Source organism: Orcinus orca, chromosome X, assembly GCF_937001465.1.
Source record: "Orcinus orca chromosome X, mOrcOrc1.1, whole genome shotgun sequence".
Taxonomy (NCBI): Eukaryota; Metazoa; Chordata; class Mammalia; order Artiodactyla; family Delphinidae; genus Orcinus; species Orcinus orca.
Genome location: NC_064580.1, coordinates 49,622,244 through 49,766,422, shown reverse-complemented (window position 1 = coordinate 49,766,422; position 144,179 = coordinate 49,622,244). Strand labels below are relative to the sequence as shown.

Here is a 144,179-nt window from a genome sequence, read left to right as displayed (position 1 = left end):
ATTAACAAATTAAAAAATATAAACCATATGATCATCTCAATAGATTCAGAAAGAGCTTTCAACAATGTTCAACAACATTTATGATAAAAACATAGAGGGAAAGTAGGCATAGAGGGAACTTACATAAACATAATAAAGGCCATATATGACAAACTCACAGGCAACATCCTCCTTAATGGTGAAAAACTGAAACCATTTCCAATAAGATCAGGAACAAGACAAGGTTACCCATGCTCACCACTATTATTCAACTTAGATTTGCAAGGTTAGCCACAGCAATCATAGAAGAAAAAGAAATAAAAGGAAATCCAATCAGAAAACAAGAATTAAAGCTGTCACTGTTTGCAGATGACATGATTCTATACATAGAAAATCCTAAAGATGTTACCAGAAAACTACTAGAGCTAATCAATGAATTTGGTAAAGTAGCAGGATACAAAATTAATGCACAGAAATCTCTTCTGTTCCTATACACTAATGATGAAAAATCTGAACATAAAATTAAGAAAACACTCCCATTTACCACTGCAACAAAAGAATAAAATACCTAGGAATAAACCTACCTAAGGGGACAAAAGTCCTGTATGCAGAAAACTGTAACACACTGATGAAAGAAACTAAAGATGATACAAATGTTCTTGCATTGGAAGAATCAACATCGTGAAAATAATTGTACTACCCGAAGCAATCTACAGATTCAATGCAATCCCTACCAAGCTCCCAGTGGCATTTTTCACAGAACTGGAACAAAAATTTCACCATTTGTATGGAAACACAAAAGACTTCGAATAGTGAAAGCAATGTTGAGAAGGAAAAACGGAGCTGGAGGAATCAGGCTCCCTGACTTCTGACTTTACTACAAAGCTACAGTAATCAAGGCAGTATGGTACTGGCACAAAAACAGAAATATAGATCAATGGAACAGGATAGAAAGCCAGAAATAAACCCTATCACATATGGTCCTTTGATAAAGGAGGCAAGAATATACAATGGAGAAAAGACAGCCTCTTCAAAAAGTGGTGCTGGGAAAACTGGACAGCTATAAGTAAAAGAATGAAATTAGAACACTCCCTAACACCATACAGAAAAATAAACTTAAAATGGATTAAAGACCTAAATGTAAGGCCAGACACTATCAACCTCTTAGAGGAAAACATAGGCAGAACACTCTATGACATAAATCACAGCAAGATCTTTTTGACCCACCTCCTAGAAAAATGGAAATAAAAACAAAAATAAAAAAAATGGGACCTCATGAAACTTAAAAGATTTTGCAAAGCAAAGGAAACCATATACAAGACAAAGAGACAACCCTCAGGATCGGAGAAAATATTTGCAAATGAAGAAACTGCCAAAGGATTAATCTCCAAAATATACAAGCAGTTCATGCAGCTGAATATCAAAAAATCAAACAACCCAATCCAAAAATGGGCAGAAGACCTAAATAGACATTTTCCCAAAGAAGATATACAGACTGCCAACAAACACATGAAAGAATGCTCAACATCATTAATCATTAGGGAAATGCAAATCAAAACTACAATGAGATATCACCTCACACCGGTCACAATGGCCATCATCAAAAAATCTACAAACAATAAATGCTGGAGTGGTTGTGGAGATAAGGGGACCTTCTTGCACTGTTGTTGGGAATGTAAATTGATACAGCCACTATGGAGAACAGCATGGTGATTCCTTACGAAACTAAAAAACAACTACCATACGACCCAGCAAACTCACTACTGGGTTTATACCCTGAGATAACCATAATTTAAAAAGGGTCATGTACCAGAATGTTCATTGCAGCTCTATTTATAATAGCCAGGACATGGAAACAACGTAAGTGTTCATTGACAGATGAATGGGTAAAAGAGATTTGGCACATATATACAATGGAATATTACTCAGCCATAGAAAGAAATGAAATTGAGTTATTTGTGGTGAGGTGGATGCACATAGAGTCTGTCATACAGAGTGAAGTAAGTCAGAAATTGAAAAATAAATACTGTATGCTAACACATATAGGTGGAGTCTGGGGGAAAAAAAGGTCATGAAGAGCCTACAGGCACGTTGGGAATAAAGATGCAGACCTAGTAGAGAATGGACTTGAAGATACAGGGAGGAGGAAGGGTAAGCTGTGAGAAAGTGAGAGAGTGGCATGGACATATATGCACTACCAAATGTAAAATCGATAGCTAGTGGGAAGCTGCTGCATTGCACAGGAAGATCAGCTCAGTGCTTTGTGACCTGCTAGAAGGGTGGCATATGGAGGGTGGGAGGGCAGGAGATGCAAGAGCAAAGAGATATGGGAATATATATATGTATAACTGATTCACTTTGTTATAAAGCAGAAACTAAGACATCATTGTAAATCAACTTTACTCCAATAAGGATGTTAAAAAAAATAGAGACTAGTACAAGCAACTCATAAATAAAATGGACAAATTCTTAGAAAGGTATAAAATTCAAAGACTGAACAAGAAAAAAATAGCAAAAATGAACAGACCAATCACAAGTAATGAAATTGAAACTGTGATTAAAAATCTTGCAAAACACTAAGTCCAGGACCAGATGCCTTCAAAGTGAATTCTATCAAACATTTATAGAAGAGTTATCAACCATCCTTCTCAAACTCTTCCAAATATTTGCATAGGAAGGAACATTCCAAAACTAATTCTACAAGGCTACAATCAACCTAATACCAAAATCAGAAAAATATACCATAAAAAAAGAAAATTACAGACAAATATCACTGATGAACATAGATGCAAAAATTCTCAACAAAATACTAGCAAACAGAATCCAAAATCACATTAAAAGGATCATACACCATGATCAGGTGGGATTTATCCCAGGGATGCAAAGATTCTTCAATATACACAAATCAATCTATGTCATGCACCATATTAACAAACTGAAGAATAAACTACATATGATCATCTCAATAGACGGAGAAAAACTTTTAACAATATTCAACAACCATTTATGATAAAAACCCTACAGAAAGTAGGCATAGAGGGAGCCTGGCTAAACATTATAAAGGCCCTATAGAACAAACCCACAGTAAAGATCATACTCAGTGGTGAAAACTGAAAGCATTTCCTCTAAGATCAGGAACAAGACAAGGATGTCCACTCTTGCCACTATTATTTTACATAGTTTTGGAAGTCTTAGCCACGGCAATCAGAGAATGAAAACAAATAAACGGAATACAAATTGGAAAAGAAGAAGTAAAATTGTCACTCTTTGCAGATGAAATGATACTATACATAGATAATCCTAAAGATACCACCAGAAAACTACTAGAGCTAATCAATGAATTTGGTAAAGTAGCAGGATACAAAATTAATGCACAGAAATCTCTTGCATTCGTATACCCTAATGATGAAAAATCTGAAAGAGAAATTAAGGAAACACTCCCATTTACCATTGCAACAGAAAGAATAAAATACCTAGGAATAAACCTACCTAGGGAGACAAAAGACCTGTATGCAGAAAACCATAAGACAATGATGAAAGAAATCAAAGATGACACAAACAGATGGAGAGATACACCATGTCCTTGGATTGGAAGAATCAACATTTTGAAAATAAATATACTACACAAAGTAATCTACAGATTAAATGCAATCCCTGTCAAATTACTGATGACATTTTTTAAAGAACTAGAACCAAAAATCTTCAAATTTGTATGGAGAGGTAAAAGATCCTGAATAGCCAAAGCAATCTGGAGTGAAAAAACAGAGCTGGAGGAATCACATTCCCTGACTTCTGATTGTACTACAAAGCTACAGTGATGACAACATTATGGTATTGGCACTAAAACAAAAATATAGATCAATGGAACTCTATAGAAAGCCTAGAGATAAATCTATGCACCTATATTCAACTAATCTATGACAAAGGAGGCAAGGATATATAATGGAGAAGTGTCAGTCTCTTCAATAAATGGTGCTGGGAAAACTGGACACCTACATGTAAAATAATGAAATTAGAACACTCCCTAACACCATACACAAAAATAAACTCAAAATGGATTAAACATCTAAATGTAAGACAAGACACTATAATACTCTTAGAAGAAAACAAAGAAAAAACTCTCTTTGACATAAATCCCAGCAAGATCTTTTTTGACTCACCTCCTAGAGTAGTTGAAATAAAACCAAAAATAAACAAATGGGACCTAATGAAACTTAAAAGTTTTTGCACAGCAAAGGAAACCATAAACAAGACGAAAAGACAACCCTCTGAAGGGAAGAAAATATTTGCAAATGAATCAACAGACAAAGGATTAATCTCCAAAATATACAAGCAGCTCATGTAGTTCAGTATTTAGAAAGCAAAAAACCCAATCCAAAAATGGGCAGAAGATCTAAATAGACATTTCTCCTAACAAGATATACAGATTGCCAACAAACACATGAAAGGATGCTCAATATCACTAATCACTAGAGAAATGTAAATCAAAACTACAATGAGGTATCACCTCACACCAGTTAGAATAGGCATCATCAGAAAATCTACAAACAACAAATGCTGGAGAGGATGCAGAGAAAAGGGAACCATATTGCACAGTTGGTGAGAATGTAAATTGATACAGCCACTATGGAGAACAACATGGGGGTTCCTTAAAAAACTAAAAATAGAACTACCATATGACCCAGCAATAGCACTACTGAGCATATACCCAGAGAATAACATAATTCAAAAAGACACATGCACCCCAATGTTCATTGTAACACTATTTACAATATCCAGGTCATGGTAACAATGTAAATGCCCATCGACAGATAAATAGATAAAGGAGTTGTGGTACATATATGTAATGGAATATTACTCAGCCATAAAAAGGAATGAAATTGGGTCATTTGTAGAGATGTGGATGGACCTAGATACTGTCATACAGAGTGAAGTATGTCAGAAAGAGAAAAACAAATATCGTATATTAACGCATATACGTGGAATGTAGAAACATGATACAGATGAAGTAGTTTGCAAGGCAGAAATAGAGACACAGATGTAGAGAACAATCTTATGGACATCAAGGGGGGAAAGCGAAGGGTGGTGGTGGTGGGATGAATTGCGATATTGGAGTTGACCTATATACACTAATATGTATAAAATAGATAAGTAAATGGAACCTGTTGTATAACAGAAAGAAAGGAAGGAAGGAAGGAAGGAAGGTAGGAAGGAAGGAAGGGATGGAGGGAGGGAGAGAGGGAGGGAGGGAGGGAGAGAGAGAGGAAAAGAAAAAGAAAGAAAGAAAAAAGAAAGAAAGAAAGAAAGAGAGAGAAAGGAAGGAAGGAAGGAAGGAAGGAAGGAAGGAAGGAAGAAAAATCTGTTGTGTTTGTATACACTATTAATTAAATATCAGAAAAAGTTTTTAAAATCCCATTTAAAATCACACCAAATATAGTAAAATACCTAGCAGTAAACTTCACCAAAGAGGTATAAGATCTATAGTTTGAAATGTCTTTTAAATTATGTAGAAAGTAAAAAGTGGAATTAAGAACCAAATTATAGTAATAATGGCTTTCATATTTGCACATGTATTTACCTCTACTACATATTTTTTATCTTCATAATACTTCAAGTTAGTGTCGAGCAACCTTTTGTTTCAACCTGAATAATCCCCTTTTGCATTTCTTTCAAGGCAAGTCTTGTGGTAATTCCCTTAGCTTCTGTTTATCTGAGAATGTCTTAATTTCTCCCTTATTTGTTTATTTAAAGAAGATGTTTGGGGTAGGAGTTAATTAATTAATTTATTTATTTTTGCTGTGTTGGGTCTTCGTTTCTGTGTGAGGGCTATCTCTAGTTGTGGCAAGCGGGAGCCACTCTTCATCACGGTACACGGGCCTCTCACTATCACGTCCTCTCTTGTTGTGGAGCACAGGCTCCAGACGCACAGGCTCAGTAGTTGTGGCTCATGGGCCTAGTTGCTTCACGGCATGTGAGATCCTCCCAGACCAGGGCTCGAATACATATCCCCTGCATTAGCAGGCAGATTCTCAACCACTGCGCCTCCAGGGAAGCCCCTCTCCCTTATTTTATTTTTTTTAACATCTTTATTGGGGTATAATTGCTTTACAATGGTGTGTTAGTTTCTGCTTTATAACAAAGTGAATCAGTTATACATATACATATGTTCCCATATCTCTACCCTCTTGCGTCTCCCTCCCTCTCACCCTCTCTATCCCATCCCGCCAGGCAGTCACAAAGCACTGAGCTGATCTTCCTGTGCTATGCGGCTGCTTCCACTAGCTATCTACCCTACGTTTGGTAGTGTATATATGTCCATGCCTCTCTCTCGCTTTGTCACAGCTCACCCTTCCCCCCCATATCCTCAAGTCCATTCTCTAGTAGGTCTGTGTCTTTATTCCTGTCTTACCCCTAGGTTTTTCATGACATTTTTTCCTTAAATTCCATATATATGTGTTAGCATACAGTATTTGTCTTTCTCTTTCTGACTTACTTCACTCTGTATGACAGACTCTAGGTCTATCTGCCTCATTACAAATAGCTCAATTTCGTTTCTTTTTATGGCTGAGTAATATTCCATTGTATATATGTGCCACATCTTCTTTATCCATTCATCCAATGATGGGCACTTAGGTTGTTTCCGTCTCCGGGCTATTGTAAATAGAGCTGCAATGAACATTTTGGTACATGACTCTTTCTGAATTACAGTTTTCTCAGGGTATATGCCCAGTAGTGGGATTGCTGGGTCATATGGTAGTTCTATTTTTAGTTTTTTAAGGCTCTCCCTTATTTTTGAAAGGCTGTTTGACTGTTCATAGAATTCCCAGTTAACAGTTTTATTTAAGCACTTTAAATGTACTATTTCCAGAGGAGATCAAGATGGCAAAGAAGGAGGACATAGAACTTACATCTCTCCACAAACACATCAAAAATACATCTACATCTGGAGCAATTCTCACTGAAAACAAACTGGAGACTGACAGAAAAACTCCTGTACAGCCAAGGCTGTAAAGGAAGATCCACATTGACTCAGGCAGTAAGGGAGGAATAGCAATCAGGTCAGGACACACAACCCTAGGGGATGACACAGAATAAGTGGGGAATATCATGGGCCCAGAGGTCCTCCTAGGGGTCTGACATGGGAAAGATGAGTCCACTTAGCTGGTTTGAAAATGAGTGGAACTAACACGGGGGCTCTAAGAATCAGACTCCATTCATGAAGAGTGACCACCAGCTTGCTTATTCTCAGGAACAAGGTGGAGGAAGCAGATTGAAGCTGTACCTCCCAGTTTCTTGCAACCTCCCAGTGTGCACCCAGTACACGCCAAGCACCAGCTCCAGCCCCTCTAACTATCAGCTTCTTACTAGGGAGATAGCTTCTGTTGCCAAGGAAAGTGCCCAATTGTGAGGCAGAGAGCTGGCTCAGACACTGCACAGCATCTGAACTTGGTGAAAGCAGCCATTACTGGCATTCATGGAGGACGCAGATCAAGAGCAGTCTGGAGCTCTGACTGGTGTGCAGGAACTGCCCCAGCATGTGCCCCAGCAGACGCTGATTGCCCATTATGGCCATTTTTGCTCCAGTTCAGCTCCTCAGAAGCCCAAAAGTTGCCATTGATGAGGAGGGTCCATGGTTGAGGGGGATGGAACTGCATCTGAATGGGACGAGGGCAGCCATTAATGGTGCTCATGGATGCAGCAGATTGGTTGCTATTTTGAGCTCTGTGTGGTGTAACACAAGAGTCCCAGCCTGCATCCTTCCCTACATTGTGAGCCAGATCTGTCCACTCTTGCTCCAGCACTGTTACCCTCTGGGGCAAAGATGCCATTGGTGGGAGAAGGGAGAGCACAAATTTAAAGGGAATGGAATCAGTAGGACTGATCCTCAGAGCTGCTCCAACACATTAGGACACAATCCCTTCCCCCTGATAGGGTGGTAACAGCCACTGAGAATAGGAGAATCCCTGGATCACATCTGGCTCTGACTCTACCTCTAGGCCCTCCATCTCCAGCCCTACCTTCCAAGCAAAGATAGCTGCCAGTACATACTAGAGTCAGACATGACCCATACTCACTTGATATCCATCTCTCTCACCAAAGCTACTGAGCACACATAGACTGCATAGGGACATACCCACACAGGGGTGGAATAGGTAACTGTTTCACCTAACTTCATAGAGACAGAGAAAGTTAAGAAATATGAGAAGACAGAGAAAGTTGTTTCAAATGAAAGAAAAGAAAAAAATGTAAAAAACAACTAAGGAGATCTTCCCTGGTGGTGCAGTGGTTGAGAGTCCGCCTGCCGATACAGGGGACAGAGGTTCATGCCCCTGGCCGGGAAGATCTCACATGCCATGGAATGGCTGGGCCCGTGAGCCATGGCTGCTGAGCCTGAGTATCTGGAGCTTGTGCTCCACAACAGAGAGGCCACAAGAGTGAGAGGCCCATGTACCGCAAAACAACAACAACAAAACAAACAAACAAACAAACAAAAACCTAATGAGACAGAGATAATTTACCAGAGATAGAGTTCAAAGCATTAGCAATCAGAATGCTAACTGAACTAGGTAAAATGTAGATGAACACAGTGAGAATTTTAACTAGAAAATATTAATTAATGAACTAGAAAATATTAAAAAGGATCAGTCGGAACAGAATAATACCATAAGTGAAATGAAAAACACACTAGAAAGAATTAATAGCAGACTAGGTTATACAGAACATATAAGTGACCTAGAAGATAAAGTAGTGAAAGTCATCCAAACAAAAGAGTAAAAGTAAAAGCAAATTCACAAAAATGAGCACAGTTTAGGGTAACTTTAAGACAACATCAAGCATAGGAACATTTGCATTATATGGGTCCTGGAAGGAGAAGAAAGAAATAAAAATTGTCAAAAATGTGTTTGAGGGAGGAGCTTCAAGACGGTTGAAGAGTAAGACGTGGAGATCACCTTCCTCCCCACAAATACATAAGAAATACATCTAAATGTGGAACAACTCCTACTGAATGCTGGCAGAAGACCTAAGACACCCCAAAAGGCAAGAAATTACCCCATGTACCGGGGTAAGGCAAAAGAAGAAAAGAAAAAACAGAGACAAAAGAATAGGGATGGGACCTGCAACTAGGGGAGGGAGCTGTGAGGGAGGAAAGGTTTCCACACACTAGGAAGCCACTTTGTGGGTGGCGACTGTGAGTGGTGGTGGGGGGGAAGGTTCAGAACCACGGAGGAAAGTGCAGCAACAGGAGTGCAGAGGGCAAGTGGAGAGATTCGTGCACAGAGGATTGGTGCAGACCAGCACTCTCCAACACGAGAGGCTTTTCTACTCACCCACCAGGACGGTTGGAGACTGGGAGCTGAGGCTACGGATTCGGTCAGATCCCAGGGAGAGGACTGGTGTTGGCTGAGTGAACACAGCCTGAAGGGGGCTAGTGTGATACAGCTAGCTGGGAGGGAGTCTGGGAAAATGTCTTGAACTGCCAAAGAGACAAGAGACTTTTTCTTGCCTCTTTGTTTCCTGGTTCACGAGGAGAGGGGATTAAGAGCGCTACTTAAAGGAGATCCAGAGATGGGCACAATCCACGGCTATCAGTGTAGACCACAGAGAAGGGCATGAGACTCTAAGGCTGCTGCTGTAGTTACCAAGAAGCCTGTGTGCAAGCACAGGTCACTATCCACACCTCTCCTCTTGGGAGCCTGTGCAGCCCGCCACTGCCAGGGTCCCCTGATGCAGGGACAGCTTCCACAGGAGAACACATGGCACACCTAAGGCTGGTGCAACGTCACACCAGCCTCTGCCACCGCAGGCTCACCTCGTATTCCATACCCCTTCCTTCCCCTGGCCTGAGTGAGCCAGAGCTTCTGAAGAAGCTGCTCTTTTAACCCTGTACTGTGTAAGTGAAGAAGAGATGCCCTTAGCTGTGCAAAGAAGGAAGAGAAAGGGAAATCTCTCCAAGCAGCCTCAGGAGCAGTGGATTAAATCTCCACAATCAACTTAATGTACACTGCATCTGTGGAATAACTGAATAGACAATGAATTATGCCAAATTGAGGAGGTGGACTTTGGGAGCAATGGTATATATATATATATATATATATATATAAAATATATATATATATATATATATATTCCCTTTTTCTCTATTTGTGAGTATGTGTATGCTTCTGTGTCTGATTTTGTCTGTATAGCTTTGCTTTTACCATTTGTCTTAGGGTTCTTTCTGTTCGTGTTTTTCTTTTCTTTTCTTTATTTTTAGTATAGTTTTCAGTGCTTGTTATCATTGGTGGATTTGTTTTTTGGTTCAGTTGTTCCTTCACTCTTTCTTTTTTTATAATTACTTTAAATTTTTTTAATAATGATTTTTAAATTTTAATATTTTTTATTGTATTCTATTTTATTTTATATTTTTTCTTTCTTTCTATCATTTTTTCTCCCTTTTTTTCTGAGCCATGTGGATGACAGGCTCTTGGTTTTCCAGCCAGGAGTGAGGGCTGTGCCTCTGAGGTGGGAGAGCCAAGTTCAGGATATTGGTCCACCAGAGACCTACCAGTTCCACGTAATATCAAACAGCGAAAATCACCCAGAGATCTCCATCTCAATGCAAAGACGCAGCTCCACTCAACGATAAGCAAGCTACAGTGCTGGAAACCTTATGCCAAGCAACTGGCAAGAGAGGAACACAACAACACCCATTAGCAGAGAGACTGCCTAAAATCATACTAAGGTCACAGACACCCAAAAACACACCACAAGACGTGGACCTACCCACCAGACAGAAAAGATCCAGCCTCACCCACCAGAACACAGGTACTAATCCCCTCCACCAGGAAGACTACACAACACACTGAACCAACTTTAGCCACTGAGGGAAGACACCAAAAACAATGGAAACTACGAACCTGCAGCCTGCAAAAAGGAGACCCCAAACACAGTAAGTTAAGCAAATTGAGAAAATAGAGAAACACGCAGCAGATGAAGGAGCAAGGCAAAACCCACCAGACCTAACAAATGAAGAGGAAATAGGCAGTCTACATGAAAACTATTTCAGAATAATGCTAGTAAAGATGATCAAAAATCTTAGAAATAGAATGTAGAAAATACGAGAAATATATACAAGGACCTAGAAGAACTAAAGAGCAAGCAGTGACGAACAACACAAACAATGAAATTAAAAATTCTCTAAAAGGAATCAATAGCAGAATAACTGAGGCAGAAGAACGTATAAGTGACCTGGAAGATAAAATAGTGGAAATAAGTACTACAGAGCAGAATAAAGAAAAAATAATGAAAAGAATTGAGGACAGTCTCAGAGACCTCTGGGACAATATTAAGTACACCAACATTCAAATTATAGGGGTCCCAGAAGAAGAAGAGAAAAAGAAAGGTACTGAGAAAATATTTGAAGAGATTATAGTTGAAAACTTCCCTAATGTGGGAAAGGAAATAGTTACACAAGTCCAGGAAGCACAGAGAGCACCATTCAGGATAAATCCAAGGAGAAACACGCCAAGACACATATTAATCAAACTATCAAATATTAAATACAAAGAGAAAATATTAAAAGCAGCAAGGGAAATACAACAAATAACATACAAGGGAATCCCCATAAGTTTAACAACTGAAGTTTCAGGAGAATCTCTGCAAGCCAGAAGGGAGTGGTAGGACATATTTAAGGTGATGAAGGGGAAAAAACTGCAACCAAGATTACTCTACCCAGCAAGGATTTCATTCAGATTTGATGGAAAAATTAAGAGCTTTACAGACAAGAAAAAGCTAAGAGAATTCAGCACCACCAAACCAGCTTTACAACAAATGCTAAAGGAAATTCTCTAGGCAGGAAACACAAGAGAAGGAAAACACCTACAATAACAAACTCAAAACAATTAAGAAAATGGTAAGTGGAAAATATATATCAATAATTGCCTTAAATGTAAACAGATTAAATGCTACAACCAAAAGACATAGACTGGCTGAATGGATACAAAAACAAGAACCGTATATGCTCTCTACAAGAGACCCACTTCAGACCTAGGGACACATACAGACTGAAGGTGAGGGGATGGAAAACAATATTCCATGCAAATGGGAATCAAAAGAAAGCTGGAGTAGCAATTATCATATCCAGGAAAATAGATTTTAAAACAAAGACTATTACTAGAGAGAAGGAAGGACACAACATAATGATCACGGATTAATCCAAGAAGAAGATATAACAATTTAAAATAGTTATGCACCCAACATAGGAGCCCCTCAATGCATAAGGCAATACTAACAGCAATAAAAGGGAAATCGACAGTAACAAAACCATAGTAGGGGATTTTAACACCCCATTTTCACCAAAGGACAGATCATCCAAAATGAAAATAAATAAGGAAACACAAACATTAAATAATACATTAAACAACATGGACTTAATAGATATTTGTAGGACATTCCATTCAAAAACAACAGAATACACTTTATTCTCAAGTGCGTATAGAAAATTCTCCAGGATAGATCATCTCTTGGGTCACAAGTCAAGCCTTCGTACCTTTAAGAAAATTGAAATTGCATCAAGTATCTTTCCTGCAACACAACAGTGTGAGACTAGATATCAATTACAGGAAGAAATCTGTAAAAGATAAAAAAAAACATTTAGGCTAAACAATACAATACTTAATAAACAAGAGGTCACTAAAGAAATCAAAGAGGAAATAAAAAAAATACCTAGAAACAAATGACAATGTAAACATGATGACCCAAAACCTATGGGATGCAGCCAAAGTGGTTCTAAGAGGGAAGTTTATAGCAAAACAATCGTAACTTAAGAAACATCTCAAATAAACCACCTAACCTTACACCTAAAGCAATTAGAGAAAGAAGAACAAAAAACCCCAAAGTTAGCAAAAGGTAAGAAATCATAAAGATCAGATAAGAAATAAATGGAAAAGAAAGGAAGGAAACGATAGCAAAGATCAATAAAACTAAAAGCTGGTTCTTTGAGAAGAGAAACAAAATTGATAAAACATTAGCCAGACTCACCAAGAAAAAAGGGGAGAAGACTCAACTCAACAGAATTTGAAATGAAAAAGGGGAAGTAACAACTGACACTGCAGAAATACAAAGGATCATGAGAGATTACTACAAGCAAGTATATGCCAATAAAATGGACAACCTGGAAGAAATGGACATATTCTTAGAAATGCACAACATCCGAGATTGAACCAGGAAGAAATACAAAATATGAACAGACCAATCAAAGCACTGAAATTGAAACTTTAATTAAAAGTCTTCCAACAAACAAAAGCCCAGGACCAGATGGCTTCACAGGCGAATTCTTTTCAAACATTTAGAGAAGAGCTAACACCTATCCTTCTCAAACTCTTCCAAAATATAGCAAAGGGCGGAACACTCCCAATCTCATACTACGAGGCCACCATCACCCTGATACCAAAACCAGACAAAGATGTCACAAAAAAAGAAAACTACAAACCAATATCACTGTTGAATATAGATGCAAAAATCCTCAACAAAATACTAGCAAACAGAATCCAAAAGCACATTAAAAGAATGAAACACCATGATCTAGTGGGGTTTATCCCAAGAATGCAAGGATTCTTCAATATATACAATGCAATCAATGTGACACACCATATTAACGAACTGAAGGAGAAAAACGTTATGATCATCTCAACAGATGCTGAGAAAGCTTTTGGCAAAATTCAACACCCATTTATGATAAAAACCCTCCAGAAACTAGAAATAGAGGGAACTTACCTCAATATAATAAAGGTCATAGATGACAAACCAATAGCCAACAGGGTCCTCAGTGGTGAAAAACTGAATCAATTTCCACGAAGATAAGGAACAAGACAAGGTTGCCCACTCTCACCACTCTTATTCAACATAGTTTTGGAAGTTTTAGCCACAGCAATCAGAGAAGAAAAAGAAAGAAATGGAATCCAAATCAGAAAAGAAGTAAAGCTGTCACTGTTTGCAGATGACATGATACTATATATAGAGAATCCTAAAGATGTTACCAGAAAACTGCTAGAGCTAATCAATGCATTTGGTTAAGTATCAGGATACAAAATTAATGCACAGAAATCTCTGGCATTCCAATACACTAATGACGAAAAATCTGAAAGTGAAAATAAGAAAACACTCCCATTTTCCACTGCACCAAAAAGAATAAAATACCTAGGAATAAACCTACATAAGTATCCAAAAGACCTGTATGCAGAAAATTATAAGACACTGATTAAGGAAATTAAAGATGATACAAATAGAAGGAGAGATATACCATGTTCTTCGATTGGAAGAATCAACCTTGTGAAAATGACTCTACTATCCAATGCAATTTACAGATTCAATGCAATCCCTGTACAAACCAGCACTGGCATTTTTCACAGAACTAGAACACAAAATTTCACAATTTGTATGGAAACACAAAAGACCTCGAATAGCCAAAACAATCTTGAGAAAGAGAAACGGAGCTGGAGGAATCAGGCTCCCGGACTTCAGACTATACTACAAAGCTACAGTAATCAAGACAGTGTGGTACTTGCAGAAAAACAGAAATATAGGTCAATGGAACAGGATAGAAAGCCCAGAGATGAATCCACACACCTATGGTCACCTTATTTATCTTTGATAAAGGAGGCAAGAATATACAGTGGAGAAAAGACAGCCTCTTCAATAAGTGGTGCTGGGAAAATCGGACAGCTACATGTAAAAGAATGAAATTAGAATACTCCCTAACACCATACACAAAAATAAACTCAAAATGGTTTAAAGACCTAAATGTAAGGCCAGAAACCATCAAACTGCTAGAGGAAAGCATAGGCAGAATACTCTATGACATAAATCACAGCAAGATCCTTTTTGACCCACCTCCTAGTGAAATGGAAATAAAAACACAAATAAAGAGGTGGGATCTAATGAAACTTAAAAGCTTTTGCACAGCAAAGGAGAACATAGACAAGACAAAAAGGCAACTCTCAGAATGGGAGAAAATATTTGCAAATGAAGCAACTGACAAAGGATTAATCTCCAAATTTACAAGTAGCTCATGCAGCTCAATATCAAAAAAACAAACAGCCCAATCCAAAAATGGGCAGAAAACCTAAAACACATTTCTTCAAAGAAGAGATATATATTTCCAACAAACACATGAAAGAATGTTCAACATCATTAATCATTAGAGAAATGCAAATGAAAAGTTCAATGCAATATCATCTCACATAGGTCAGAATGGCCATCATGAAAACATGTACTAACAATAAATGCTGGAATGGGTGTGGAGAAAAGGGAACCATTTGCACTGCTTGTGGGAATGTAAATTGATACATCCATTATGGAGAACAGTATGGAGGTTCCTTAAAAAAGTACAAATAGAACTACCATACGACCCTGCAATCCCACTTCTGGGCATATACCCTGAGAAAACCATAATTCAAAACGTGTCACGTACCAGAATATTCATTGCAGCTCTATTTACAATACCCAGGACACGGAAACAATCTAACTGTCCATTGACAGATGAATGAATAAAGAAGATGTGCCACATATATACAATGGAATATTCCTCAGTCATAAAAGGAAACCAAATTGAGTTATTTGCAGTGAGGTGGATGGACCTAGAGTCTGTCATACAGAATGAAGTAAGTCAGAAAGAGAAAGACAAATACCATATGCTAACACATATATATGGAATCTAAAAATAAAAAAAAATAAGGTTATGAAGAACCAGGGGCAAAAGGGAATAAAGATGCAGACCTACTAGAAAATGGACTTGAGGACACAGGTAGGGGGAATGGTAAGATGGGAGAAAGTGTGAGAGTGGTATTGTATATATGGACATATATATACTACCAAATGTAAAATAGATAGCTATTGGGAAGCTGTTCCATAGCACAGGGAGATCACCTTGGTGCTTTGTGAACAGTAGAAGTGTGTGATAAGGAGTTTGGGAGGGAGGGAGATGCAACAGGGAAGAGATATGGGGATATATGTATGTATAACTGATTCACTTTGTTATAAATCAGAAACTGACACACCATTGTAAAGCAATTATACTCCAATAAAAACGTTTAAAAATTGTGTTTGATGAAATTATGGGTGAAAATTTTCCAAACCTGAAGCAGAAAATGGATATCTAGCTTCAAGAAAGCAGAGTGTCCCAAACTAGATCAAGTAAAAGATACTCACACCAAGATATAGCATAATTTAACATGGCAAAAGTTAAAGATAAAGAGAAAATTCTAAAGGTAGCATGAGAAAATAATGGTCCCATACAAGGGAATTCCCATAGAGCTCTCAGCCAATTTTTGCCGAAATTCTGCAGACTACAAGGGAGTGGTATAATACATTTAAAATGCTGAAAGGGAAAAGTCTACAATCTAGGATTGTAACTGGCAAGGTTATCTCAGGCAACAAAAATTAACAGAGTTCTTCAATACTAAATTGACTCTAAAATAAGTGTTAAAGGGTTTTCTCTAAGTGGAAAAGAAAAGGGTACAACAAGAAGTAAGAATTTATAGGAAAGGATAAATCCCAAGTAAAGGCAAATATATAGTAAAGGCTGTGGATCAACCAATTAAATAATCTAGTATTAAGATTAAAGGCAAAATTGTAAAATTACCTGTCACTACAATAAACATTAAGATGTAACATATGACATCAAAAGCACAACGTGGGAGGACTTCCCTTGTGGTGCAGTGGTTAAGAATCTGCCTGCCAATGCAGGGGACACAGGTTTGATCCCTGGTCCGAGAAGATCCCACATGATGCAGATCAACTAATCCCATGTGCCACAACTCCTGAGCCTTCACTGTAGGGCTGGTGAGCCACAACTACTGAGGCCCATTCGCCTAGAGCCGTGGTCCACAGCAAGAGAAGCCACTGCAATGAGAAGCATGTGCACCACAACAAAGAGTAGCCCCTGCTCGCTGCAACTAGAGAAAGCCCATGAGCAGCAACAAAGACCCAACACAGCCAAAATAATAAATAATTAAAAATAAATAAATCTACAAAAATGAAAATTATTAAAAAACACAATCTGGGAAAGGGAAGTAAAATATGTATATCTTTTAGGACGCAATTGAACTTAAATGACTATCAGTTTAAAACAAGTAAATATAGATATAGCTCAACATATATAAACCTCCTTGTAACCACAAATAAAAAAGCTAAAACAGGTACATAAAAAATAGAGAGGAAGGAACACAAGCATACCACTAAAGAAAATCATCAAACCATAACAGAAGAAACTAGAAGAAAAGAACAGATAACTACAAAACAACCAGAAAACAAAACAACAAAGTGGTAATAAACACATACCTATAAATAATCATTTTAAATGTAAACAGCTTAAGTGTTCCAACAAAAAACAGAGTGGCTGATTAGATACAAAAACAAGACCCACCTATATGCCTCTTATAAGAACCTCACTTCAGTGCTTAAGACACACACACACACTGAAAGTGAGGGAATGGAATAAAATATTTCATGCCCAAGTGTTTTTGGTGGTAGGGCCATTTTACCAATATTAACTTTTCCAATCCAAGAGCATGGGATAACTTTCCATTTCTTTTTATCATCTTCCATTGCCTTCATCAGTGTTTTATAATTATCAGAGTATAGGTGTTTCACCTCCTTGGTTAAGTTTATCCCAAGGTATTTTATTCTTTTTGATGTGACTGTAAATGGGATTGTGGTTTTCTTTTGACTTTATCTTACTTATATTTTACTTTTTTGTATATAGAAATGCAACAGATTTCTGTATATTAATCTTGTATCCTGCAATCTTGCTAAATTCATTTATTATTTCTAATAGGTTTTCTATGGAGACTTTAGGGTTCTCTATATAAAGTATATCATCTATCAATAGTGACATTTTTACCTCTTTCCTTCCAAGTTGGATATTTTTCATTTCTTTTTCTTGCCTTATTGCTGTGGTTAGTACTTTCAATACTATGTTAAATAGAGGTGGCAAGGGTAGGCATCCTTGTATCATTCCTGAATTTAGAGTAAAGACTTTCAGCTTTTCACCATTGAATATTATGTTGGCTGTAGGCTTGCCATAATTGGCCTTCATTATATTGAGATATGTTCCCGCCATACCCAGTTTGATGAGTTTATTTTTATGAATGTATATTGATTTGTCAATTTCTTTTTTTGAATCTATTGAGTTTATCATGCGATTTTATCCTTCCTTTTGTTAATGTGGTGTATCACATTAATTTATTTGCAAATGCTGAAACACTCTTGCACCCCTGGAATAAATCCAATTTTATCATAGTGTATGATCTTTTACATGTATTGTTGGATCCAGTTTGCTAATATTTTGTTGAGGACTTTTTCATCTAAATTCATCAAAGATATTGGCCTATAATTTTCTTTTGGTTCTTTTTCATTGAGACTTGTTTTGTGGCTTTATGTGTGATCTTTCCTGGAGAAAATTCCATGTGCCCTTGAAAAGAATGTGTATTCTCCTGTTTTTGTATGTAATGTCCTGTAGATACATATTAAGACCAACTGGTCTACTGTGTCATTTAAAACCACTGTTGATGTATTAATTTTTCTTCCTGGGTCATCAGTTCATTGATGTAATTAGGGTGTTAAAGTCTCCTATTATTATTGTATTATTTTCAATTTCTCCCTTCATGTCTCTTAGTGTTTGATATATATGTTTATGTATATATCATTATATAATGCTTTTCTTTGTCTTTTGTTATAGCCCTTGTTTTAAAGTGTATTTTATCTCTATTGGCCTGCTTATGCTGAGCCCGTTATAGGCAATACCTCACTCAATACAACTGTACTATGAAGTAGATACTATTATTTCTGTTTTAATGTCGTTTAACATCTCTATTGGAGTATAATTGCTTTACAATGGTGTGTTAGTTTCTGCTTTATAACAAAATGAATCAGTTATACATATACATATATCCCCATATCTCTTCCATCTTGCATCTCCCTCCCTCCCACCCTCCCTATCCCACCCTTCTCAGTGGTCACAAAACACCGAGCTGATCTCCCTGTGTTATGCGGCTGCTTCCCACTAGCTATCTATTTTATATTTGGTAGTGTATATATGTCCATTATACTCTCTCACTTTGTCCCAGCTTACCATTCCCCATCCCCATATGATCAAGTACATTCTCTAGTAGGTTTGCGTCTTTATTCCTGTCTTGCCCCTAGGTTTTCATGATCTTTTTTTTTTTAGATTCCACATATATGTGTTAGCATAAAGTATTTGTTTTTCCCTTTCTGACTTACTACACTCTGTATGAAAGACCCTATGTCCATCCACCTCACAAAAAATGACGCAATTTCGGTTCTTTTTATGGCTGAGTAACATTCCATTGTATATATGCAACATCTTCTTTATCCATTAATCTGTTGATGGATACTTAGTTTGCTTCCATGTCCTGCCTATTGTAAATAGAGTTGCAATGAACATTGTAGTACATGACTCCATTTGAATTATGGTTTTCTTAGGGCTTACGCCCAGTAGTGGGATTGCTGGATCATATGGTAGTTCTATTTTTATTTTTTATGGAACCTCCATACTCTTCTCTGTAGTGGCTGTATCAAATTACATTCCCACCAATAGTGCAAGAAGGTTCTCTTTTCTCCACACCCTCTTCAGCATTTATTGTTTGTAGTTTTTATTATGATGGCCATTCTGACAGGTGTGAGATGATATCTCATTGTAGTTTTGATTTGCATTTCTCTAATGATTAATGATGTTGAGAATTCTTTCATGTGTTTGTTGGCAATCTGTATATCTTCTTTGGAGAAGTGTCTATTTAGGTTTTCAGCCCATTTTTGGATTGTATTGTTTGTTTTATTGATATTGAGCTGCATGAGCTGCTTGTAAATTTTGGAGATTAATCTTTTGTCAGTTGCTTCATTTGCAAATATGTTCTCCCATTCTGAGGGTTGTCTTTTTGTCTTGTTTATGGTTTCCTTTGCTGTGCAAAAGGTTTACGTTTCATTAGGTCGCATTTATCTATTTCTGTTTTTATTTCCATTTCTCTAGGAGGTGGGTCAAAAAGGATCTTGCTGTGATTTATGTCATAGAGTGTTTTGCTTATGTTTTCCTCTAAGAGTTTTATAGTGTCTGGCCATACATTTAGAACTTTAATCCATTTTGAGTTTACTTTTGTGTATGGTGTTAGGGAGTGTTCTAATTCATTGTTTTACATGTAGCTGTCCAGTTTTCCCAGCACCAATTATTGAAGAGGCAGTCTTTTCTCCACTGTATATTCCTGTCTCCTTTATAAAAGATAAAGTGACCATATGTGTGTGGGTTTATCTCTGGTCTTTCTATGCTGTTCCATTTATCTATATTTCCGTTTTTGTGCCAGTACATAATCTATTGATTACTGAAGCTTTTTAGTATAGTCTGAAGTCCGGGAGCCTGATAGCTTCAGCTCCGTTTTTCATTCTCAAGATTGCTTTGGCTATTCCGTGTCTTTTGTGTTTCCATACAAATTGTGAAATTTTTTGTTCTCATTCTGTGAAAAATGTCAGTGCTAGTTTGATAGGGATTACGTTGAATATGTAGACTGCTTTGGGTAGTGGAGTCATTTTACAATGTTGATTCTTCCAATCCAAGAACATGGTATATCTCTCCATCTATTTGTATCACCTTTTATTTCTTTCATCAGTGTCTTATAATTTTCTGCATACAGGTCTTTTGTCTCCTTAGGTAGGTTTATTCCTAGATGTTTTATTCTTCTTGCTGCAATGGTAAATGGGTGTGTTTCCTTAATTTCACTTTCAGATTTTTCATCTTTAGTGTATACGAATGCAAGAGATTTATGTGCCTTAATTTTGTATCCTGCTACCTTACCAACTTCATTGATTAGCTCTAGCAGTTTTCTGGTAACATCTTTAGGATTCTCTATGAATAGTATCATGTCATCTGCAAACAATGACAGCTTACTTTTTTTCCGATTTGGATTCCTTTTATTTCTTTTTCTTCTCTGATTGCTGTGGCTAAAACTTCCAAAACTATGTTGAATAATAGTGGTGAGAGTGGGTACCATTGTGTTGTTCCTGATCTTTGTGGAAATGGTTTCATTTTTTCACCATTGAGTATGATGTTGACTGTGGTTTGTCATATATGGTCTTTCTTATGTTGAGGAAAGTTCCCTCTATGCCTACTTTCTGGAGGGTTTTTATCATAACTGGGTTTTGAATTTTGCCTAAAGATTTCTCTGCATCTATTGAGATGATCATATGGTTTTTTTCCTTCAATTTTTTAATATGGTGTATCACATTGATTGATTTGCATATATTGAAGAATCCTTCCATAACTGCAATAAACCCCACTTGATCATTGTGTATGAGCCTTTTAACGTGCTGTTGGATTCTGTTTGCTAGTATTTTGTTGAGGATTTTTGCATCTATGTTCATCAGTGATATTGGCCTGCAGTTTTCTTTCTTTGTGACATCTTTGTCTGGGTTTGGTACCAGGGTGATGGTGGCCTCGTTGAGTGCATATTGGGGTGTTCCTCCCTCTGCTATATTTTGGAAGAGTTTGAGAAGGATAGGTGTTAGCTCTTATATAAATGCTTGATAGAATTAATCTGTGAAGCTATCCGGTCCTGGGCATTTTTTTGTTGGAAGATTTTTAATCACAGTTTCAATTTCAGTGCTTGTGATTGGCCTGTTTACATTTTCTATTTCAGTCTCTGAATGTTGTGCATTTCTAAGAATTTGTCCATTTCTTCCATGATTTCCATTTATTTGGCATTTAGTTTCTTATAGTAATCTCTCATGATCCCTTGTATTTCTGCCATGTCAGGTGTTACTTCTCCTTTTTCATTTCTAATCCTATTGATTTGAGTCTTCTCCCTTTTTTTCTTGATGAGTCTGGCTAATGGTTTATCAATTTTGTTGGTCTTCTCAAAGACCCAGATTTTCTATTTATTGATCTTGCTTTTGTTTCCTTAAGTTCTTTTCCATTTATTTCTTTTCTGATCTTTATGATTTCTTCTCTTCTGCTAATTTTGGGGTTTTTTTCTTCTTCTTTCTCTGCATTAGGTGTAATGTTTAGTTGTTCATTTGAGATGTTTCTTGTTTCTTAAAGTAGGATTTTATTGCTATAAACTTCCCTCTTAGAACCGCTTTTGCTGCATCCCATAGGTTTTGGGTCATCCTGTTTCCATTGTCTATTGTTTATAGGTATTTTTTGATTTCCTGTTTGATTTCTTCAGAGATATCTTGTTTATTAACTAGTGTATTGTTTAGCCTCTGTGTGTTTGTATTTTTCCAGATTTGTTCCTGTAATTGATATCTAGTCTCATAGCATTGTGTTCGGAAAAGATACTTGATACGATTTCAATCTTCTTAAATTTACCAAGCCTTGATTTGTGACCCAAGATATGATCTATCCTGGAGAATATTCCATGAGCACTTGAGAAAAACTCTATTCTGTTGTTTTTGGATGGAATGTCCTATAAATATCAATTAAGCTCATCTTGTTTAATGTTTCATTTAAAGCTTGTGTTTCCTTATATATTTTCATTTTGGATGATCTGTCCATTGGTGAAAGTGGGGTGTTAACTTCCCCTACTCTGATTGTTTTTCTGTCGATCTCCCCTTTTATGGCTGTTAGTATTTGCCTTATGTATTGAGGTGCTCCTATGTTGGGTGCATAAATATTTACAATTGTTATATCTTCTTCTTGGATCGATCCCTTGATCATTATGTAGTGTCCTTCTTTGTCTCTTGTAATAGTCTTTATTTTAAAGTCTATTTTCCCTGATATGAGAATTGGTATTCCAGCTTTCTTTTGATTACCATTTGTGTGGAATATCTTTTTCCATCCCTTCACTTTCAGTCTGTATGTGTCTGTACATCTGAAGTGGATCCCTTTTAGACAGCATATATATGGGTCTTGTTTTTGTATCCATTCAGCCAGTGTATGTCTTTTGGTGGGAGCATTTAATTCATTTACATTTAAGGTAATTATCGATACATATGTTCTTATTACAATTTTCCTAATTGTTTTGATTTGTTAATTTAGGTCTTTTCTTCATCTTGCATTTCCTGCCTAGAGAAGTTCCTTTAGAATTTGTTGTAAAGCTGGTTTGGTGGTGCTGAATTCTCTTAGCTTTTCCTTGTCTGTAAAGGTTTTAGTTTCTTTGTGAAATCCGAATGCGATCGTTCCTGGATAGTGTAATCTTTGTAGTAGGTGTTTCCCTTTCATCACTTTAAATATGTCTTGCCATTCTCTTCAAGCATGCAGAATTTCTGCTGAAAGATCAGCTATTAATCTTATGGGGATTCCCTTGTATGTTATTTGTTGTTTTTCCCTTGCTGCTTTTAGTAATTTTTCTTTGTATTTAATTTTTGATAGTTTAATTAATATGGGTCTTGGCATGTTTCTCCTTGGATTTATCCTGTATGGACTCTCTGTGCTTCCTGGACTTGATTAACTATTTCCTTTCCCATATTATGGAAGTTTTCAACTATAATCTTTTCAAATATTTTCTCAGCTGCTTTCAATTTCTTTTCTTCTTTTGAGACCCCTATAATTCGAATGTTGGTGCATTTAATGTTGTCCCAGAGGTCTCTGAGAGTGTCCTCAGTTCTTTTCATTCTTTTTTCTTTATTCTACTCTGCAGTAGTTATTTCCACTATCTTATCTTTCAGGGCACTTATCCGTTCTTCTGCCTCAGTTATTCTGCTCTTCATTCATTCCACAGAATTTTTAATTTCATTTAAAGTGTTGTTCATCACTGTTTGTTTGCTGTTTAGTTCTTCTAGCTCCTTGTTAAAAGTTTCTTGTATTTTCTACATTTTATTTCCAAGATTTTGGATCATCTTTACTATTTTTATTCTGAATTGTTTTTTAGGTAGACTGCCTATTTCCTCTTCATTTGTTAGGTCTGGTGGGGTTTTTTCTTACTCCTTCATCTACTGTGTGTTTCCTTTTCTTCTTATTTTGCTTAGCTTAATGTCTTTGGGGTCTCTTATTCACATGCTGCAGGTTTGTAAATCCCTTTGTTTTTTGTGTCTGCCCCCAGTGGCTAAGGTTGGTTCAGTGGGTTTTGTAGGCTTCCTGTTGGAGGGGACTAGTGCCTGTGTTTTGGAGTATGAGGCTGTATCTTTTCTTTCTGTTGGGCAGGTTCACGACTTGTGGTGTGTTTTGGGGTGTTTTTTGCCTCATTATGATTTTAGGCAGCCTCTCTGCTAGTGGGTGGGGTTGTGTTCCTGTCTTGCTATTTGTTTGGCATAGGGTGTCCAACACTGTAGCTTGCTGATCATTGAGTGGAGCTGGGTCTTGCCATTGAGATGGAGATCTCTGTGAGATTTTCTCCATTTGAAATTACGTGTAGCTGGGAGAACTCTTGTGGACCAATGTCCTGAGGTTGGCTCTGTTACTTCAGAGGCATAGCTCTGATGCCTGGCTGGAGCATCAAGAGCCTGTCATCCACACAGCTCAGAAAAAAATGGAGAAAAAATGAAAGAAAGAAAGAAGATAAATAAAAAAATAATAAAATTATTAAAATGAAAAATGATTATTAAAATAGAAAGAAAGAAAGATAGTCACGAAACCAAAAAACAAATCCACCAATGATAAGAAGCACTAAAAATTATACTAAAAACAAACAAACAAACAGAAATGGAGAGCCAGAACCGTCGGACAAGTGGTAAAAGCAAAGCTGTACAGACAAAATCACACACAGAAGCATACACATACACATTCAGAAAAAGAGAAAAAGGGAAAATTGTATATATATTGTTTCTCCCTAATTCCACCTCCTCAATTTGGGATGATTCGTTGTGTATTCAGTTATTTCACAGATGCAGTGCACATCAAGATGATTGTGGAGATATACTCCACTCCCCCTAGGCTGCTGGGTGAGATTTCCCTTTCACTTCTTTGTTTGCACAGCTCCTGGTGTTCACCTTGGATTTGCCCCTGCCTCTGAGTGTTGGTCACCTGAGGGTGTCTGTTCCCCTCCCAGAATGGATGGGGTTAAAGTAGCAGGTGATTCAGGGGCTCTGGCTCACTCAGCCTCGTTGGAGTGAGGGGCATGGAATGTGTGGCAAGCCCACGGCGGCAGAGGCTGGCTTGACGTTGCACCAGCCTGAGGCATGCCGTGTGTTCTCCCGTGTAATTTGTCCCTGGATCATGGGACCCTGGTAGTAGCGGTCTGCACAGACTGCCGGGATGGGAGGTGTGGATAGTGACCTGTGCTCGCACACAGGTTTCTTGGTGGCTGTAGCAGCAGCCTTAGCATCTAATGCCCGACTTTGTGGTCTGCACTTATAACCGTAGCTCACGCCCGTCTCTGGAGCTCCTTTAAGCGGTGCTCTTAATCCCCTCTCCTCACGCACCAGGAAACAAAGCAGCAAGAAAAAGTCTCTTGTCTCTTCAGCAGCTCCAGTCTTCTACCCGGACCCCCTCCCAGCTAGCTGTGGTGCACTAGCCCCTTCAGGCTGTGTTCATGCAGCCAACCCTAGTCCTCTCCCTGCGATCTGACCTCAGAGGCCCGAGCCTCAGCTCCAAGCCCCCACCCGTCCTGACGGGTGAGCAGACAAGCCTCTCGGGCTGGTGAGTCCTGGTTGGCACCGATCCTCTCTGCGGGAATCTCTCTGCTCTGCCCTCTGCACCCCTGTTGCTGTGCTCTCCTCTGCAGCTCCGAAGCTTTCCCCCTCTGCCGCCCACAGTCTCTGCCCACGAAGGGGCTTCCTAGTGTGTTGGAACATTTCCTCCTTCACAGTTCCCTCCCCTAGTTGCAGGTCACATCCCTATTGTTTTGTCTCTGTTTTTTTCTTTTTACTTTTGCCCTACCTAGGTACGTGGGGAGTTTCTTGCCTTTTGGGAGCTCTGAGATCTTATGCCAACATTCAGTAGGTGTTCTGTAGGAGTTGTTCCACATGTAGATATATTTCTGATGTATTTGTGGGGAGGAAGGTGATCTCCGCATCTTACTCTTCCACCATCTTGAAGCTCGTCTCTATTTCTGTTTTTAACGTGAGGAATTTGAATGTTAAATGTGTTCCATCCCTTGAATAAAATCACACAGATCATTAAAAAAATAGTTTATCTAATAAGAGTATTGCTCCCCCCACTTTCTTGTCATTTCCATTTGCATGAAATATTTTCTATCCCTTCACTTTCATACTGTGTGTCTTTAGCCCCAAAATGAATCTCATGTAGGCAGCATGTTGAAAGGTATTGTTTTTTGTTTTTTATCCAATGAGCAACCCTATGTCTTTTGATTGGAACATTTACTCCATTGATATTTAAAGTAATTATTGATAGGTGTGTACTTATTCCTTTTTCACTACTTGTGTTTCAGTTGTTTTCGTAGTTCTCTCTTCATTTCTTCCTGTTCTTGGTTCTACCACTGTGGTTTGATGATTTTCTTTAGTAGTATGCTTGAATCTCTCTCTCTCTCTCTCTCTCTCTCTCTCTCTCTGTCTCGTATCTATTGTAGGTTTTTGATTAGTGGGTACCATGGGGTTCATATATGTTCACCCATCATTATATCTACTTGATTTAAACTGATAGTCACTTAAGTTCAAACACAATATCTTCAACTTTTTTACTCCTCTCCCACCCATTTTGTGTTTTTGATGTCATATTTTACACCTTTGTGCTTATCCATTTACCATTCATTGTAGTTATAATTGATTTTACAATTTTTTATCTATTAATCTATGTGCTTGTGTTTAAGTGAGCTTAAATTCTTACTATACATTTTCCTTTCCTAGTGGGCTTTTCTTATTCCTATAGATCCTTACTTATTTTCCATTTAGAGAATACTGTTAAACATTGTTTTGAGTGTAGGTTTAGTATTGCTGAATTATTTAGTTTTTGCTCATTTGAGAAGTTCTTTATTTCTATTCTAAATGATAATGTTGCTGTGTATCATGGTTTGCAGGTTTTTCATTTCAGCACTTTGAATATATTATGCCACTCCCTTCTGGTGTATTTTTTTTAATCTCAGATATTGAATTATCTATTTTTGATTGAGCACTTTTTTATTTTCTTTTTTCTTGTTAAAAATATATGTGTTTAGATGAATTCACTTCCCTAATTCAGTTAACATTTAAAAAGTTTTAAATTTGTATTTATTTTTTATTGAAGTATAATTGATTTACAATATTGTGGTTGTTTCAGGTGTACAGCAAAGTGATTCAGATACACACACACACACACACACACATACACACACACACATATATATATAATTTCTGATTATTTTCCTTAGTAGTTGTTACACGATACTGAATAGTGTTCCTTGTGTTATATAGTAAATTCTTATTGCTTATCTATATTATATGTAGTAGTGTGTATCTGTTAATCCCATACTCCTAATTTATCCCTCCCCTCTCCCTTTCCCCTTTGGTAACCATAAATTTGTTTTCTATGCCTGTGAGTCTGTTTCTGTTTTGTAAATAGATTCATTTGTATTATTTTTGAGGTTCCACATATAAGTGATATAATATTTGTCTTTCTCTGTCTGACTTACTTCAGTAAGTATAATATTCTCTAGGTCCATCCATGTTACTGCAAATGACAGCAAATATAGTTATACTGGTCCATAGCTATGTATAGTTGTAGCTATAGCTATATATATCTTAAGCAATTCATCTGTTTATGGACACTTATGTTGCTTCCATGTCTTAGCTATTGTAAATAGGCTCTTCTGAATATGAGGGTGCATGCATCTTTTCAAATTAGAGTTTTTGTCTTTTCCAGATACATGCCCAGGAGTAGGATTATTGGATGATATAGCAGCTATATTTTTGTTTTTAAAGGAACCTCCATACTCTTTCTCATGGTGGTTACACCAATTTACATTCCCACAAGACAGTGTAGGAGGGTTCCCTTTTCTCCACAACTTCTCCAGCATTGATTATTTGTAGATATTTTGATAATATCCATCCTGACTGGTGTGAGGTGGTACCTCATTTTGGTTTTGATTTGCATTCCTTTAATAATTAGCGATGTTGAGCATTTTTTCATGTGCCTGTTGGCCATCTGTGTGTCTTCTTTGGGGAAGTGTCTATTTAGGTCTCCTTCTTATTTTTTGATTGTGTTCTTTTATTTTGTTTGTTTATTTGTTTGTTTTCTGATATTGAGTCATCCGAGCTGCTTTTATATTTTGGAAATTAACCCCTTATTAGTAAACCTAGCATTTTTTATTACAAATGTTTTGAATTCTTTATCTGGTATATTGTCAATTTCTGTTTATTAATTTTTTCAGGGTTTTTCTCTTGCTCTTTCAATTGAGAGTAGTTCCTCTGTCTTTTCATGTTACTTAACTTTCTCTGTCTATATGAATTTACATTAAACAGTTACCTGTTGTGCTCTTGAAGTGGTGTTCTTATGTGGGACTACCCCAGGTAGGGTGTGTGTGTCCAAAACCTTTGGTCAGAAGGCTGGATTTGACCTGAATGACAGTCACATCTTTCCTCAGGGTGTGCTAGCAGCTATCACCTTGGCATGGGGTGTGGTTGATAATGGAGGAGCTAGAGCCTGCTTAGGAGGTGGGGAAGGTCTTCCTCTCTGCTCATTGGCCATCAATGCCCTGTCAGGGATTGTGTCTGCTCCCAAGTTGCTGGAGCAGAAGCCCTGGAGTCAGGCTCGAGCTGACTCTTTTATGTTTAATTGAGTGTTTTTCCTTCTCCTTGCACTGGAAACTTTGCCCCAAAGGAGGGGAGTGCTGAAGCAAGTGTGGTTCAGGTACCTACTGAGGTCCAATGCTTTGACTCTGTAGGGGTCTGCAGCTCCACTCAGTTGCAGCCCATGGTTACATATTTTCCCTTTCATGGCTGCCCCAGATGTAATGCTAGCAGTGGTGTGGAGTGAGTACGGTTGGAGCATTTGATTGGCTAGTGCTCAGGCATGTAGTGAGATGGTCAGGAAAATTCTGGTATCCTCACTGCCATAAGAAGTCTGGACTGCTTCTGGGGTGTTGCTTGAGTAGGTGCCAACAGGAGCCATCGCCTCTCCACCTGGGCTATGCCCCAGGCCCCTGGGCCATTTCTACATCCCTAGGTCAAGAATATTCCCAAGTTCTGGCTGCCCTAGGTCCAGTGCCAAGCTGTGGCATGTAGTGAGTGGAGCTGGGGCATGGGGAGCAAAGCAATGTGGAATTCCCTAGGGAAGACCTCTCACTGCTCTGCCTGGAGACAAGCCAGAACCCAAACAACCCTCATGAGTGGAGTCTAGGCTTCTCCAGCCGTTTTCTTTTTCCCAGTGATTCTCCAAGTAGACAAGGGGTCTTGTGTCCTACATTTAGGACCCCAGGACTGGGACCCCCCAGTCTGTGGCTTGACCCACTCACTCCCCAGAATGAGTGTCCACTTGTGTGGTCTCCTTTCTCCTCTGAGTCCCTTCCCAGGGGCACAGGTCCCAACTCAATGCTTTTCTTCCCATCCTACCTGATTATGTTTGTATCTTTCTTACAGCCTTGGTTGTACAGGAGTACTTTTGACAGTTTCCAGTTAGTTTTCAGTGAGAAATGTTCCACATGTAGATGTATTTTTGATATGTTTGTAGTGGAAAGTGAGCTCCACGTCTTCTACTCTACCATCTTGATCTCTCCTCAGTAAAGTTATTTTAACAATATTATTTTTCTAATCTGTGAGCATGGTATATCTTTCCATTCATTTGTGTCTTATATTTTTTTATTGATCAATGTCTTACAGTTTTCCGAGTGCAGGTCTTTTACCTCATTAGATTTGTTCCTCAACATTTTTTTTATTTTTGATGTGAATATAAATGAGATTGTTTTCTCAATTTCTTCTTCTGTTAGGTCATTGTTAGTGTAGAAACACAAGAGATTTCTGTATATTAATTTTGTATCCTGCAACTTTCCTGAATTCAATGATGATTTCTAATAGGTTTTTGGTGGTGTCTTTAAGATTTTCTATATATAGTATCATGTCATTGGAAAACAGTGACTGTTTTACTTCTTTTTTCCACTTTGGATTTGTTTTTCTTGTCTGATTTCTGTAGCTAGAGCTTCCAATACTAAGTTGAATAAAACTGGTGAGATTGGGCATCCTTATCTTTTTCCTGATCTTCAACAACATGCTTTCAGCTTTTCACCATTGAGTATGATGTTGGCTGTATGTTTGTCATATATGTTTTTGTTTTTTTTTTAACATCTTTATTGGAGTATAATTGCTTTACAATGGTATGTTAGTTTCAGCTTCACAACAAAATGAATCAGTTATATATACACATACATTCCCATATCTCTTCCCGCTTGCGTCTCCCTCCCTCCCACCCTCCCTATCCCACCCCTCCAGGCGGTCACAAAGCACCGAGCTGATCTCCCTGTGCTATGCGGCTGCTTCCCACTAGCTAACTACCTTACTTTTGGTAGTGTATATATGTCCATGCCTCTTTATCGCTTTGTCACCGTTTACCCTTCCCCCCCCCCATAGCCTCAAGTCCATTCTCTAGTAAGTCTGTGTCTTTATTCCTGTTTCACCCCTAGGTTTTTCATGACATTTTTTTTTAAATTCCATATATATGTGTTAGCATACGGTATTTGTCTCTCTCTTTCTGACTTACTTCACTCTGTATGACAGACTCTAGGTCTATCCACCTCATTACAAATAGCTCAATTTCGTCTCTTTTTATGGCTGAGTAATATTCCATTGTATATATGTGCCACATCTTCTTTATCCATTCATCCGATGTTGGACACTTAGGTTGTTTCCATCTCTGGGCTATTGTAAATAGAGCTGCAATGAACATTTTGGTACATGACTCTTTTTGAATTATGGTTTTCTCAGGGTATATGCCCAGTAGTGGGATTGCTGGGTCATATGGTAGTTCTATTTGTAGCTTTTTAAGGAACCTCCATACTGTTCTCTACAGTGGCTGTATCAATTTACATTCCCACCAACAGTGTAAGAGGGTTCCCTTTTCTCCACACCCTCTCCAGCATTTATTGTTTCTAGATTTTTTGATGATGGCCATTCTGACTGGTGTGAGATGATATCTCATTGTAGTTTTGATTTGCATTTCTCTAATGATTAGTGATGTTGAGCATTCTTTCATGTGTTTGTTGGCACTCTGTATATCTTCTTTGGAGAAATGTCTATTTAGGTCTTCTGCCCATTTTTGGATTGGGTTGTTTGTTTTTTTGTTATTAAGCTGCATGAGCTGCTTATAAATTTTGGAGATTAATCCTTTGTCCGTTGCTTCATTTGCAAATATTTTCTCCCATTCTGAGGGTTGTCTTTTGGTCTTCTTTATGGTTTCCTTTGCTGCGCAAAAGCTTTTAAGTTTCATTAGGTCCCATTTGTTTACTTTTGTTTTTATTTCCATTTCTCTAGGAGGTGGGTCCAAAAGGACCTTGCTGTGATTTATGTCATAGAGTGTTCTGCCTATGTTTTCCTCTAAGAGTTTGATAGTTTCTGGCCTTACATTTAGGTCTTTAATCCATTTTGAGCTTATTTTTGTGTATGGTGTTAGGGAGTGATCTAATCTCATACTTTTACATGTAGCTGTCCAGTTTTCCCAGCACCACTTATTGAATAGGCTGTCCTTTCTCCACTGTACATTTCTGCCTCCTTTGTCAAAGATAAGGTGACCATATGTGCGTGGGTTTATCTCTGGGCTTTCTATCCTATTCCATTGATCTATCTTTCTGTTTTTGTGCCAGTACCATACCGTCTTGATAACTGTAGCTTTGTAGTATAGTCTGAAGTCTGGGAGCGTGATTCCTCCAGTTCCTTCTTTCGTTCTCAAGATTGCTTTGGCTATTCGGGGTCTTTTGTGTTTCCATACAAATTGCAAAATTTTTTGTTCTAGTTCTGTGAAAAATGCCAGTGGTAGTTTGATAGGGATTGCATTGAATCTATAGATTGCTTTGGGTAGTAGAGTCATTTTCACAATGTTGATTCTTCCAATCCAAGAACATGGTATATCTCTCCATCTATTTGTATCATCTTTAATTTCTTTCATCAGTGTCTTATAATTTTCTGCATACAGATCTTTTGTCTCCTTAGGTAGGTTTATTCCTAGATATTTTATTCTTTTTGTTGCAATGGTAAATGGGAGTGTTTTCTTGATTTCACTTTCAGATTTTTCATCATTAGTATATAGGAATGCCAGAGATTTCTGTGCATTAATTTTGTATCCTGCCACTTTACCAAATTCATTGATTAGCTCTAGTAGTTTTCTGGTAGCATCTTTAGGGTTCTCTATGTATAGGATCATGTCATCTGCAAACAGTGACAGCTTTACTTCTTCTTTTCCGATTTGGATTCCTTTTATTTCCTTTTCTTCTCTGATTGCTGTGGCTAAAACTTCCAAAACTATGTTGAATAAGAGTGGCGAGAGTGGGCAACCTTGTCTTGTTCCTGATCTTAGTGGAAATGCTTTCAGTTTTTCACCATTGAGGAGGATGTTTGCTGTGGGCTTGTCATATATGGCCTTTATTATGTTGAGGAAAGTTCCCTCTATGCCTACTTTCTGCAGGGTTTTTATCATAAATGGGTGTTGAATTTTGTCGAAAGCTTTCTCTGCATCTATTGAGATGATCATATGGTTTTTCTCCTTAAGTTTGTTAATATGGTTTATCACATTGATAGATTTGCATATATTGAAGAATCCTTGCATTCCTGGAAAAAACCCCACTTGATCATGGTGTATGATCCTTTTAATGTGCTGTTGGATTCTGTTTGCTAGTATTTTGTTGAGGATTTTTGCATCTATGTTCATCAGTGATATTGGCCTGTAGTTTTCTTTCTTTGTGACATCCTTGTCTGGTTTTGGTATCAAGGTGATGGTGGCCTCGTAGAAGGAGTTTGGGAGTGTTCCTCCCTCTGCTATATTTTGGAAGAGTTTGAGAAGGATAGGTGTTAGCTCTTCTCTAAATGTTTGATAGAATTTGCCTGTGAAGCCATCTGGTCCTGGGCTTTTGTTTGTTGGAAGATTTTTAATCACAGTTTCAATTTCAGTGCTTGTGATTGGTCTGTTCATATTTTCTACTTCTTCCTGATTCAGTCTTGGCAGGTTGTGCATTTCTAAGAATTTGTCCATTTCTTCCAGATTGTCCATTTTATTGGCATAGAGTTGCTTGTAGTAATCTCTCATGATCTCTTTTATTTCTGCAGTGTCAGTTGTTACCTCTCCTTTTTCATTTCTAATTCTATTGATTTGAGTCTTCTCCCTTTTTTTCTTGATGAGTCTGGCTCGTGGTTTATCTATTTTGTTTATCTTCTCAAAGAACCAGCTTTTAGTTTTATTGATCTTTGCTATTGTTTCCTTCATTTCTTTTTCATTTATTTCTGATCTGATTTTTATGATTTCTTTCCTTCTGCTAGCTTTGGGGTTTTTTTGTTCTTCTTTCTCTAATTGCTTGAGGTGCAAGGTTAGGTTGTTTATTCGAGATGTTTCCTGCTTCTTAAGGTGGGCTTGTATTGCTATAAACTTCCCCCTTAGAACTGCTTTTGCTGCATCCCACAGGTTTTGGGTCGTTGTGTCTCCATTGTCATTTGTTTCTAGGTATTTTTTGATTTCCTCTTTGATTTCTTCAGTGATCACTTCATTATTAAGTAGTGTATTGTTTAGCCTGCATGTGTTTGTATTTTTTACAGATCTTTTCCTGTAATTGATATCTAGTCTCATGGCGTTGTGGTTAGAAAAGATACTTGATACAATTTCAATTTTCTTAAATTTACCAAGGCTTGATTTGTGACCCAAGATATGATCTATCCTGGAGAATGTTCCATGAGCACTTGAGAAAAATGTGTATTCTGTTGTTTTTGGATGGAATGTCCTATAAATATCAATTAACTCCATCTCGTTTAATGTATCATTTAAAGCTTGTGTTTCCTTATTTATTTTCATTTTGGATGATCTGTCCATTGGTGAAAGTGGGGTGTTAAAGTCCCCTACTATGAATGTGTTACTGTCGATTTCCCCTTTTATGGTTGTCAGTATTTGCCTTATGTATTGAGGTGCACCTATGTTGGGTGCATAAATATTTACAATTGTTATATCTTCCTCTTGGATCGATCCCTTGATCATTATGTAGTGTCCTTCTTTGTCTCTTCTAATAGTCTTTGTTTTAAAGTCTATTTTGTCTGATATGAGAATTGCTACTCCAGCTTTCTTTTGGTTTCCATTTGCATGAAATACCTTTTTCCATCCCCTTACTTTCAGTCTGTATGTGTCTCTAGGTCTGAAGTGGGTCTCTTGTAGACAGCAAATACATGGGTCTTGTTTTTGTATCCATTCAGCCAATCTGTGTCTTTTGGTGGGAGCATTTAGTCCATTTACATTTAAGGTAATTATCGATATGTGTGTTCCTTTTCCCATTTTCTTAATTGTTTTGGGTTCGTTATTGTAGGTCCTTTCCTTCTTTTGTGTTTCTTGCCTAGAGAAGTTCCTTTAGCAGTTGTTGTAGAGCTGGTTTGGTGGTGCTGAACTCTCTCAGCTTTTGCTTGTCTGTAAAGGTTTTAATTTCTCCATCAAATCTGAATGAGATCCTTGCTGGGTAGAGTAATCTTGGTTGCAGGTTTTTCTCCTTCAACACTTTCAATATGTCCTGCCACTCCCTTCTGGCTTGCAGAGTTTCTGCTGAAAGATCAGCTGTTAACCTTATGGGGATTCCCTTGTGTGTTATTTGTTGTTTTTCCCTTGCTGCTTTTAATATGTTTTCTTTGTATTTACTTTTTGACAGTTTGATTAATATGTGTCTTGGCGTATTTCTCCTTGGATTTATCCTGTATGGGACTCTCTGTGCTTCCTGGACTTGATTAACTATTTCCTTTCCCATATTAGGGAAGTTTTCAACTATAATCTCTTCAAATATTTTCTCAGTCCCTTTCTTTTTCTCTTCTTCTTCTGGAACCCCTATAATTCGAATGTTGGTGCGTTTAATGTTGTCCCAGAGGTCTCTGAGACTGTCCTCAGTTCTTTTCATTCTTTTTTCTTTATTCTGCTCTCCAGTAGTTATTTCCACTATTTTATCTTCCAGGTCACTTATCCGTTCTTCTGCCTCAGTTATTCTGCTATTGATTCCTTCTAGAGTACTTTTAATTTCATTTATTGTGTTGTTCATCGTTGCTTGTTTCATCTTTAGTTCTTTTAGGTCCTTGTTAACTGATTCTTGCAATTTGTCCATTCTATTGCCCATTCTATCTCCAAGATTTCAGATCAACCTTACTATCATTATTCTGAATTCTTTTTCAGGTAGACTGCCTATTTCCTCTTCATTTGTTAGGTCTGGTGGGTTTTTATCTTGCTCCTTCATCTGCTGTGTGTTTTTCTGTCTTTTCATTTTGCTTATCTTACTGTGTTTGGGGTCTCCTTTTTTGCAGGCTGAAGGTTCGTAGTTCCTGTTGTTTTTTGTGTCTGTCCCCAGTGGCTAAGGTTGGTTCAGTGGGTTGTGTCGGCTTCCTGGTGGAGGGTACTAGTGCCTGTTTTCTGGTGGATGAGGCTGGATCTTGTCTTTCTGGTGGGCAGGTCCACGTCTGGTGGTGTGTTTTGGGGTGTCTGTAGACTTATTATGATTTTGGGCAGCCTCTCTGCTAATGGGTGGGGTTGTGTTCCTGTCTTGCTAGTTGTTTGGCATAGGATGTCCAGCACTGTAGCTTGCTGGTCGTTGAGTGAAGCTGGGTGCTGGCGTTGAGATGGAGATCTCTCGGAGTTTTTTGCTGTTTGATATTATGTGCAGCTGGGAGGCCTCTTGTGGACCAGTGTCCTGAAGTTGGCTCTCCCACCTCAGAGGCACAGCACTGGCTCCTGGCTGCAGCACCAAGAGCCTTTCATCCACAGGGCTCCTTAATTTGGGATGATTCGTTGTCTATTCAGGTATTCCACAGATGCAGGGTATATCAAGTTGATTGTGGAGCTTTAATCCGCTGCTTCTGAGGCTGCTGGGAGAGATTTCCCTTTCTCTTCTTTGTTCTCACAGTTCCCAGGGGCTCAGCTTTGGATTTGGCCCCGGCTGTGCGTGTAGGTCGCCGGAGGGCGTCTGTTCTTTGCTCAGACAGGACGGGGTTAAAGGAGCCGCTGATTCGGAGGCTCTGGCTCACCCAGGCCGGGGGGTAGGGAGGGTCACGGAGTGCGGGGTGGGCCTGCAGCGGCAGAGGCCGGCGTGACGCTGCAGCCTGAGGCGCGCCGAGCGCTCTCCCGGGGGAGCCGTCCCTGGATCCCGGGACCCTGGCAGTGGCGGGCTGCACAGGCTCCCTGGAAGGGCGTGTGGCTAGTGACCTGTGTTCGCACACAGGCCTCCTGGCTGCGGCAGCAGCGGCCTTAGCATCCCATGTCCGTCTCTGGGCTCCGCACTTTTAGCCGCGGCTCGCGCCCGTCCCTGGAGCTCTCTCAAGCAGCGTTCTTAATCCCCTCTCCTCGTGCACCAGGAAACAAAGAGGGACGTAAAAGTCTCTTGCCTCTTCAGCAGGTCCAGACCCCTCCCCGGACTCTCTCCCGGCCAGCCGCGGCGCACCAACGCCCTGCAGGCTGTGTTCACGCCGCCAACCTCAGTCCTCTCCCAGCGCTCCGACAAAAGCTGGAGCCTCAGCTCCCAGTCCCGCCCGCCCCGGCAGGCGAGCAGACAAGCCTCTCGGCTGGTGAGTGCCAGTCGGCCGGATCCTCTGCGCTGGAATCTGTCCGCTTTGTCCTCCGCACCCCTGTTGCTGTGCTCTCCTCCGCGGCTCCCAAGCTCCCCCACTCCGCCTCCCGAAGTCTCCACCCGCGAAGGGGCTTCCTAGTGTGTGGACACTTTTCCTCCTTCACAGCTCTCTCCCGCTGGTGCAGGACCCGTCCCTATCCTTTTGTCTCTGTTTAGTTTTTTCTTTTGCCCTAACCAGGTACGTGTGGGGTTCCTTGCCTTTTGGGAGGTCTGAGGTCTTCTGCCAGTGTTCAGTAGGTGCTCCGTAGGAGTTGTTCCACGCGTAGATGTATTTCTGGTGTATCTGTGGAGAGGAAGGTGATCTCCGCCTCTTACTCTTCTGCCATCTTCCCGGAAGTCCATATATGTTCTTTATTATGTTGATGTATGTTTCCTCTATACCCATTTGTTGAGAGATTTTTATCATTAATGGGTATTGAATTTTATAAATTCAGCAATGATAATTACTGAGCTTATCATTTGACTTTTATTTTTCAATTTGTTAATGTGGTGTATCATTATTGACTGATTTTGGATATGCAATCATTCTCACATCCCTAGGATAAATCTCTCTTGATTACAGTTTAAAATCCTTTAAGTGTACTGTTGAATTCTGTTTGCCAATATTTTGTTGAGGAGTGTTGCATCTATGTTCATCAGTGATGTAATCCTGTGATTTATTTTGTGAGTGTGGTATCTTTCTCTCATTTTGATATCAGGTCATGCTGACCTCACAGAATGAGTTCTGAAGGGCTATTTCTTCAAATTTTTGGTATAGTTTGAGAAGGATAGGTGTTAATTCTTCCTTCAATGTTTAGTAGATTTAACCTGTTACATTGTCTGTTCCTAGACTTTTGCTTGTTTGGGAGTCTTTTTTTAAATTATTGATTCAATTTCTTTACTTGTAATTCTTTTGTTCATACTTTCCATTTCTTCTTGATTCATTCTTGGGAGAGTGTACATTTCCAGGAATTTATCCATTTTTCTTAGGTTGACCATATTATTGGCATATACTTGTTCTTAGTAATTGCTTATGATCATTTGTATTTCTATTGGGTTGGTTGTACCTTATCCTTTTTCATTTGTGATTTTATTTATATGTAACCTCTTTTATTTTCTTGATGAATCTGACTAAAGTTTATCAATTTGTTTATCTTTTCAGATAACCAGCTCTTAGTTTTGCAGATATTTTCTATTTTTTTTAGTCCCTATTTTATTTATTTCTGCTTTGGTATTTATTATCTCTTCTACAAATTTTGGGTTTTGTTTGTTCTTTTTCTAGTTTCTTTAAGCATAATGTTATGTTGCTCTTTTGAGTACATTCTTGTTTGCTGAGGTAGACTTGTATCACTATAAACATCTTAGAATTGCCTTAGTTATGCCCCATAGATTTTTAATCATTGTAGTTCCATTTTTATGTGTCTCCATATAATTTTTTATTTTCTCTTCCATTTCTTCAGTGACCTGTTGGCTGTTTAGTAGCATATTGTTCAGCTTTTTTGTATTTCTGCAGTTTTTTTCTTATAGTTGATTTCTAGTCTCCTATCATTGTGGTTGGAAAAGGTACTTGATATGATTTCAATCTTCTTAGCTTTGAGACTTATTTTGTGTCCTAACATGTGATCCTGGAGAGTGTTCCATGTGCACTTGAAAAGAATATGGGGATTCCCTGGTTGCGCAGTGGTTGAGAGTCCACCTGCAATGCAGGGGACACGGGTTCGTGCCCCAGTCCAGGAAGATCCCACATGCCATGGAGCGGCTGGGCCTGTGAGCCATGGCCACTGAGCCTGCACGTCCAGAGCCTGTGCTTCACAATGGGAGAGGCCACAACAGTGAGAGGCCCACGTACCACAAAAAGTAAAAAAATAAAAAAAGAATATGGATTTTTCTGCTTTTGGATACACTGTTCTCTCTCTATATATAAAGTCCATCTGGTCTAATGTGTCATTTTAAGGCCAGTTTTTCCTTATTGATTTTCTGTCTGGATGATCTGTCCAGATATAATTGGGGTGTGAAAATTCTCCACTATTATTGTGTTACTGTCAATTTCTCTATATTTTTATAATTTGATTTATGTATTTAGGTGCTTCATTTTGGGTGCATATATATTTACAATTGTTATATCTTCTTGTTGAATCAAACCATTGACCATTATTTAATATCCTTCTTTGTCACTTGTTACAGTCTTTGTTGAAGGGTCTATTTTTTCTGATATCAGTATTACTATTCCAGCTTTCTTTTTATTTCCATTTGCATGAAATACTTTTCCCATCCCCTCATTTTTAGTCTGTACTTGTCTTCAGATCTGAAGTGAGTCTTTTTAAGACAGCATATATGTAGGTCTTGTTTTGAATCCTTTCTGTCACTCTGTGTTTTTGATCAGAGCATTTAGTCCACTTACATTTAAAGTAATCATTATCTGGTATGTATTTGTTGTCATTTTAATTGTTTGTGTGTTGTTTAGTAGTTCTTTTTGTTCCTTTCTTTTCTTTTTCTCTCTTCCCTTGTGATTTGATGAATACCACTAGTGTTATGTTTGGATTCCTTTCTCTTTTTTATTTGTGTATAAATTATAATTTTTTTTTGTTTGTTGTTACCCTGCAGTTTATATATAGTAAATAATATATATATGATTATTTTAAATTGATGATGTATGAAGTCAAATCCATTCTAACAGCCCTGACTTTTTATTCCCACTTTTATGTCTTTGATATTTCATTTTAATTCTTTTTGTTTTGTGTATCCCTTAAATATCCATTAACTACTTATTGTGGTTATAGATGCTTTTGAGAATCATGTTTCTGTTTCTGTTTGTTTGTTTGTTTTTGGCTGTGTCATGTGGCTTGGGTGATCTCAGTTCCCCAATGAGGGATTGAACCTGGGCCCTGGCAATGAAAGCCTGGAATCCTAAACACTAGGCCACCAGGGAACTCCCTGCTTTTACTACTTTTGTATTTTAACATTCCTCCTAGCTTTATATATTTACTATATATTTGCCTGTATCAGTGAGGTTTTTCCTTTTGTAATTTTTATATTTCTACCTGTGATCTTTTCTTCTCCACTTAGAGAAGTCCCTTTAACATTTTTTTTTATAAAGCCAGTTTAGTGGTGCTGATCTCTTTTAGCTTTTGCTTGTCTGTAACACTCTTTATCTCACTTTCAAATTTGAATGATAGCCTTGCCATGTAGTGTATTCTTGTTTGTAGGTTTTTTCCTTTCATCCTGTCTAATGTATTGTGCCACTCTAATCTGTCTTGTAAATTTTCTGCTGAAAAGTCAGCTGACAGTCTAAATGTTTCCTTCTTGTAACTAGTTGCTTTACCCTTGATGCTTTTAGTATTTTCTCTTTATCTTTAATTTTGCTATTTTAATTACAATGTGTTTTTCTGTGGCCTTCTTTGTGTTGATCATTTTTGAGACTCTCTGTGCTTCTTGGACTTGGATATCTGTTTCTTTTCCCAGCTTAGGGAAATTTTTAGCTATTATTTCTTCAACTAGGTTTTCTTCCTCTTTCTGTCTTTCTTCTCCTCCTGGGATCCCTATAAAGCAGATGTTTGTTAGTATGTTTGACGTTGTCCCATAGGTCTCTTAAACTTTTCTCATTTTTTAATCCTTTTTTTTTAGCTGTAAAGTTTGGGTTATTTCCACCACTCAGTCTTCCCGTTTGCTGGTCCATTGCTCTGTAACTTCTAATCTACTGTTGATTTCTTCTAGTGAATTTTAAATTTCAGTTATTGTATTCTTCAGCTGTTTTGTTCTTCTTCATATATTCTAACTCTTTGTTAAACTTCCCACTGTGCTCATCCATTTTTCTCCCAAGTTCACTGACCATCTTAATGATCATTATCTTGAACTCTTTATCAGGTAGATTCCTTATCTCCTGTTTTCTTAGTTCTTCTTCTGGTGTTTTATCTTACTAACTCACTTGGAACACATTCCTTTGTCATCTCATCTTGCTTAATTTTCTGTGTTTATTTGTATGTATTTGTAGGTCAGTTACATTTCCCAATCTTAGAGAAGTGGCATTATGTAAGAGAGGTCCTATGGGGCCCAGAAGCACATTCTCCACATGTGACCAGAGCTATATGATCTTGGCATGTCCCCTATGTTGGCTGAGTTGGCCCTTCTGTTGTGGAGGGGCTGACTACTGTGGGAATGCTTGTAGGTGGAGCTGTTCCTTGGCCTGTTGGCTGCCAGGCCCTGTCTCTTGTGGAGGCTGCTAGTTGCTGGTGGGCAAGGCTGCATCCTGGCAAGGTTGAATCTGCACCCTTAGTATTCCTGAGTCTGGCTCTGGGCCACTCATGGGTTGGACCATGTCCTGGCATGGTTCAGTGTGACACATGGGGGTTCCTGGGGCTGGTGCCTGTCCACTAGTGAGTGGGGCCAGGACCTTAAGAGTTCCAGGACTGGTCCTAACCTACCTGTTGGCAGAGCTGGGTCCTGGGGCTGCTAGGTGTGGTGTATTTTGGGACTTAGGGCTGGTCTGGCCCACTTGTGGGGATGGCTGGCTCCCAGGGAAGCTGGCTGTGAAGCACAAGTGTTCAGGGGCTGGTGTCTACCCATTGGTGAGTGGGGCTATATCCTGGCATGGCTGAGTACAGGACCAGGGTGCTTCAGTGCTGGTGCTACTCACTAGTGACCTGGGTCATTGGGCACTTGAGTTGATTTCATGTCTTTGTTATTTTAAATAGTGTTGTTATAAACATTGGCATGCATGTATCTTTTCAAATTAGTGTTTTTGTTTTTTTGGATATATACCCAGAAGTAGAATTGCTGGGTCCTATGGTAGTTCTATTTTTAGTTTTTTGAGAAACCTCCATACTGTTTTCCACAATGGTTGCACCAATTTACATTCCTACCAAGAGTGCATGAGGGTTCAGTTTTCTCCACATCCTCTCCAATATTTGTTATTTGTAGACTTTTTGATGATAGTCATTCTGACAGATGTGAGGTGATATCTCTTTTTTTGATTCGCATTTCTCTAGTAATTAGCATTGTTGAGCATCTTTTCAATTATAAGAGAATGCTATTATAAAGGAAATTCTTCTCTGTTGTACACTTGATACTAATATAATATTGTAAATCAACTTTACTTAAATAAAAGAAGGAAATTCTGCTATTTGCAATAACATAGATGGAACTTGAGGGTACCATGTTAAGTGAAATAAGTCAGACACAGAAAGACAAATACTCTATTATCTCACTTATATATGGAACCTTTTTTTTAACACTATTTATTTTATTTTTGGCCGCTTGGCACAGCTTGTGGGATTTTAGTTTCCCGACCAGGTATTGAACCCATGCCCTTGTCAGTGAAAGCACGGAGTCCTAAACACAGTACAACCAGGGAATTCCCCTGGAATGAGAAATCAAGCTCACAGAAAAAGAGATCAGATTTGCGGTTTCCAGTTTACCAGAGTTGGGGCCTAAGGTGTGGGGGAATTGGATGAAGGCAGTTGAAACAAACAAATATCCACTTATAAGATAATACTAGGGATATAATGTACAACATAATGACTGTAGGTAATAGTGCTGTGTGGTACATTTGAAAATTTTTAAGGGTGTTGATCCTAAGAGGTCTCATTATAAGAAGAAAAAACCTTTTTTTTCTTTTTTCTATCTATATATGATAATGGATTTAACTAATTTTTTTGGAAATAATTTCACAATACATTTAAGTCAACTGCATTATGCTGTATGTCTTAAACTTATACAGTTCTGTATGCCAATTATATCTCAATAAAGAAAAAGAGGGAAGGAAAGAAAAAATTATAGAAAGGAAGGAAGAATGGAACAAAAGAAGGAAGGATGGAAAGAACAAAGGAAAGAAAGATAGAAAGCTAGGAAAGAATAAAGGAAAGAAAAAATTTGAGCATACTAAAAAAATAAATAAAAGGATAATGAGACCACTATGAACAATTATATGCCAACAAATTGGACAAATTAGAATAAATGGATAAATCCTGAGAAACATACAACCTACCAATTGTGAATCATGAAGAAGTAGGAAATCTAAACACAGCAATAACAAGTTAAGGATATTGAATCAGTAATCAAAATCTTCCCAACAAAGAAAAGCCCAGGACCAGATGGCTTCATGGGTAAATTTTACCAATCACCTAAATAAGAATTAATGTCAACCCTTTTCAAACTCTTCCAAAAAATATAAGAGGAAGGAACAGTCTCAAACTCATTTTACAAGCCCAGCACTACAATGATACCATGGTCATATAAGGATATTACAAGAAAACAATATCTCTGGTTAAATTATATACAAAACTATCAACGAAATACTGGCAAAAAAAATTCAATACCTTATTATAAGGATCTTACATTATGAAAAAGTGTGCTTTATAGAGATGCAATTATTTGTTCAATATACAAAAATCAACAGATATGATACACCACATTAATTTATATGAAAGACAAAAATATGTTCATCTCAATGAGTGCAGAAAAAGATTTTGACAAAGTACAAGATCCTTTCGTGATAAATCCCTCAACAAATTGGGTATAGAAAGAATATACCTCAAAATCATAAAGGCCATATCTGACAAAGCCACGGATAACAGTATACTCAACAGTGAAATGTTGAAAGGTTTCCTCCATGATGAGAAACAAGAAAAGGGTGCCCACTATCCCTGCTTCTATTCAACATATTACAGGAAGTCCTATCTAGAGCAATTCAGTCAAGATAAATAAATAAAAATTGTCTAAATTGGAAAGGAAGAAGTAAAATTGTTGAAGATGATATGATATATAGAATATTCTTAAGACGTAACAAAAAACTGTTGGAACTAATCAATGAATTCAATACAGTTGCAGTATATGAAATCAACATGCAGAAATCAATTGTGTTTTTATACATTAACAGTGAAATAGCTGAAAAAAATTTAAACATCTATTTACAATAGCACTGAAAATAATAAAATACTTGGGAATAAATTTAACAAAGGACGTGAAAGATCTGTACAATGACAACTACAAGATTTTGATGAAATACATTGAAGAAAACACAAACGTATAGAAAGTTATTCTGTGCACATGGATCAGAATAATTAATATTGTTAAACTGTCTGTACCACCTGAAACATCTATAGAATCTATGTAATCCCTATCAAAATTCCAATGTCATTTTTCACAGAAACAGAAAAAATAATCCTACAATGTGAATAGCAAAAACAAACAAAAATCCAGTTAAAGGTTGGCAGAGGACTTGAGTAGACATTTTACCAAAGAAACATACAAGTGGCCAACAAGTATGTAAAAATGTGCTCAACATCACTAATCATCTGGGAAATGAAAATCTAACCATGATCACTTCTCACCTCTTAGAGTGGCTATTATCAAGAAGTCAAGAGATAACAAACACGGGTGTGGATGTGGATAAAACATAACCATGGTACACTATTGATGGGAATGTAAATTGGTATATCCTCCTGGAAAACAATATGGAGTTTTCTTAAAAATTTAAAATAGAATTACCATATGATCCAGAAATCCCACTTCTTTTCTTTTTGAATTTTATTTAATTTATTTTTTATACAGCAGGTTCTTATTAGTTATCAATTTTATACCTATTAGTATATATATGTCAATCCCATTCCCCCAATTCATCACATCACCACCACCACCACCACTTTCTCCCCTTGGGGTCCATACGTTTGTTCTTTATATCTGTGTCTCAATTTCTGCCCTGCAAACCAGTTCATCTGTACCATTTTTCCAGGTTCTACATATATGTGTTAATATATGATATTTGTTTTTCTCTTTCTGACTTACTTCACTCTGTATGACAGTTTCTAGATTCATCTACGTCTCTACAAATGACCCAATTTCATTCCATTTTATCGTTGAGTAATATTCCATCATATATATGTACCACATCTTCTTTATCCATTTGTCTGTCGATGGGCATTTAGGTTGCTTCCATGACCTGGCTATTGTAAATAGTGCTGCAATGAACATTGGGCTGCATATGTCTTTTTGAAATATATATTTTTTCTGGGTATATGCCCAGTAGTGGGATTGCTGGGTCATATGGTAATCCTACTTTTAGTTTTTTAAGGAACCTCCATACTGTTCTCCATACTGGCTGTATCAATTTACATTCCCACCAACAGTGCAAGAGCATTCACTTTTCTCCACACCCTCTCCAGAATTTGTTGTTTGTAAATTTTCTGATGATGCCCATTCTAACTGGTGTGAGGTGATACATCACTGTAGTTTTGATTTGCATTTTTCTGATAATTAGTGACATTGAGCAGCTTTTCATGTGCTTCTTGGTCATCTGTATGTCCTCTTTGGAGAAATGTCTATTTAGGTCTTCTGCCCATTGTTTGATTAGTTTTTTTTTTAATATTGAGCTGCATGAACGGTTTATATATGTTGGAGATTAATCCTTTGTCCGTTGATTCATTAGCAAATATTTTTTCCCGTTCTGAGGGTTGTCTTTTCATCTCGTTTGTGGTTTCTTTTGCTTTGCAAAAGTTTTAAGTTTCATTAGGTCCCATTTGTTTATTTTTGTTTTTATTTCCATTACTCTAGGAGGTGGATCAAAAAACATCTTGCTGTAATTTATGTCAAAGAGTGTTCTTCCTATGTTTTCCTCTAAGAGTTTTTTGGTGTCTGGTCTTACATTTAGGTCTTTAATCCATTTTGAGTTCATTTTTGTATATGGTGTTAGGGAGTGTTCTAATTTCATTCTTTTACATGTAGCCATCCAGTTTTCCCAGCACCACTTATTGAAGAGGCTCTCTTTTCTCCATTGTATATCCTTGCCTCCTTTGTAATAGATTAGTTGACTATAGGTGTGTGGGTTTGTCTCTGGGCTTTCTATCCTGTTCCATTGATCTATATTTCTGTTTTTTTGCCAGTACCATATTGTCTTGATTACTGTAGCTTTGTAGTATAGTCTGAATCAGGAACTCTCATTCCTCCAGCTCCATTTTTTTCCCTCAAGACTGCTTTGGCTATTCGGGGTCTTTTGTGTCTCCATACAAATTTTAAGATTTTTTTTTGTTCTAGTTCTCTAAAAAATGCCATTGGTAATTTGATAGGGATTGCATTGAATCTGTAGAAGCAATCCCATTTCTGAAAGAGGTGAATTCACTCTCTTGAACAGGTATGTGTTTTTCCATATTCAATTCAGCATTATTCACAATAACCAAGACATAGAAACAACCTAAGTTTCCTTCGACAGATGAATGGATAATAAAAATGTTATATATATATATATATATATATATATACACACACACACACACACATATATATATATAGTTGAATATTATTCAGCTATCAACAAGAAGGAAATCCTGCCATTTTCAGTAACATGGATGGACCTTTTAGCCATATTGTTAAGTGAAATAAGTCAAAGACACATATTCTATATTCTTACTTTTATGTGAAATCTAAAAACATCAAACACATAGAAACAGAGAGTAGAATTGTGTTTGCCAAGGCCTGAGTCATGGGCAAAATACAGTGATGTTGGTCTAAGATTATAAACTTTCAGTTATAAGATGAACAGATTCTGGGGACCTAATAAATAGCATGGTGAGTATAGTTAACAATACTGTATTGTACACTTGAGAGTTGCTATGAGAGTAGAACTTTAATATTCTCACTATAACAACAACAAAATGGTAATTATGTTAGGTGAACGACATGTTAAGTAACCTTATTGTGGTAAAAAATTCACAATATATGTGTAACAAACCGCCACATTGTATACCTTAAACTTACACAATATTATTTGTCAATTTTATCTGAATATAGCTGGGTTAAGGGAAAAGAAAATATAATTTGAAGAAAATGTTGAGGGAAAATATCCCATCTACAAATAAGATGATAGCAACAGATCCAGATAGTCAGCATGAGGAGCCAAACCTTCAGGTCAGTTCTCATTTCACCCCTCACCTCTTGAAAAGTGCAAAAAGCCTGTGTTCTGGGTCTCTCATTCTTAGCTATTCTGGCTTCTTATGATCCCTTGTCCAAGATGCGATAGTTACTTGCTGTGGTTTCACCAGGATATGCACCTTAACTCTTGCTGACCTACTCATTCTTCTAAAAATGTACCTGGTCCCATTCTCTTCTATCCCCACTCACTCTCTGCCCAGTGACTGTAGCTAATCTGATAAATGAATCAGGGTAATGTAATTGTAGGTGTTCAAATATGAATATACATATTAACTGTCCCAAGTAACTCCTGTGTATTTTTTTTAACATATTTCAGAAGAGAAGTGCCTTTGGGTTCACTGTTCCTTTAACCATATTCTCTGACAGCCCTACAAGATGCTTCCCTCCTGAATTCTTACAGATTTATTTTAAACCCTCAAGCCGAGGTTCTTCATTTCTCTTAATACAAAGGCACAGTAATCTGGTTGGTCTGGATCCTTCCAAAACAATATTGTTTGAAGATCTTTCCATACAGGTTAATATGGATCTATCCCATTCCCATTGACTGCTGCATTATGTTCCACAGTATAACTTATACCATAGTTTATTGTCATTCCCCTTTTGATAGATGTTTAGGTTATTTATATTTTTTCATGATTATAATCAATGCTGAAATAAACATCTTTATTGTATATGCACCAACCTCTCTGTAGACACTCAAAAGTGAAATTTCAGGGACATAGAGTATTTGGTCTTTTTGGTAACAATAAACAAAGAAAAAGTTCCCTCCAGTATGACTACCATTTTTTATCTTCAGCCAGTAGTGTATAATAATTACCCATTTCCATATATTTTGCCAACACTTGTTCTTATGAAACTTGTAAATATTTTCCAGTCAAATGAGTGGAAAATTGTTCTCATTTTACTTTTTATTATTTATTTTTAAATTTTTATTGGAGTATAGTTTATTTAAAATATTGCATTAGTTTCTGCTGTACAGCTAAGTGAATCAGTTATACATCTACATATATACACCCTTTCTAAGATTATTTTCCCATATAGGTCATTACAGAGTATTGAGAAGAGTTCCCTGTGCTATACAGTAGGTCCTTATTAGTTATCTATTTTATATATAGTAGTGTGTATATATGTCAATCCCAATCTCCCAATTTATCCCTCCCCCCTTTTCCCCTCTGGTAACAATGTTTGTTTTCTACATATGTGACTCTATTTCTGTTTATAAATAAGTTCATTTGTCCTATTTTTTTTTAGATTCCACATGTAAGCAATAACATATTTGTTTTTCTCTAACTTACTTCACTCAGTATGACAATCTCTAGGTCCATTCATATTGCTGCAAATGACATTATTTTGTTATTTTTAAATTGAATTTCCATGATTAGTAGTGAGGTCAAACATCTTTTTATAGGTTTATTGCCTATATAAAATCCATCTGTGAATTGTTAATTTTTTATTCATGTTGCATTTTTAAATTATTTGTATGATTTTTATACGTACTAGACATAAATCTTGTGTTATATGTGGCTACCTTAACTTTTTATGTTATTTTTACTGTTTAAATGGTTTTAATTTTCAGTAATATGGAACATATATCTATTATGAGACTTAAGAGATTACTGTGTTTTTTTTTTCATGCTGGTATCCCCTCTTAAGGAGTGAATTTCTTGAGAGCAGCTGTGTTTTATTCATGTCCATAGGAACCAGCAAAAAGCCTGGATTATTGGTAGCTTTTCAGTCAATGTATTTGTAGCATCGAGTTGATGATGCTTTTAACCCAAAGGGATGACAGTGACTCTCAGAATAAATAAATGAGTAAAAAGAAATTTTGGGGAAACTTATAAAGCTTGAGATTCCTTGTTTTATATAATTTGTAGTAATAATCCCTTTCTGTCAACTCCAAGAAAAGTTACTCTTCAATCTGTTCTTCTAGATCTTGGTCTAAATCTCTCACAGTATTTCTCCCTTTTACCTTTTTCCCCAGCATGTCTCTGAGAGATGAAGTTTCCCAAAGCAGAATCAGCTTCCCAGATCCCCACCCAGGGGTGGTATTTGTACCGAGGTAGCTTTGAAGTTTAAAGCTGTCCCAATACCCTACTCTCTTGAATTCCTTCTCAGGAAAAAACAAGATGGTGAAGGGAACAGGGATAGGCAGGGAAACCTTACCAGCTGAGCCTGTATCATACAGGGTGATTCTCTGTAAGAAATATGCAAAAGGAGCACAGTCTCCATGCAGTCCCATTCAGGGACATGCTGAATAGATTTCCAAGAATGGAGAGGGCCTCATGTACTTAGAGAAATTATTGTGTTTAAGACAGCCCAGCTTCCTTTCTTGCCCCATGCTAGTATAAAGTAGTTTCACCATAACTTTACCCAGTTAAGGGAAGGAAAACGAAAACGATTTACTGGTGCCATGCAATGTTGTGGAAACGTAAATGAAGACAAATTCAAGATAACAGCCATGGATTCTGAAGTTTCAAATATTTTTTTATTAATAAAAAGTACAATAATCAGACGTAACAAGATTGTTTAGTTCCCAAACATACACCCTGCCTGGATGCCACAGAGGAAATGTCCCATTGAACGAGAACGTAGTAATCTATAAGTGACCATGCTAACTGAGGCAGTTTTTGAGTATCTCCAGGGACCTAACAGGTTTGAATATGAGAGATTGCTCACAATCTTAGTCTCACAGCCATGTCACTGGAGCAAGAACTAGTATAAAATAGAGAAAAAACAGGGTGCTGCTCTAAAGTACTGAAATAACAAGGCAGAGACATGAGTTATAAATACTAAAGCTTAATATGCTGTTCTATAACTTCTTTAAACAAACAATGACAAAAAACAATCAATCATTTCACTGCAGGCTCCTTTCCCCAACACAAAAATGAACAGTCAATTTCTGGCACTGTTTTCCCACTGTGTCCTCCTGTCAAAAAACAAGGATGGACACCACTAGGGATTCTCTTCCTCTTTTTATTCAGAAATACAATGAAAACAGCACTGCATACAACATAGTTATAACGTCCAAAACAACTACTTATACTGATCCTGGGAAACATCTACTGGAAAGGAAGGAGAGTTTCTTAATAAACAAAATAGTGTCTCTCCCCCTGTCCCCAACCCACCACCAGAAAAAGAAATGGGAGGTAAAACCAGTATTTGAGAATCAAAGAAATATCCTGCCACTAGTATAAGTTCTATTCTCTTCTGTCCCACTCCCACCCCAACCACCCCACCCCACTTCCCTTCTACCTATACTGTTCAGAATATAATAAGTGTGGAAAGACAAAATGTAACTGGTGATGCTGGACTGGCCAAAGTTTGAAGGGCTGTGGGAGATTGCCTCTGTGCTTCTGACAGGGTGACATGTAATGTGGTCCAGGCAGAGTGAGGAAAGGGGAAGAATACAGCTTTTACAGCAATGGATTTTGCCTACTTATTCCTTTAGACCCTAATATGCTTTGAGTATAAAAACAGATGAGAATCTTATAGTTAGCAATGAAGAGAATGTAGGGAAAGTAAGAGGAAGAGATAATATTGCTTCCAGTGACCACTCTTCAATTATCCTTTTTACTTACTCAAATTTAGCTCTTTATCATCCAGGAAGCCTAATCCTCTCCTTTTTCTAGGGTAAATATAGAGTACTATAATTATCATCATAATGGTAATCATAATACTTTGTTGTTCATTTAAGGATCACTTGTAATTTTTGCCAACATCCATTAATGAGAATCCTCACAACAATCCTGTGAGGTAGGTATTTGGATCCCCATTTTACAGATGGGTTAACTGAGGCACAGAGAGGCGATGTGACTTGCCTAAGATCAATAAAGTGAGAGATGGGAAAATATGGAAGAGAGGTAACTTAGGGTAGCACCTCTATTGTCAGAGAGCCATATTTACCAGTGAGAAAAGACAGTGCTAAGTGTTTCTTTAAATTGGGCACAGCTACTTTCTTCAGTATACCTATTTCTATATAGCTATTAACACACTAGGGAGGATCAATAATTTCCCTTGGCTTATTAAAGATTAGATCAATTCCCAATGGTTTTGCTCTTCGGAAAACCTTTTGAGGGTAGGATACACCCCAAGTTCCTGGAACTCAGGTCATCGAAATCTCTAACTCCTGAATTTTGCAGATCACTTTGTTTCAAAGAGCTGTTAGAGTTCTAAAACTGTTACTATCATGTACATAAGCACTGTGTTCTAAGTGTTCCCACAGGTGTACAGGCTAACAATTCAGATACCACTATACAGGTACTCTGGAACTGAACAAGTAAGTAAGTAGATGGCAACGTGTGGGAGCCAGGTTTCTCACTGTTGGAGTGGAAGGTTAGAGTGAACAAAGGCAAAAGGCTAGGATAAGATGATCCATGTGGTAAGGGATTGGAGTAGGAGACATCAGTATGAACTCATGTTTAGCTTAATAAAGATATGGATGATTACATACAGAAATATTTGTAGATATGTATGTATAGATATACATGGGTTAGTGCACACACATATATTTCCTTGCTCTGTTAGCTGAGATGACTTAGAAGCAAAAATACAAGTAGCAACAAGCATACCTAATGCCCAGATCTTCATTTCTAATACAATTCTCCATTAAAAGAAACCAGGACTCCTTAAAGAAATGGTTGATTACAGGATTCGGCAAAAAAAATATAGAGGATGAGCTTGCAGCATCTTGTAGTGCTGGAAAATAAAGGTGTGCTAAAAAAAAGATGGGGGTCTGTCAAAAGAACATGGAAATCAACCCAAAAGAGTGCCCAACGACCAACGCTGGAACAATTTGAGTAACAAAATAAGTTGCATTGGACTATAACCCAAAGTACTAAATAAATATCCATAAGTCCATACTGATACAAGAAAATGATTGCATAAATAAATAAATGAGGGAGAAAAGACAACTCTACCACGCAGAATTCCAAATAATTTATGTAGATACTCACCCTCAGGCATGTAATGCATAGCTAACCACTCCTTAAGTGTGGGCTGCACATAGTGATTTCCTTCCAAAGGGTTTCCTTCCACCTTATGGAAGTGATTTCCTTCCACCTTATGGAAGGTGGGGTGGAATACAGAGGAGAAACCTGACAAACACTATCTCAGCCAGGTGATCAAGATTAACATCAAGGGTATAAGTCATGTTAATATGATGTGATGAAAATGGCAGTTCACCTCTGTGGTCTTCCTCCCCCAAACCTATAAGCTCAGTTTAATCATGAGAAAAACATCAGACAGATATTAATTGAGGGACCCCTTGAAACTGCCAAGGTCATAGGAAACAAGGAAAGTCTGAGAAATTGTCACAACCAAGAGAAGCCTAAGGATATATGACTACTAAATGTGATGTGGTATCCTGAACAGGATGCTGGAAAAGAAAAAGGATATTAGGTAAAAACTAAGAAAATCTGAATGAAGTTTGGACTTTAATTAATAATAATGTATCATTACTTCATTAATTGCAACAAATGTACATCTAATGAAAGATGTTAGTAATAGGGAAAACTGAGATATAGGGAAACTCTGTACTATCTTCAGAATTTTTCTGTAAATCTAAAACTGTTTTAAAATAAAAACTTTATTTAAAAAGAATTTAAGAATTTATTCTCACAAACCTTTCTGTCTTGCCTATAATGCACTCCACCTAATGTACTCAGCAGTTCATATTCTTCATAGTTTTTCCTGAATTTTCCAATCATAATTATCAATAGTAATGTTCAATTGCCAATCATCTACAAATGGAGGAATTCCACTGCAATAAATTCCAAGATATTATTCAACCCTATCGATCAAGGCCATTTTCCATGCCCTAGGCAACTGTCCACATAATGGTGGTTAGCTGGTGTGAGCACAGCAAATTCAATTAATTCCAAATGCTACCTAAGAGAGACAATTATTTTCCATCTCACTGTCTATTTAGCAAAGTTCCATGTGCTTTTGGTGTGGTACAGTATTATACTGTATTCGAGTACCTGTGCTCCATGAAATACTCTTAATGAATGTTGATATATTTCTTAAAGAATATGGAAATAATTTGTAAAGATTTTATCATTATTTGGAGGGAAGAGAGCAATGAAAATAGGGTTAGAATTGTTTCCTGACCATAGACAATTAATAAAGCATTAACAAAGTCCCTCATTACTTTGCAGGAAAAAATTTGAATAAAGACTTAGAGATACCAATATTTGGAATTCTAATTTGATTATCCTAGTTAGTACAACACTATGTTTTATAGTCTTTATTTATAAATAGATCATATGCTCCAATGCAAAAGATCCTGATGGGCACAGGTCAGTTATGAACTCTGGAAAAGGAGTCTAAAATCCAAACTCTGGAGAAAATGGGTAAGCCCTTAGACTCTACTGTGAAATACCATATCAACTACTCAATTATAAGCTTAACTTATGTATGATGGCAATTCACCTTTAACAACATGTCTTACACCTGCATAGAAGTCCCCTTTAACAGATTGGCCCTAGATATTTCCTAGTGCTTTAACAATTAGTCTACAGTGTGGAACTTGCACACTTAAAGTCAGGGTAAAACTTATATCAAAATAACAAGGCTAAAATAGTAAAAATCTACATATCATTTTGAAAAATACAGGTAGTCCTTAAATTTATGAGGGTTTATGGTCTGAAAAGACACTGTAACTTGAAATGAGGTAAAGCAAACCTGAGATATTATAGAAAGTGTTAGAATAGAAAAACTGTGTTCCTAATGTTATATATCAATGACCACAAGCACATTTTATTTACAATTTAGTCAACTGTAAATGATTTTGTGAGTGGTCTAAATTTTTCTGAAGCCTAACATATAAACTTGGACAAATACTGCAACCAATCATGTAAATTTTTCTTTAATTTGGTTTAATAATGTGATCCCTGGGAGAATGGGTGTGCAGGTCTGTAAGGCCTCAAGGAAACATCTGGGGAAGGAATCTGACCCGTATTTGTCTCATCTGTAAAATATTAATGATGGGTAGGACTAGATAGCTAATAGGATCCCTTCTTGGTGCTAGAATTCTATGATTTAGTCAGACTAGGTGGCCTTGGGAAGTAATGACCTGAAGTATTCAAGAGAGACTTGTTGAATATCTGCCAAGGAAAAGGGGTACCGTATGAAGACAACCTTTTCCAGGAGAGAGGCTGTGTCCACAATTAAGTGATGCAAACCTCCCCTCCCTGACCCCAGGAGAGGAAATATGCCATGTGGAGGTAGATCTGAGGTCCAGGGCCTGGAACAGAGGGTTTTATGTCCCAGAGACTATTATAAAACATTGATTGGGTAAACAAGTGTGTATATTATGCAACATGCTATAATGGCTAAAATAAATGGCTTAGATGTTCATAGCAGTTGCAGAACATCAACTTGCTTTCTGTTTGTCAGTTTTCACTAAATGCCTCTTATAGTTCCATTTGAAACATAGGAATGCATGCTAATAATGCCATGTACTTAACACATTTTTTTCTTCCAACCCCTCACCTCTGTATAACATGGCCCCAGTGTGTCATTTCTCATCATGCAATATGCACATAACAGTTGCTTTATGTAAACAGAAGAATAAACAGTACAGTGTAGCCCCTCAAGACATTGTCTCAACAGATTGCCATTTGAATGAGACTTGTGATTATAGCACTTTTGATATCCTATCCATAAAAAGTCCTCCTCTATTTGTTTTCAGGATCATCCTGGGTCTACTTGTTCCTGTCACTGCCCAACTTACTCTCCTGGAACACTTTTTACCCTACTGGCACGTCGATGTGTGCTTTGAATTTTTGTTCAAATTTAACAAAACAAAGAATGTAATTGTGCAGCAAAATCTTTAATCCTGAAGGAGGAGGAGGAAGAAGAGGAGGAAAAGGAGAAGAACAAAAAGATCCTTTCATTCCCTTTGATGGACTAAAGAAGCAAGAAGCACCAGCACTGTCTGAAAACCAAACTGTAAGAACAAATAGGATTGGCTTTACAAAACCTTGGAGCTTGGTATGGGACTCAGCTTATTCACTGAGAATGTGCCCTATACTCAGGACCCAAATCCCTGTAAATCTTACCAGCCAACTACAATGTTATGCCCTCTTCTGTCTAGGAACTTGAAAAAAGTCAATTTAGGACACTACCAACCACTTTGATGTACTGATTCAGAAATATGATAAGAATTCTATAAAACAAGAGGAAAATAAGAACAAAAAGCAGTGTATGTTTGTTCACAGCCTTGAATTTGATTCCTGTTTTCTTATTGTAGGAAAAATGTCCTATCTCATAACAGGGACGGGAGGGGGGCAACCATGGGTGCCGCACTGGAATTCAACCCATGCGGAGGTTGAAAAAACTGGGGACTGGTCAGTGGAGAAATGAACGTGGAATATAAAGAGTCCCTATGGAAGATCAGCTATATTTTCCTCCAGTTTCGTCAGCCTGGCTCAGTGAACTGTTCCAATCCCATCCCAGAGGCAAGCTGAGTCAAAGAGGAAAAGATGGTCATGATCCCATTGCGCGCGCGCGCGCACGCACGCGCGCACACACACACACACACATACACACACACACACACACACAAGAAAGAGACCAGTGCAGCTCTTCTAGTGCAGTCTGTGCCGCTCACATGGTGTCATGGCGCCGGCGGTGCAGAGACAGGTGGTCAGAGCGAGAAAAGCTACGATTGCAGTCTGTGCACCGGAAAGGCTTGATGCCTGTGTGCTTGCGGAAATGGCGGGTTAGCTCATCTGAGCGAGCAAATTTCCAGGAGCAGCCATCCCAGGTGCATTTATAAGGCTTCTCTCCTAAAAAAGGGAATATGACAAAACAAAGGGAGTCAGATAAGAGACGTTTGGATCCCGAAAAGATAACAGAGTACATAACCTTTTATAAAGTCAAAAAATTAAGCAATCACTTTAAAGACATGTTCTCTTTCACCTTTACTGAAGTCCCAAAGAGAAGCCACGATGGTTGAATGGAAAACACATAGGCTGTGCCTCAAACAGGCCTTTGCTTGAATCCTGGCTCTAGTACATAGTAGTTGTGTGACCTTAAATAAGTCACTTCTCCCTGGCTGGATCTCTGTTTTTTCATCTCTAAAGAGGGATAAAAATATCTCACAAGGTTGTATGAAACATTTTATCCTTTAAACACAGCCAATAAATGATAAAGCTGGGATCAAAACCCAAATCTTTGACATTTTCCACTATACCACACGGTAGTAACTGTATTTTCTCCTCTAATAGCTCCCCAAAAATAATAGTCTAAAATAGAGCTATACACACAGGAAGAATGTGTGGTTCACTGGAATGGGTCTTCAGTTAAGACTACAGGCCTTTTTCTGTGAAAGATCAGAAACTCAGTGGCATGGAATGGGGTGAGGAGAAGTGTCAAGTCAAACTTTTTGAAATAGTTACATGCTTGCTCAGTACCCCCAGGTTGCACCTGGGTTATATATGGAATATGTATGCTTTGGGTAGAAAACTATATGAAAAAAAAGTAATATAAAAAACATTAACACAGTATAACCCCATAATGGTGTATATGTCACATAACACATATTTATATACTCAGAATAAAGGCAATATCAACACACTTAAATATAAATTATGAGAGAAATTATTAACAGTGAGTGAATATCTGGAAAGTGAGGATGAGAATGAGAAGAGAAGATGAGAATCAGGTGAGAAGAGGATTTTTACTTTTCACCTTCCTGTATTGTTGGAATGTTTTAAAAATCATGTAGCTGTATCTTATAATAAAAATTTAAACGTAAAAAGGTAAGACGGTATGAGCAAAAAATAAATATTAACTATGGTTAAGTTAAGATTATGGGGTTAGGGTAACGATTGTTTTCTTTTTAATGTGCTTCTCTACTTCCCATCTTCTATGATGAGCATGTATAATCTTATAATCATAAATAAGAGATACTGTAGGTACTGGGTTGGCCAAAAAGTTCGTTTGGGTTTTTCTGTAACATCTTATGGAAAAACTTGAATGAACGTTTTAGCCAACCTGTACAAAATGTATTGGTATTTTAATGGTCTTTCTTACTTTGGCTCTTTCTCCTCTTCTCCTTATAAATACTCCAGAGCATTTTATTTTATGTTGTTCTAAATTCTGGTGGCAATCTTGTTTGCATATGCTGTTTTTCAACTTACTGCTCAACACTTATCAATCCTCCTAAGTGCTTACTAATTAACTGTACAGCTTTCAAACAATGGGCAACAGAATGGAATTCACTCTGACTCACAGTTGTGGACAATACCAAGGCAACTATTTTGAGGATTAAATATGCCAATTACTGATCATTTCAATATACAGAAATTGCTGCATTAGCTGCTAAGAAGAATGAGATAGAGTTGGATGTAGTGAGAACAAAAGACGGCCAATGAAATGTTATAAAATGAAAAGAAAAAGCTACTGAATGGCTATGCACCACACACATACACACACACAGAGTAGGATCCCATTTATGTTCTCTAAACTTCTCTACCTCTGTGTCTCTGTGTCTGTCTCTGTTTTTCTCTCTCTCCCTCACACACACACACAACCCCCAAACAAAGAGAAAAGATCTGGAAGACTACACAGCAAAATACCAGTGGAAAGGAGAATGAGACTGTAGATGGTGTTTAGTGTGTAAATGGGATTTTTCAGTTTGGTCTATATAATTCCATTCCATCTCCACACCTCCAAACACTGCTATACATTTTGTTGCAATCTCTCAAGAATTTCTCTTACTTCTATCTTCTCTACAATCAAATGAAGAAAATTTGACTTGTAAAGCAGTGACACCCTGTGGTGATAAGAGCTCATTGCTAGAATACACAAATTACACAATTCAGCAAGGAGACCAATTTTTCCTATTGCAAAAGCTGTTACCTTTTATTATCATTGAACAGGCTCCTGTTTGTGCTAATGCACTTCATGTGGTACAACTCAACTCATGACCTTCATCAATACATCATCGATATTGAAGGACAAAACATACATAGGGAAAATAATAATATAAAATGTACATATTAGGGGCTTCCCTGGTGGCACAGTGGTTGAGAGTCCACCTGCCGATGCAGGGGATGCAGGTTCGTGCCCCGGTCCAGGAGGATCCCACATGCCACGGAGCGGCTGGACCCATGAGCCATGGCCGCTGAGCCTGTGCGTCCAGAGCCTGTGCTCCGCAACGGGAGAGGCCACAACAGTGAGAAGCCCGCGTACCGCAAAAAAAAAAAATGTACATATTAGCTATGTGACAAAGTATGATATAAGTTCCAAGGCTTAATAATCTGTGCGCTAGTGTGAAGGCATTAAGCTTGAAACATGGGTAGGTTTAGATGGGTAGAACAGTAGGTGAAAAGCAACCCAGTCAGTTGGGGGCATGGGCCGGTAGGAAGTACCATAAATGATGCATGGGGCATGGGATCAGCCATCCTGAATTCTGTAAAAATCTTTACAGAATTTCCATGAGATGGTCCCTATTACAAAGGCCAGACTAAAGAATTTGGATTTTATCATGAAATGTAGTGACATACCAAAGAGGGGGGCAGTGAGAGTAGTCTGCCTCAGATATAGGCAATAAGGGGGATGCATTGACTATAAAGAATTTTAAAACAAAATAAACTAAACGTTTGCTCTTTGTTATCATCATGTTCCAGTTGTAAGTCAATGATAAGATACTCCTTCTGGCTATGACATCTCCCACTGCCCTGTCCCTCTTGGTACACCACTGCCAGAAGGCAGTGGTTGGGGGGTGGGGGGAGTGTGCAACACTAAACACCTTTTGAACTCGAGAGTGACTTGATCAAATCTGAATGTTGAAATGATCTAGCCATGATATGCAAGATGGATTACAATGAATACAAGGCTACTGGTGTAATCTATTGTCTGGCACATACTGGTACTCAAATCATTTATTGATTTGATGAAGGAATCAATAATAAATGTAACAGAAGATTGAAGTAAATAAAATCAGAAATAAGAGAAGAGACATTACAATGGATGCCACAAAAATAAAAAGGATTATAAGGGACAATTATAAACAGTTATATGCCAAAAACTAGACAACTTATAAGAAATGGATAAATTCCTAGAAACATAACCTACAAAAACTGAATTAAAACATAGTAAGCTTGAATAGATCAATAAAAAATAAGGAAATTGAATCAGTAATCAAAAATCTCTAAACAAAGAAAACCCCAGGACCAGAGGTCTTCACAAGTGAATTCTACATCCAAAGAATTTATACTAATTCTCCTTAAATCTTCCAAAAAATGGGAGAGGAAGGAACACTTCCAAACTCATTCCATGAGAACAGCATCACCCTGATATCAAAACCAAACAAAGCAGAAGATAAGAAAACTATAGGCCAATATCCTTGATGAATATACATGCAAAAATCCTCAATAAAATCCTAGCAAACTGAATTCCACTGTACATTAAAAAGACTATAGGGGGCTTCCCTGGTGGCGCAGTGGTTGAGAGTCTGCCTGCCAATGCAGGGGACACAGGTTCGTGCCCCGGTCTGGGAAGATCCCACAGGCCACGGAGCGGCTGGGCCCATGAGCCATGGCCGCTGAGCCTGCGCGTCCGGAGCCTGTGCTTCGCAATGGGAGAGGCCACGACAGTGAGAGGCCCATGTACCACAAAAAAAAAAAAAAAAAAAGATTATACACCATGATCAAGTTGGACTTATCCCTGGGATGATGCAAGGATGGTTCGATATACTTAAATCAATGAACGTGATAAAACACATTAACAAATTTAAGAAAAAATCTGCATGATCATCTTAATAGATGGAGTAAAAGCACTTGAAAAAGTTCAGTATCCATTCATAATTAAAATGCTCAACAAAGTAGGTATATAAGAACTTACTTCAACACAAGACACACATGACAACAACTAACATCACAATCAATAGCAAAAAACTAAAAGCTTTTGTCCTAAGATCCAGCACAAGGTAAGGAAGCTGACTCTTCCCCTTTCTTTTCTTCATCGTACTGGAACTCGTAGCCATAGCATTATACAAGAAAAGGAAATAAAAAAGTCACCCAAGATGCTCAACATCACTAATTATTAGAGAAATGCAAATAAAAATTACAATGAGGTACTACCTCACACTGGTCAGAATGACCATCATTAAAAAGTCTACAAACAACAAATGGTGGAGAGGGTGTGGAGAAAAGGGAATCCTCCTACACTATTGGTGGGAATGTAAGTTGGTACAGCCACTATGGAAAACAGTATGGAGTTTCCTTAAAAAACTTAAAGGAAAGTTGCCATATGATCCAGCAATCCCATTCCTTGGCATATATCTGGACAAAACTAAAATTCAAAAAGATACATGCAACCCCTATGTTCATAGCAGCACTATTCATGATAGCCAAGACATGGAAACAACCTAAATGTCCATAGTCAGATGAATGGATAAAGAAGATGTGGTACATATATACAATGGAATATTACTCAGCCATAAAAAAGAATGAAATAATGCCATTTACAGCAACATGGATGGACCTGGAGATTATCATACTAAGTGAAGTAAGCAAGAGAAAGACAAATACCATACAATATCATTTATATGTGGAATCTAAAATGTGACACAAATGAACCCATCTGTGAAACAAAAATAGATTCACAGACATAGAGATCAGACTTATGGCCAAAGGGGAGGGAGTGTGGGGGAGGGATGGATTGGGAGTTTAGTGTTAGCAGATGCAAACTATTATATATAGAGTAGATAAACAAGGTCCTACTGTATAGCACAGGGAACTATATTAAATATCCTGTGATAAACCATAATGGAAAAGAATATAAAAAAGAATGTATTCGTATGTATAACTGAATCACTTTGCTCTACAACAGAAATTAATGCAACATTGTAAATCAACTACACTTCAGTAAACGAAAGGCACCCAAAACAGAAAGGAAGAAAAAAGTTATCTTCATTTGCAGATGATATGATCATATATATAAACAACACCAATTTTTTTAACATCTTTATTGGAGTATAATTCCTTTACAATGATGTGTTAGTTTCTACTTTATAACAAAGTGAATCAGTTATACATACACATATGTTCCCATATCTCTTTCCTCTTGCGTCTCCCTCCCTCCCACCCTCCCTATCCCACCCCTCTAGGTGGTCACAAACCACTGAGCTGATCTCCCTGTGTTATGTGGTTGCTTCCCACTAGTGATCTATTTTATGTTTGGTAGTGTATGTCTGTCCATGCCACTCTCTCACTTTGTCACAGCTTACCCTTCCCCCTCCCCCTATCCTCAAGTCCATTCTCTAGTAGGTCTGTGTCTTTATTCCCGTCTTACCCCTATGTTCTTCACGACTTTTTTTGTTTGTTTTCTTAGATTCCATATATATGTGTTAACATACAGTATTTGTTTTGCTCTTTCTGACTTACTTCAACAGCAAATTTTAAACAAACAAAAACTGACCTAATTAAAGGATTTAGAATTAAAGAATTCAGTAAACTTGCAATATACAAAAACAAAAGAGAAAAATCACTCATGTTTCTAAACACAAACAACAAAGTATCTGAAACAGAAATGAAGGAAACAATACAATTCAAAATAGCTACAAAAAGAATAAAATAGGAATAAATTTAACCAATGAGGTTAGAGACTTGTACACAGAAAATTATACAACACCAATGAAGGAAATTAAAGAAGGTACAGACATCTTTCCATCTGGAAAGATATCGCATGTTCGTGGATTGGTAAAATTAATATTGTTAAGATATCCATAACTCAAAATGACCTACAGATTCAATGTGACTCCTATCAAAACCCCAATGGTGTTCTTTACAGTAATAGAAAAAAGAATTCTAAAGTTCATGTGGAACTGCAAAAGACCCTGAATAGCCAAAGCAATTTTGATAAAAAATAATAAGGTTGGAGGCATTCCAAGTCCTGATTTCAAAATATATTACAAAGCTACAGTAATCAAAATAGTAAAGTACTGACATGAAAATAGAGATATAGACCAATGGAATAGAGAGCTCAGATAGAAATACATGCATCTATAGTCAATTGATCTTCAACAACGTGTCTATAACAAACAATGAGAGAATAATGTCTTTGATGAATGGTGTTGGAAAAACTGGATATCCACATACAGAAGAATGAAATTGGACCCTTATCTCATATCATATACAAAAATAAGCTCAAAATGGATTAACATCTAAAATGTAAAACCAGAAACCATAAAATTACAGAAGTAAACATAGGGGGGAAGCTTCTTTTATTGAAGTATAATTGATTTACAATGTTGTGTTAGTTTCAGGTGTAGAGCAAAATGAACTGAATCATTTCACTGTACACCTGAAACTAATACAACATTGTAAATATAAATAAATAAATATATATATTTGAAGTTATATTTATACATGTATATTTCTTACCAGGTTATTTTCCGTTACAAGTTATTACAAGATACTGAATATAACTCCCTATGTTATGCAGTATATCCTTGTTTCTTATCTATTTTAAGTACAGTAGTTTGTATCTGTTAATCCCATAAATCTAAATTATCCCTCCCATAATCCTTTCCCCTTTGGTAACCATAAGTTTGTTTTCTATGTCTATGAGTCTGTTTCTATTTTGTATAGAGATTCCTTTGTATTACTTTTCAGATTCCACATGTAAGTGATATCATATATTTGTCTTTGTCTGACTTACTTCACTAAGTATAATATTCTCTAGGTCCATCCATGTTGCTTGAAATGACAATATTTCATTCTTTTTTATGGCTGAGTAATATTCCATTATATATATACCACATCTTCTCAAACCAATCCTCTGTTGATGCGTAACTGTTTTTTTTCCCGTGTCTTGGCTGTTTTAAATAGTGCTGCTATGAACATGGGGTGCACGTATCTTTTCAAATTAGAGTTTTTATCTTTTCTGTATATATAACCAGGAATGGGATTGCTGTATCATATAGTAGCTTTACTTTTAGTTTTTAAAGGAATCTCCATACTGTTTTCAACAGTGGCTGCACCAATTTACATTCCCACGAACAATATAAGAGGGTTCCCTTTTCTCCACACCCTCTCCAACATTTACTATTTGTAGATTTTGATGATAGCCATTTTGACTAGTGTGAGATGATACCTCATTGTGGTTTTGATTTGCATTTCTCTAATAATTAGCAATGTTGAGCATCTTTTCATGTCCCTGATGTCCAACTGTATGTCTTCTTTGGAGAAATGTCTGTTTAAGTCTTCTGCCCATTTCTTGATTGAGTTGTTTGTTCTTTTAATATTGAGTTATATGTTTGTGTATTTTGGAAATTAACCCATTGTTGGTTGCATCATTTGCAAATATTTTCTTCAATTCCATAGGTTGTCTTTTCATTTTCTTTATGATTTTCATTGTTGTGCAAAAGAGTTTAAGTTTTATTAGGTCCAACTTATTTTTGCTTTTTTCCCTTTTGCATTGGGAGACTGATGTAAGAAAATGTTCCTATGATTTATGTCCAAGAATGTTTTCCCTATGTTCTCCTCTAGGAGTTGTATGGTGTCATGTCTTATATTTAGGTCTTTAAACCATTTTGAGTTTATTTTTGTATATGGTGTGAGGCAGTGTTCTAATTTCATTGATTTACATTAAACTGTCCAACTTTCCCAACACCACTTGTTGAAGAGACTGTCTTTTCTCCATTGTACGTTCTTGCCTCCTTTGTCATAGATTAATTGACCATAGGTGTGTGGGTTTATTGCTGGGCTCTCTATTCTGTTCCACTGAGCTATATGTCTGTTTTTGTGCCAATACCACAATGTTTGGATTCCTGTAGCTTTTTAGTATAGTCTGAATTCTGGAAGGGCTATACCTCCAGCTCTATTCATTTTCCTCAGGATTGCTGTGCCAATTCTGTTTTTCTGTAGTTCCATACAAATTTCAGGATTATTTAGGATTATTTAGGATTATTTAGGATTATTTAGGATTATTTTAGGATTATGTGAAAAATGTCACATGGGTACTTTGAGAAAGATTGCATTAAATCTGTAGATTGCTTTGGGTAGTATGGCCATTTTAACAATATTAATTCTTCTAATCTAAGAGCATGGGTTATATTTCCATTTCTTTGAATCCTCTTCAATTTCCTTTATGAATGTTTTATAGTTTTCACCTCCTAGGTTTAGATTGTTCTTAAAGATTTTTGATGTGACTTTAAATGGTATTCTTTCATTGTTAGTGTAAAGAAATGCAACAGATTTCTGTATATTTATCTTGTATCCTGCTAACTTTCTTAATTCTTTTGTTAGTTCTAATAGATTTTGTGTGGAGACTATAGGGTTCTCTCTATATATAGACGATCATTTCATCTGCAAATAGTGACAGTTTTACCTCTTCTTTTCCAAGTTAGATACTTTTTATTTCCTTTTCTTGTCCGATTGTGGTGGCTAGAAATTCCAAAACTATGTTGAATAGAATTGGTGAGAGTCAGCGTCCTTGTCTTATTCCTGAATTTAGCTTGAAGGCTTTCAGCTTTTCACCATTGAGTATTGCATTGGCTGTGAGTTTGTTATAAATGGTTTTTAATATGTTGAGAAACATTCTCCCTATACCCACTTTTATGAGTTTTTATCATGAATGGATGTTGAATTTTGTCACATGCTTTCTCTGCCTCTATTGAGATGATCATGTGTTTTTTGTCTTTCCTTTTGTTAATGTGGGGTATCACACTGATTGATTTGCAAATGTTGAGTCATCTGGAATGATTATGGTGCATGATCCTTTTTAGGCACTGTTGTATTTGGTTTGCTAGTATTTTGTTAAGGATTTTTGCCTGAATATTCATCAAAGACATTGGCCTGTAATTTTCTTTTTCTTTTTCTTTTTTGTAGTGTCTGGTTTTGGTATCAGGGTGTTGGTGGCTTCATAGAATGAATTTGGGAGTGTTCCATCCTCTTAAATTTTTTTGGAATGGTTTTAGAGGGATAGGTATAATCTCTTCTTTGTATGTTTGATAGAATTCCCCAGTGAAGTCCTCTGTTCCCCGACTTTTGTTTGAAGGGAGTTTTTAAAATTACAAATCCTATTCCACTTTTAGTGATTAGTCTGTTCATATTATCTGTTTCTTTTTGAATCACTCTTGGCAAGCTGTATGTTTCTAGAAACTTGTTCATTTCCTCCAGGTTGTCCACCTTTTTGGTACATAACTTTTCATAGTATTCTCTTATAATGTTTTTTATGGATGTGTTATCAGATATTTCTCCTCCTTCATTCCTTATTTTATGTATTTGGGTCCTCTCTCTTTTCTTTTTGGTGAGCCTGTCTAGAATTTGTTGATTCTGTTTATCTTAAAAAAAAAAAAACCCAAAACAGCTCTTGGTTTTATTGACCTTTTCTGTTATTTAAAAAATCTATTTTATTTATTTACCCTCCAATCTTCATTATTTCATTCCTTCTGCTGACCATTGGTTTTGTTTGTTCTTCTTTTTTGAAATTCTTTTAGGTGGTAGGTTAGGTTGTTTATTTGATTATTCCTGTTTCTTGAGGAGGTCCTGTATTGCTATGAACTTGCCTCTTAGAACTGCTTCTGCTGCATCCCATAAATTTTGTAAGGTTGTGTTTTCATTTTTGTTTGTCTTTAGGTATTTTCTGATTTCTTCTTTGATTTCATCTTTGACCCATTGGTTATTTTAGTAGCATGTTTATTTTCCTCATGTTTGTTCTGTTTCTGTTTTTCTTTCTGTGTTTAATTTCTAGATTCACACTGCTGTTGTCATAATGATGCTTGAAATTATCTCCATCCTCTTAAATTTATGAGGCTTGTTTTGTTACCTAGTATATGGTCTACCTTAGAGAACATTCCATGCACACTTGAAAAGAATGTGTATTTTGATGTTTTGCTTTGTTTTGTTTTTTGGATATTGTGTCTTGTAGATATAAATTAAGTTCAACTGGTCTACTGTGTCATTTAGGACCTCTGGTGCCTTATTGAATTTTCTGTCTAAATGATATTTCCATGGATATCAGTGGTTATTAAAGGCCCCTACTAAGGTTGTATTACTATCCCTTTCTCCCTTTATGTCCCTTAGTATTTATTTTATATATTTACATGCTCCAATATAGGGTGCATAAATTTAACAAGTGTAATATTATCTTCTTGTATTGATCCCTTTATAATTTATGGTGTCTTTCTTTTTCTTTCTTTATGGCATTTGTTTAAAAAACCTACAACCAAGAATACTCTAACAAGCAAGGCTCTCATTCACATTCGATGGAGAAATCAAAAGCATTACAGACAAGCAAAAGCTAAGAGGATTCAGCACCACCAAAGCATTATACAACAATTGCTAAAGGAACCTCTCTAGGCAAGAAAGACAAGAGAACAGAACAAAAGAGGAAAGGAAGAAAAAAGGCCTACAAAAACAAACCCAAAACAATTAGGAAAATGGCAATAGGAACATACATATTGATAATTACCTCAAATGTAAACAAATTAAATGCTCCAACCAAGAGACATAGACTGGCTGAATGGATACAAAAACAAGAGTTATATGTATGCTATCTACAAGAGACCCACATCAGACCTAGTGACATATATAGACTGAAAGTGAGGGGATGGAAAAAATATTCCAGGCAAATGGAAACCAAAAGAAAGCTGGGGTAGCAATACTCATAACAGAAAAAATAGACTTTAAAAAAAGGCTGTTGCAAGAGACAAGGAAGGACACTACATAATGATCAAGGGATTAATCCAAGGAGAAGATATAATATTTGTATATATTTATGCACCCAACATAACAGAATATCAATACATAAAGCAAATACTAACAACCATAAAAAGGGAAATCAACAGTAACACAATAATAGTGGGGGACTTTAACACCCTACTTACACCAATGGACAGATTATGCAGACAGAAAATTAATCAGGAAACACATGCCTTAAATGACACATTAGACTAGATAGACTTAATTGATATTTATAGGACATTTCATCCAAAAGCAGCAGAATACACTTTCTTCTCAAGTGCATGTGGAACATTCTGCAGGATAGACCACACCTTAGGTCACAAATGAAGCCTTGGTAAATTTAAGAAAATTGAAATTATACCAAACATCTTTTCCAACCACAATGATATGAGATTAAAACTCAATTACAGAAAAAAAAACTTTAAAAACCACAAACACATGGAGGCTAAACAATATGCTACTAAATAACCAATGGATCACTGAAGAAATCAAAGAAGAAATCAAAAAATACCTGGAAACAAATGACAATGGAAACATGATGACCCAAAACCTATGTGATGCAGCAAAAGCAGTTCTAAGAGGGAAGTTAATAGCAATACAACCCTACCTCAAGAAACGAGAGAAATCACAAATAAACAATCTGACCTTACACCTAAAGCAATTAGAGAAAGAAGAACAAATGAAACTCAAACTTAGAAGGAAAGAAATCATAAAGATCAGAGCAGAAATAAATGAAATAGAGAGAAAGAAAATAGCAAAGATCAATGAAACTAAAAGCTAGTTCTTTGAGAATATAAACAAAATTGATAAAACTTTATCCAGACTCACCAAGAAAAAAGGGAGATAATTTAAATCAATAAAATTGGAAATAAAAAGGGAGAAGTTACTGGCACCACAGAAATACAAAGGATCATAACATACTACTACAAGCAACTATATGTCTATAAAATGGACAACCTGAAAGAAATGGACAAATTCTTAGAAAGGTAAAACCTTCCAAGACTGAACCAGGAAGAAATAGGAAGTATGAACAGACTAATCACAAGTAATGAAATTGAAACTGTGATTTAAAATATTCCAACAAACCAAAGTCCAGGACCAGATGGCTTCACAGGTGAATTCTATCAAACATTTAGAGAATAAACACTTATCCTTCCCAAACTCTTCCAAAAATTGCAGAGGAAGGAACATTCCCCAGCTCATTCTATCAGGCCAATATTACCCTGATACCAAAACCAGACAAAGATATCAAAAAAAGGAAATTACAGGCCAGTATCACTGATGAACATAGATGCAAAAATCCTCAAAAAAATACAAGCAAACAGAATCCAACAACACATTAAAAGAATCATACACCCTGATCAAGTGGGATTTATCCCAGAGATGCAAGGATTCTTCAATATATGCAAAACAATCAATGTGATACACCATATTAACAAACTGATGAATAAAACCCATATGATCATCTCAATAGATTCAGAAAAAGCTTTTGACAAAATTCAACAATGATTTATGATAAAAACTCTCCAGAAAGTGAGCATAGAGGGAACCTATCTCAACATAATAAAGGCCATATGTGACAAACCCATAGCAAACATCATTCTCAATGGTGAAAAGCTGAAAGCATTTCCTCTAAGACCAAGAACAAGACAAGGATGTCCACTCTCACCATTATTATTCATCATAGTTTTGGAAGTCCTAGCCATGGAAATCAGAGAAGAAAAATAAATAGAAGGAATCCAAACTGGAAAAGAAGTAAAAATGTCACTGTTTGCAGATGACATGATACTATACATGGAAAATCCTAAAGATGCCACCAGAAAACTTCTAGAGCTAATCAATGAATTTGGTAAAGTTGCAGGTTACAAAATTGATACACAAAAATCTCTTGCATCCCTATACACTAACAATGAAAGATCAAAAAGAGAAATTAAGAAAACAATCCCATTTACCATTAGAGCAAAAAGAATAAAATACCTAGGAATAAACCTACCTAAGGAGACAAAAGACCTGTCCTCAGAAAACTATAAGATACTGATGAAAGAAATCAAAGATGGCACAAACAGATGGAGATATATAAGATATTCTTGGATTGGAAGAGTCAATATTGTTTGTTAAAATGACTATACTACTCAAAGCAATCTACAGATTCAGTGCAATTCCTTGTAAATTACCAAGGGCATTTTTCACAGAATTAGAACAAAAAAGTTTACAGTTTGTATGGAAACACAAAAGAGCACAAATAGCCAAAGCAATCTTGAGAAAGAAAAACAGATCTGGAAGAATCCAGCTCCCTGTCTTCAGACTATACTACAAAGCTACAGTAATCACGACAGTATGGTATTGGTGCAAAAACAGTAATATAGATCAAGGGAATAGGATATAAAGCCAAGAGATAAACCCATGAACCTATGGTCACCTAATCTATAACAAAGGAGGCAAGAAACAACAATGAAGCAAAGATAGTCTCTTCAATAAATGGTGCTGGGAAAACTGGACAGCTACATGTAAAAGAATGAAATTAGAACACTCCATAAGACCATACAGAAAAATAAACTCAAAATGGATTAAAGACCTGAATGAAAGGCTGGACACTATAAAAGTCTTAGAGGAAAACATAGGCAGAACACTCTTTGACATAAATTGCTGCATGACCTTTTTTCATCTACCTCTTAGAGTAATGAAAATAAGAAGAAAAATAAACAAATGGGATCTAATTTAACATAAAACTTTTGCATAGCAAAGGAAACTTAAAAAAAAAAACAAACCAAAAAGACAACCCACAGAATGGGAGAAAATTTTTGCAAATGAAACAACTGACAAGAGATTAATCTCCAAAATATACAAACAGGTCATAGAGCTCAATATCAAAAAAACAAATAACCCAAACAAAAAATGGGCAGAAGATCTAAATAGACATTTCTCTAAAGAAGACATACAAATGGCCAAAATGTACATTAAAAAAGATGCTCAACATCAGCAATTATTAGAGAAATGCAAATCAAAACTATAATGAGGTATCAACTCACACCATTCAGAATGGCCATCATCAAAAAATCTACAAACAATAAATGCTGGAGAAGATGTGGAGAAAATATAAGCCTCCTACACTGTTGGTGGGAATGTAAATTGGTACAGCAACTATGAGAACAGTACAGAGATTCCTTAAAAAACTAAAAATAAAACTACCATATGACCCAGCAATCCCACTCCTGGGCATATACCCAGAGAATACCATAATTCAAAAAGATACATGCACCCTAATATTCATTGAAGCAGTATTTACAATATCCATGACATGGAAGCAACCTAAATGTCTTTCAAAAGAGGACTGGATAAAGAAGATGTGGTACATATATGCAATGGAATATTACTCAGCCATTAAAAATAATAAAATAATGTAGCAACATGGATAGACCTGGAGATTATCACACTAAGTGAAGTAAGTCAGAGAAAGACAAATATTATATTACATCACTTATATGCAGAATAAAAAAATGATACAAATGAACTTATTTACAAAACAGGAACAGACTCACAGATTTAGAGAATGAATTTTTGGTTGTCAATGGGGAAAGGTAGCAGGGAGGGATATTTAAGGAGTTTGGGATTGACATGTACACACTGCTTTATTTAAAAAATAATAATAATAAATTATCAGAAGTAGTGTTCAAAGCATTACTAATAAAATGCTAAATGAACTTGCAAAAAGAACAGTTGAACACTTTAGAATTTCACTAGAAACTAGAAAATATTTTAAAAAACAGTCAGGACTGAAGAATATAATAACTGAAATTAAAAATTCACTAGAAAAAAATAACAGAAGACTAGGTGATACAGAAAAATGCATAAGTGATCTGCAAGGTAGAATAATGGATATCACCCAATCAGGACAGCAAAAAGAAAAACGATTTAAAAAATTATGGTAGTTTAAGGGACCTTTGAGACAATATCAAATGTTCTAACATTCACATTATAGGGATTCCAGAAGGGGAAAAGAGAGAGAAAGTGTCAAAAATGAATTTGATGAAATTGCAGCTGAAAACTTCCCAAATGTGAAGAAGGAAACAGATATCCAGGTGCAGAAAGCACAGAGAGTCCTAAACAAGATGAATGCAAAGAGACCCATACCAAGACATTTCATAATGAAAATGGCAAAAATTAAACACAAAGAGAGAATTCTAAATGCAGCAAGAGGGGGATTGATCAAGATGGAGGAGTAAGAGGACATCGAGCTCATCTTCCCCATGAACACAGCAAAAATTCAACTATACATGGAACAAGTCACACAGAAAGCTAGCTGAAAACTGGCAGAAAGACTCGTATACAACCAAGGCTGTTAGAAAGATCCACATGTAATGTGGTAGGAAGGAAAGAAAAGTGATTGGGTCAGGATCTGTGCCCCTGGGAAGGGCCTCAGAAGGAAGGGGAGAATGCACAGGCAGACACCAGCCCTTGGAAATGAGCCATGAGAGCCACAGATTGGGCACCCAAGTCCTGGACTCCTGAGCGGGAGAGATGAGCTCACTTGGTTGGTTGGAGGAATGATTGGACTAACGGGAGGGCTGTGGGAAGCCTGGACTTCACTAGTGATAAGCACGTGTGTATGTTGGCTTGCCTCTGAGGCAGGATGGAGAGAAGACTGATCTAATGATTGCCAGATTTCCATGGCCTTCTCTGAATGCATCCCAGCCTGAGCCCAGCAAATGCTTTGGCCTGCTCACTTCTTGCCACAGTGCCACACTGGATCTAGGGTTGCCATGACCAGGAAGAAGACTTGGCTGTAGAATGCAGAGGATACTGATTCCCAGAGGAGAGCCTGGGTAGAGTGGTGGTAGCTATTGTTAGTTCTTACTCAAGCAGTGCATCAGATGTAGCCCAAAACTCTGACAGTGGCCACTCTACCACAGCTCATGCCCTGTATATGCTGAGAATCCCCACAGGACTCCCACCTGCCCTGCATTATGATTCCAGAACTGGGTGGGTGCAGCAGAAGCTAGGGACTAAATCAGCTGTGAGGGACAAAGGGGACTTCCATCCAATGCTGTGTCTGAGCCAAGCAAGGAAAACAATTGTGGGTGCCTCCACAGGCAGTAAAATGGAGATAGCTTCATCCTCTGTCTGTAGCTGACATGAGCCTAGAGCTTGCACAGAGTCACATTGCTTCAGCACTCTGCCACTCTGGGGCAAGGACCCGAATCCTGGGAGAAGGGAAAACACACACTTAAACAGAGACAGCTCAGGCCTGACCCTCAGAACTTCTGCTCCAGCAACATGGGATCAGACCCCACCTCTGATAGGGCCATGATGGCTACTGAGCAGAGGGGAAGTTCCACCTCACACCCAGCTCCATCTCTAGCTTCTCCATCTCCAGCCCCACCAAAGTGATAGCTGCCAGCACACCCTGGGGAAAGAAATGACTTGCATCCACATCAAATCCAGCTCTCCAAGCAAAGGCATTGGGCACACACATTCTGTACAGGGCACTCCCACATAAGAACACCCCTTCAAGAAAGTAATAGGTAACTGTTTCACCTAAATTAATAGAGACAGAGAAATTTAAGCAAAATGAAAAGGCAGAGGAACTGCTCTCAATGAAAAGAGCAAGAGAATATACCTGAAGAAAATGAATAATGAAACAGAAATAAACAATTTGACAAAGAATTCAAAGCATTGGTAACAAAAATGTTAAGTAAATTAGGGAAGATTATAGATGAACACAGTAAAAATTTTAACAAGTAGAAAACATTTAAAAAGCCCCATTAAGAAATGAAGAATTAAATAAGTGAAATAAAATACACACTAGAAGGAATGAATAGCAAATTAAGTGATGCATAAGAACACATAAGTGATATGGAAGGTAGAATACTGGAAATCACCCAATCAGAACAGCAAAAAGAAAAACCAATTTAAAAATAAAAGCAGTATAAGATATCTGGGATAACATTAAGCGTACCAACGTTCACATTATAGGGGTCTCAGAAGAAGAGAGAGAGAAGGGGATTGAAGATGTATTTGAGTAAATTATGGCTGAAAACTTCCCAAACTTAAAGATGGAAACAGATATACAAGTACAGGAAGCACAGAGGGTACCAAACTAGATTAACCCAAACAGATCTACACCAAGATATACCATATTTTTACAAATAACAAAAGTTAAAGACACAATTATATAGGAATCAATAGAAAAACAAAGTCATATACAAGGGAACATCCATAAGACTATCAGCTAATTTCTCTGCAGAAACTTTGTAGGCAAGAAGGGAATGGTATAATATATTCAAAGGGTTGAAAGGGGAAAAAAAACCCTGCAACCTATGATACTCTACCCAGCAAGATTATCATTCAGAATCAGAGAGATAAAGAACTTCTCAGACAAGAAAAAACTAAAAGAGTTCATCAATACTAAACCTACCATAAAAGAAATGTTAAAGGGTCTTCTCTAAGTGGAAAAGAAGTAAGAATCTATTGTAAAGGGAAAATCCCACCAGGAAAGGCAAATATATAGTAAGGATTGAAGATCAACCAATTAAGTAAGCCAGTACAAAGATTAAAAAGACAACATATTATAAAAGCAACTATAACTACATAAACAGTTAAGAGATAAACATGAAGATGTAAAATATGATGTCAAAAAAAACAAAACATTGGGGAGGGAAGTAAAAAATGTGGATTTTTTAGAATGTGTTTGAACTTAAACGACTACGGGTTTAAAAGAGTAGATATAGTTATAGATCAACATATATGAACCCCATGCTAACCACAAATCGAAAACCTGACAGTGGCCACTCTACCACAGCTCATGCCCTGTATATGCTGAGAATCCCCACAGGACTCCCACCTGCCCTGCATTATGATTCCAGAACTGGGTGGGTGCAGCAGAAGCTAGGGACTAAATCAGCTGTGAGGGACAAAGGGGACTTCCATCCAATGCTGTGTCTGAGCCAAGCAAGGAAAACAATTGTGGGTGCCTCCACAGGCAGTAAAATGGAGATAGCTTCATCCTCTGTCTGTAGCTGACATGAGCCTAGAGCTTGCACAGAGTCACAGACCCAAAAAATAAAGACCCAAAAAATACAGACCCAAAAAATAAAAATAAGGGAATACAATAATACTACTTTAAAAAAAATCATCAAACCACAAGGGAAGAAAAACAGAAGAAGAAATGAACAGAGAAGAACTACAAAAACAATCAGAAAACAAGTAATAAGATGGGAATAAGTACATACCTATCAATAACTACTTCAGATGTCAATGGACTAAATGCTCCAATAAAAAAATATGGTGACTGAATACCAAAACAAGACCCATGTGTATGTTGCTTACAAGAGACTCACTTCAGAGTTAAACACACACACAGAAGGAAACTGAGGGGTTGGAAAAATATTTCATACAAATGAAATAAATATGAAAGTAGAGGTAACAATACTCAAAGACAAAATAGACTTTAAAACAAAGGCCATAACCAAAGACAAACAAAGGCATTATATAATGATAAAGGAATCAATACAAGAAGATGATATTTTGTTAACATATAAGAACCCAATATGGGAGCACCTAAATACATAAAACAAAATGACAATAATTCAATAATAGTAGGGAACTTTAACACTCTACTTATAGCAATTGACAGACCATTTGTACAGAAAATCAATAAGGCAACAGTGGTCTTAAATGACACAATAGTCCAGTTGGACTTAATAGATATCTATAGGACATTTGATCACAAAACAGCAAAATACACATTTTTTTCAAGTGCACATGGAACATTCTCCAGGATAGATCACATGTTAGGCCACAAAAGAAGCCTCAATAAATTTAAGAAGATAGAAATAATATCATGTACTTTTTCCCAACAACAATGGTATAAAACTAGAAATCAATTACAAGAAGAAAAATAGGAAAAGCACGAACACATGGAGACCAAACAACAGGCTTCTACAAAAACCAATGGTTCAATGAAGAAATCAAGGAGGAAATCAGAAAATACCTCCAGGTAGATGAAAATGGAAACACAAGTTTCCAAAATCTATGGGATGCAGCAAAAGCAGTTCTAAGAGGGAAGTTTTGTCAATACAGGCCTACCAGAAGAAACAAGAAAAATCTCAAAAAAACAATCTAAACTTCCATCTAAAAGAATTAGAAAAAGATGAACAAAGAAAGCCCAAAGTCAGCAGAAGAAAGGAAATCATAAAGATCAGCAAGGAAATAAATAACATGGAGATCAAACAAAAACAAAACAATAGAAATGGTCAATGAAACTAAGACCTAGTTTTTTTGAGAAGATAAACAAAATTGATCAATCTTTATGTAGCCTCATCAAAAAGAAAAGAGAGAGGATACAAATAAACAAAACAAATGAAAGAGGAGGAAATAACAATGAATTACACAGAGATAAAAAAATTAAAAGAGAAAACTATCAATAGTTATATGTCAACAAAATGGAAAACCTAGAAGAAATGGACAAATTTCTAGAAACATACAACCTTCCAAAACTGAACTAGAAAGCAATAGACAACCTAGTCAGAATGATCACTAGTAGTGAAATTAAATTTGTTACCAAAAAAACAAAAAAAAATTCCCAGCAAACAAAATTTCAAGGTCTGTTGAATTCAAAGGGAAATTCTACCAAACATTTAAAGAAGAGTTAGAGTTACCCTGGTGGTGCAGTGGTTAAGAATCTGCCTGCCAACATAGGGGGCATAGGTTTGAACCCTGGTCCAGGAAGATCCCACATGCCACAGAGCAACTAAGCCCATGCATCACAACTACTCAGCCTGCACTCTAGAGCCCGTGAGCCACAACTCCTAAGCCCATATGCTGCAACTACTGAAGCCCATGTGCCTACAGCCCATGCTCTGCAACAAGAGAAGCCACTGCAATGAGAAGCCCATGCACCACAATGAAGAGTAGCTCCTGCTCGCTGCAATTAGAGAAAGCCCTCACGCAATCAATGAAGACCCAATGCAGCCAACAATAAAATAAGTAAAATAAATTTTTAAAAAATAAAGAAGAGTTAATACCTATTCTTCTCAAACCATACAAAGAAATTATAGAGGATGGAGTATTCTCAAATTCATTATACGAGGCCACCATTACCCTGATACCAAAACCAGAAAAAGAAACTATAAAATCAAAATTATGCACCAATATCTCTGATGAATATATATGTAAAAATCCTGAACAAAATATTAGCAAAAGGAACCAACAGTACATAAAAAGGATCTATGGTTAAGTGGGACTTATTCCAGGGTTGCAAGAATGGTTCAATATTTGCAAATCAATCAAAACAGATTAACAAAAAGAAGAATAAAAATCATGAGATAATCTCAATAAGCACTGAAGAAGCACTTGACAAAATTCAGCATGTTTATAATAAAAACTCTCAAAAAGTGAGCATAGAGGGAATATACCTCACCATAATAAAGGCAAGCCTACAGTTAACATCATACTCAATGATGAAAAGATGAAAGCTTTTTCTCTAATACAGTGGTCCCCAACCTTTTTGGCACCAGGGACCAGTTTCATGGAAGACAACTTTTCCATGGACTGGGGTGGTGGAGATGGTTTCGGGATGATTCAAGTGCATTACATTTATTGTGCACTTTATTTCTATTATTATAACATTGTAATATATAATGAAATAATTATACAACTCACCATAATGCAGAATCAGTAGGAGCCCTGAGCTTGTTTTCACTTGCCACTCATTGATAGGGTTTTGATATGAGTCTGCAAGCAATTGATTTATTATGGTCTCTGTGCAGTCAAACCATTCTGCTAATGATAATCTGTATTTGCAGCCACTCCCCAGCACTAGCATCATTTCCTCAGCTCTACCTCAGATCATCAGGCATTAGATTCTCATAAGGAGTGTGCAACCTAGATCCCTTGTATGCACAGTTCACAGTAGGGTTTGTGCTCCTATGAGACTCTAAGGCCACCACTGATATGACAGGAGAAGGAGCTCAGGCAGTAATGCAAGTGATGGGGAGCAGCTGTAAATACAGATGAAGTTTCACTCGCTTGCCCACTGCTCGCCTCCTGCTGTGCAGTTTGGTTCCTAACAGGCCACAGACCAGTACCAGTCATTGGCCCGGGGGTGGGGACCCCTGCTCTAATACAAAGAACAAGACTAGGATGCCCATTATTGCCACTTTTGCTCAACATAGTATTGGAAATTCATGTTAGAGAAGTTAAACAAGAAAAAGAAGTAAAAGGCATCCAAATTGGAAGGGAGGAAGTAAAACTGTCACTATTTGCAGATGACATAGAAAACCTGAGGTTTATAACAAAAAGCTATTAGAACTGATAAATGATTTCAGTAAAGTTACAGGATACAAGATTAATATACAGAAATCTGTAGATTTTCTATACACTAATAATGAACTAGAAGAAATGTAAATTAAGGAAACCATCCCATTTACAATCACATCAAAAAGAATAAAATACCTAGGAATAAACTTAACCAAGGAGATGAAAGACCTATACTCTAAAACTATAAAACATTGATAAAGAAATTTGAAAATAATACAAAAAATGGAAATATATTCCATGTTCTTGGATTTGAAGAATTAATATTGTTAAAATATCCATACCACCCAAAGCAATCTACAGATTTAATGTAATCCCTATCCAAATACCCATGACATTTTTCACTGATCTAGAACTAGTAATCCTAAAATTTATATGGAACCACAAAAGACCCTGAATAGCAAAAGCAATCATCAGAAAAAAAGAACGAAACTGAAAGTGTCATGCTCCCTGACTTTAGACTATACTACAAATCTACAGTAATCCAAACAGATTGGTACTGGCACAAAAACAGACACATATATCAGTGGAACAGAACAGAGAGCCCAGAAATTAATCCATATACATATAGCCAATTAATCCATGACAAAGGGCACAAAAATGTACAATGAGGAAAAGACAGTCTCTTCAGTAAGTGGTGCTGGGAAAACTGGACAGCTACATATAAAAGAATGAAATAAAGCATTTTCTAACACCATATAAAAATAAAATCAAAATATATTAAAGACCTAAATTTAATATCATAAACCATAAAATGTCTAGAAGAAAGCATATGGGGGACACTCTTTGACATAATTTGTAGCAATATTTTTTTTGGATCTGTCTCCCCAGGCAAAGGAAACAAAACAAAAATAAATAGATGGGACCTAATTAAACTTAACAGCTTTTGCACAGCCAAGGAAACCATCTACAAAATGAAAAGGCAACCTACTGAATGGGAGAAAATATCTTCAAACAGTATGTCCAATAAGGTGTAAAATCATATATATATATATATATATATATATATATATATATCTCATGAAAACTTCATATAAAAAAAGAAGAACCTAATGAAAAAATGGGTAGAAGACCTGCAGACACATTTTTCTAAAGACATATACATGGCCAACAGGCACATGAAAAAAATGCTCAACATCACTAAACATCAGGGAAATGCAAATCAAAACCACAAAGAGGTATCACCTCACACCCTTCAGGATGGCTAATATCAAAATGTCTACAAATAACAAATGTTGGATAAAATGTGGAGAAAAAGAAACCCTAGTACACTTTTGGTGGGAATGTAAATTGGTGTAACCATTATGGAAAACAATATGGAGGTTTCTCAAAAAACATAAATAGAACTACCATATGATCCAAGCAATTCCACTTCTGGGTATATATCTGAAGAAAATGAAAATGCTAGTTTGAAAAGACTAGTATTTTCAACGTTGGAATAGCACCCCAACGTTCATAGCAGCATTATTTACAATAACCAAAATATGGAAGCAACCTAAGTGTCCATCAACAGAAGAATGGATAGAGAAGTGTATATATATACTCAATGAAATATTACTAGGCATAAAAAAGAATGAAATTCTGCCATTTGCAGCAGCTTGGACGGCCCTAAAGAGTATTATGTTTAGTGAAATAAGTCAAACAGAGAAAGACATATTTTATGATATCACTTACATGTGGAATCTAAAAAATAATATAAATGAATGTATATGCAAAATAGAAACAGACTCACACGTGTAGAACACAAACTTGTGGTTACCAAAGCAGAAAGGGAAGCGGGGAAGGGGTAAATTAGGAGAATGAGATGAAGAGATATAAACTACTATTATAAAATAGATAAGCAACAAGGATATATTGTATAGCACAGGAAATTATAGCCATTATCTTGTAATAATTTATAATGGAGTATAATCTGCAAAAATACTAAATCACTATGCTTTATACCTGAGAATGATATAATATTGTAAATCAACTATACGTCAATAAAAAAAGATGTGGTACACACACACACACACACCACACACACACACACACACACACACACACTGGAATATTACTCAGCCATAAAAAAATAAAATCTTGCCATTTGAAACAAAGTGGATGGACCTGGACAGTATTATGCTTAGTGAAATAAGTCAGACAAAGACAAGTATAAGTTTTCACTTACATGTAGAATCTAAAAGAAGAAAACAAATGAATAAATATAACAAAACAGAAAGAGAATCACAGATATAGAGAATAAACTAGTGGTTACCAACGGGAAGAGGAATGGTGGGTACAAATTTCAGTTCTGCAAGATAAATAAGTCCTAGAAGTCTAATGTACAACAATGTGACTGTAGTTAACAATATTGTATACTTGAAATTTGCTAAGAGGGTGTATCTTAGGTGTTCTCATGAGACACACACACACACACACACACAAGGTAACTTTGTGAGGTGATGGACGGGTTAATCAGTTTGTTTGTGGTGAATATTTCAGAATGTATACATATCAAATCACCCATTTTTACATCTTGAATATGAACAATTTTAATTTTCAACTATAAAGTTGGAGGAGAAAAAGAATAAATTAAGACAAAAAGCCTAACTGTGTGGAAGTGAGACTGGAATTGAAAGGATACAAATAATAGCTCACATATATTGAGAGTTTACTATATGTCAGACAGTATTCTAAGTGTTTAAACTATTAATATTCCCAGATAAGGAAACTGAGGCAAAGAAAGGTGAAGTAACTTTCAGCTAATGAGTGATAGACTGGGATGTCAAATTCAGGCAGTGTAGTTTCACAGTGTATGCTCTTGGCTATTATGTTTACATCCTCAATAAATGAGCTATTTGAAGAAAGAAATAATAGAAGTTTAGAAACACATAACTGGGAGCACAGAGAATGTTAAGAATCAATCATTAATTTTGAGCCTGAGTGAATGGGTGATGCTGTTATTAAAAACTGGGGCTTAACTGTATGTTAAATGGAAATTGTTGTATCTGTACTTTCTGCTTTGCATGATTGTATGCTCAAAGGAGATGAAGGGCTGCATTGCATACTAGAGGTGGTATCCAGATAAGCTAGAGCCTCATGGCTCTCTGCTGAGAATATCTACCAGAGACAAGGATATCACTCTCTGGAACCCCTCGCAATGAACCCCAATCTTTAGAGTGCAATAAAGCAGGCATTTCTTCAGCTGTCTCAGTTCCAAAGAACCTGTGGGATACCAGTAATAGAAAAAAAGTATACCCAGGTTGCATACCAAGGTTGGGTTCTATACAAACTCTAATACAGTATATGTTTACAAGAAAAGAGGCCCCCTTCCTAGTCCAGGGTGTCCAAATCTCACTTCTGAGCTGGAGATGATTGGGGGTGAGAAGTCTTCAAGGAGAGGGTACAAACTGATGACTAAAAAGCTATTTCTGGCCCATAGGCAGGTTTCTTTGAATCTATGGTGTTATAAAATTTGTTTAATTACATGACAACATTCAAAATCTAGGATGTTTCACATAAAAATCATGATTCTTGGGTTTCCCCGGTGGCGCAGTGGTTGAGAGTCCACCTGCCGATGCAGGGGATGCGGGTTCGTGCCCCGGTCCGGGAAGATCCCACATGTCACGGACCGGCTGGGCCCATGAGCCATGGCCGCTGACCCTGCGCGTCCGGAGCCTGTGCTCCACAATGGGAGAGACCACAACATTGAGAGGCCCACGTACCACAAAAAAAAAAAAATCAATCATGACTCGTTTTAATTTGGGAGATTTGGTAATACTTATTTGGAGTTGAGTGATAGTTCTCCTTCAGATGGGGCAATTTGCTCACTCCCTCAGCACCCCCCTCAGCCCCCAGGTCTGCTTTACTTATTCTTTCTAATGTCCACCTTTCATTTCTAATGAGAACAAAGATATGTTATAGGTTGGTAAATGATGCTGAGCTCCAAAAGCCTGCTTTAATTTCACTGTACTTTTCAATACTCAATAAAACTTGTAGGGCTCTGGTAGCAAGGGAGGGAGTCTTATCTGCCTTAATCTTCTTATAAATGTTATGACTTCCCAATTAGAAAGACCTACAGGTGCTCAATGGGAATGATAACTATTCAGAAGACACCAGGTTTAGTGTTTTCTTAGGCTGGTTTCATGAAAGCTACCGTAGAGTAGAAACAAGACATAGGGGTAAAAGCCATGAATGGAACCTGTGCCCATGAGTATAACTAGATCAACCTTTGTTTCCAGACTTTCTTCTCTTCCTGTCTCTCAGAGACTGTGTGTGTGTGTGTGTGTGTGTGTGTGTGTGTGTGTGTGTGTGTGTGTGTTGGGGGTAGAGTGGAGGTGGGCAGACCTGTATGGATTCTTCGGTGGGCTTTCAGGTGAGAGCTTTTTGTGTACACTTTGCTGCATCCCGCAAAGTCACACTGGTGAATCCGTCTTCTCTTCAAGTCAAGGGACTCTTCTCCCTGCATTTGGCTCATTGCTGCTGGCCTGAGCAAAGAAAGAGAGATAAGGCCAAATAGTGATTTTAAAGTGGAGGCTAAATAAATGGACTTACATATAATGGGATCACCTCATACATGCATTTAATTTATGCAAATTTAATACCAGCCCCCCCCCCCAATAATTGAAATAGCTCAAGCAATTCCCTCAACTAAGCCATTCTGCTCAGTAAATGCAGGTCCCAGAAGGTGGTAATGTTTCTTTGGGTGGTTTCTGTTCCCAAGCAATATGAGCATTTCACTTTAATAAGCTTCATTCTTAGGTTTAAAGAAATGTATTTTTCATCCAACATGGTTGCTAAAACACAAGCCAATGATAAGGTTGCTTTAAACTTACAGAGACAAACAGAATGCAACTGTACTTTATAGGAAATTTGTATATTTTCCAAGGGTAAAAATTGATGATCTACAATTAAAACATTACTGTGTCATAACATCCATGTCCATGCACATGTGTGCATACAAGCTCATACCTTCGCTGAAAAGGCAGTTTACTTATATTTTGTTGTCCTCGAATTCTTACTATTGTGTCTGAGAATTTGTTCCACTTTTACCACAGACACACACATATATACACGGAGACAGACCTGAAGTAAAGATAAAAGTACTTACTCTTGTACCTGAATACCCTGTAAGGCTGAGGATCCACTCTCAATTGCACTCTCCTCACTGTCACTTGGGATCTCCAATGGAGACATGGAGGTGGGGTCAACTTTAACTAAAAGCAAAGAAAAGGAGCAGTGTGGGCTACAAATATATGAACCTCTAATCATTTTCAGGATTCCCAGTTTGGCCCACAATGAAAAGTAGCAGCAAGATAGAGAAATAAAGAAAAAGCAAAGATGGAAGAAGTATATTTGTATGGAAGGAAAAGAAGAGCATTTAAAATTTTAGCAGAGCGGGATAAAGAAATTTCTTTGAGGGAAGGGTAGTGTGGAGCATTGTCACTAGAATGAGCTTCTCTAGGATAGTGAGCAAGATAAGATAGTGGGTTTCCCTAGGATAAGGTCTGGGTACGATTCAACTCCCTATCTCGAGGACCCAAGACAGTGTCTGTTGAAAAGTCAGGTTCAATTTGTATTTGTTGAATCAAACTCTAAATAGTTCCCTGGCTGTCCTCAGATCAATGCCTAGGCTCATGCTAGAGGTGAGAACATCCCCTTTGGCTTTTGTGTTCCTTAATGGAAATGAGTCATTGAGATGAGACACATAATGCATGTCTAGCAGGTGCTTGATACATGTTAATGTCCTTCCCTTCCACCTATGTTGGCAGAAGCCCTTAAATCTTTATTGACAACCAATGGTGTTTCTGACGCCTAACAAAACTCAGTTACATGGTCAGACATCTAGATCTAGTGAAAGCTTCAAAATTTCTATATAGAAGAAACTTAAGCGTGGCAATAAAGTTGGGGACGGGGAGTATTTGGCTAGAGCAGTCACCTCCATACATTGTGTATCATTCACTAAAACGTTTTAAGCATATATCTGTGTCTGTGTCTCTGCATGCGTATGTGTGTGTTTATGATATAAATGTACTAGCATCCTAAAATTTTGTGTACATTATGAAAAATAAACAAAATATCATGTAAAGGGTGAGACAATACAAATAGAAGTTTTGATGCTTTCTTTTTGTGCTCCAAATACTTTGTGCAATACCCCCTTTGCCCCCCACCAAGGTGTAAGCATACCATTTGGAGACCACTGTGCTAATGGTCTTAGCTTGAAACTATGTTGAACACTTTACAATTTATTCCATTTATTTAAAATGGTTCTGATTTGGCTTCCCTGGTGGCGCAGTGGTTGAGAGTCCGCCTGCTGATGCAGGGGACGCGGGTTCATGCCATGGTCTGGGAAGATCCCACAGTGAGGCCCGCATACCGCAAAAAAAACAAAAAACAAACAAAAAAATAAAATGGTTCTGATGGACTGATGGATATTATGATGGGGGGGAATTCAAAGCCCATCAAACCATCCCTTGGTGTTACCACTGCCTTGATATCAGTAAATTCTCACACAAAGAATTTTATTTTCCCATCTCCTGTTTTGTTTGGCTCTCTCCCTATATGAAAATTTATAATTGTATTTTAAATAAACCCCTCAGGGGATCTCAAAAGCAAGATTGTTATGAATACTTATCATTACCACAACTAACCACTAATCGATAACGGCATTCTTATTCAAAAGAACACAGCGGAGTCTCAGCAACTTGATGCTTAGTATGTCATTCTCCTACATTTAGTGATGGAAAGATCACAAGGCATTGAATTTCAAAGGTAGAAAACTCTTAGAAAGTTTTTTTTTTACACTGAGCTGAAATCTGGTTCCTAGTCATTTCCACCCGCATATCTGCCCTTTGGTCTTTTTAATTCATGCTAAACATTTATCATCTCCTTTCTGACATGGGTTTTAGTCCTCTCACCATCTTAATCTTTCTCCTCTGATTATACTCCAATTTCCCAACATCCTTCCTAAAGCTGAACATCCAAAACTGCTTGTAATTCTACAGATGTGGTGAAGGTAAATATCTTGAACCACTTCAAGAAGCCATATAATTTTCTTCCATCATTCTCCATTACAAACTAGATATGTCTCTAGGAGGGGAACTGGGTGGCTGGGGGATAGTGGTGAAAGGGAGATAAACATACCTTTCTGAATTCTGAACTTATTTTAAAAATAAATAAAAGGTAAGATTACAGCATATGAACTCTCTCCTGGAAAAAGTTTCAAGTTTGTTCATCACATCATTTTTTACAAGACAACTATTATCTACCACTGTCCTCTCTGGAGATGTACAAAGAAAAATAAGATGGAGTCTTGTCCTCGAGAAATTTACAATTCAATTGGGAAGAATGCCCATACACTTGTGATACAAGCATGTAAAAAATAACGTGGAAGGTGATAGATGCTAAATGAGGTGGAACACAGGAAAGATGGCAAAATTTCAAAGAAGACTATTTTACCTGTAGGGAAGAGAAAAGGTACAGTGCTGGGAGAGGCTGGGGGATAAGGCTGGCTATGTATGTAGGGCTAGAAACATTCTCAACTTTTCTACAAAGCATTCTTAATGGCATAGAAGACTAAACACATCCTCCTGGAAAGTCCCAGTGTAGTTGCTTTAGTAGCTTAAAACTATTTTTGAAGGTCATGTTTTAAAATATTATTCAAATATTATATTTTCTCTTTAATAAAATCATATTTTAAAAATATAAAATGTTTTAAATTACTTACTGTCAAATAATATAGAGGTTCCAGAAAGATACATAGTATTTCACTCAAAGATATGTATACCCCAGTTTGAGAAACATGGGCTAAATGAAAAATATTCTTTGTACATTTGTAAGCGCTGAAGAGACATGATAAAAACAGTATTTATGAAAAATTGCTCTTAAAGCTGTATGCAAGAATAATTGGAAAAGAAATAGGAGATACAATATTCAAAAAGGGAATAGATGAAGGAAGGTAAAGTCTAGCAAAGGGGCAGATTGATGCTCACCTGATCCAGCATTTTTGCCATCTCCTCCAATGAGTGGGACTGTAATGGCTGCAGGGCTCCCATCTGCAGGCAAAGTAGTATACACCATGGGCAGTGACTGCACCATCACTGGGATGGCCTTCAGGCTACCCATCTTATTTGGCAGATTGACTGAGGGGATGCTGTGAATCACATGTAAGATCTGCTGACCACCAGTGCCCTGAGAGGAGGCCAGGATAGAGCCTGGGGTCAGAACAGTAGGGATGTTTGCTGAAGTGCCTGTGTCTGATGTTGAAGTGGATACTACAAGTGTCTGGGAAGCAGACTGTGGCTTGGGAGGACGTATTGGAGCTTGCAGCATACTGGCAGGCTGAAGAGGAGACTTTGGCTTGTGAAAGGAGAGGTCAACTGGCTCCACCTGGGGCAGGTTGAAATCATTAGCCAGAAGTTCTTCTGGGGGCTCAATCTTGATGTCATTTAACAGTGCTGGGTTCTCCATGGGGTTGGCATCCAGGAGTGGTGGAGATGTCATATTACCTCTGTCTGCTGCCTTAAGGGAATCTCTAATTTTAACAGGGCCAGTGACCTAAAATAAATACATAAACAAATGAGAGGTGCAAACAGTGAGTGTTAGTACTCTGAAGAAGAGAGATGTGAGCAATGAAAGAAAGAAATCTCTATTCTGTTGTCATGGACAGAATATACAGGGAGTTGAGAAAAATTAGGCAAGAGGAAAAAGTAAAACAAGAGTAAAGAGGAAAAAAGAGGGAAACTTTATTGAGTACCAGCATCAGGCACTGTATAAGGCAATTAATACAAATTATTTCATTTAAACTTTACAATAATTCTGCAAGATTAATTAGAATCAACACACCTGAGTATCCACTATTAGTACTGTGTCAAGCCCAGTGAGGGCACAAATGAATAAGGTATATCCACGAAGTACATACTAACATACCAACTACAATGATAGAATAATATGAGTAGCTTATAAGTCATACCATAATAAGTGATGCAGTAGATATGCAAGCAAGGTATTTTAGAAAAAGAAAAAGGAATGATTCATTCTGTCTAGAAGATCAGGGAAGGTTTCAAGGAGGAAGTGATATTTCAGATGAGTCTTAGAGAATTAATAGAAGTTCTGTAAGAAGAGAAAGGGTAAAAAAAAATTTCCATCTACAGAGACATACCAACAGACAATATGCTTAGGTAGTAATGATGCAGTACAGTCAGTTTTATTAAATGCAAAATATATCTGTGCAACTTTTAAATTTAAAAATACCAATTAAGGGACTTCCCTGGTGGTCCAGTGGTTAAGACTCTGTGCTTCCAATGCAGGGGGCACAGGTTTGATTCCTGGTCGGGGAACTAAGATACCACATGCAGTGTGGCCAAAAAATAAATACTAATTAAATGATCACTTTATAGGTAATATATAAAATAACATAAAACCTCAACCTAATAACAATTTTTCTGAGTTGAATGAATTCAAAGATCAAGGATATCCCCAATTAAAAAATGGGTAGATGGGAACAATCACCAACAGGAAGACATTGGAACTCACCAAAAAAGATACCCCACATCCAAAGACAAAGGAGAAGTCCCGGTGAGACAGTAGGAGGGGCACAATCACAATAAAATCAAATCCAATAGTTGCTTGATAGGTGACTAACAAACCAGAGAACATTTATACCACAGAAGTCCACCCACTGGAATGGAGGTTCTGAGCCCATGTCAGGCTTCCCAACCTGGGGGTCTGGCAAGAGGAGGAGGACTTCCTAGAGAATCAGACTTTGAAGGCTAGTGGGATTTGATTGCAGAACTTTGACAGGACTGGGGGAAAGAGAGACTCCACTCTTGGAGGGCACACACAGGGTGGTGTGTGCATTGTGACCCAAAAAAGGGAGCAGTGATGCCATGGGAGAGAGAACCAGACCTGCCTGCTAGTGCTAGAGGCAGGGGGTGGCTGTGTCTCACCGTGAGGACAAGGACACTGGCAGCAGAAGTTCTGGGAAATACTCCTTGGTGTGAGCCCTCACAGGGTCCGCCATTAGCCCCAACAAAGAGTCCGGGTAGGCTCCAGTGTTTGGTTGCCTCAGGCCAAACAACCAACAGGGAGGGAATCTAGCCCCACCCATCATCAGACAAGTACAATAACGTTTTACTGAGCTCTGCCTACCAGAGCAACAGCCAGCTCTACCCACCATCAGTCCCTTCCATCAGGAAATTTGCACAAGCCTCTTAGATAGCCTCACCCACCAGAGAGCAGACAGTGGAAGCAAAAAGAACTACAGTCCTACAGCCCGTGGAACAAAACCCACATTCACAGAAAGATAGACAAAATGAAAAGGCAGAGGACTATGTACCAGATGAAGAAACAATATAAAACCCCAGAAAAACAACTCAATGAAGTAGAGATAGGCAACCTTCCAGAAAAAGAATTCAGAATAATGATAGAGAAGATGATCCAGGACTGTGGAAAAAGAATGGAGGCAAAGATAGACAAGATGCAAGAAATGTTTAACAAAGAACTAGAAGAATTAAAGAACAAACAGAGATGAAAAATGCAATAACTGAAATGAAAAATACACTAGAAGGAATCAATAGCAGGATAACTGAGGCAGAAGAACGGATAATTGATGTGGAAGAGAGAATGGTGGAATTCACTGCTGAGGAACAGAATAAAGAAAAAAGAATGAAAATAAATGAAGACAGCCTAAGAGACCTCTGGGACAATATAAAATGCAACAACATTTGCATTATAAGGATCCCAGAAGGAGAAGAGACAGAGAAGGAACTGAGAAAATATTTGAAGAGATTATAGTCGAAAAGTTCCCTAATGTGGGAAGGAAATAGGCACACAAGTCCAGGAAGTGCACAGAGTCCCATACAGGATAAACCCAAGGAGAAACAAGCTGAGACACATAGTAATCAAATTGGCAAAAATTAAAGACAAAGAAAAATTATTGAAAGCAGAAAGGGAAAAATGACAAATAACATACAAGGGAACTCCCATAAGGTTAACATACAAGGGAATTCCCATAAGGTTAGCAGCTGATTTCTCAGAGGAAACTCTCCAAGCCAGAGGGAATGGCATGACATATTTAAAGTGATGAAAGGGAAGAAAGTACAACCAAGATTACTCTACCTGGCAAGGACCTCATTCAGATTTGATGGAGAAATCAAAAGCTTTACAGACAAGCAAAAACTAAGAGAATTCAGCACCACCAAACTATCTCTACAGCAAATGTTAAAGGAACTTCTCTAAGTGGGAAAGACAAGAGAAGAAAAGGATCTATAAAAACAAACCCAAAACAATTAAGAAAATGGTAATAGGAACATACATATCAATAATTACCTTAAACGTGAATGGATTAAATGCTCCAACCAAAAGACACAGGCTCATTGAATGGTTACAAAAGCAAGACCCATATATATACTGTCTACCAGAGACCCACTTCAGACCGAGCGACACATACAGACTGAAAGTGAGGGGATGGAAAAAGATATTCCATGTAAATATCAACAGAAACCTGGAAGCAATTCTCATATCAGACAAAATAGACTTTAAAGTAAAGAATGTTACAAGAGAAAAAGAAGGACACTACATAATCATCAAGGGAGCAATCCAAGAAAATATAACAAATATAAATATATATGCACCCAATATAGGAGCACATCAATACGTAAGGCAACTGCTAACAGCTATAAAAGAGGAAATCAACAATAACACAATAATAATGGGTGACTTTAACACCTAACTAACACCAATGGACAGATCACCCAAACAGAAAATTAATAAGGAAACATGAGATTTAAATGACACATAGACCCACTAGATTTAGTTGATATTAATAGGACATTCCATCCAAAAACAGCAGATTACATTTTCTTCTCAAGTGCACACAGAACATTCTCCAGGATATATCACATCTTGGGTTACAAATGAAACCACAGTAAATTTAAGAAAATTGAAATCATATCAAGCATCTGTTCTAACCACAACGCTATGAGATTAGAAATCAGTTACAGGGGAAAAAAACATAAAAAACACAAACACATGGAGTCTAAACAATATGTTACTAAATAACCAAGAGATCACTGAATAAATCAAAGAGGAAATCAAAAAATACCTAGAGACAACTGGCAACACAAGCACGACTATCCAAAACCTATGGGATGCAGAAAAAACAGTTCTAAGAGGGAAGATTATAGCAATACAAGCCTACCTCAAGAAACAAGAAAAATCTCAAATAAACAACCTAAACTTAAACCTAAAGGAACTAGAGAAAGAAGAACAAACAAAACCCAAAGTTAGCAGAAGGAAAGAAATCCTAAGGATCAGAGAGAAATAAATGAAATAGAAACAAAGAAAACAATATCAAAGATCAATAAAACTAAAAGCTGGTTCTTTGAGAAGATAAACCAATTGATAAACCATTAGTCAGACTCATCAAGAAAAAGAGGAAGAGGCTTTAAATCAATAAAATTAGAAATGAAAATAGAAGTTACAACAGACACCACAGAGATACAAAGCATCCTAAGAGACTACTACAAGTAAATCTATGCTAATAAAATGGACAACCAGGAAGAAATGGACAAATTCTTAGAAAGGTATAACCTTCCAAGACTGAACCAGGAAGAAATAGAAAATATGAATAGACCAATGACAAGTAATGAAATTGAACCTGTGATTAAAAATCTTCCAAAATATAAAACTCCAGGACCAGATGGCTTCACAGGTGAATTCTATCAAACACTTAGAGGAGGCCTAACACCCTTCCTTCTCAAACTCATCCAAAAAATTGCAGAGGAAGGAAAACTCCCAAACTGATTCTATGAAGCCACCATCACCCTGATACCAAAACCAGACAAAGATACTACAAAAAAAGAAAATTACAGACCAATATCACTGATGAATGTACATGCAAATATCCTCAACAAAATACTAGTAAACAGAATCCAACAGCACATTAAAAGGATGATACACCATGATCAAGTGAGATTTATCCCTGGTATGCAAGGATTCTTCAATATACACAAATCAATCAATGTGATACACCATATTAACAAACTGAAGAAGAAAAACCATATGATTATCTCAATAATTGCAGAAAAAGCTTTTGACAAAATTCAACACCCATTTATGGTAAAAACTCTCCAGAAAGTGGGCATAGAGGGAAATTACCTCTACAAATAAAGGCCATATACAACAAACCCACAGCAAAGTTCATTCTCAATGGTGAAAACCTGAAAGCATTTCCCCTAAGCTCAGGAATAAGACAAGGATGTCCACTCTCACCACTATTATTCAACATAGTTTTGGAAGTCCTAGCCATGGCAATCAGAGAAGAAAAAGAAATACAAATTGGAAAAGAAGAAGTAAAACTGTCACTCTTTGTAGATGACATACTATACATACAGAATCCTAAAGATGCCACCAGAAAACTAATAGAAGTAATCAATGAATTTGGTAAAGTTTCAGGATACAAAATTAATGAACAGAAGTCTCTTGCATTGCTATACATTAATGGTGAAAAATCTGAAAGAGAAATTAAGGAAACACTCCCATTTACCATTGCAACAAAAAGAATAAAATACCTAAGAATAAACCTACCTAGGAAGAAAAAAGACCTGCATGCAGAAAATTATGACACTGATGAAAGAAATTAAAGATGATACAAAGAGACGGAGTGATATACAATGTTCTTGGATTGGAAGAATCAATATTGTGAAAATGATTATACTACCCACAGCAATCTATAGATTCCATGCAATCCCTATCAAATTACCAATGGCATTTTTTAGAGAATTAGAACAAAAAAAACTTAAAATATTTATGGAGACACAATAGACCCCAAATAGCCAAAGAAGTCTTGAGGGAAAAAAAACGGAGCTGGAGGAATCAGACTCCCTGACTTCGGCCTATACTACAAAGCTACAGTAATCAAGACAATATGGTACTGGCAAAAAACCAGAAACATAGATCAATGGAACAGGATAGAAAGCCCAGAGATAAACCCATGCACCTATAGTCAACTAATCTATGACAAAGGAGTTAAAGATACACAATGGAGAAAAGACAGTCTCTTCAATAAGTGATGCTAGGAAAACTGTACAGCTACATGTAAAAGAATGAAATTAGAACACTCCCTAACACCATACACAAAAATTAACTCAAAATGGATTACAGACCTAAATGTAAGACCGGACACTATAAAACTCTTAGAGAAAAACACAGGAAAAAAAGTCTTTGACATAAATCACAGCAAGATCTTTTTTGATCTATGTCCTAGAGTAATGGAAATAAAACCAAACATAAACAGATGGGACCTAATGAAACTTAAAATCTGTTACAAAGCAAAGGAAACTACAAACAAGATGAAAAGACAACCCTCAGAATGGGAGAAAATATTTACCAATGAATCAACAGAAAAAGGATTAACCTCCAAAATATATGAACAGCTCATGCAGCTCAATATTAAGAAAAACAGAGAACCCAATCCAAAAATGGGCAGAATACCTAAATAGACATTTCTCCAAAGAAGACATACAGATGGCCAAGAAGCACATGACAAGCTGCTCAACATCACTAATTATTAGAGAAATGCAAATCAAAACTACAATGAGGTATCACCTCACACCAGTTAGAATGGGCATCATGAGAAAATCTACAAACAACAAATGCTGGAGAGGGTGTGGAGAAAAGGGAACCCTCTTGCACTGTTGGTAGGAATGTAAATTGATACAGCCACTATGGAGAACAGTATGGAGGTTCCTTAAAAAACTAAAAATAGAATTACCATATCACCCAGCAATCCCAGTACTGGACATATACCCTGAGAAAACCATAATTCAAAAACACACATGAACCCCAATGTTCATTGCAGCACTATTTACAATAGGCAGGTCATGGAAGCAACCTAAATGCCCATCGACAGATGAATGGATAAAGAAGTTGTGGTACATATATACAATGGAATATTACTCAGCCATATAAAGGAAAGAAATTGGGTCATTTGTAGAGACATGGATGAATCTAGAGACTGTCATACAGAGTGAAGTAAGTCAGAAAGAGCAAAACAGATATCGTATATTAACACATATATGTGGAACCTAGAAAAAATGGTACAGATGAACCGTGTTGCAGGGCAGAAATTGAGACACAGATGTAGAGGACAAATGTATGGACACCAAGGGGGGAAATCGGCGGGTGGGGTGGTGGTGCTGTGATGAATTGGGAGATTGGGATTGACATGTATTCACTGATGTGTATGAAATGGATAACTAATAAGAACCTGCTGTGTAAAAAAATAAATAAAATAAAATTTAAAAATTAAAAAAAATTGGGTAGAAGACGAATAGACATTGTCCAAAGAAGACATACAGATGGCCAACAAGCATATGAAGAGATGTTCAACATTGTTAATTTTCAGAGAAATGCAGATCAAAACAACAAAGAGATATCACCTCACACCTGTCAGAATGGCTATCATCAAAAAGTCTACAAATAACAAATGTTGGAGAGGATGTGGAGTAAAAGGAACCCTTCTGCACTGTTGGGAATATCAACTGGTGTAGCCACTATGGAAAACAGTATGGAGATTCCTCAAAAAGTTAAAAATACAACTATCATATGCTCCAGCAATTCCACTCCTGGATATGCATCAGGAAAAACAACAACAACAACCAAAAAAACACTAATTCAAAAAGATACATGCACCCCAATGTTCACAGCAGCACTATTCATAACAGTCAAATATGGAAGCAACCCATGTGCATCAATAGACGAATAGATAAAGAAGATGTGGTATACATATACATACATATATATATATACACATACATACACACACATATACACACAATGGAATATTACTCAGCCATAAAAAATGAAATTCTGCCTTTTGCAACAACTTGGATGGTCCTGGAGAATATTATGCTTAGTGAAATAAGTCAGACAGAAAGATACTGTATGATATCACTTATATAAGGAATCTAATATATAATACAGGGAATTCCCTGGTTGTCCGGTGGTTAGTACCCAGCACTTTCACTGCAGGTTCAATCGCTGGTCGGGGAAATAAGATCTTGCATGCTGCATGACACAGCCAAAAAAAATAATAATAATACTATCAAATGTATATGCAAAACAGAAACAGATTTACAGATATAGAAAAAAAACTAGTGGCTACCAAAGGGGAGTAGACAAATTAGGGGTAGGGGATTAAGAGATAAAAACTACTATGTATAAAATAGATAAGCAACGAGGATATATTGTATAGCACAGGGAATTATAGCTATTATTTTGTAATAACTTCTAATGGAGTATAATATGTAAAAATGCTGAATCACTATGCTGTACACCTGAAACTAATATAATATTGTAAGTCAACTATACTTCAATTAATAAAAAAAAGGTCAAGGATATTGTGGACTGTTTACTGCCCTTGCCAAGCAATATCTGGACCTTGAAGATGGCTTTGGAGATAGTGGTGCTACTTAGCCAGTAAACAAGCAAGACTCCATTCTCTATCAGGATCATACTGAGCTGTAGGAGTTCTGAATTATGAGAGATTTTCAGGAATGCAGCCCTTACACAAAATATGACTATGCTTTATTTTTGGAATATGAGGGAAAGTGAATTTCAAGGAAAGGCTGGGTGAGATAAAAGATAATTGTTTTGAGGAGGGGAGTGACATGGGCAGAGCTATTTCTGTGATATTTAACTAGCTCCTTAATGAAGGATAGATTAAAGAAGGAATAAGACAGGATTTAAAGAGGTCAAAATGGAAGCATAAGGAAAAATCTTGGTAAGACATTTATGAGACAATTGGATAAATTTGAATATTAACTGCATATTGGATGATATTAAAGAATTATTGGTAATTTTTAAAGTACTTAATCCATAATATCATTATCCACAATATCATTATCGAGTGGTATTATGGTTATGATTTAAAAATTTTAGATGAAAGATAATGTGGGCCTAAACTCAGAGAATGATGACGGGCAAGAATAGGCAGTGTTCTCTTGTTCTGACTTTCTTTAAAATACCCTTAGAGCATGCTGAGCATGAATAAACGCACCAAGAAGTATCCACGTTTTACTCACAGAATTTAGCAAGACAGCCATCTGCTTTCTCCCTCTGCTATGCTATGATATTTTTGGTTTCTCGATTTACAAGACCTCATCCCAACTCACGCCTTGTTTGTGGTCCACATATTGCTTCAATCTGCCCCTCTAAGACATGTCTTCTGTGATTTGTCCCACTGTTTGACATACTTCTAATGTAATCCATCCTTCATGGGTGGATTCACTCCATCCAGGTAAGGTGAGCAGTAGACTTCTGTTGGTGGGGAGGGGGAGGATGTGGAGAAGTTGTCAAGAATGGCTGTGCTGAGCTTAAAAATTCCTTCTCCTCTGAATCCCTCATATAAACTTAAGCTCCTATTTTTCCCATATTTCCTACTTGTCCCTTCACCTAACTAGCTCCCTTCCCAGATTAAAGAGGCAGACTCCCAGGAATATCTGGGATAACAGAGATTATCCTGATAACACTGAGAAATAGAGTTACAACAGAAAGCATAAGAAGAGGTTCGGTTGGGAATTCCCTGGTGGTCCAGTGTTTAGGACTTGGGGCTTTCACTGCTGTGGCCTGGCTTCAATCCCTGGTCAGGGAACTAAGATCCAGCAAGCAGTGGGGCATGGCCAAAAAAACAAAACAAAACAAAAAACAAAAACAAAAGAAGAGGTTAGGTATAATATTGTTTTTCTAGAAGTATATAGACTGTGGGTGCAGATATAGAAATAAACAGTCTGCCAGTATACATTAAGGAAAGATCTAGTTAAATTTTCAGGGACTTTCTGGACTCTCGGCTTTAGTCCCAGAAACCTAAGGAAGCTGAAGTTCTGAATGTTAAATATAAAATGGAGATTACTTTGGCAACCTCACTATCTTTTGCTAAATAGAGGCCATCTCCTAGACCTTGAGTGCTGCCCGGAATAATGTCATGGGTTCAAGGCCTTGTGATTAGCTAGTACTCAGTCCACAGTTATTCATTATATTGACAAACATATTATTCAGGAAAATCCAAAATGGAAACTGACTGATGAATGTATAGAACTTGAAGAACATATAGGCTATTCTTATTGCCTTGACGAGATAAGATGTTGCAGGGTCTTGCTTCAGCAAACCATCATGAGTTGTCCTTCTGTAGACCAAGTCTGCCCTGTGGTCTAACAAAAACCCTGTCCACAATAGGGCTTCAGTCATTACTCTTCTTCTGCCATCATCACAGGACTTTATATTTTTTTAAACATCTTTATTGGAGTACAATTGCTTTACAATGGTATGTTAGTTTCTGCTTTATAACAAAGTGAATCAGTTATTCGTATATATATGTTCCCATATCTCTTCCCTCTTGCGTCTTGCTCCCTCCCACCTGCCCTATCCCACCCCTCTAGGTGGTCACAAAGCACTGAGCTGATCTCCCTGTGCTATGCGGCTGCTTTCCACTAGCTATCTATTTTACGTTTGGTAGTGTATATATGTCCATGCCACTCTCTCACTTTGTCACAGCTTACTCTTCCCCCTCCCCATATCCTCAAGTCCATTCTCTAGTAGGTCTGTGTCTTTATTCCTGTCTTACCCCTAGGTTCTTCATGACCTTTTTTTTTTCTTAGATTCCATATATATGTGTTAGCATACAGTATTTGTTTTTCTCTTTCTGACTTACTTCACTCTGTATGACAGACTCTAGGTCCACATGACTTTAAAAGAAATGTTGGAAGACCAGTTGTTTGGGTTGTATTGTTTTAATGGTAACTTCCTCAAAGCATATCATCACATATTTCCTTCTGTCCATATCACTTTCAAGTGTACCTGTTATGCCTAAGTGAATCCAGCCTGTAGCAAGGATTCTCCAGCTTGTGAATACTGTATTCTGCATGTAGGCTCCCTCAAGAGAACAGACTGTGCTTGAAAGCGGCTCTCAAGGTTTACCTTACCATTTCTTGCTTTGTGACATGAAAACATAATAGGATAAGCATTCCATATCTATATTACTATAGTGAATGATTTTTGTGTGCACTGAGATTTCTCTTTTAATACGGTCAAAGTAATTTTAATAAGAATTTCAATATACTGTCTGAATTCTTTCATATTTTGAATATAGCTATCCTTACGGTTAAAGAAAAACATAGACTATCTGATTTACCTTCTCCTTTTACATAGCATACTATACTTGAAGGTTCTGAAAAAGGTATAACATAAGAAGTGAGTATGTCTTCAGCCCTAGACTTTCAGAGATTTTTAAGAATTCTCACTAAGATGGCTCACCATGGCTCCCCATTCCACTTTTCATTGAATACAATTACCACAGCTTTGAAAGCTCATCTGAGGATTGATCTAAAGCTGTGTCATCAGATTTTTCTCTTTAAATCAACTCTTTTAATTTTCAGTATTGTGTGATGACTTCAGGTTTCAAGTGTTCTGTCATCAGTCAGTACAGAACTCTCTCTCCCTCTTCAAAGAAAGAGAATACTTTACCCATTAGATATTTTAAAACTTCAGGCTGCAGCTTTCAAAGATTTCTGAGTATATGAAGGAGCTTAGGTATGGGAAAAATACAGAAACTTGGGGGTAATTTGCAGAGAAGTTTTAATTTCCACAGTCCTTCCTCTCAATTGTCCAGAATTCTAATCAGACTTTAAGGCAATTTGAGTTGACAAAAAAGAGTTATTTATTGATATATCACCACAGAGGTTGGATAAAGGCACCTACTGCCTTCAATTCTAGAAAGAAACCCAGAGAAAAGGTGGTTAATTTCACAATTACCTAAGCTCTTGAGCATTTGATGAAGATAGGTAGAAAGGCCTTGGGAGGTGGAGGGTCAGGGAAATCCATTGCTTAAAACAGCTCTGATTTAGAGCTTGAAAGTGGGAAGGCAAGGCTAGAAAGAAAATGAAAGAATAAAATACTCCAGACAGCACAGCAGGTGGAAAGGAGAGGAAGGAGTATTGTGATGGTAATAAGATAAAGCTCAGAGGGCTTCCCTGGTGGCACAGTGGTTAAGAATCCGCCTGCCAAGGTAGGGGACACAGGTTTGAGCCCTGGTCCAGGAAGATTCCACATGCCACGGAGCAACTAAGCCCGTGTGCCACAACTACTAAGCTTGTGCTCTAGAGCCCGCAAGACACAACTACTGAGCCCACGTGCCACAACTACTGAAGCCCATGCGCCTAGTGCCCATGCTCCACAACAAGAGAAGCCACCGCAATGAGAAGCCCATGCTCCGCAACGAAGAGTAGCCCCCACTTGCCGAGAAAAGCCTGCACACAGCAACGAAGACCCAACGCAGCCAAAAAAAAAAAAAAAAAAAAAAAAGATAAAGCTCAGGCTCGTCCCAAACAGAAAGAGGAAAGCTGCTCTTGTATACAGGTCTCTTCTAGCTTTGCTCTGGGTTTAGACTAATCATTTTCATGCCCAGGTACACATGTATGCACATATACACATATATGTGCACATTCATTGTTTAAATAAAAAGTCACTTTAACCCTCTGAATCTCCAGTCCTTCTCCAATAAGGACATCATGTGTTTGGGTATTAGAGAAAGGAGAGGTGGATGGAGTTGGATATTATTAGAAAGTTAGACCTCATCTAAACCTAGAGGGAATTCAAATTTTACTTCCCACCATCACAATAGCATCAGGAAATGAAGCACTATAAGACAAAAGAATTAATCAATTTGTACAAACTAATGAAGTAGGCAATCCTAAGGGACTGGGAAAAAGTATCAAGCATAGTAGCAGCTACATCCAGGCAAAATGAGGTCAGAAATGCATATATGTAGGTATATACATATGTATGCATGTATGCATATGTGTATTAGGTATTTGATAATAAGATGAAACATTTTTTCTTCCTCAGAGCATCTAAGATTGTTTTTGGTTGGTGCATAGATAAATTATTTTATTTAAATAGTTATATATTTATTTATTACATATTAGAAAAAGTATATACATAACAAATTGTAGTGGGCTGAATGGTGTTCCCCCAAAAGATATGTTCATGTCCTAATCCCCAGATTAGGGGATTCTCCTGGATTATTTGGGAAGGCTCTAAATTCAATAACAAATATCCTTATAAAAGACACACAACTACAAATAGAACTACCATATGACCCAGCAATCCCACTACTGGGCATATACCCTGAGAAAACCATAATTCAAAAAGAGTCATGTACCAAAATGTTCATTGCAGCTCTATTTACAATAGCCAGGAGATGGAAACAACCTAAGTGTCCATCATCAGATGAATGGATAAAGAAGATGTGGCACATATATACAATGGAATATTACTCAGCCATAAAAAGAAACGAAATTGAGCTATTTGTAATGAGGTGGATGGACCTAGAGTCTGTCATACAGAGTGAAGTAAGTCAGAAAGTGAAAGACGAATACCATATGCTAAAACATATATGTGGAATTTAAGGAAAAAAATTGTCATGAAGAACCTAGGGGTAAGATAGGAATAAAGACACAGACCTACTAGAGAATGGACTTGAGGATATGGGGAGGGGGAAGGGTAAGCTGTGACAAAGTGAGAGAGTGGCATGGACATATATACACTACCAAACGTAAAATAGATAGCTAGTGGGAAGCAGCCGCATAGCACAGGGAGATCAGCTCAGTGCTTTGTGACCACCTAGAGGGGTGGGATAGGGAGGGTGGGAGGGAGCAAGACGCAAGAGGGAAGAGATATGGGAACATATGTATATGTATAACTGATTCACTTTGTTATAAAGCAGAAACTAACACACCATTGTAAAGCAATTATACTCCAATAAAGATGTAAAAAAAAAAAAGACACACAGAGGAGACACACATAGAAACTCAGATAAGAAATCAATATGAAGAAGCATGCAGACATTGGAGTGCTGAGGCCACAAGTCAAAGAACATCTGCATCCACCAGAAGGTGTAAAAGGCAAGGAACGGATTCTTCCCTAGAGCCTTGGGATGGTTTGAGGCACTCAAAACACCTTGATTTTGAACCTCTGGCCTCTAGAACTGTAAATTTCTGTTGTTTTTAGCCACCCAATTTGCAGTAATTTGTTGTGGCAGCCCTAGGAAACTAATACCCCACATCAAACCCAAAATTCTCCAGACTGCTTAGGACAAAACTAATATAGGTATGTATTTATTTTTACTGATCTAATTTTTTAAGTAAGTAAATAATATTGATGATAAGGATATGGCAGAAATTGTGAAAGTGGTACACAAGTAACTGAAGTTTGGGAGACAAAGAATATCACTGTGTAGATGAGATATTTACATGAAGCTCTTGACAATTAGAAAACAAGTAATAAGCAGAGCCACATGAGTGACTGATACAGATAATTTAGCATTCCAGGAGTTCAGGGCACTAGAGATTAGTGAGAGTTGGGGTTATCAATGAAAGTTTTTTATGGAAGAGATGAAATTAGGATTTGGGTCCTACAGAAAGTGTGGGATTTGGTAAATTAAACAGGCTGAATGAAACACATTCCAGAAAGAAAGAATGGTATGGGAAAATGTGTCACTGAGAACCATTGAGAAATGAATGACCCATTTATGTAATATTATAGAAACATTGTTAATTTTCCTGGGTATATTAGTATTGATGTAATTATGTAGGAGAATGTCATTATTTGTAAGTGATGCATGATGAATTATTTAGGCTTGAAGTTTCTTGATGCAAGTTACTTTCAAAGGTAATAAGTGAGAAAGAGAGAGAGAGAGGGAGAGAATCACAGAGAGAGAGGCAGAGAAAGAGAGAGAATATATTCAACTATGTGAAAATATGTGCCAAAATGTTAACAATATTAAGTTGGAGGGGGGAAGATATGTATGATACAATATGAACCTTAAATATGCTCATACATTTTTTCCAAGAAATCCTACTTCTGGGAAATAATCAGAAACCATAAACAAAGGGCAGGTGACAAGCAAGTACTCATTCATTATATGGTATGGTGATGTAGGAATTCAAAGAAGTGAGAGCAGGATGTGTGTACTGAGCTAGACATCCATCCACCAATCCTACCTCATGACATAAACAAATCATGTAATGAACCAAACTAGGAGGCTTCTGCCCACTAAGATGTTGCCAGCATTGTACTGTTATAGAACACAAGCTCTGGGCCTGGGACATGGTTAGTGTTTTCTGGTCATGTACCACAAGTACCCTAGCTTTACTAAAAACAAGATATCTTGGAAATGGCAAGAAACAAACAAAACAAAAAATGCTTAGATTATCTACTATCCAGAATTTTCTATACATTGCACTAATTTCAAAGTGACCTCAAATTTTGGAACCTTACTCTACTTAACACATGGAAAAACATTTTTCGAATTGTATTTAGGTGTACTGAGATTTCAAAATGAGATAGCTATGCATGCTTGACAACATTTCACTGAATTTTTTTATTACAAGTTTAATCGATTTTTATCTAACACTTATACTCAGCTTCCTCTTAGTATTTACTACAACAAAGCACCAGCAACCAGCAGAAGTTTTGCAATAATTAGCAACTTTTGACGTGCTAATAGTTCCTAAATGGCAACAGCTACAAGTAAGGTAAATAAGACATTGCATTGGATTTAATGTCATTAAAACAGTATAAGGGCATCTCATCCATATGCACATGTAACAAACAAATTCAATTGTACACCAAAGGCAAAGCATTTAATGATTAAAAACATTTTTTTCCCTAAAATATGACCCCTAAATGTCAGCCAGATACTTTATCTGGTGACTTAAGTAAAGAAACAGATCAGTACTGGATACACAAAACTGTATGCTCAATTTTACAGGCAATTTAAGGGATTTTCAAGGATAATTTTGACTGTGTTTGGTTTTCACTTATGCAATAACATTAGAACTCAACCCTGAGCAAGATGGGACTTCAACATCTAACACAGAGTGCTTAGCTGTAAAAACCAGGTAATCTGTTTTGAATCCTTGTTCGGGAATGCCCAAGGTCACAACTTTCTTATCTGTAAAATGGGAACATTAAGAATACATATCTGTGATGGTTAATTTTATGTGTCAACTTGGCTGGGCCAGGTGCCCAGATATTTGGTCAAACATTATTCTGAATGTTTCTGTGAAGAAGTTTTTTTGGGTGAGATTAACGTTTAAATCATTGAATTTTGAATAAAGCAGATTACCCTCCATAATGTGGGTTGGCCTCATCCAATCACTTGAAGGCTTCAATAAACAAAGACTGATCTCCAAGGAAGAACAAATTCTTCCAACAGTCTGCCTTTGGACTAGAACTGTAAAACTTCTATGGCTCTCCAGCTCGGCAGCCTACCCCATCAGATTTTGGATACACTAGGATTCCATAATCATGTGAGCCCAATTTCTTAAAATCTTTCTCTCTCTGGGGTGTAGAGAAAAGGGAACCCTCCTACATTGTTGGTGGGAGTGTAAACTGATGCAGTCACTATGGAAAACAGTATGGAGGTTCCTCAAAAAAACTAAAAATAGAGTTGCCATATGATCCTGCAATCCCACTCCTGGGCATATATCTGGGACATAGAGAACAGACTTGTGGTTGCTAAGGGGGAGAGGGTGGGGGAGGGATGGATTGGGAGTTTGGGATTAGCAGATGGAAACTTTTATATATAGAAGGAATAAACAACAAAGACTGTATAGCACAGGGAACTATATTCAGTATCCTGTGATAAACCATAATGGAAAAGAATATGAAAAAGAATGTGTATATATATATATATATATATATGTATGTATAACTGAATCACTTCGCTGTACAGTAGAAATTAATACAGCATTGTAAATCAACTATACTTCAATAAAATAAATATTTAAACATTCTTTATAGATAGGTAGATATATTTGGATAGATCTATAGATATAGATATATTTTTATTTTATATGTAAAGATATATATTTATATAATATATATATTAATTATATATATAGACAGATAGATATAGATACAGTAGATAGATATAGATAGATACATATTTTATGTATATCTATAGATAGAGAGAAATTGAGAAATACACATTCTGGTGGTTCTGTTTATCTGGAGATCCCTAACACACTACCCAACAGTTATTGTGAGGATTAAATAAGACATTGCATTTAGTCTTCAGAGTGCCCCAAATATGAACTAGTGCTAGATAAATGACTGCTGTTGTCTATGAAGTGTCTAATCTTGTCCCTATAGCCTTGATCCCAAAGGCTATGCTTCTTTTACGCCAGATTTACTCCCTATTTGAACCAGAAACCCAGGCATCCAGGTACCTCCTGGAAACCTCCCTTCATTCACCCCTTCTCAGCTCCCAACATGTTGTTAGAAAGAAAAATGAGCTTCAGCTCTATGACAATTACCAGATACTCAACACTATTATGGCTCAATATTAGTATCTCATTTTCTTGATAACTGACCTGTTTGAATATATGCTTTGAGCCACCTTCTGAATTAAGTTGGACCTCCAAGTTGTTTATGAGTTGATCCATATCTGGAAAAGAATCAAGGGAAAGATAATTTAAAAATAAAATCTAACCCACTATACGCATACAGTATGCCATTTACGCCTGGTTACTCCTGTTTGTATTCTATGAACATTATTTTTCAGGACTTACTAGATACTGAGAAGTCAGTATTTGGACAACACTCTAATTTACATATTCTACTCACCAAGATAGCTCTGACTGGTCCCCAGCAATACTAGCTGCCTACTCCCCTCACATCCTGTATGCACGTGAATCTGTTTCTTCCAACCTGTCCAACTAGTACTACCTTCACAGGAATATCATCATAGCTACATAGTTTCCAGAATCCTCCCCTTCCTGGCCTAGTTCTCATTCTAAAGAGTTCCATGCTCCTGTGTGGATATTTACCCTAATGAACTTGCTTACACATCAGCGCTGAATCTCTCTAAAGAAGCATTTTATCTTCCTACTTCTCTTAAACATACAAGCCAAGTGGGGTTAATATAAGCAATTTTTAATTTCCTTTTTAGATACTTTTTCCTCTTTTTTATTTTGTTTTTATTTTCTGTTTTTTAGTGTTTTTTTAATTGAAGTATAGTTCATTTACAATGTCATGTTAGTTTCAGGTGTACAGCATAGTGATTCAGTTCTCTCTCTCTCTATCCATATATATATATATATATATATATATATATATATATAGTCAACTAAAACAATACTCACAACCTAAAAGTTGAGAGTTACGCTTTATTTGGCAGGAAATTTTAGAACTTCAAGCCCAGGAGGCAGCATCTCAAGTAACCCTGAGAGAACTGCTCTGAGGAGGTGAGGGAGGAGCTAGGATATATAGGAGCTTTGCAACAAAGGGCAGGTAGTTGGAACATCAAAAGATTACTGTTAATTAAAGAAAACCAGAAATCCCAAGTTAAGGAAATGATTGTGATGGCATAGAGCAGTTGAATGAAGCCACCAAGTGTTTACTTTTTCCTGTTATGAAAGTAAACACTTGGTGGCTTCATTCAGCTGCCCTACACCATCACAATCATTTCCATCATTAGTACCTACCAGCACCTCTTCAACCAGATTTCCTTTGATTTATCTACATTCATCAGAGACGAAAACATTGGGTAAGAAAGATGAATTCATAGCTTGCTTTTGACTTAATTGGTCAGATTTCAGATTACACTGTCTCCAAGTCAATTACAATTAGTTTCCTCATTTATGACTTGGTTGCATTTCAAAAGACAGTCCATAAATCAGTTAATTGTTTTGGATGTCAACTACATTTACCCATAGAAATGTTCATTTTACAGGTCACTTCACAATATCCTTTTTAAGACCTAATGCAGTTAAAATACAGCAAATGAACAACCTGCAAGGATACAAATTATAATACAGTCACACAAAAAAGTAAAAGATAAACTTATAAATAACTCCTTTATTTATTAACTGTCAGGAATTGAGGAAACCAGTTCTAATGAGATAGGCAATAACACACAATGAATCTGCTATTGAGATTATGAGGAAAATTTCTGAGCCACAATCAAAGAATTTGGAGAATTCTGACACTCTAAAATATCTCCAATTTTATCTCAAAACACAATTCCTTTTCTTCGATCTAAGTATATGAGTAGAACTGCTCACATATACATTCATCATTCACTAAATATTTATGCATATTACTATGTGTCAGAGTTTATACTAGGCACATTGTTATCAGTTTTAGATCTGGGTCAACCAGACATGGAGAGTCAGCAAGTATAGCAGAGAGCACTGACCCGGGAGTTAGATGCCCAGGAATTATATCTTATAATCTTTGTCAAGGCATTTTTTTTCTAAGCCTCAACTTAAAATTAAAAGATTTAAAATTGTTCTCTGCAGAGTCCTAAGGCTTCTATGAAGCCATTTTAGGGGTAGGGGTTGGGGTTAATGAAGGAAGAAGCATAGTAAGGCATAAGCACACTAGAAGTCAGATGCAGAAAACTCTAATTTCCATTAGACTGTAAGCTCTTTGAAGTCAGAGATTTTCATCTTTGATTGTTTTTTCAGTGATGTATTTCAAGGGCTTAGAATAGTGTCTGGCACATGGTAGGTGTTCAATACATTTCTGAAAGTTTTTGATGAATGACAGAAAAGGAAAATGAAGTGTGTTTTCTCAAGTACAGGAGTTGGACAAGAGTGGGAAAGAATAAAAGAAAATTAGAGAGGTTATGTATGAGAGATGTTTGAAGTGTAATTAACTGTGAAGTATGAGATGCCAGAGAGGCAGCCTTTTCTGATTTTAAGAAGGAGGGGAGGGGACTTCCCTGGTGGTGGTTCAGTGGTTAACTTGGTTAACTTGGTGGTTCCAATGCAGGGGACGTGGGTTCAACTAAGCCTTGTTATTTCTAGCCAGGACAACTTACAAGAGCCCTCACTTACAAGAGCCCTCTTCTATGGGAACATATGTTTATGTATGACTGATTCACTTTGTTATAAAGCAGAAACTAACACACCATTGTAAAGCAATTATACCCCAATAAAGATGTTAAAAAAAAAAAAAAGAGCCCTCTTCTATCTGGTCTTCCTCAATTCCTATGGATTATGAAACAACAGGGTTGAGGAAGCAGAGTGACTTTGACAAGATGTTTAGCCCCTGTGAACCTCAGTTTCTCTACCTGCGTAGAGGTAGGGGAAATGACATTGATTTCATAGGGTAAATGTGAGGATTCTATGGATTAGTACATGTAAACTCACTTAAAATAGTTCTTGGCATATAAAAAGTTTTCAATATAATTAGCTATTGTTATCATCACCACAATTATTATTGTTGATGGCCAGAATCTCTCTTTCTCTCTGGCCCAGAAGAATAACTCCTAGGAATCAGACAGGTTGTTTATACTCAACGTGCTTACAAACCTTCTCCACCTCCTATATTTACAATCTAAATTGTTTAGCACCACTATCAACACATTCTCAGTCTCAGTGACTGAGGGTCAGTCACCTTTGACCCTTCTCTCTCCATCTCCAGCCAATTGGTTATCAGCAGCATAAATTCTACTTCAGAAATATCTCTTAAACCTAGACCTTCAACTTGCAGCCACTTCCCCTTCTAGTCCATATATCACATTGCCTAGGGTCATATCCTGGTTCTGCAACTTCTTAACAATAAGACTTTGGGCAAGTTTTCCTTTGTTCCCTTAACTGTAAAATGGGAATAATAATAGTACCAGCTCATAGGATTTATCAATTTAATATGTGTTCAAATGTTTAAAACAGTACCTGGCACACAGGCATTGTCTGTTTCCCTTACCATAAGGTGAGCCCCACAATAGTTACCTCGTCTTCTTCTTCTCTGTATCCCTTTCTTTTAGCAGAGTACTTCCTCTATACAATGTGCTAATGTCCAGTGAATGAATGATCATGGGAATAAGAGTGGTTATTTAATGGCAAAATATTATAATATAAAATAATATTATTTAATAGCAATAATCAAGGAGTCTGAAAAATACTTTTTGTCCCACCCATATCACAAATATTTTAGTCAAATTGCACAAGGAGGATAGCTGACAATCAGGAATGTCTCAGCCATTTCTGGTTAACGTACTCTCCATAGAACAGCCAAATGGAATAGCCATTAGATAACCCAGGATAACACTTTAAATGTTGGTAAAAAATGAGTAAAGGGAAAGCTATCAGGAAGGTGTATAAGCTTCTCTTTTTTTAAAAAAAATGTTTACTTTAATATTTTGCCAGACAAAATGTAAAACAGAAGGAAATTAGGGCTTACAGAACAGTTAAAGAAAGTTCAGGGATTTTTTTAAAGGGCTTTATAAACCTTTCGCTTTTCTCTAGAGTTGGAGTTGCTATTCTAAGTGTCTGAGACTAGACAGCTGCTCAGAAACTGTGAGATAATTGGTCAGGAAATACCCAAACGGGGTTAGGGTATGTCCTGGGCCACTGAGATGTGAATCACACAGGCAGGAGAGCTTCAGAAATGCAAGTTACCTACTTAAGATAATAACCATTATTCTGCTTGAATTGGCTTTTCAAGCCTTTGTGTCTAGAAGCTGGACTTTCTTGGACTTTCCTGGCAGTCTAGTGGTTAAGCCTCCATGCTTCCATTGCAGGGCGGTGGTGGTGGTGGGGCCACGGGGTTCAATCCCTGGTTGGGGAACTAAGATCCCACATGCCGAGTGGCACTGCCAAAAAAACCCAGAAAAGGTCTAGAAGCTGGACTTTTTGGTCCTTCTTCTAAGGAAGGGAGTACTGGAGGAGGAAATAAAGGAGGCGAGAGCGAGGAGGACTGAGCCCTATCCACAGCAGGTCAACATCTCATATATGTAGAACCTCACAAACGATGCTTCAGGGACCATGACCATAGAAATTTCATAAGATTATACTACCTTTGTCATGTTCGAAGTTTATTTTGTTACCCACTGTTTTCCACAGTGATCTGCTTGTTTTATGAAAGTGAACAGTGCCTCCAAGGGACAGGAGCAGGTGACTGACTAGTAAGAACACATCCCACTCTTTGGCCAGCACTGAGGAGGAAAAAAGTGTCTAGGGATGAAGTGAGAAGTTAAGCCTATAAGGAGGGAAGCAGAGCAGAGTGACTGGAGCCTACAACTATCAATACAAAAGAAAACAAAGCTTTGGGAATCCTGACACTGACCTATGAAGGTACCTAGTACTTAACAAGACAGAGCATGTTGACAATACAAATAATAATCCCTCATGTGCATCTACATAGCTTTACAATAGGGAAATGGACAGCTTTCATATATCATTCCCATTTTACAGATAATGAATTTGGAGGACCAAGGTCACATATTTTAGCAGTGATGGAGTCAGAACCGGAACTCTTATCCTCTAACTCAAATTACAGTGCTCCCAAAATACTTTCTAATATCCCAAATCTGGTGAGCACCTTATTTCTAGAAAACTGCTTGCTAAAAGAAAAACAAGTTTAAGGACAACAAGTCAATTATTTTGGAAGATCTTGAGAAATCATGCACTTTCAGCCTCTGACCCATAAGAAATTCTGGAATTGCTTGAAAAATGAAAATCAATGTTTTAGGGTTTTGAGATTATAGGTATTTTTATTTTTTTTATTTTTAATTTTTATTTATTTATTTTTATTTTTTGGTATGCGGGCCTCTCACTGTCATGGCCTCTTCCATTGCGGAGCATAGGCTCCAGACGCGCAGGCTCAGCAGCCATGGCTCTCAGGCCTAGCGGCTCCGCGGCATGCGGGATCTTCCCGGACCGGGGCACGAACCCATGTCCCCTGCATCAGCAGGCGAACTCTCAACCACTGTGCCACCAGGGAAGTCCCAGGTATTTTTAAAATAGTATTTCTTATGTCTTTTATATTAGAAAAAGGTAACTAAAGGACAACTAGATACACATATATTTTCAGACAGTTTAATTATATAACTTCCAGGGGAATAGAGAGTTTTACAATGGGTCTCTGGGAAAACCTTCAAGATTGAGGCTACTCTGAGCATGACATTAACAATAGAACGGTGATAAAAGAACAATAATTACCAACAGTCACTGAGTACTTACTATGTGCTAGGTACAGTGCGGCTAAAAGAACAAATACTTATATTAGCTCATTTAATCCTCATAATTCTAGGAATGGGCACATTATTTCCCCATTTTTAAAATGAGGAAACTGAGACAGAGAGATGAGGTAGCTTATCCCCAAATCACCCAGCTAGTAAATGGTAGAACTGAGATATGAACCTCAGCAGTCTAGAGCTATAATGAAGCTATAATGCTCCATGACCTGGGTGCCAGTGAGATCTCCCAACCTCTGCTTGAAGATTACATAATGGGGGGGGGGGTAAATGGTTGCTAGAAAAATAAATACTTAATAAAAGGAGATTGCAAGATCCTCCATTTTCTCTCATTTCTTCCAAACAGGGTCATACCTATCACCATAGGAACGACTGGACAACCCAAACTCAAAGAATCTCCACTTGTGGCATCTCAGCAGGTAGCTCACTATGAGTTTTCTATTCAAGAGACTCAACATACACAAAATATGGAGGGTGTCTGAGGTACTTAGTCCAAAGTATAGGAATCACCACCAGAGCAGGTACTCAGAAGTGGCTCCAAGACAAGAAATGCCTGCAGCTTGTTTTCTCAGCTTTCCTGAGCGAGATTTCAGTAGGGGCAACTGAAATGTTTAAAAAAAACAACAACATGAATTTAAGAGGAAATAACATATTACCACAAAAAAACTGAAGACTGACAGCACATACCACGTAAAAGAAAGAAACAGTATTGCATCATTACTACAATAGCCCGCTAAGCTTGAAGCAGTGAAGTAATGTGAGGTAATAAAAAGATAAGGTGATAAGAAACACCAGAAAAGAGCTGTATGACTTTGGGCAAGCCATTTGACTTTTCCATGCCTCAGTTTTCTCATCTGCAAAATAGAGATATATCAGCTTGGCCCTACCCCTCAGAGGGTTGTTATGAAGACCATCGTGATAACACATATAAAATTTCTTTATAAGGTGTAAATGTGAAATCTCCATATAAGTTTTTAGGAATACTTTTGTCAGAAAATCCAAAACTAAAGTACATAAAAATATGTACAATACATACAGTCACATTTTAAAGATCCAAACCACTCACAATAACAATACCTAATCTTATGAATTTTTATATGTTTATCTCCATTCTCACATGAGTTCATGATCTACAGGATCACCTGCAAGCCTTCCAGTGCTTTCAGCCACTTTCATTCCCCCCAGATGCTGATGTTAAGCTCCACTTTCTTTTCCACAGAGAAACCCAAATATGCATGAAAGAAAAATCACCCTGGAATGTGCTAGAGATTAAGATTCTTGATTCTGGAAAAGAAGAAAGCTAAAGGGAATTATTATAAATGTCTAAAACTAGTGGATTTGAGGTTCAATGAACTCCAGGCCTGAGTTTTAGTTCTAGTTTAATTACCAAATTGTTGAATAACTTTGGACAAGTCCCATCACTTAATACAGACAGTAGAAATAATTCTTGCTCACAAGGTCACTGTGAACCTCACAGGATCATTGAGAGGATCAACTGAAAGAACAGATTTAAAAGTATTGTATAAATTAACCTCAGATTTCTAGAACTAGTTCCGTTGTCTTCCATCAAACAGGTAAATTTATTTTTTAAAAATAATCTTACATGCAAGAAACTGATAGAACTTATGTTAAAAGTGCTATAGTTAAAGAAAGCAGCATGAACAATGGGAAAATCTTTTACCTAGGAGCTGGAGACCTGGGTTCTAGTTCACTGTTATCTAGGAATGTCATTTTGAGTAAACTACTTAGCCCTTTTCAGATCTCTTCCATAATACTCTATGATATACGACAGAGGACATCTATGAAAGACCTATAGTTTTCCAAGTTTCTGCTTAATCTGTGAAGCTGATATCAAGAAAGACAATTAATTTCTCCACAAACCATTAGGCAAAATTGAGTTCACTCCTACAGCATTAAAAAAAAACTTTTTATTTTGTATGATCACAAATGTGGACAAAAGTAAAGATGAATCCCATGTACCTGTTCCCACCTATTCCCAGTTTCAGTGATTTTCAGCTCATGGAAAATCTTGTTTCATTTGTACTCCCAACTCACTCCTCCACCTCAATGGCTACTTATAGGCAAATCCCAGATATCATTTCATTCCCATGGCATTTCCAAAGGGACATATTTAATTTTCACAATCTCTGTGAGGTAGGTACTACTGTTGATTCCATTATGCACATGAATAAATACAGACTCAGAAAATTAAGTAATCTCAAGGTCACATAGCTGGTAAATTACTGGGATTTGAATCCAGGGATGATGTCTGATAGCAACACTCTTTTTCTCCCTTAAAGTAATTGCTACTATCCTGCACTTTGAAATAGTTTGATGATGTTGAAAATAATAATACTGGATATTTTTTATACATTAGCAGTATGCTCTACTATTGAACATCTGAAAAGAATATTAAAAGATTCCCACTAACTGTGATGTTAATCATCAGACAAAACCTCTAGGAATACAGAGCTCCAGCTTGGCACTGAGGCATTGGTTTAGAAAAAGGACAAAAAGCCACAGCAATACAAGCTCACTGCTCTGCACCATCATGTAAAATCTCATGCAATCCACTTCATTACTTTATACTATTGTTTCATGCAACAGTCTCCTCCAACAAATTAAACATGGTGCCACTCCAGCAACCAAAAAGAATGTACAACACAGTGGTCTTTGCCCATGCTTAGTACAGTGCTTAAGGGCAGAGACTTTCTCTTTTGAATGGTCTCTCCACTCACTGCCTGAGCTACCTGGCTCAAGAGCACCAAGTCTTATAAGAATCCTGGACCATCTCAATTTATAGGACCTACAGAGGTCATGTAAATGAAGGTACCAATAACAATAATCATTATTGTTATTTTCAAGGCTCCATATTGATTCTAGGATCTCGCTACAAAAAACTGGAGGAGCTATATTGTACATATTTATCAGAACTAGTTTTTTAAAAAAGAAAATGAATAGATTCATATCACACATTCTTATTCTAATTGAAGATGAAACAGCTAAATCATTGACAGCACAGAAAGAGACAACAGAGCTGGAATAATCATCCTCAAATAAATAAAAGTTAAGTCTCTCTTCAGTATTGTGAAGACCTTTCTGAGGATATTGTACCTTGTTTGTGTTTGTATTTCAACGGAAATGAAATGGAAGAGAATTGCAGAAAAGAATGAAAGAAACTCTAGAGAAATAAATGAAAATTTTTTTAAAAGAAAAAACATGGAGCTAGGTCAAGGAATTTGGATGGTTACATTTGGAAAAAAGGAAGTAAGGGAAAGGAAGGCTGTCCTGATAATTGCCTTCAAAGGCACATGTTAGGTATTAGGAGAAAACAGAACTGCTATATTATTATTGGAGATTACAGTTGACTTAAAGAGGAACTTACTGATGATAACCAAGTCTTTATAGATAACTTATTAAATAGCCAACGCTGTAGTAGATACTGTGTGTATATATACAAGAGGGGGAGCAGATAGTACCAAGCTTCCACCTGGTCTCTACATTCTGGGAGTTTTGCAGTGTAGGTCAGATAGAGAAAATTGGCAGCCCACTGCAGATGCTGGCCTGGTTCTCACTGTGATGTTAAAAAAATAAAATCAAATTAGCTGATAATCTTTTATTTTCCCTCACCCTTATATTTATTTATTTATTTATTTTTAATTTTTTTATTGAAATATAGTTGATTTACAATGTGTTAGTTTCAGGTGTACAGCAAACTAATTCAGTTATATATATATATTATATATATATTCTTTATATATATATATATATATATATTCTTTTCTCTTTTTTTACATTCTCCTTTAAAAGCAGATTTCTTTTTAAAAAAACTCCATTTCTTGGGACCTCCCTGGTGGCCCAGTGGTTAATAATCTACTTTCCAATGCAGGGGACATGGGTAAGATCCCTGGTCAGGGAACTAAGATCCCACATGCCTCAGGGCAACTAAGCCCACACGCTCTAGAGCCCGTGCGCCACAACTAGAGAGCCCACGTGCCACAGCTACTGAGCCCTCGTGCTCTGGAGCCTGTGCGCTGCAACTACTGAGCCCATGTGCCACAACTAGAGAGAAGCCCACACACTGCAACCAAGAGCCTGCACACCAAAACGAAAGATCCCGCATGCCACAACTAAGACCCGACACAGCCAAATAAATAAATAAATATTTTTTAAAAAATTCCATTTCTTGCTTTTCTGAAAAAGTTGAGAGATCTTACAACATGGAATCTACATTGGCACAAGAGAAAAATTACCTGGAGTTGATAAATGGCTGCCCCCTTTATACAGGACATGCTTCTGTCATTTTATTGGGCCCTGTAGAGATCTGAGCTGCCAAGTCTATGTAGTGAGATATAACTATGCATAAAACAATAACAACTAAATATTACAAGATAATAGATGCTAAAGTGATTAATTATGATTTGAAGCTAGGAACACTAATTACAAGAGGAGATAACTGAAAGTAGAATAGTCAGAAAAAATTCCAAAGAAATGGTCTGTGGTGAGGTCAGCCTTGAGGAACTAAGCTTGGTCAAGAAGAGACAGAAAGGAAATCCAGAAGAGAGGAAGAGTAGACTATACACTCTGTGAAGGCAAGGGTCCCATCTAAATTGTTCACTACTCTAACCCCAGCTTCTAGCATAATGCCTGGAACTTTGTAGGCACCCAGTAAATGATTGTGGAGCAAAGGAAAGTGGCATAATTTTTAAAATGTGTTTTAGAGAACATATTCAGGTAGTGGTCTACAGAATAGAGAAGGCCAAAGAACCAAGGTAGAACTAGAAACTATTGGAATACTTTATGTGTATCATGGTAAGAGCTTACATAGGTGTCACAAACTCAATACCTAGAGGGGTCAGGCAGGTTAAGATCACCTAGGCCAGATAGGAAATATGGTGAACTGAGAACACATGTCCTGTCTAAAAGGGAAAGGAGGAAGCAGTTCACCAACTCCAGGCAATTGTTGACAAGAGGGAATATGGGTTGGTATCTTCTGATTATTTAAGAGAAGCTGGAATTCTAGAGTTTTAAGTAAAGTATGATTTTTAATTTTTTTTTAAGTTTTTACTTTTTATTTATTTATTTTATAGAAATATAGTTGATTTACAATATTAGTTTCAGATGTACAATATTATATTAGTTTTAGGTGTACTACATAGTGATTCAATATTTTTCTAGATTATACTCTATTCAAAACTATTATAAAATATTGGCTATATTCCTTGTGCTGTACATTACATACTTGTATCTTATTTATTTTATACATAGTAGTCTGTACCATTTAATCCTCCACCCCTATCTTGCCCTCTCCCTCCTTCCTTCCCCTCACTGGTAACTAATTTGTTCTCTATATCTTTAAGCCTGTTTCTATTTTGTTATATTCGTTTGTTTCAATTTTTAGATTCCACATATAAATGATAACATACAGTATTTGTCTTTCTCTCCCTGACTTATTTCACTAAGCATAATACCCTCCAGGTCCATCCATGTTGTTGCAAATGACAAAATTTCACTCTTTTTTATGGCTGCGTAGTACTCCATTGTGTACATATACCACGTCTTCTTTATCCATTCATCTGTTGGTGGACACTTAGGTTGCTTCCATACCTTGGCTATTATAAATAATGCTGCTATGGGAGTTCCCTGGTAGTCTAGTAGTTAGGATTCTGCGCTTTCACTGCAGAGACCTGGGTTCAATCCCTGGTTGGGGAACTGAGATCCTGCAAGCTGAGCAGTGTGGCCAAAAAAAAAAATGCAGCTGTGAACATTGGGGTGCATATATCTTTTAAAATTAGTGTTTTCATTTTCTTTGGATGTATACCCAGGAGTGGAATTGCTGGATCATATAGTAGTTCTAGTTTTAGTCACTGAAATTTTTAAAGCCATGAATGTAATTTAGCAGGAACACTATCACAGGCAATCATTTTTTGTTTTGTTGCAAAAGCTGTTGGATACATGTTAGAATGATTTTTTTTGTCTGTGTGTATGACAGGAAAATAATGTTTACATCAATATGTAAATCAAAGCCTCTCCACTAGCATTATTAATCTAGAAGGAAGTATTACATAGACAATAGTAAAAGGAAGGACATTTAGTCTATATTTTCAAATGGGACTTGATCATTTTAAAGTTGTTCACTGGCAAAATTTTTCACCAAGTTAGTATAGATTATATGCTACTTCATAAAAGATAGCAATAATTAAGTTTGGGTTTTTTTGTTCTGTTTTTCAGTATTTGCTTTCAGAGAAAAATCCTAAAACTTGTAGGGATTTCTGATGCCAGAAAATTTTGATATATAAGAGTATATTTAGCAATCAGGGTGACTTAGATCATGGTAAGTGGTGAATGTATAATTATAATATGCATTCCAGTTATTTAAACTGAGGTATCCTTGATCAGGTTGAACGTACTGTGAGTAGAAGATCTCTTCTTCCAAGAAATGAGATGGAGACAGTCTTTGGAGAATGGCCTTACTGAATTGGTAAGTTAACTTTCTCCGGATTTTGATGACTTCCCCACTACTTCCATAATTCCTCAGTGCTCTGGCCATTTTCTGGTAAGTCATGGTCTTCTGGTTGCCTTTTCTTTTCCCCCAAATTTGGGCAAGTTTTTCTTTGTTTTTTGATACAAACTGAAAGATGCCTTTGGTTTGATCTATCCATTGAATACAAGACCCATCTCGGGATTACACAGGGATTCATGAAGGTATTCAAACAGTCAGAGCTTCTTCCTGCCTTTTCCTCCCTTTTGCTGGAGAAGAGTAGGTTGCACCAGCTGGTTTTCAGGGATGTTCTACAGAAACTGATGAATATTTCTTTCAAAATAGAGGTCCACAGCACTGTTTATTACTGTTCTCCAATTGTAGACTGGTTCCTCTGTGGGCAGCACACCATAGCTGTTGGAATTTCCTCTGACATGAGAACAGTGGTTGATGAAAGCCAGGTAATTTTTGTAATCTGAGGAGTACTGAAGATCACCAGTTGAATGCTGCCTCAGTACTTCAAAAGCATCTTCAAATGCTTGATCCAGCTTGTCTTGTTCAAAACAAGCCATGCTTCATTAATAAATTGACAATTCTGTCAATCTGAGGCCAATCTAACATTTAGGTATACTCCAGGTGGAAATAACTTTCCCCTCTGAAGCGCAGGTTGGCAACACCCTTCAAAGTATGATTTTTCAAATGTTGGCAATCAACCATTTTTTAAAAGTGTGGGTCTGGGCAAATTGACCTACTGCTACAGACTGAATTGTGTCTCTCCCCAAATTCATATGTTGAGCTCCCAACCCCCAGTGTGACTGTATTTGGAGATAAGGTTTTTATGGAAGTAATTAAGGTTAAATGAGGTCATAAGTGTAGGGTCTTCCTCCAATGGGATTAGTGTCCTTATAAGAAGAGACATCAGGGAGCTCACTCTCTTTCTCCAGGAGCACAAAGAAGAGGTCATATGAGCACACAGGGAGAAGGCAGCCATCTGAAAGCCAGGAAGAGGGCCCTCACCAGAGCCTGATCATGCTGGTACCCTGATCTTTGACTTCCAGCCCCCAGAACTGTAAGAAAATAAATTTCTGTTGTTTAAGCGACCCAGTCTATATAGTGTTTTGTTATGGCAGCCCTAGCAGACTAATACACATACTTATAAAGTTTTTATTGTTATTACAAACAACACTGCAAAAGTTTGTAAATATCTTAAATGGCATTCAATAGAAAACTGTTTAAATAAATTGTGGCTCATCCATGTAGTGAGAAACTATGCAGTCACACAAGAGAATGAGATATTTATTTACATACAAATATGGAAAGGTCTCCAAAGTATATTTTTAAGTAGACAAAGCAAGGTGTAGAACAATATGCAGAGAGTGTTACTATCCGTGTATAAAAGGAAAGGGGGAGAAAAAATACTCATTTGTTTGATATGCACAAAATGCCTGTGGAAGGGGCTTCCCTGGTGGCGCAGTGGTTGAGAGTCCACCTGCTGATGCAGGGGACACGGGTTCGTGCCCCGGTCCGGGAAGATCCCACATGCCACGGAGTGGCTGGGCCCGTGGGCCATGGCCACTGAGCCTGCACGTCCGGAGCCTGTGCTCCGCAACGGGAGAGGCCACAACAGTGAGAGGCCCACATACCGCAAAAAAAAAAAAAAGTCTGTGGAAGAATTTCCAATAAACAGATAACTTTAGTTGCCTGAGGCAACTAGGGGACAAGACTAGGAGGGAGACTCTTCATTGTATATCACTTTGTATATTTCAAATTTTGAGGGATGTATAATGCATTATTAATTTAAAATTCATTTTTAAATGAAAGTTTTATCAATTTAGGGGGAACAAAACACATGCGTAGGCTGTATTTGGTCTGTAGGCTAATTGGTTATACCTCTGGACTAAATTAAAGTGGTGGTAATTAGAATAAAAAGAAAGGAACTGATGCCAGATACAAAGGGAAAAAAAAAACATAGCCCTTGGCAACCAAGTAGACAGGGAAACTGAGGAAGAGGTTGATGCCAGCATTTTGAGCATGGAATATGGGAACCACAACAACTATGTTTCCCCATTTCTTACTACACTATCATGCATTCTTCTAAGTGCTTTACAAAATTAGCACATTTATTCCTTACCGCAACCCTATCAGGTAGTTTCTATTATTATCCTCAGTGCAAAGATGAAAAAACTCAAGTTCAGAGTTTAAGTGACTTCACCAAGATTATGATGATGGTAAATTGCGGGACCAGGTAAATGAAAAGGAGAAGTCTTGAATGAGAGGTGGGGGAATAGTCTAGGGGTAATGATGGGTTCTCTTTTAGAAATGATGAGTTTGAGGTTACAACAAAATATCAAAATGCTAATGATTTGATACCTGGATTGGTATCAAATACCTGGATTTGGCTCTAGAGTTAGGTTATAGCTCCTTAATTTAAAGTGTTTAATACTTCCAGAGTTTGCTTTGCCCACATTACATCTATTTTGTCTAAGTACACAGATATCTTTAATTTTTTATACAAAGCGTCAAGCTTGTTACAGACTTTTAAATCCAGCTTGCTGTCTCACTGAATTACCTTCCTTTTTTCCAAAAACCAAACAATGTTTAAATAAAATAAACTACTCTAAGTAACAAAATGATGAGACCCTCCACTTAAGAAATAAGTATTAGAAGTTAGGTACGGAGTCCAATGTTTTACTTACATTATTTATAATCACAAATACTGTATTATTTTAGATGTGAGAAAACTGAGGCTAGATGATAAAGCTGAGTTGGGGACAATAAATACAACAAAAACCCAACTTCAGGTATACAACCTGAATTGAACACATTATTATATGAGAATCAGAAAGTACATCAGACAAGGGTTCACATCATCTTTGGATAAACTAATGAACCTGATATGACAATGTTATTCATTCACACTCTACTTAGTAATGAGATGACAACTGTACTAGATGATCATCTAGGTCAATCATCCCAATCAAGTTTTCCTTCACTGACAAAAACATGACATTTTGGAGCTAAATCTTAGAAGATCATCTATAATATATGTACCCCGTGTTTACATGGGAAAGTTAATTGGGTAAGTACTTTGAAGATACAATCATAGTAATATCCTCAAGCACCTTTCTGTCTAGAAATGGGGTAAGGGCTTAGATATGTACAGAAATGACCAAAATACAGGGAAGAGAGTTGTGTAGGTTCCAGATAATGTGGGTAAAGTGATACGGAAACTCAAAAGAGTTTATTTCTATATGCAAGGATCAGGTAAATTTTCATACAAATGGCATTTGATTTGGGATTAATAATGAGAGGAATATTATAAATACTGTTTTAAGGAAAAAATCATAAAAACAAGTACATTACAAAGCAGTTCACTTATAAGTATCCACTGAGAAGAACAGACAGTGATGTACAATTTCTAAGGAATAGCTGAGGAGATAAGGAAAGCTTTATGTGGGGACTAAGGACTAAAATAGGACTTGAAGGAAGATTGAGGTTTAAATGCGAGGGTGGGCAAAAAGAAGTCATTTAAGATGGAGGAATAGAAAATGAGTTTTTAACAATTTTATCAGTGCCTGACACAGTATGCCAACACATATTTGCTAAATGAATTATATATCCAAAGGCAATCTTATTATTCATCAGTGTAAGTGAGACAATAAACTAGAACTGACTCAAGGCGAGGGTGAATATATAAATGTGTTACATAATAATAATGCCCCTGCCAGAATGAGAAAAGGTTGATCTCCCTCACCACCAGATACACACAATCTGGAGAGATGAAAGATGACTAGACTAGGCTTGGTGACTTGGTTATTGGAATTCAATTAACTGAACCAACAAGGGCCCCATTTCAGAAATGCATATACTAGGATGATAGGGGTTGGGGGGAGTTGAAGCAATGGTGGTGGTAATCTAGTTCATGTTTTTTCCCCAGTTTTCTTTCGAATGTATCCTGAAAGCCCTAATGAGAGGTACCTATGGCTCCCCAGAGCTCTGAAAATAGAGCCATTAACTAGTCCGGTCTTGAGGATGGACTAGATTCACCTATCACTTTTACTTTTGAGTTTATATTTCTTCCCTTCCTATGTTTTCTGCCTGTCTGCCCCCCAAACCAACCTGAAGACACTGTTCCCAGCCCATTCTCTGTGTTCCCAACAGTCACCAAAAATTAAAAACCTTCATATATAAGGGTGCCCCCCAAAAATCTGAAGAATGGGATGAGGTCATTTGTAAGTCACTGATTTCTGTTGTCCAAAGGTCCTGTTGGTTATATCATCCTAGTTAAGTTGTCCAAAGAATGAGGGGAAAGGCAGGCTAGTGTCCCTTTCTCTCAGAGGTGCTAAAGTCCAGTGGGAACAATGTTAAACCAGTAGCAAGCAAAACCTATGTTCTAGCTTCAGACTTTGGGCAAGCTAATTCAATATTCCAAGGTCTCCTTTCACCCCCTGGAAGGTGTTTTAAGGACAGCAAAACACTAATTCTATCAGCGGTGCTCCAAAGAAAGAGTCTCAAACAGAGCAGGAAAAGGAAGTGAAACTAAGATATACATGGAGTGGCAGCCTCTGTCACATACACTAAGGTATTTAATCTACCCAAATATCTTTAAGATTATTACTCCACATTCTCTAGTAGAGAAAAGCAATGCCTAGGATCACACGGCTAGTAAGTGGTGGCATTAGGATTTCAAAGCAGATCTGCCTGTTACCCCAACCATCATAGTCTCCATCAGCTTCAAATTCAAATTTGGAGATTATTCTCTTTGCCTAGTTATTATCACATTGAGTGCCATCAGACTGCTGCTTAATAAACGCTTTTCTTTACAATGTAGACAGAACAAAAGGAAATAAAGGATCGTTCCCTTGACCATCTGTTTGTATTTATTTTTCCAAAGAATAAGTTTTATTTATTTTGTGATTTATTTTCCCCCAAATTCTTAGAGTTAAACATAAAAAGCCCACAAAAAGGCAGCTCTTCTAAGTGACCATTGCAAATCGATACTCTCCAGCAATCCCAGCAATTCGGCCCAATCTTCCACCTACACAGACAAACCAACCGCCTTAGCCACGTTTTAAAGAGCCAGGGCAGGGCCTATGCTTTCTCCTCCAACCATGCCCAGCCCCTCCTTAAAGAGCCGGCACGCCCAAAGCAGCTCCTCCCTGGCGGCTGCCTTCAGGGCCTCGCCTTTCAATAGCCTCGGCTCAAACATTAAGCCCCTGCTCTTCTTCCTTTTAGAAGCATATCTAGGTACCTGCTACTATTTAGGGGGGTTACCTTGGAACGTTGGCCTTCCGAATCCCGTTCTCTCTGGTAGCAACTTTGGCTGTGTGGGGTTAAGTCAAGACAAACCTTACCCCTGAAGGAAAAATGAAAGCACCAAACCAGGGCGGATTAAATTAAACAAATCCATCCATTCGTGCCCCTCTTCATTTCTCCTACGAGGATCCCCAAAGTACTCCTCCCATTCCGAACCCCCCTTTGCTCAGCCCTTTAGCAAAGTCATTTTCCCTTGAGTTTCATTTAATTCCACATAATGTTTGTACCCTTCTCTCCCCACCGCCCCCGCCGCACTCCCTCTACTAAAACCTATAGAAGTGAGGAGTGGGGGTGGGATGGGGGATAGAATCTAGAGGGAGGAGATGGGATTGGGTGGGTTCTAATTCCGGAGTCACTTACCGCCCATGTCACTAGCTGGAGACTCCTGAAGTGTCCGGAGCTCATGCGGTCCTCTGAGAGGCTCATACTCCTGATCGCAAGACAGCTGTTTCCCTCACACCCGCCCCTGTCTGACAGCGCGCCAGGCGGCTCGCTCTTGCCTTCTCTTTCTCGGCCCCCCACCTCCTCTTTTTCTCCTGGCTGGAAATGAGGAGGAGGGCCAGAGCCGACAGAGTCGATTCAGACCCAGCTGGACCACCCTCGAAACAAGGGAAACAAAGCTCTCAAGCATCCAACCCCAAATTGGGGAGCCAGAAAAACCGACTTCCTAAAAAGAATCTTCCCCTTGCTGCAATGCTCTTTTAGCTCTTTTCCTCGGCTAAAAATAAAGTGGGTTCGCTGGGCCCAAGTGGCCAAGGTTGAGGATCCTCCGTTCCCCTTTCACCTCTACCAATTCAGTTCCGGCCAAACCCACTCTCCACCCATCCTCTGAACTCCACACACCCTTGAGGAGAGTGCCGGGGCTAAGAGCTAAGAAAACCAGCCCAAACCCCAAAGCACTACTTGAATACAAAGTTGAGGCGGAGGACTCCTTCAAGACAGGAACCCAGGAGAATATACCACAAAAGGATCCCTTTACTGCCGTTGTTGCTGCTGCACACTCCAAAGCCTTCCTAAAAAGAAAGAAGGGAGGGGCAAATGCCTACGATTGGTGGAAACACATAGGGGCACCCCAGTCTAGGACAGGGGCTTCAGCAAAAAACGTCAAGAACTTGTGCGGGTACTCTAGAGTGAGGTTTCTTGGGTGCACCTAGCTGCCCCACTGGGGACCTCACGTTCATGAGGGTCAGTACCGACAGTGCTAGCTAGGCAACCCGAGTGGGTGGGGTGACTTGCCTCCTGCCCGGCTAGAACCAGAGAAGTGGTGTGACTATCCTGAGGGTGGAGTTACTTAAAAGGAACAGGCGGACACTAGAGGAGAGTGAAGAGTGGAAGGAGGTGGAGAAGGGGGGCGCTGAGACCAAGGAGGGAGAAGGGAGGGGGTGGGGCGGGGCCCAGTGTGGAGAGCTCTGGTCTTTTCCCTGGCGGCAGTCTCCAGAAGCAGCAGGTACAACTCAAACAAATTCAGTTCCTTATTCTTAAAGAGGCTTGCAAGTACACCGTTTGGTCACCTATCCATTTGCGTGTTAAGCTGAGGGAGGGTGAAAGGGATGTGGGAATTGGGGGTGGGGGCTGTATAGGAAGGGAGGAATAGGGAAGGGGAAAAGCAAGAAAGCTGGCAACTGAAAAATATTTACAGTCCTAGCTCTGCATGGTAACACTGTGACACTAGCAAGGACAACGAAGTCACAGTATCTTCTCAGGGAGGAGACAAAGAGCAAAGGAGAATGGAACTGGGGGCATTTTCTAGCAAGATATAAGGGAAGAAGGTGAGGGTGAAAGGGTGGGAGGGGAAGAAGGAGGAGATGAAGGAACTGTGAATACTGAAAGATTCTTTTTAGTCTCCCAAATACCAGACCTCTAAGAATAGAGTCCTCAAACCCCTGAGATGGCCTCTCTTCCAGGCATTGTGGAAGATCCCTGCGGAGCTGAATCCATAGCAAATCAGCCACATTTCCAGGATTTCTTTGCCCTTGCTTGAAAGTCCCTCTCTAAACCATTTAATAGGAGGCCAGGAAGTCACAGGCAACCACAGGCCTTTTTCAGTGCCTCTTTCCTACCACAGTTCTTTTAAAGGGGAGGAAAGAAGAGAGAAGAAACAAAGCAGAGAGAGGGAGGGAGCAGAGAGACAGGAGAAATAATAATAGCTACTGTGTATTCAGCACCTAATATGGGCAAGTTACTAGGCCAGGTGTTTTTACATTCATCATTTCTCATTTATTCCTGATAACAACCCTGGAGAATAGGTGCTATTATATTCTCCAAGCCCCTCCTTTATTTTTTTGGCCACCAGGGAATTCCCAAGCCCCCTTTTAAAAATAAGAAAACTGAGGTTCACAGCCCAGTACTTCCCAACACATATATGCCCACTCACTTGATATTGCTGGCAGAATCTCTAATTGTCTCATCTCTTCTTATTCCACCCCAAACTCGGTTATTCCTCCTGTAGTTCACCTGAATGACATCACCATGTACCCCAACATCCAAGGCAACACTCTGGGACTGATCCTTTAATCTGCTGTGATCTGGACCCTGCCTACCTCTCAGGCAGCAGAGCTTTTGCTGATTTCCTGGGCCTTACCTGTATTAAATATCCCTGAGAATGCCAGGTTATTTCCATCCTCTATGCTTTGGCTCACTTTTCTTTCTCTTTCTCAAATGGCCTAAGCTCTCTGTCTACCTCCTTGAAAGGACTAATTCAAGATCATCTCCCCTCCTTACTTAATTCCTTCAGGCAGAACTAACCATCGCTTCCTCTGTGCCCTTCTCTACCTCAGGGCACATATTTGTTGATATAATTGCTTGCCCACACTAGACTATAAAGTCCCTGAAGTTAGGCACAAGATGTTATCATCTCTGTAACCTGAGTGCCAGGTATTATTATTAACAATAATAATAGTTATTGACCATTAACTATGTGCCAAACTGTTCTAAGCCATATGTGTATACATATATACACTTATTGAGTATATATATATATATATATATATATATATATATATATATATGTTTTATATATCACAGCTAATTGCAAAGGCAGGACTTTTCCTTTATATTCTTTGCCTTTTGACACATCAATAATCAGCAAGTGTCCATGTAAGTCACAGGAAAGGGTATGGGGGAACACGTATGGAGAAGTAGAAATTGAGATCAGTTTCCCTCTCCTTCCAGGAAGCAACACAGACTCTCCTTTGTATTAGCTTCCTTAAGAAATAAACCAAACAGTGACCTGCAATACCTTCAACTCCTTCTATCAAACCCGAAGGCTTGAGACTGCCTGCTTGAAGTAGCAGCCTGTGCTTTCCTCTTAATAACCAGAGTCAGATGAGGGATGTAAGAGTTAAATTAAGCAGGGACCCAATGAACAACAGCTAAGAAATATGCAGATAACCCAGGTGTCAGGGCCCAAGAAACACTGTTTTTCCCTTTCCCTCTTCCTCCTCTTCATCCTCTTGCCTCTCCTCCTCCTTTTCTTGAAAGCCAGCTGACAAACTAGTAGGGTGGAGCCCAGTCTGAGGGCTGGAGGGAGGGGAGGAAAAGCCTCAGTAAGAGGACTCCACCCTCCCTGCTCCCAGTAGAACAACAACAAAAGAGAAGTCTTGGGGAGCTGGGGCTGAGAGGAAGGTGGGGTAGAATAGGGTGAAGTGAGGAAGGGAAGGGAGAGCATGGGGAGATAGGGGCCCAACAGCGTAGAGCTGGTCTGGGGAAATCAAGTTGTATATAAACAGAAAAGCCTGCATTCTTAAGTCACTGTTGTTCATGGAACAACAAAAGTGTAGCTGAAAGTAGCGCATAGCTCAGATCTAATAGGAAAAATATTGTCCTCCTCACCCGCTTTCTTCTTGTTCTGCAGTTCCCCAGAGGGAATATTCCCCCTGTGAGCTCAGCTAAAAGGAGACCTTTTGCCCCTCTGCTAATGTTGAACAAGTGTTAAGTTCCTCACACATGCCAGAAGACAGTGCTAAGTTCTGCCAGCAAAGGATAAGGATATTTTAGAGAAGGAAATTCAGTTAGCTGAGAAGAGAAAACCTGGAAAGAGATTGTGGGAGAAAAACAATGACTTAGCTTACAAACTGTACAACCTTGGGCAAGTGACCTCAGTTCTCTAAAAGTCAGTTTCCTCACCTATTTCTTTTAAAAGTATACCGCTAGTACTTCTCAGAATTGTCAAAAGATTTAAAAAGATGCAGAGGTGGCTTTACAGTGAAATTAATGAAGTTTGAGCTTCGAGGCCCCTCATTTGAATGGCCTTTCCAAGACACTGAGAGTGATCAAACTGTGTTTTTCTTAAAGAGGATCCCCAACGTTGTATAAACTTCAGGCCCCACAAGTCCTGGATCTGCCCGCAATGAGATTATAGCCTACAAAGCACAGTACCTCACACAAAGAAAGCACTCAAGATAGGATAACTATTATTCTTAGCAATGGCAGCTCTTAAATCTACTAGCTTTAGATTGCGTCCCTTTCTGGACACAGATATTGGGAACATGCCTCCATGTTTCCCATAACTCCCATACTTGTGTATATGAATAACTTATAAAAATTAATAACTAAACTGCTTGCTTGAGACATTCAGAGGCATGACTAAATTCACTTTAGGAATGGACAATGGGCCAGGAGCAGGTGACCAGGCTTTGAAATTCTCTTGGAAGAGCCCCATCCTGGGCAAGCTCTAGCAGGCCTGCTACCATCCACGAGTTTAGTTGTACCTCAGGCTGCTAACTTTATGAGCAGAGCTTGACTAGGGGTTTGTATGTGTGTGTGTGTGTGTGTGTGTGTGTGTATGTGTGTGTGGACTTTTCACACTATTTAGACCATAGATGCTACCACACCTATAAATTGGAGGAGGGAAGAGGCTTTATAATTAACAGCAAAGCCAAAGCAGAAAAACTGGGATCCTCAGCCTCATCTGCAGGAAAGGAATAACATCCTTGGCCTGGTCCCAAAAATGTATATTCCTGAGTCAGGGAAGGATTCTACTGAGTATACAAGAAAAAGACTTGCATTCTTGCTTTCATATTAAACAAATAAATATACAAGATTGTCAAAGGAAATGTATAAATAGAACAGGAACTTCTTTATCATTGAGCTGGATTCAGAGAGGCATCAGGGCCCTGCAGCCCTCCCCTGCAAAGCAGACTCATGATTACCATCCTTGCCTTACCACAGGTAGCTCTCACTTTCCTAACAGATGGGTTGTGTCCATCTAACACTGTCTCCCAAACCAGTGGGAGAATGGCTTTCACCCTACAGCCTATTGTAGTCTTATTACTTCCCTGAGAAAGTAAGAGGGAGAGAAGAAAGAAGATGGGGAGTATGTATTCAGTGCTTTCTTAAAACCTTTCCACTAACATACTTATTGAGGTATTGCACCTTTATTCTTTCCTTCCTCTGCTCTTTGTTTGTCCAAATGTCCCTGGATTGTGGTAGCTCTTTCCTCTCAAGTCAATATCACAAATATAGTTGTAGCAGCCTACCATTAAGCCACAATGACAGGACATTACCTTTTCAGGTCAGGTTAGTAGTGAATTTAAAAGTGTAAGGCAGGCAGATTAGCAATGGTAATTCACTTCATAAAGTGAGATAAATGGTTTGATCTGGGAAGTGAATCTATAGTATGTCATGGGGATATAGGCAACTACACCTGTTTACATGGTGTAAACACATAGCTGAAATGATCAGGACTATGTGAAGAACAGGTGGGAAAATATACACAAATATGATGAAAATAAAACACTGGAGGCATACACTAGAGGCAAAAGTTGGTCACCCAAGCACAGAATGTTGTTGTAGGAAGGGCCTGAAGAGATCATTTCATTCAGCATTTTTCAACATGTCTTAGGCATACCCCTAGTGTTATGAAGGATTATCTTAGGCAGTACAGAGTTAACTATTTTCTAATAGTATTCATGTATTTTAATGGTTGCCTTCTATTTATGGGGAGTTAGACTGGCTTTCTACTTATGGTAGTGTTATTTTCGATGCAATTTTTTAGTAAAATAAGTCAGTTTATTTAAGAAAGCATACTAAGTAAATAACAGTACAGCTAATACTCAGATATGGTCTAAATCATGAAGGTGAAATATAAATAACTGAACTTTAGCAAACAATGATTGAACCCAATTATCTTCCCAATTCAGGAGCTCCTTTATTAGACACTTTGGTTTAAAGGAGGGTCTAACCCCCAAATAAATAAATGTATAGCAATCCTGCCTCCTCCTATACCCATGACAGAATTGCTAATATAACATGGAAGTTTTCCACTGAGCTTGGATGAAACCTTATACTGTTTCTGAACACACTTCTACAGCAAGGTTTCCTTGAACCTCCAGTTTGGGCTAAGGGGGTCTCTTCTAGCCCTTATAGCACGCTGACATAATTATTTCATAAGACTCACCACATTATAGTACACCTATCTTTTTATATGGCAGTTTCATTCATTTGAGTGTCAGTTCCTTGAGGTTAGGAGTTCAATCATCAGTAGTTCAATTATCTTTATATTTTTAGCTCTTTGCACAGTACTTATCATATAACAAGTACTCAATAAAAGTTGGTGGAATGGAATAATTTAGAGCCACATGTCTCAGTGTAAATTCTGCTTTCACCACTTGCTAGCTGTGTGACCCTGAACAAGTTATTTAACATATCTGGGCCTTGGTGTTCTCATCTGTAAGATAGGAGTAATAATAGTACCTATCTCATAGGATATTGAGAGGATTATGTAATTTAATACATATACATATAACATGCTTAGAACAGAACTTGGCACAGACTAAGCACTATACAAATTTTTGCTATTATTATGTTGAACTGAAGTATGCTTTCTGAAATTTCTACCTGTGCATCCTGGGACTGACCCTGGAAAAACAAAGAGCAAGTCTACTCCTTCTTCCATGTCATGGTCGCTGAAATGTCTCACCTTCTTTTCCCTCCCATAAACATCCCTGATTGCTTAATCCATCCCCTGTATAATATGGTTTCCATACTTTCAACAACCTGTTTTCTTGGTTGGTTACAGCAAAATGATCAGAACTCCCAGGCTAGAGATGCTGTCTCACAGAGATCAACGTACTTCCCCATATTGTTTACCAGGTAAGCAAGTGCAAGGATGAGTATATCTCTATTACCAAAAAAGCAGAGGTGGGGACAAAGGAATCTCATCCCAGATTTAAATATAACAATAAAAAGTTGGAAAGAATCTGAATGTTCACAACAAGATGTTGGGTAGCTAAATTATAATGCATGCATATGACTACAGAGTTATTCAAATTTAAGGTTTTCCAATACTCTCATTGACCATGGAAAATATTTGTATAATAATGTTAAATGTAAGAATAGGACACAAAAGTACACTTACACTATCATTTCATTTTTGTTCAACATACATGCCACATATTTTTACCACAGAAATAAACACATTTTAGTATTAAAAAAGGATAGCAGTAGAATTATAAGACAATTTTGTTTTTTAAATTTTTCTATAATGAGCATGTATTACTTTTATAATTGGAAAAAATATTTGAGTTGGGTGTCGAATTAAAGTTGTAGGTAGTTGAAGGATTATGGGAAGTTTGTTTCCTTTTTTATATTTGTTTTCTAAATTTTCTATAACAAATTTTTACTATTTCTATAATAAGAATAAAACAACTTGGATGAATTGTTTGTAAATCAGCATCTTATCATAACCCTCACTTGCCTGAATCACATCAGCTTAAAGAAAGGATACTCAAGTAGCATGTATATGTAATATTAGTAATAGGAACCACTCACATCATTTCTTACCTAGCTTATCAAAATAAACTCCTAATTAGTCTCCCTGTCTCTACTTTTGCTCTCATGCACTGCAGCTAGGATTGATTATTCCAAAATCAGAAATTTCTCAAAGGTATCTTATTACCCTCAAGATAAAAGCTAAAACCTCTTAGTGTGACCTACAAGAAAGGCCTTCATAAATGTTTCATACATTTTCCCTAGCCTCATCTCCTCAACCAGGACTTGCCACCTGCTCTGGACAATGCTTTGTAAGCCAAAGTACAGGAATTCTGGTTGAACGTTCCTTTCCCCCCTTATACATTTGGCAGAACAATTTTCCTTAGTAGCAATAACCACAATTTTTAATTGGGTATGTTGTGCATTTGTGTGATTACTTTTTCTTTACCTGTCTCTCCCACTAGACCTCTTTTTTTTTTTTTTGGCCATGCCATGCAGCATGCAGGACCTTAGTTCTCTGACCAGGGATCAAACCCATGTCCCCTGCATTGGGAGCACAGAATCTTAACCACTGGACCACCAGGGAAGTCCCTAGACTTCTTTTTTTGTGAAGGCAGAATCCAGTTCAATTTTACTCTCAGATGTAGTCCACTGCTTGGAAGAGAATAGATGCTCAATGAATATTTGTTACCTCACTGACAAGTTAACTGAATAATATCCTCATCTGTTCTTTTTTTAATTTTGCTAAGTGTTCATCTTTGACTCCTCTCCTGTATAAAGGTCCTGAATGTGCCTGGATGGCAAGGGGTTATAGTAGTGGGGGTAGGGTAAAGTGGAGTAGGTTTTTCCCATTCATAATAATTGGGTAAAGAGCTTAGGGCTGAAATTAGTCTACATCGCTGTAATAATAATAATAACAACACATATGAATGGTGTATAGTCACTCTTCCAAACACTTTACCTGTAGAAAGACATTTAATTCCTGCAACAATCCTATATGTGCCATTATCCTTATTTTACAGATGAGGAAATTAAGGCAGAGAGAACTTAAGTAACTTTGCCAAGATCACATACCATATCACCCCTTTTAGTTATCCTGATTTTATCTGGATCCAAAGAACATGGGACAAGCCTCAGTATCCTCAGAAATAGGTTCTAGAGATATGAGTAAGAACCTGTTTTAAACCTGCACAAGTTTTGAACAGGGAAGTCTCATCTAATGACCCCAGTAGGAATGAAGCAGGAGGCACTATTCCATGGTGACCAAAAAGGCCATTTGTTGTGGAATTATTTTTGCATTATGAATTTGCTTTAAAATTAGTCCGGACAATTCCAGCCAATATTATCATTCTCATTTTAGAGTATCAGAAATGCACAGTATTTGTGAAAAAGTGCCTTGCACAGAATCAATATTTTGTGACAACATTTAAAACTCCAGTATATCATGATTCTCACATTTGAGTGTGCATTAGAATCACCTGGACATCTTGTTAAAAACAGATTGCAGGGCCCCAACCCCAGGGTTTCTGATTTAGTAGGTTGTGGGTGAGACCTAAGAATTTTCATTTCTAGCAAGTTCCCAGGTTATGCTGATGCTGCTATTCTGGGGACCATACTTGGAAAACTAATGGTCTGAGTTTTGCTCATTAGGGTAATGGGAACATATATCCAGCTATCCCGTATTGCTCTACAGGTATTAGAAATCAATAGTTGATTGATCCATAGGAAGTACTTTTTGTTGATTTTCAGAACAAAGAATGCTTTCTATAGTTAATTAATTTTTTCCATTTTATAGAAGCAGCTAATAATAATGACCACAATATTCTGAGTACCTACTGCACTGCTAAGCACTTTTTAGTCATTTACTCATTTAAATTACCTCATTTACTCCTCACTACATCACTGAGATTCTTATTTTGCCCTGGGTAGGAGCTGAAGGCCCACTGATGAAAAAGGTAGCTGAAGACAAAGGTGGCTCTGAAGAACACAACTGGAGAGAATAAATCATCATTATCATCATCACCATCATCTAACATTGGTGGAGCACTGTGATAAGCCCAATACTGACTTTATTTAATCCATGCAAGCACCCTCAGAGTTAATATCCCAGTCTTATAGCCAAGTACATGCCAGAGTGTGCGTGTGTGTGCTTAACCTCTACTGCTTCCCAATGCTCAGTCTCAGGCTTTTTAATTCACCCATTTTGAATTGGGTGGATGGGGAAGACAGCAATGTAAATGGGAGAAGGAGAGGTACTGGAGAGAGGCTGGAGGTCAGTGGGCATCTCTAGCATTGGTTTAAACCTGGATATCCATGAATTCTAGCCTTATGATAGCTAAGGATCATATTTTTTGGAGGTTATTTTTAGTCTGAGAAAAAAATGAGTCTGGTAGCTTTAACAATGGTCCATTCCCCAGTTGCTAATACCTAGGGCTTAGAGCCACTCAATATTAATCATCTGTCTGTCTGCACAGAACTCCTGGCAGACCCATTCCTCCTGTGGGAGAAGCTGTAATAACTGGCCACTCACCATTTGTGTTTGATGATACTCATTCTTCAGAGAGGTCTCCAAACAGCTTTAGATTCCTTCAATGGCCTATCACAGGCAGAGCCTAAAAAAATCACTTGGCCAAGGCTTCACATTCCCTAAAAACATCGAATTTCAAATTTGTCTTTATTGCCAAATTGCAGTATTGAAAGATTCATCATATAAATTCAAATGTGGAGCCCATGATTGGACCACACTTTCTGTGATACACTATTTTTAATATTTATATATAAGAATTTTTAAAAATCTTGTGAATAACATTGTATTATGCATGTTTATTAAAAATGTCATTTTCTTTAATGTGATAATTTAAAACATACCACACTTTTGCAGACATTTCTGATATTTCATTTAAAAATATTCTGAGAATTTCAACAAAAAGAAGTAAACCAGATTCCTTTGACCACTGTGAGGTCTGGCCCGATGTATACCCCCTTCCCTAAACTGACTCTAGATTCTCTTATCCCACATCTTTACTCTGTTAACGTGAAAGCTTAACCTAATCCTCACAAACCCTTTTACATTTCTACAAACCTGTATAGAGAGCTTCTGGAAAGGCGATTCCCCCACCCAATTTATCTAGGGTTAAATTAAAAGAATTAAAAATTTCCTTGGCCTTTCAACTTTCCTTAGTATTTATGCCTAATTACAGTGAGGCTAAATAGCAATTATGTGTATCAGTAAACGTATGTTAGATTAAATTTTACATTCTAGTTTGATTATGTTACTAAAACATTATGAGTCTTTTTGATCTTCATAGTATATTGCTCAGGTAGAATCATGATCTCCTTGCAATAAAAGGGAAAGATTATTGGTTTTAAGATGAGGCATTGGCAGTATGTTTATTGCTAGCTTTGTATATAGGACACAGCCAACTTACTTATGAGTTCTTACCACAGAACATGTTTTGAACCAGAAAAAGGATTGTTTTCATCAGACCCCAAAGTATATCTTCTACTGAGCAGGACATTTTTCTTTCCATCACTCTAACCCAAACTCTGGGTTCAGGTCCCAGAACTCTAGCCTAGGTATATTACATCACTACTTCTGTTTTTAACAGAGGAGAGTTTGGACACTATCTGGTACCTCAGACACTTACAGAGTTCTAAATTAAGTTAATCAAAGCATCAAGATTCTTCATCCCTGCCCCTAGAAACAGGTTCCCTTTGTATCCTCTCTTTACAGATACAGGCACTGGTACAGGTTTTCCTTTCTGCCGTTGGTATATGATGGGAGTCAGATGATTGCTTCTTACTAGGAAAACTGCTGCAATGGATGATCAGTAGTCTTATTTCAGACCCAGTTGGTTGTTGGGAGTCTGCCAATTACATCGCTAGCAGTGATTTCACTCCCACCTGGTCTGCAGCAAGTGACCCCAGCTACAGCCAGGGATCTATAAGCTAGGACCTCCTACCCACCATCCATCCTTCTTCAGTGTACTGTCCCTTTCTCATTAATCTCTCTCCATATTACCAATCCTAATTTACTTCTTCATTTCAATATTCTGCCTGTCAGAATATCTGTTAACTCCAATGTTGTTTTCTTATCTCGAAGGCATAATTCCCTCTGTTCAGAAAGTTCAGTGAAATCCCCAGAAGCAGAGTCTACTAGGCTACTGGGAAGGACAGAAATCCCCTCCATAATACCTTTTGTTCTAACTCTTGGGTTCACCGAATATCATCATCCTTTTAAAGGTACAATTGAAGATGACATGGAAAAATCCTGGATTCTACAACCCCAGTTAGTTAGAACCTGGAGCAATTAGCCTCTAATTTAGTTCTAATGTATTCTATCAGGAAAACACTCCCAATAATAAATTCTTCCACAGCACCAGAGTTGTAGTGGAGATGTTCTGGTTTCTAATGGGCATTCTACATATGAAATCATTGCCAGGATGCAGCTTACTACCCTTGAGTATGCCTCCAAGACAGAAAATCATCAAGTACTAATTTTTGCTATTAGTTATGCTCTTCAAATAGGCAACACATACATTCACTACCATTGTGAAAACCATTGTGCACAAGTTCATATTTGTTTGGCATATACTATTTGCTATTGGAGAGAGATTTGAGGTATCAAGGAAGATCAGAGAAAGCTTACCTGAGGTTCAGTAAACACTAACTAGGCCAAGAGGGAGTACACAGGAAGAAGAAATATCATGGGCAAAGGCCTGGCAGCATTAGGGTCTTACATATAGGGTTTTATATATGTCCAAAAACCCAAGAAGCCAGAGAGGTTGGAGGAAAGTGAGTGAGAGTAGTACACGTTGAGGCTGGAGATACAGGAAGGGACCAGACTATACAGGAGTTCATAGAGATCCTAAAGAGTTTTGTTTTTCTCCAAATATTTTTAGCAGAGGAGCTACATAATCAGATATGTATTTTGAAATGTATCTTTGGCTGTAGTGTGGAGATCAGATTGGAGGGGGCTGTGGTAAATTAGGGGAAACAAGTTAGGAGGTGCAGGAGTTCAGCAATAAATTATTATAATTTAGATCATAGCTTAGATTATACCTTAGGTAGAGGCAGTGAAGATGCAGAGAATCATACTGATGTTAGAGAAACTTAGGAGGTCCTATCAACAGAATTTGGTAAGGGATTTAATATTGGAGGTGAGGGAGAGGGAAATGTCCAAGATGATTCTTAGAACTCTAACTTGAGCAACTGGGTAGTGAAGTCATTCACTGAGGAACAATGTAAAAGAACCATATTTAGGGAGGGAAGATAATGAGTTTGGTTTTGGATGTGTTGAGTTTGAGGTGCTTTGTGGCAATGCCAAGTAAGATATTGGCTATGTGGGTTTCTGAGGAGTTGCATGCTCACTGTAGAGGACTTAAACCTTATAGAGCACTGATTGCTTCTGTAGACTTCAGGTATTGTTCCACTTTATATAAAAGGATTTTTTCAGAGCTTCTACTTGGGGTCCTCTTCTAGCAGCATTTTGCATTTAATTAGGGGAGATTTGTTTAGTTTGCAGCCAATTTTTTCTTTCTTTTTTCAAAACAAATTCTCTTGAATCCTCCAACCAACTCTTATTGAATTAACCATCTCTAAAATAGTGAGGACTTGTTCATTTAGCATACATATCACCAATGTAATAGTGGTAGTCTCAATTTGTTAGTTATGTTTTCTTGATAAGAACAAGAAGAGCAAATAATTATTGAGCGTTTAATATGTGATACATCTTATTTCATAGACTCTGGAGATTCCACAGTGAATTAAGATTTGCTCATTGTGTGCAAAAGACTCATAGTCTACTGATCAAACTTGCCACCTACCTCTGTCCTATAGCATATAACTTAGCAATAGTTATATTTCTAAATTGGAAGGCCAATCACATGTGCTGAGCACCTGTTATGTGTCAAATATGAAACTGGTATTTGAGATGTACTTGTGCATGGAAGGCAGTATAAGGTAGTAGTTAAGAGGGTAAACTTTGGAGTTAGACCGCCTGAGTTCCACTCCTGGCTCTATGACTTGAGTAAGTTACTTAATCTCTCTGTGCCTCTGTTTCTTCCTCTGTAAAATGAGTCTAACAGTAGTACCTATGTATAGTAGTTTGCTATGGCTGACATAACAAAGTGCCACAACTGTTGGCTTAAATAACATAAATTAATTGTGTAACAATTCTGGAGGCTGGGAGTCCAAAATCAAGATGTTAGCCGGGTTGGTTCCCTCTGTGGGCTGTGAAGGAAGTATCTATTCCGGGTCTCTCTCCTTAGTTTGTAAATGGGTGATTTCTTTCTATGTCTTTTCACATCATCTTCCCTTTACACACATCTCTATATACAAATTTCCCTGTTTATAAGGACACTAGTCACATTGGATTAGGGTCCACCCTAATGACCTTATCTTAAGAAATTACACCTGCTACACTGGGGGTTGGGACTTCAACATATGACGTTTGGAAGGGGAGACACAATTCAACTAATAATACTATATTATAGGATTATAGCAAAGATTAAAAAAGAGCATCCATAAATTACTTAAAACAACTCCTGGCACATTGTGCACACTCAATGAACGTTAACTATTAAGTTAACTATATTATTTCATTTAATCTTTATACATATGGCCCATATTAAGAAGGTAATTTTTAATGATTAGCACACTGAGACCCAATGTCACACAGCTATTTTTTGGTAGAGCCAGGATTGTAACCTAGCTCTGACTGATCTCAAACTTAATGTACGTTTCACTATACCACGAGGCATCATCAGGTGACTAGGTTGTTGTCTCTGTGAAACTGCCATAGAAATATTTTCAGATATGGTCAATAACTTCATGTATCAGTGTGAGGATCCCACTGTCTGTGGGTCTCTGATTAGCAACAGTCATTTGTCATAATATACTTTGTCATCTAAGATAACACTATCACCAGGCGACCCAAACTAACAACAGTATCATTGAGAATAAGGGCCTAAGCAATGTGGGAAGAAATTTAGGTCCTCAAAAGTCTATTTGTAGAGACTTTCAAGATGGTGGAGGAGTAAGACGTGGAGATCACCTTCCTCCCCATAAATACATCAAAAATACATCTACATGTGGAACAACTCCTACAGAACACCTACTGAATGCTGGCAGAAGACTTCAGACTTCCCAAAAGGAAAGAAACTCCCCACGTACCTGGATAGGACAAAAGAAAAAAGAAAAAACAGGGACAAAAGAATAGGGACAGGACCTGCACCTCTGGGAGGGAGTTGTGAAGGAGGAAAAGTTTCCACACACTAGGAAGCCCATTCACTGGTCAAGATGGGGGGTGGGTAAGGGGGTAGCTTCAGAGCCATGAAGGAGAGCACAGCAACTGGGGTTCAGAGGGCAAAGCTGGGAGATTCCACACAAAGGATCAGTGCTGATCAGCACTCACCAGCCTGAGAGGCTTGTCTGCTCACCCACCAGGGTGGTGGGGGATGAGAGCTGAGGCTTGGACTTCAGAGGTCAGACCCCAGGAAGAGGACTGGGGTGGGCTGTGTGAATACAGCTTGAAGGGGGCTAGTGTGTCACGGCTAGCTGGGAGGGAGTCCAGGAAAAAGTCTGGACCTGCCAGAGAGGCAAGACATCTTTATTTTGGGGGGCTAAAAGAGAGGGGATGCCTTACCTGTGGGCCCACAGAAGGCAGAGCACTGTCTAAGTGAGCTCCAGAGAGAGGCGTGAGCTATGGCTATCACCTTGGACCCCAGAGATGGGCATGAACCGCTAACACTGCTGCCACTGCCAGCAAGAATCCTGTGTGCAATGACAGGTCACTATCCACACCCCCAGGAGTCTGTGAAGAAAGCCACTGCCAGGGTCCTGTGATTCAGGGACAAGTACCCTGGGAGAACACACAGCATGCATCAGGCTGTTGCAAGATCACAACAGCCTCTGCCACCTCAGGCTCGCCTCACATTCCAATTATGACTACCATACACCTACCTACCCCCAGACTGATTGAGCAAAAGTGCCCGAATCAGCCACTACTTTAACCCCCTCCTCTCTGGGAAGGGAACAGGCTCCTGAGGGTAGCCTACACTCAGAGGCAGGGCCAAAACCAAAGCTGAACCCCAGGAGATGTGTGAACAAAGAAGTAAAAGGGTATAATTTCTCTGTGCAGCCTCAGGAGCAGCAGGTAAAATCCACACAATCAACTTGATAAAGGCTGCAACTGAAGAATACATAGACAACGAATGTTCCCAAAATTGAGGCGGTGGACTTTGAGAGCAACTGCAGACTTGGTGTGTGCTTTCTATGTCTAATTTGATTCTGGTTTTATGTTTATCTTAGTTTAGTATTTAGTGTTTATTATCATTGGTGGATTTGTTTATTGGTTTGGTTGCTCTCTTCCTTTATATATATTTTTGTTGTTCTTTTTTTCTTTTCTCTTTTTGTGAGTGTGTACGTGTATGTGTATTCTTCTTTTTGTGATTTTGTCTGTATAGGTTTGCTTTTACCATTCGTCCTAGGGTTCAGTCTGCATGGTTTTTTTGTTTGTTTGTTTGTTTTGTTTTTGTCTTTGTATTTCTTTTTGTTTAGTTTTGTCTCTTCCTTTTCTTCTGAGCAATGTGGCTGGCAGGGTCCTGGTGCTCTGGCTGGGTGTCGGACCTCGGCTTCTGAGGTGGGGGTCCAAGTCCATAACAATGGACCACAAGAAAAGAACCAGGCCCATGTAAAATCAAAAGGAAAAATCTCTCCCAGAGATTGTTGTCTCAACACTAAGACCCAGCTACAAGCAAAGGCCAGCAAGCTTCAGAGCTGGACACCCCATGCCAAATAGCAGGACAGGAACACAACACCACTCATTAGCAGAGAGGCTGACTAAGATCATAATGAGTTCACAGACACCTCAAAACACATCGCTGGATGCAGTACTGCCCACCAGAAAGACAAGATCCAGCCTCATCCACCAGAACACAGACACAAGTACCCTCCACCAGGAAGCTTACACAACCCACTAAACCAACCACATACACTGGAGGCTCACACCAAAACTAACGGGAAATACAAACTTGAGACAGCAAAAAAGAAACCCCAAACACAGAAAGTTAGACAAAATGAGAAAACAGAGAAATATGCAGCAGATGAAGGAGCAAAGGGAAAAGCCACCAGACCAAACAAAAGAAGAAAAATTAGGGAGTCTACATGAAAAAGAATTTGAGAGTAATAATAGTAAAGATGATCCAAAATCTCGAAAGTAGAATGGAGAAAACACAAGAAACATTTAACAAGGACCTAGAAGAACTGAACAGCAAACAAACAATGATGAACAACACAATAAATGAAATTAAAAATACTTCAGAAGGAATCAATAGCAGAATAACTGAGGCAGAAGAAAGGAAAAGTGACCTGGAAGACAAAAGAATGGAAATAACTGCTGCAGAACAGAATAAAGAAAAAAGAATGAAAAGAATTGAGGACAGTCTCAAAGACATCTGGGACAACATTAAATGCACCAATATTCGAAATATAGCAGTCCCAGAAGAAGAAGAGAAAAAGAAACTGAGAAAATATTAGAAGAGAATATAGTTGAAAACTTCCCTAATATGGGGAAGGAAATAGTCAATCAAGGCCAGGAAGCACAGAGAGTCCCATACAGGATAAATCCAAGGAGAAACATGCCAAGACACATATTAATCAAACTATCAAAAAATAAATACAAAGAAAAAATATTAAACTTAGCAAGTGAAAAACAACAAATAACATACAAGGGAATTGCCATAAGGTTAACAGCTGATCTTTCAGCAGAAACTCTGCAAGCCAGAAGGGAGTGGAAAAACACATTTAAAGTGATGAAAGGGAAAAACCTACAACCATGATTACTCTACCCAACAAGGATCTCAATCAGATTTGATGGAGAAATTAAAAACTTTACAGAGAAGTAAAACTAAGAGAATTCAGCATAACCAAACCAGCTTTACAACAAATGCTAAAGGAAATTCTCCAGACAGGAAACACAAGAGAAGGAAAAGACCAACAAAAACAAACCCAAAACATTAAGAAAATGGAAATAGGAACATACATATCGATAACTACCTTAAATGTAAATGGATTAAATACTCCAACCAAAACACATAGACTGGCTGAATGGATTCAAAAACAAGACCAGTATATATGCTGTCTACAAGAGACACACTTCAGACCCAGGGACACATACAGACTGAACATGAGGGTATAGAAAAAGATATCCCATGCAAATGGAAATCAAAAGAAAGCTGGAGTAGCACTTCTCATATCAGACAACAGAGACTTTAAAACAAAGACTATTACAAGAGACAAAGTAGGACACTACATAATTATCAAGAGATCAATCCAAGAAGAAGATACAACAATTGTAAATATTTATGCACCCAACATAGGAGCACCTCAATACATAAGACAAATGCTAACAGCCATAAAAAGGGAAATTGACAGTAACACAAACATAGTAGGGAAGTTTAATACCCCACATTCACCAATGCCCCACATTCATCCAAAATGAAAATAAATACGGAAACACAAGCTATAAATGATACATTACACAGATGGACTTAATTGATATTTATAGGACATTTTATCCAAAAACAACAGAATACACTTTCTTCTCAAGTTCTCATGGAACATTCTCCAGGATACATCATATCTCAGGTCACAAATCAAACCCTGGTAAATTAAAGAAAATTGAAATCATGGCAAGCATCTTTTCTGACAGCAATGCCATAAGACTAGATATCAGGTACAAGAAAAAAAATCTGTATAAAGTACAAATATATGGAGGATAAACCATACACTATTATGTAACCAAGAAATCACTGAAGAAGTCAAAGAGGAAATCAAAAAATACATAGAAACAAATGACAATTAAAGCATGACAAACCAAAACCTGTGGGATGCAACAAAAGCAATTCTAAGAGGGGAGTTTATAGCAATACAAACCTACCTCAAGAAACAAGAAAATCTCAAGTAAACAACCTAATCTTACACCTAAAGCAATTAGAGAAAGAACAAAAAAAAAAACCCCATAAGTTAGCAGAAGGAAAGAAATCATAAAGATAAGATCAGGAAGGGTGGAGGGGAAGATGGTGGAAGAGTAAGACGTGGAGATCACCTTCCTCCCCACAGATACATCAGAAGTACATCTACACGTGGAACAACTCCTACAGAACACCTACTGAACGCTGGCAGAAGACCTCAGACCTCCCAAAAGGCAAGAAACTCCCCACGTACCTGGGTAGTGCAAAAGAAAAAACAGAGACAAAAGAATAGGGACGGCACCTGCACCAGTGGGAGGGAGCTGTGAAGGAGGAAAGGTTTCCACAAAGTAGGAAGGCCCTTCATGGGCAGAGACTGCGGGAGGCAGAGGGGGGAGCTTCGGTGCCACAGAGGAGAGCACAGCAACAGGGGTGTGGAGGTCAAAGTGAGGAGATTCCCGCACAGAGGATAGATGCCAACCGGCACTCACCAGCCCAAGAGGCTTTTCTGCTCACCCGCCGGGGTGGGCGGGGCTGTGAGCTGAGGCGCGGGCTTTGGTCTGAACGCAGGGAGAGGACGGGTTGGCTGCATGAACACAGCCTGAAGGGGTTAGTGCACTGTGGCTAGCCGGGAGGGAGTCCGGGAAAAGGTCTGGAGCTGCCGATGAGGCAAGAGACCTTTTCTTCCCTCTTTGTTTCCCGGTGCATGAGGAGAGGGTTTTAAGAGCGCTGCTTAAAGGAGCTCCAGAGATGAGCGTGAGCCGCGGCTAAAATCGCGGACCCCAGAGACAGGCAGGAGATGCTAAGGCTGCTGCTGCCGCCACCAAGGGGCCTGTGTGCGAACACAGGTCACTATCCACACCCCTCTTCCGCGGAGCCTGTGCAGCCCGCCACTGCCAGGTTCCCAGGATCCAGGGACAACTTCCCCGGGAGAACGCACGGTGGACCTCAGGCTGGTGCGCCGTCACGCCGGCCTCTGCCGCCGCAGGCCCGCCCCGTACGCCGTGCCCCTCCCCCCCCCAGGCCTGAGTGCGCCAGAGCCCCCGAATCAGCGGCTCCTTTAACCCCGTCCTGTCTGAGCAAAATACAGATGCCCTTCAGCGACCTACACGCAGAGGCGGGGCCAAAACCAAAGCTGAGCCCCTGTGAGCTGTGAGAACAAAGAAGAGAAAGGGAAATCTCTCCCAGCAGCCTCAGAAGCAGCGGATTAAAGCTCCACAATCAACTTGATGTACCCTGCATCTGTGGAATACATGAATAGACAACGAATCATCCCAAATTGAGGAGGTGGACTTCGAGAGCAAGATCTATGATTTTTTCCCCTTTTCCTCTTTTTGTGAGTGTGTATGTGTATGCTTCTGTGTGAGATTTTGTCTGTATAGCCTTGCTTCCACCATTTGTCCTAGGGTTCTATCCGTCCGTTTTTTTTCTAAATTTTTCTTAAAAATTAATTTTAATTTTAATAACTTTATATACTTTACTTTCTTTCTTTCTTTCCTTCCTTCCTTCCTTCCCTCCTTTAGACAATGAATCATCCCAAATTGAGGAGGTGGACTTTGAGAGCAAGATTTATGATATTTTCCCCTTTACCTCTTTTTGTGAGGGTGTATGTATATGCTTCTGTGAAAGATTTTGTCTGTATAGCTTTGCTTCCACCATTTGTCCTAAGGTTCTATCCATCCCTTTTTTTTCTAAATAATTATTTTTTAATTTAATAACTTTATTATACTTTATTTTATTTTACTGTATCTTCTTTCCTTCCTTCTTTTTTCCTTCCTTCCCTCCTTCCTTCCTTCTTTCCTCCCTCCCTCCCTCCTTTCTTTCCTTCTTTCCTTCTTTTCTTCTTTCCTTCTTTCTTCCTTCCCTCCTTCCTTCCTTCCCTCCTTTCTTTCTCTCTTTCTTTCTTTCTTTCTTTCTTTCTTTCTTCTTTCTTTCTTTCTTTCTTCCTACTTCTACTAATTCTTTCTCTCTACTTTTTCTCACTTTTATTCTGAGCCGTGTGGATGAAAGGCTCTTGGTGCTCCAGCCAGGAGTCAGTGCTCTGCCTCTGAGGTGGGAGAGCCAACTTCAGGACACTGGTCAACAAGAGACATCCCAGTTCCACATAATATCAAATGACGAAAATCTCCCAGCGATCTCCATCTCAACACCAGCACCCAGCTTCACTCAACGACCAGCAAGCTACAGTGCTGGACAACCTATGCCAAACAACTAGCAAAACAGTAATACAACCCCACCCATTAGCAGAGAGGCTGCCTAAAATCATAATAAGTCCACAGACACCCCCAAACTCACCACCAGACATGGACCTGCCCACTAGAGAGACAAGATCCAGCCTCATCCACCAGAACACAGGCACTAGTCCCCTCCACCAGGAAGCCTACACAACCCACTGAACCAACCTTAGCCACTCGGAACAGACATCAAAAACAATGGGAACTATGAACCTGCAGCCTGCAAAAAGGAGACCACAAACACAGCAACATAAGCAAAATGAGAAGACAGAAAAATATACAGCAGATGAAGGAGCAATATAAAAATGCACCAGACCTAACAAATGAAGAGGAAATAGGCAGTCTACCTGAAAAAGATTCAGAATAATGATAGTAAAGATGATCCAAAATCTTGGAAATAGAATGGGCAAAATGCAAGAAACATTTAACAAGGACCTAGAAGAAATAAAGATGAAACAAACAACGGTGAACAACACAATAAATGAAATTAAAAGTACTCTAGATGGGATCAATAGCTGAATAACTGAGGCAGAAGAACGGATAAGTGACCTGGAAGATAAAATAGTGGAAATAACTACTGCAGAGCAGAATAAAGAAAAAAGAATGAAAAGAACTGAGGAACGTCTCAGAGACCTCTGGGACAACATTAAATGCACCAACATTCGAATTATAGGGGTCCCATAAGAAGAAGAGAAAAAGAAAGGGACTGAGGAAATATTTGAAGAGATTGTAGTTGAAAACTTCCCAGTATGGGAAAGGAAATAGTTAATCAAGTCCAGGAAGCACAGAGAGTCCCATACAGGATAAAGCCAAGGAGAAATACGTCAAAACACATATTAATCAAACGGTCAAAAATTAAATACAGGGCTTCCCTGGTGGCGCAGTGGTTGACAGTCCACCTGCCGATGCAGGGGACGCGGGTTCATGCCTCGGCCCAAGAAGTTCCCATGTGCCACTGAGCAGCTGGGCCCGTGAGGCATGGCTGCTGAGCCTGTGCCTCTGGAGCCTGTACGCCCCAATGGGAGAGGCCACAACAGTGAGAGGCCCCTGTACCGCAAAAACAAACAAAAAAACAAGCAAAACAAACAAACAAAAATTAAATACATAGAAAGCATATTAAAATCAGCAAGGGAAAAACAACAAACAACACAGAAGGGAATACCCATAAGGTTAACAGCTGATCTCTCAGCAGAATCTCTGCAAGCCAGAAGGGAGTGGCAGGACACAGTGAAAGTGATGAAGGAGAAAAACCTGAAACCAAGATTACTCTAACCAGCAAGGATCTCATTCAGATATGATGGAGATATTGAAAACTTTACAGACAAGCAAAAGCTGAGAGAGTTCAGCACCACCGAACCAGCTTTACAACAAATACTAAGGGAACTTCTCTAGGCAAGAAACACAAGAGAAATGAAAGACCTATAATAACGAACCCAAAACAACTTAGAAAATGGGAATAGGAACATACATATCGATAACCACTTTAAATGTAAATGGACTAAATGCTCCCACCAAAAGACACAGATTTGCTGAATGGATACAAAAACAAGACACATATATATGCTGTCTACAAGAGACCCACTTCAGACCTAGAGACACATACAGACTGAAAGTAAGGGGATGGAAAAAGATATTCCATGCAAATGGAAACCAAAAGAAAGCTGGAGTAGCAATTCTCATATCAGACAAAATAGACTTTAAAATAAGGACTGTTAAAAGAGACAAAGAAGGACACTACATAATGATCAAGGGATCGATCCAAGAAGAAGATATAACAATTGTAAATATTTATGCACCCAACATAGGAGCACCTCAATACATAAGGCAAATACTAACAGCCATAAAAGGGGAAATCGACAGTAACACATTCATAGTAGGGGACTTTAACACCCTACTTTCACCAATGGACAGATCATCCAAAATAAAAATAACTAAGGAAACACAAGCTTTAAATGATACATTAAACAAGGTGGACTTAATTGATATTTATAGGACACTCCATCCAAAAACAACGGAATACACATTTTTCTCAAGTGCTCATGGAACATTCTCCAGGATAGATCATATCTTGGGTCACAAATCAAGCCTTGGTAAATTTAAGAAAATTGAAATTGTATCAAGTATCTTTTCTGACCACAACGCCATGAGACTAGATATCAATTACAGGAAAAGATCCGTAAAAAATACAAACACATAGAGGCTAAACAATACACTACTTAATAACGAAGTGATCACTGAACAAATCAAAGAGAAAATCAAAAAATACCTAGAAGCAAATGACAATGGAGACACGATGACCCAAAACCTATGGGATGCAGCAAAAGCAGTTCTAAGGGGGAAGTTTATAGCAATACAAACCCACCTTAAGCAGGAAACATCTCGAATAAACAACCTAAGCTTGAACCTAAAGCAATTAGAGAAAGAAGAACAAAAATACCCTAAAGTTAGCAAAAGGAAAGAAATCCTAAAAATCAGGTCAGAAATAAATGAAAAAGAAATGAAGGAAACAATAGCAAAGATCAATAAAACTAAAAGCTGGTTCTTTGAGAAGATAAACAAAATAGATAAACCATTAGCCAGACTCATCAAGGAAAAAAGGGAGAAGACTCAAATCAATAGAATTAGAAATGAAAAAGGAGAAGTAACAACTGACACTGCACAAATGAAAAAGATCAAGAGATTACTAGAAGCATCTCTATGCCAATAAAATGGACAACCTGGAAGAAATAGACAAATTCATAGAAATGCCCAACCTGCAAAGACTGAATCACGAAGAAATAGAAAATATGAACAGACCGATCACAAGCACTGAAATTGAAACTGTGATTAAAAATCTTCCAACAAACAAAAGCCCAGGACCAGATGGCTTCACAGGCGAATTCTATCAAACATTTAGAGAAGAGCTAACACCTATCATTCAAAAAATCTTCCAAAATATAGCAGAGGGAGGAATACTCCCAAATTCCTTCTACAAGGCCACCATCACCTTGATACCAAAACCAGACAAGGATGTCACAAAGAAAGAAAACTACAGGCCAATATTACTGACAAACATAGGTGCAAAAATCTTCAACAAAATACTAATAAACAGAATCCAACAGCACATTAAAGGTATCATACACCATGATCAAGTGGGGTTTATTCCAGGAATGCAAGGATTCTTCAATATACGCAAATCTATCAATGTGATAAACCATATTAACAAACTGAAGGAGAAAAACCATATGATCATCTCAATAGATGCAGAGAAAGCTTTTGAGAAAATTCAACACCGTTTATGATAAAAACCCTGCAGAAAGTAAGCATAGAGGGAACTTTCCTCAACATAATAAAGGCCATATATGAGAGGTCCACAGCCAACATCATCCTCAATGGTGAAAAACTGAAAGCATTTCCACTAAGATCAGGAACAAGACAAGGTTGTCCACTCTCACCACTCTTATTTAACATAGTTTTGGAAGTTTTAGCCACAGCAATCAGAGAAGAAAAGGAAATAAAAGGAATCCAAATCGGAAAAGAAGAAGTAAAGCTGTCACTGTTTGCAGATGACATGATCCTATACATAGAGAACCCTAAAGATGCTACCAGAAAACTACTAGAGCTAATCAATGAATTTGGTAAAATAGCATGATACAAAATTAATGCACAGAAATCTCTGGCATTCCTATACACTAATGATGTAAAATCTGAAAGTGAAATCAAGAAAACACTCCCATTTACCATTGCAACAAAAAGAATAATATATCTAGGAATAAACCTACCTAAGGAGACAAAAGACCTGTATGCAGAAAATTATAAGACACTGATGAAAGAAATTAAAGATGATACAAATAGATGGAGAGATATACCATGTTCTTGGATTGGAAGAATCAACAATGTGAAAATGACTCTATTACACAAAGCAATCTATAGATTCAATGCA

At 37.8% G+C, this 144,179-nt stretch overlaps 1 protein-coding gene and 1 pseudogene across 3 annotated transcripts; both read right to left on the bottom strand.

Moving 5' to 3' along the window:
* Window positions 1–48,980: 48,980 nt before the first annotated feature.
* On the bottom strand, window positions 48,981–120,602 carry KLF8 (KLF transcription factor 8). Of its 3 annotated transcripts, XM_049704628.1 has the most exons (6): window positions 120,304–120,602; window positions 119,704–119,883; window positions 101,935–102,008; window positions 84,493–85,057; window positions 81,612–81,717; window positions 48,981–55,297 (listed from the first exon to the last, which is right to left on the bottom strand). In XM_049704628.1, exons 2-6 carry the CDS (start codon window positions 119,708–119,710, stop codon window positions 55,282–55,284), a joined length of 768 nt encoding a protein of 255 aa, XP_049560585.1. In that variant the 5' UTR covers window positions 119,711–119,883; window positions 120,304–120,602; the 3' UTR covers window positions 48,981–55,281. The 3 variants fall into 3 exon arrangements, with proteins under 3 accessions (XP_049560585.1, XP_049560586.1, XP_049560584.1); XM_049704629.1 differs by lacking the exons at window positions 101,935–102,008; window positions 120,304–120,602 and adding an exon at window positions 80,849–80,988 and having other exon boundaries at window positions 119,704–119,858; XM_049704627.1 differs by lacking the exons at window positions 119,704–119,883; window positions 120,304–120,602 and adding an exon at window positions 80,849–80,988 and having other exon boundaries at window positions 101,935–102,175.
* Window positions 112,916–114,618, bottom strand: LOC101278514 (transcription factor Spi-C-like; annotated as a pseudogene).
* Window positions 120,603–144,179: the final 23,577 nt, after the last annotated feature.

Coding starts and splice junctions, on each gene's coding strand:
- KLF8 (XM_049704627.1), bottom strand. CDS start 102,006: ATGGATCAACTCATAAACAACTTGGAGGTCCAACTTAATTCAGAAGGT. Junction 85,058..101,934: donor CAAAGCATATATTCAAACAG/GTCAGTTATCAA, acceptor TATTTATTTTAG/GTCACTGGCCCTGTTAAAAT. Junction 80,989..81,611: donor CAGGGTATTCAGGTACAAGA/GTAAGTACTTTT, acceptor TTCTTTGCTCAG/GCCAGCAGCAATGAGCCAAA.